Source organism: Delphinapterus leucas, chromosome 1, assembly GCF_059928025.1.
Source record: "Delphinapterus leucas isolate spDelLeu-1000000601 "Yukka" chromosome 1, BTC_Dleu_Yukka2, whole genome shotgun sequence".
In the NCBI taxonomy this organism is placed as follows: domain Eukaryota; kingdom Metazoa; phylum Chordata; class Mammalia; order Artiodactyla; family Monodontidae; genus Delphinapterus; species Delphinapterus leucas.
Window position 1 is genome coordinate 139792914 of NC_143129.1, and position 121474 is coordinate 139914387.

General features: G+C 36.5%; 1 protein-coding gene and 1 pseudogene across 2 annotated transcripts; one reads left to right on the forward strand and one right to left on the reverse strand.

Annotated features, from left to right (window-relative positions):
• Positions 1 to 38911: 38911 nt before the first annotated feature.
• On the reverse strand, positions 38912 to 106509 carry HOOK1 (hook microtubule tethering protein 1). 2 transcript variants are annotated; one of them, XM_089921876.1, is made up of 23 exons: positions 106270 to 106359; positions 99339 to 99385; positions 99058 to 99143; positions 92142 to 92214; positions 89020 to 89070; positions 87554 to 87686; positions 80070 to 80137; positions 78838 to 78900; positions 77824 to 77907; positions 72471 to 72637; positions 66075 to 66215; positions 64737 to 64938; positions 63813 to 63923; positions 58168 to 58255; positions 58020 to 58080; positions 56226 to 56366; positions 54321 to 54414; positions 51229 to 51263; positions 50598 to 50680; positions 49881 to 49981; positions 46739 to 46840; positions 44729 to 44797; positions 38912 to 42935 (listed from the first exon to the last, which is right to left on the reverse strand). In XM_089921876.1, the coding sequence occupies exons 3-23, from the start codon at positions 99078 to 99080 to the stop codon at positions 42765 to 42767; spliced, it is 2061 nt and encodes a 686-aa protein (XP_089778002.1). In that variant the 5' UTR covers positions 99081 to 99143; positions 99339 to 99385; positions 106270 to 106359; the 3' UTR covers positions 38912 to 42764. The 2 variants fall into 2 exon arrangements, with proteins under 2 accessions (XP_089778002.1, XP_022431511.1); XM_022575803.2 differs by lacking the exon at positions 99339 to 99385 and having other exon boundaries at positions 106270 to 106509.
• Positions 64042 to 65017, forward strand: LOC111175446 (large ribosomal subunit protein eL43 pseudogene; annotated as a pseudogene).
• Positions 106510 to 121474: the final 14965 nt, after the last annotated feature.

Genomic DNA, 121474 nt, shown 5'->3' on the forward strand with positions numbered 1-121474 from the left:
GGATTCAGAGAAAAGCCAATTCAGTGAAGACCATTAGAAAGGGAAACAGGGAGGGAGGGAGGAGAGAGAGAATTAGAATGAGGTGGGGTGGGGGAGGGAAGAAGCAAGAGAGAGAAAATTGGTGGTCGGAGGGTGGCAGGCAAGAGAGAGACAGAGGCTGAGTCTAGCCGGTGCTCGCCTGAGTCTGAGAGAGCCGAGAGTATGTCTGGATGCAGTGGTAACCTTTCCTAATATGTAGGAGTTAGATTTGATCTTTCCTGGCTGCTAGAAGAACAGAAAGGGAGAACCAAAGCCACCCACCAGAGGGAGGGAGGCCATTTCTTTGTAACCTCCTGGAAAGTTGCATCTCTAGAAAACAACCCAAATGCTCTTTCTAGAATAAAATCAATCAAACAGAACACCTGAGATCTTGTCTTCCACTTCTTTTTTTTCCCTCAGTCAGATCATCCACGTAGAAGACTGAGAAATTGGCCAAAAGACTTTCCATTTTGTGCTCAGTCTCCTCAGCTGTTAAATGAAGGGCTTTGTTGAGTGATCTCTGAACTCCATTCCTGGGCAGCTGTTCATTTTCCATGATTCTAAGTGGGCAGGCGTTTACCTACTCCCTGTGGAGTCAACGGAGAGCCCCTGGACACTCATCCTGACCTGATAGATGCAATGGGGCCCAGAGCCAAGTAGAGTGTGACCACAATTAACCAGGAGGCTTTGCGGACGCATGACTGAGAGTAGTTGAATTTTCTGGCCATGTAAAACGCCGCCTTCTTTCCCCAAAGCTCACTGGAGAAACTCTAAAATATGAATGCTCTTCCTGTCCAAGCATGACACAAAGATTTTGTTTTCTTCCCTTTTGTAACTCTCTTGTTGCTGGTCCATTTTGGAAGCTCCTGCTCCCCTTTCCCTCTTCCTTTGTATCTGTGTCTGACACATAGGAGGCCCCCAATCCACCAGGGCCCTCCATGTGCGTTGCCCTTGAGGGGGTCATGCTTTTCCTCTACCTAATGTTCCTCTCCCAATCTTGGGCATCTGCAAATTCAGCTCCTTTTATCCCATATTACCAGTGCAGGCAGTCCTCTTGCTAGGATCCAAGATGACCCCGAGCTGGCTGTGCAACAGGGTCCACAATATGTCACATGATGACAAAGATGACATTATGTGGAGGTCCCTCCCAAAACAGCCCTCTCAAGAGAGCCACTGCAGTCGCCCTCACTGAGCCTATTGCCTATAGGAAGTTTCAAACCTCCATGTGGCACTCGTTCTTGTACTCCAGGAACTCCACACAGCACAGGTAAATCCCTCTTGGCTTGAAGCCTCCTCCCTGGTGAGGAGTAACTATGTCCCTCCCTCCTTTGTGGGAGATGGGTGGGAAGTAAGGAGGACCCTCCTGTTAAAGAAGACCAGAGCTGAACAGTAGTAAAGTGTCAAAACCAGATTTCATTCACGACTATTGCAATAGAAGGAGAGAGTCTTCAGTATAGAACTGGGCTCAATTCTGCATACAGCATGGACAGGTGGGGCTTTACAGCCAAGGAGCAGGGTGGGGTCAGTGGATGGAAAAGGACAAGGTTAAACTGACTCCATAGGAGCCTGGCTGAAGGCAGGCCTGGGTGATCAGATATTGAGGGTAAGGGTTGCCCTCTAATCTGGCTGAGCAAGAATCTTGCTGCAACTTGCAAGCCCGACAAGGACAGTCACCAAGGTCAACGCCTAGAGAGTTTAGAGCAACCCGACTGAAGTTTACTCCAGGAGAGTCCTTTCCTCACCTTACCACCTATTATATACCATCTTTCCAGGCAGTGGGCTACAAGGTTTCAAAAGCTGTTTCCGCGTACCCGTGGCAGGGCCCGTACAGGGAGGGTCCCAGTGCCTTACTTTAGACCTGGGGCCTCACCAGCACTTGGCAGGGACCACTTGACTGGCAGCAACTGGGACTCCAGCTGAAACTGAGAAAGAAAGAAGCCCTTTTTCACATTCCTTTACAAATGTGCTATCCAGGCCACAATCAGACCGTGATAAATGCTATTTCTCTTTTTATGTTGAATGAAAGTGTAGATGAATGACACAGGACTCCTCAGGACATTGCTGTCTCCCAAGGTCAGCACCGTGAATGGCAGGAACAGGCCAGGACTATAAATGTAGCAGAAATTGGACCAATGCTGTACAGCTGTGACATACTTTACAAGGGATTCTTTGCCTAGTTTTAACTTTTACTCTGTCACATGTATTCCTTGGTGTTTCTGCCATTAAGTCTCTGAAAGTAAAGTTCCAAATATATTTGTAATGGAAGATGAGCCTTCATTTTATTCTGATTAGCTTTGGGTGAAAAGTCCACAATAATTCATATATATTTTTTTCCTATTCATTATGAGTCTTTTGTTCTCTGGCTGTTTTGTAGATTTTTTTCTCTTATTGTTACTCCTTAGCAGTTTGGTTATAAAGTGTCTTCGTAGAATTTTCTTTTTGTTTATCCTAATTGCAGTTCGTTGATGTTACTGCATCAATGACTTTAATATTTTGAGAACATTTGGGTACATTTTGGTCTTCAAATTATTTTTCAGTAAATAAATTATTTCTTAAAATATTATTTATGAACTCACACCTTGCCCCCATATACATAGGATTCGGTTGCACATATGTTAGACCCCTTGATATTGACTTACTGGATCCTGAAGTTATGTTAATTTTTTTCAGCCTCTTTTCCTTCTGTACTTCAGTTTGGATAAATTCCATTGCCCTATCTTTTTTTTTTTTAATTGAAGTATAGCTGATTTTCAATGTTGTGTTGATTTCTGCTGCACAGCAAAGTGGTTCAGTTATATCTCTCTATATATATTCTTTTTCATATTCTCTTCCATTATGATTTATTACAGGACATTGAATATAGTTTCCCTGTGCTATACAGTAGGACTTTGTTGTTTATCCATTCTATATATAATAGATTGCACCTGCTAATCCCAAATTCCCAATCCATCCCTTCCCCACCCGCCCTCCCCCTTGGCAACCACAAGTCTGTTCTCTCTATCTGTGAGTCTGCCTCTGTTTTTTTGTAGATAATTTCATTTGTGTCATATTTTAGATTCCATGTATAAGTGATAATCCTATTTGTCTTTCTCTGACTTAAGTCACTTAATATGATAATCTCTAGGTCCATCCATGTAGCTGCAAATGGCATTATTTCACTCTTTTTTGTGGCTGGGTAGGATTCCATTGTACATATATACACCACATCTTTTTTATCCATCCAGCTGTTGATGAACATTTAGGTTGCTTCCATGTCTCAACTATTGTAAATAGTGCTGCTATGAACATAGCGGTGCATGTATCTTTTTGAATTATAGTTTTGCCAGGATATGTGCCCAGAAGTGGGATTGCTGGATCATTTACTTTTAGTTTTTGAGGAACCTCCATGTTGTTTTGCATGGTGGCTGCATCAATTTACAGTCCCACCGCACTGTAGGAGGGTTCCCTTTTTTCCACATCCTCTCTAGCATTTATTTGTAGACTTTTTGATGATGGCCATTCTGACGGGTGTGAGGTGACACCTCATTGTACTTTTGATTTGCATTTCTCTAATAATTAGTGGTGTTGAGCATTTTTTCATGTGCCTAGTGACCATCTGTATGTCTTCTTTGGAGAAATGTCTATTTAGGTCTTCTGCACATTTTTTGATTGACTTGTTTGCTTTTTTGTTGTTGAATTGTAAGAGCTGTTTGTATATTTTGGAAATTAAGTGCTTGTTGGTGGCATCATTTGCAAATATTTTCTCCCATTCAGTACGTTGTTTGTTTTGTTTATGGTTTCCTTTGCTGTGCAAAAGCTTGTAAGTTTGATTAGGTCCTATTTGTTTAGTTTGGGTTTTATTTCTATTGCCTTGGGAGACTGAGCTAAGAAAACATTGGTGCAATTTATGTCAGAGAATGTTTTGCCTATGATCTCTTGTAGGAGTTTTTTTTGTTGTTTTTTTTTTTTTTTTTTGCGGTATGCGGGCCTCTCACTGTTGTGGCCTCTCCCGCTGCGGAGCACAGGCTCTGGATGCGCAGGCTCAGTGGCCATGGCTCACGGGCCCAGCCGCTCCGTGGCATGTGGGATCTTCCCGGACCGGGGCATGAACCCGTGTCCCCTGCATTGGCAGGTGGACTCTCAACCACTGTGCCACCAGGGAAGCCCTCTTGTAGGAGTTTTATGGTGTCATATCTTATATTAAAGTCTTTAAGCCATTTTGAGGTTATTTTTGTGTATGGTGTGAGGGTGTATTCTAACTTCATTGATTTACATACAGCTGTCCAACTTTCCCAGCAATAATTGCTGAAGAGACTGTCTTTTTCCCATTTTATATTCTTGCCTCCTTTGTCAAAGATTAATTGACTGTAACTGTGTGGGTTTTCTTCTGGGCTCTCTATTTTGTTCCATTGATCCATATGTCTGTTTTTGTGCCAAAACCACACTGTTTTCATCACTGTTGCTTTGCAGTATTGTCTGAAGTCTGAGAGGATTATGCCTCCTGCTTTGTTCATTTTCCTCAGGATTTCTTTGGCAATACTGGGTCTTTCATGGTTCCATATAAATTTTAGGATTATTTGTTCTGGTTCTGTGAAAACATGGGTAATTTGATAGGGATCTCATTGAATCTGTAGATTGCTTTGGGTAGTATGGCCATTTTAACAATGTTAAGTCTTCCAATCCAAGAGCATGGGATTTCTTTCCATTTCTTTGAATCATCTTCAGTTTCCTTTATTAATGTTTTGTAGTTCTCAGCATATAAGTCTTTCACCTCCTTGGTGAGGCTTATTCCTAAGTCTTTTTTTTTTTGGATACAATTTTAAAAGGGATTGTTTGTTTACATCCCCTTTCTGGATGCAATTTTAAAAGAGATGGTTTGTTTACATCCCCTTTCTGATACTGCATTGTTAGTGTAAAGAAATGCAACCAATTTCTGTATGTTAATCTTTTATCCTGCTACCTTGCTGAATTTGTTTATTAGATCTAGAAGTTTTTGTGTGGAGTATTTAGGGTTTCAACATATAGTATCAATATCATGTTATCTGCATGTAATAACAGTTTTACCTCTTCCTTCCACTTTGGATACCTTTTATTTCTTTTTCTTGTCTGATTGCTGTAGCTAGGATTTCCAATACCATGTTGAATAGAAAGGGTGAGAGTGGATATCCTTGTCTTGTTCCAGATTTTAGCAGGAAGGTTTTCATCTTTTCACTGTTGAGTACTATATTGGCTCTGGGTTTGTCATAAATAACTTTCATTATGTTGTGATATGTTCCTTTTAATCCCACTTTGGTAAGCATTTTTATCATGAATGGATGTTGAATTTTATCAAATGCTTTTTCTGCATCTATGGAGATGATCATGTGGTTCTTGGCTTTTCTTTTGTTGACGTGGTCTATCCCATTGCTTGATTTGCAAATGTTAAACCATCCTTGTGACCCTGGAATGAATCCGGCTTGGTCATGGTGCAAGATCTTTTTTATGTGTTGTTGGATTTGGTTTGCTGATATTTTGCTGAGAATTTTTGCAGCTATATTCATCAAAGATATTGGCCTGTAATTTTATTTTTTGGTAGTGTCTTTTTCTGGTTTTAGTATCAGGGTGTTGGGGGCTTCATAGAATGTCTTTGGGACTGTTTCCTCCTCCTCAGTCTTTTGGAAGGGTTGGAGAAGGATCAGTATAAGTTCTTCTTTTTATGTTTGGTAGAATTTACCTGTGAAGCCATCTGGTCCTGGATTTTTGTTTGTAGGGAGTTGGGTTTTTTTTTTTTTCTTACAGATTCTGTTTCACTTCTAGTGATTGATCTCTTTGAATAATCTATAACTTCTTGATTCAGTTTTGGTGGGCTGTGTGTTTCTAGAAAGTTGTCCATTTCTTTAAGGTTGTCCTATTTGTTGACATATAATTATTCATAGTATTCTCTTATGGTTTTTGTATTTCTGCAGTATTGGTTGTAATTTCTCCCCTCTCATTTATTATTTTGTTTATTTGGGTCCTCTCTCTTTTCTTGGTGAGCCTGGCCAGAGGTTTGTCAATTTTGTTTAACCTATTAAAGAACCAGCTCTTGGGACTTCCCTGGTGGCACAGTGGTTAAGAATCTGCCTGCCAATACAGGGGACACGGGTTTGAGCCCTGGTCTGGGAAGATCCCACATGCTGCGGAGCAACTAAGCCCGTGCGCCACAACTACTGAGCCTGCACTCTGGAGCCCGTGAGCCACAACTGCTGAAGCCTGTGCGCCTAGAGCCCATGCTCCGCAACAAGAGAAGCCACCACAATGAGAAGCCCGTGCACCGCAACGAAGAGTAGTGCCCGCTCGCCGCAACTAGAGGAAGCCCATGCTCAGCAACGAAGACCAAACGCAGCCAAAAATAAACAAATAAATTTATTGTTTTAAAAAAAGGGCTTCCCTGGTGTACAGTGCTTGAGAGTCTGCCTGCCAATGCAGGGGACACGGGTTCGTGCCCCGGTCCGGGAAGATCCCACATGACGCGGAGCGGCTGGGCCCGTGAGCCATGGCCGCTAAGCCTGCGCGTCTGGAGCCTGTGCTCTGCAATGGGAGAGGCCACAACAGTGAGACGCCCACGTACCACAAACAAAACAAACAAACAACAACAAAAAAAGAACTAGCTCTTGGTTTTACTGCTTTTTTATATTAATTTTTTAATCTCTATTTTATTTCCTCTCTGAATTTTATTATTTCCTTCCTTCTGCTGACTTTAGTTTTTGTTCTTTTTTTCTAATTCTTTTAGGTGGTGGGTTAGGTGGTTTAATTGAGATTTTACTTGTTTCTTAAAGAAGGCTTGTATCTCTATGAACTTCCCTCTAAGAACTGTTTTTGCTGAATCCTGTAGATTTTGTGTGGTTGTGATATCATTGTCATTTGTCTCAAGATTTTTTTTTCCTCTTTGATTTCATCATTGACCCATTGGTTTTTTAGTGGCATGTTATTTAGTCTCCATGTGATTGTTTTTTTCTTTTTCTGTGGTTGATTTCTAGTTTCACACAATTTTGGTCAAAAAAGATACTTAAAATAATTTCTATACTCTTAAATTTGTTGAGGCTTGTTTTGTGCCCTAGTATGTAGTCAGTCCTAGAGAATGTTCCATGTGCTCATGAAAAGAAATGTGTATTCTGTTTTGGGGTTTTTTTTTTTTTTGGACGTAATGTCCTGAAAATGTCAATTAAGTCTAACTGTTCTATTGTATCATTTAGGATCTCTGTTGCCTTATTGATTTTCTGTCTAGAAGATATGTTTATTGATGTAAGTGGGGTGTTAAAGTCTCCTACTATTGTATTCCTGTCAATTTCTCCTTTTATGTCTGTATTTGTTTTACGTATTTAGGTGCTCCTATATTGGGTGCATAATGTTGATGAGTGTAATATCCTCCTCTTGTATTGATCCTTTTATCATTATATAGTGTCCTTCTTTATCTTTCTTTAGAGCTTTTGTTTTAAACTCTATTTTGTCTGATATGAGTAATGCTACAAGTGCTTTCTTGTCACTTCTCTTTGCATGAAATATCTTTTTCCATCCCCTCACTTTCAATCTACGTGTGTCCTTTGCCCTCAAGTGGATCTCTTTTAGGCATCATATTGTAGCTTCTTTTTTTGTTTTTTGTTTTGTTTTGTTTTTTTAATCCAATCTGCCAGTTTGTCTTTCGATTGGGGCATTTAGTCCATTGACCATTAAGGTAATTTTTGATAGGTATGTATTTATTTCTATTTTAAACCTTGTTTTCCTGTTGCTTTTCTATTTCTTATATGATCCTTTTTCTTTTTGTTTTTCCTTTTGTAGTTTGAAGATTTTCTTTTGTGTAGTGCTTGTGTTCTCTTCTTTTTGGTTTTTGTGAATCTAGTGTATGTTTTTGATTTGTGGTTACCCTGTTTTTCAAGTATGTTAACCCCTTCCTATATCTACTTGCTTTAGACTAGTAGTCATATAGGCTCAAACACATTCTGAAAAAAAAAGTATGTTTTCTTACTCTCCTCCCCCGCATTTTATTATTTTGATGTCCTTTTTTACATCTTCATGTTTTACCTTTTGCTGTTCATTGTGGTTATCATCACTTTCACAGACTTTTTTTAATTTTTATTTTTCTTAAATTGATGTACTGGCTTATTTAAGTGATTTACTTTCCATTTGTGATTTTTCTCTTTCCTGTAGATTCTTGCGTCTTTTCTATTTAGAGAAGACCTTTCAATATTCCTTTAGGACAGATTTAGTAGTGCTGTATTCTTTTAGTTTTTGCTTGTCTGAGAATTCTTTATCTCTCCTTCTATTCTAAATGATAATCTTGCTGGGTAGACTATCCTAGGTTGCAGATTTTTCCCTTTCAGAATTTTGAATATATCTAGGCACTCCCTTCTGGCCTGCAACATTTCTGTGTAGAAATCAACTGATAGTCTTATGGGGGTTCCCTTGTAATCAACTCTTTTCTTGCTGCCTTTAGAATCTTCTCTTTATCTTTAGTTTTTGCTATCGTAATTATGATATGTCTTGGTGTAGTTCTGTTTGGGTTCATCTTGTTTGGGGCCCTCTGTGCTTCCTGTACCTGGATATCTGTTTCCTTCTTTAGGTTTGAGAAGTTTTCAACCATAATTTCTTCAAATATATTTTTGATCTCCTTTTCTCTTTCTTCTCCTTCTGGAATCCCTATTATGCAAGGGTTCCTATTATCCCATGGGTCCCTTTTATTGCTTTCATTTTTTTTTTCAATTTGGCTTTTTTTCTTCTGTTCTGATTGGGTGATTTCGATTATCCTATCTTCCAGATCACTTATTCATTCTTCTGCATTGTTCAATCTGCTATTTATTCCCTTAAGCTCAACTTTCATCTTGGCAAATGAATTTTCTAATTTTTCTTGGTTCCTCTTTATTGTTTCTAGTTCATTTTACAGTAATCTGAATTTCTATCAGTAGCCCTTCTTTTTTTTTTGCGGTACACGGGCTTCTCACTGTTGTGGCCTCTCCCGTTGCAGAGCACAGGCTCTGGATGCGCAGGCTCAGTGGCCATGGCTCACAGGCCTAGCCACTCCATAGCATGTGGGATCTTCCTGGACCAGGGCACGAAACCATGTCCCCTGCATCAGCAGGTGGACTCTCAACAACTGCGCCACCAGGGAAGCCCAGTAGCCCTTCTTAATTCCTTCAATATTCTCATTATCTCCTTTTTGAACTCGATGTCTATTAGACTGAAGAGGTCTCTTTCATTGTTTGTTCTTTCAAGGGAATTCTCTTGATTTTTTAAATTGGGAGTGGTTCCTCTGCTTCTTCATTTTACTTATATTTCTCTTACTTTATGAATTTAGGAGAAACAATTATCTACTGTAGTCTTGGAGGGCTATTTTTTTGTGGAAGGACCCCTGTGTAGCTTGCATGGGTTTAATATTTTTGGCGCAAGGGCTGTTTTAGTATTTTTGCCTGCTGCCTCTTTCCTCAGTGTGTGCTGGCCATTATCCCCTTGATGGGGGTATGACTGGTGTTGTGGTGACCAGAGCCTGCACTGGATGTTGAATGGGGCCTCCTCTTTGCTCTGTGATTGTCAGGGTCTGCTCCCTAGTTGTTGGAGTAGAAGCCCTAGATCCATTTCTAAGCTGCAGTATTAAGTAGGCAGGATTGGAGCACTCCCTCTGGAAGAGGAGCCACTGATTATTCCTTTGCTGGAGCTGTCCACCAGGGAGTGCACTCTATGGTGTCATCTGTCACCCATTGTGTGGGCTCACAAAGTATACTGTTGTTCGCACTACCCTTGGCCCTGCCTCCACTGTGGGAATGCAGGCAATCATCTCCGGTGTCCTTCAGGCTCTGTGTTCACAGAGCCACCAGAGTAGATCCATAGGCACCCATCCACTGAAATCAGGTACCAGGACTGCTGTAGTTGCATGCCTGGCCCTACCATGGGAGCTATGGAAGCAGCCCAAACCTTGGTCCCGCTTTCATGTGCATGTGCCCACAAAGACTATAGCTGCTAAGGCTGGACCAGTCCCAGCCACAGGAGTACCCATTGTCCACTCTGATGTCCTGCAGGTGCTGAGTTTACAAAGTCAGTCATGGTGGTGTGGATCACACAGCTGTGGGGAAAGAGCTCTGCTTTCAGCTCCACATCCACACATGGGCAGCCCTCTGACACTGGTGCTTGCATGCTCCCAGAGCTTGTAGAGGCAGCTCCGAGAAAGGGGCTGCTATGGCAGGCCCCACCTCTCCCTTCATTCACGCATTAACAATGGGGTGTCAGTGGCAGTGCATGGTGGCTGTGAGCCCACCAAGAATGAGGCTTCTATGGTGGACCCCACCCTTCCCTTCATATGCCTCTTAATGGTGCTTTGCTTCTATGGTGGGCTGGGCTTCTTCTGTAGACACCCCTGGTTGCAGCCCATGCCACACTTCAGCCCCTTCAGGCTGTCTCCACACAGCTAACCCCAGTCCTCTCCCTGGGTCTGTCCTCTGAAGCTTGTTTCAGCACTCAGCCCCTGCATGTACTAGCAGGCACACATCTTAGACTGGGGACTGCAGCAAAGTAGCATGGATCCTCTGTGCTGTTCTCTCTCTGTTCAACCTGAGACAAACAGGCTGCTTGAACTCTCCAAGCCTCTGAATTTCCCTTTCGTCCTGGCTGATCTCCCCTCTGGTAAGGGAGTTTCCCAGGGTGTGGGAACCTTTCCTCTTTCACAGCTCCATCCCAGGGGCACAGGTCCTGTCCTGCTTCTATCTTTTACTTTTTCCCCTTTCATCCTACCCAGTTATGAGGGAGATCTTTCTTGCATTTCTGGGCATCTGAGATTTTCTATCAGTGTTCAGTAGGTATTCTGTGAGAATTGTTCCACCTGTAGATGTATTTTTTTATGTATTTGTGGGAGGCGTTGAGCTCTACGTCCTTCTATTCTGCCATCTTGATTCTTGCTCCTATTGCCCTGTCTTTAAGTTCCTTTTTTAAAAATTTTTATTGAAGTATAGTTGATTTTCAATGTTTGTTAGTTTCAGGTGCACAGCAAAGTGAATCAGTTGTATATATATCCACTCTTTTTTAGATTCTTTTCCTATATAGGCCATTATGAGTATTGAATTGAGCTCCCTGTCCTATACAGTAGGTCCTTATTAGTTATCTTTTTTATATATATGGTAATGTGTATATGTCAATCCCAATCTCCCAATTTATCCATCCCCCCTTACCCCCTGGTAGCCATAAGTTTGTTTTCTGTATCTGTAATTCTATTTCTGTTTTGTAGATAAGTTCATTTGTACCCTTTTTTTAGATTCCACATATGAGTGATATCATATATTTGTCCTTCTCTGTCTGACTTCACTCAGTATGACAATCTCTAGGTCTATCCATGTTGCTACAGATGGCATTATTTCATTCTTTTTTATGGCTGAGTAATATTCCATTGTATATATGTACCACATCTTCTTTATCCATTCATCTATTGATGGACACTTAGGTAGCTTCCATGTCTTGGCTATTGTAAATAGTGCTGCAGTCAACATTGGAGTGCCTGTATCTTTGCAAATCATGGTTTTCTATGGATATATGCCCAGGAGTGGGATTGCTGGATCATATGGTAGCTCTATGTTTAGTTTTATAAGGAACCTCCATACTATTCTCCATAGTGGCTGTACCAATTTACATTCCCACTAACACTGTAGGAGGGTTCCCTTTTCTCCACACCCTCTCCAGCAGTTATTGTTTGTAGACTTTTTAATGATGGCCATTCTGATTGGCGTGAGGTGACACCTCATTGTACTTTTGATTTGCATTTCTCTAATAATTAGCAATATTCAGCATCTTTTAATGTGCTTACTGACCATCTGTATGTCTTCTTTGGAGAAATGTCTATTTAGGTCTTCTGCCCCTTTTTTAATTGGGTTGTTTGTTTTTTGAAATTAAACTGCATGAGCTCTTTTTAGATTTTGGAAATTAATCCCTTGCCTGTTGCATCCTTTGCAAATACTTTCTCCCATTCTATGGGTTGTCTTTTTGTTTATTTTATCCATTGCTGTGCAGAAGCTTTTAGGTTTAATTAAGTCCCATTCATCTATTTTTTTTTTTTAATTTTCATTGCTCTAGGAGGTGGGTCCAAAAAGATATTCCTGTCATGTATGTCAATGAGTGTTCTGCCTATGCTATATTGTAAGAGTTTTATAGTATCCAGGCTTACATTTAGGTCTTTACTCCATTTTTTTTCTTTTTCTTTTTTTTGTTGCAGTATGGTTGATTTATAATGTGCCAATCTCTGCTCTGTGAGTCACAGCAGAGTGACTCAGTTATACACATATATACTTTTTTTAGGTCTTTAATCCATTTTGAGTTTATTTTTGTATATGGTGTTAGAGAATGTTCTAATTTCATTCTTTTACATGTAGCAGTCCAGTTTTCTCAGCACTACTTATTGAAGAGACTTTCTTTTCTCCACTGTATATTCTTGCCTCCTTTGTTGTAGATTAATTGACCATAAGTGTGTGGATTTATTTCTGGGCCTTCTATCGTGTTCCAATGATCTATGAGTCTTCTTTGTGCCAGTACCATACTGTTTTGATTACTGTAGTTTTATACTGTAGCCTGAAGTCAGGGAGCCTGATTCCTCCAGCTCCATTCTTCTTTCTGAAGATTTCTTTGGCTATTCAGGATGTTCTGTGTTTCCATAGGAATTTTAAGATCTGTTTGTTCTAGATCTGCAAAAAAATACCATTGTAATTTGATAGGGGTTGCATGGAATCTATAAATGCAAATTTACCAAATTTATTGATGAACCCAAGTAATTTTTTGGTAGCATCTTTAGGATTTTCTATGTATAGTATCATGTCATCTGCAAACAGCGACAGTTTTACTTCTTTTCCAATTTGGATTCTTTTTGTTTACTTTTTCTTCTCTAATTACCATGACTAGGACTTCCAAAACTATGTTGAATAAAAGTGGTGAGAGTGGACACCCTTGTCTTGTTCCTGTTCTTAGAGGAGATGCTTTCAGCTTTTCACTGTTGAGTATGATGTTAGCTATGTCATATATGGCCTTTATTATGTTGAGGAAGGTTCCCTCTATGCCCACTTTCTGGAGAGTTTTTAATCATAAATCAGTGTTGAATTTTGTCAAAACCTTTTTCTGTATCTATTGACAATCATATGGTTGTTATTCTTCAATTTGTTAATGTGGTGTATCACATGGATTGATTTGCAGATATTGAAAAATTCTTGCATCCCTGCGATAAATCCCAGTTGATTATGGTGTATGACCCTTTTAATGTACTGTTGGGTTCAGTTTGCTAGTATTTTGTTGAGGATTTTTGTATCTATGTTCATCAGTGATATTGGCCTGTAATTTTCTTTTTATGTGATATCTTTGACTGGTGTAGGTACCAAGGTGATGGTGACCTCATAGAATGCGTTTGGGAGTGTTCCTTCCTCTGTAATTTTTTGGAATAGTTTTAGAAGGATAGATGTTAACTTTTCTCTAAATGTTTGGTAGAATTTACCTGTGAAGCCATCTGGTCCAGGACTTGGTTTGTTGGGAGTTTTAAAATCACAGTTTCAATTTCTATGCTTGTGATTGGTCTGTTCATATTTTCTGTTTCTTCCTGGTTCAGTTTTGGGAGATTGTACCTTTCTAAAAATTTGTCTATTTCTTCTAGGTTGTCAATTTTATTGGAATATGTTTGCTTGTAGTAGTCTCTTATGATCCTTTGTACTTCTGTGGTATCTGTTATAACTTCTCCTTTTTCATTTCTAATTTTATTGATTTGAGTCCTCTTCCTTTTTTTCTTGATGAATCTGGCTAGAGGTTTATCAGTTTTGTTTATCTCTTCAAAGAACCAACTTTTAGTTTCATTAATCTCTTCTATTGTTTTCTTTGTCTCTATTTCATTTATTTCTGCTCTGATCTTCATGATTTCTTTCTTTCTAGTAATTTTGGGTTTTTTTGTTTTTTCTCTAGTTGATTTAGGTGTAAGGTTAGGTTGTTTATTTGGGATTTTTCTTGTTTCCTGAGGTAAGATTGTATTGCTATAAACTTTACTCTTAGAACTTGATTTGCTGCATCCCATAGCTTTTGGACTGTCATGTTTTCATTTTCATTTATCTCTTAGATATTTTTTCTCTTTGATTTCTTCAGTGATCCATTGGTTTTTTAGTAGCATATTGTCTAACCTGCACATATTTATGTTCTTTGCAGTATTATTCTTGTAGTTGATTTCTAATCTCATAGCATTGTGGTCAGAAAAGATGCTTGATATCATTTCAATGTTCTTAAATTTACCAAGGCTTGCTTTGTGGCCCAAGATGTGATCTGTCCTGGAGAATGTTCTGTGTGCACTTGAGAAGAATGTGCATTCTGCTGCTTTTGGCTGGAATGTCCTCTAAATTTCAATTAAGTTCATCTGGTCTAATATGTCATTTAAGGCCTGTATTTCCTTACTGATTTTCTGTCTCAATCTGTCCATTGATGTAAGTGGGGTGTTAAAGTCCCCCAATATTATTGTGTTACTGTTGATTTCTCCCTTTATGGCTGTTAGCACTTGCCTGATATAGTGAGGTCCTCCTGTGTTCTGGGCATATATATTTACAATTGTTATATCTTCTTCTTGGATTGATCCCTTGATCATTATATAGTGTCTTTCTTTGTTTCTTGTAGCAGACTTTATTTTAAAGTTTATTTTGTCTGATGTGAGTAGTGCTACTCCAGCTTTCTTTTGATTTCCATTTGCATGGGATACCTTTTTCCATACCCTCACTTTCAGTCTGTACATGTCCCTAAATCTGAAGTGAGTCTCTTATAGACAGCATCTATATGGGTCCTGTTTCTATATCCATTTAGCCGGTGTATGGCTTTTGGTTGGAACATTTAGTCTATTTACACTTAAGGTAATTATTGATATGTATATTCTTATTGCCATTTTGTTAATTGTTTTGGATTTGTTTTTGTAGGTCTTTTCTTCTTCCCTTCCTCTTTTGTTTTCTTATGATTTCATGACTATCTTTAGTGTTGGCTTTGGATTTCTTTTTCTTTTTTGTGTGTATATTATTGTAGATTTTTGGTTTGCAGTTCCCATGAGATTTTAATATAGCAGTCTATATATATACAAGGTTGTTTTCAGTTTCTGGTCTCTTAATTTCAAATGCATTTCCTGTATCCTGCATTTGTACTCTCTTCTTCTCATCATTGCTGGTTTTGATATAATATTTGTGTACAGATGATTCCTAACTTTACTGTATGTTTGCCTTTACTGGTGAACTTCCCCATTTGTAACTTTCTTGTTTCTAGTTTTGGCCTTTCTTTTTCTGCCTAAAGAAGTTTCTTTAGCATTTGTTGTAAAACTGGCTTGGTGGTGCTAAATTCTCTTAGCTTTTGTTTGTCTGTAAAGTTTTTGATTTCTCTGTCAAATCTGAAAGAGAGCCCTGCTGGGTAGAGTATTCTTGGTTGTAGGATTTTCATTTTTATCACTTTAAATATATCATGCCACTCTCTTCTGGCCTGTAGAGTTTCTGCTGAAAAATCAGCTGATAAGGTTATGGATATTCCCATGTATGTAGTTTGTTGCTTTTCCCTTGTGGCTTTTAATATTTTTTCTTTGTCTTTAATTTTTGTCAGTTTTTGTCAATGTGACTCAGCATGTTCCTCCTTGGGTTTATCCTGTATGGGACTCTCTGAACTTCCTGGACCTGGGAAGTTTCTCTTCCCAGGTTAGGGAAGTTTTCAGCTATTATCTCTTCCAGTATTTTCTCAGACCCTTTCTCTCTCTCTTCTCCTTCTTGGACCCCTATAATGCAAATGTTGTTGCATTTAATATTGTCCCAGAGGTCTCTTAAACTCATTTGAGAGACTCAAAGTTCTCTTAAACTCTGAAATGAGTTTAAGAGACCTCAGGTCCTCATTTCTTTTCATTCTTTTCTCTTTATTCTGTTCTGTGACAGTGATTTCCACCATTCTGTTTTCCAGCTCACTTATGTGTTCTTCTGCCTCAGTTGTTCTGCTATTGATTCCTTGTAGTGTATTTCTCATTTCAGTTATTGTATCGTTCATCTATGTTTTGTTGTTGTTGTTTTTGTTCTTTATATCTTCTAGCTTTTTGTTAAACATTTATTGTATCGTCTCAGTCTGTGCCTCCATTCTTTTCCCAAGATCTTGGATCATCTTTACTATCATTACTCTGAATTCTTTTTCAGGGAGATTGCCTATCTCTGCTTCACTTAGTTGTTCTTTTAGGATTCTATGTAGTTCCTTCCTCTGGAATATATTCCTCTGCCATTTCATTTTGTCTAACTTTCTGTGTTTGTGGTCCCACAGGTGTTTGCCCTCTAGTGGGTGAGGCTGGTCTAAGAGTCTTGTGAAGGCTTCCTGGTGGGAGGGACTAGTTCCTGCCCTCCGGTGAGTGGTGCTGGGTCTTGTCCCTCTGGTGGGCAGGGCTGTGTCAAAGGGTGTGTTTAGAGGCAGTCGTGGGCTCAGGACGACTTTAAGCAGACCATGTGCTGATAGGTAGGGCTGTGTTCCCTCCCTATTGGTTGTTTGTCCTAAGATGTCCCGGCACTGGAGCATAAGGGCTGTTGGATGGGGCCAAATCTCAGTGTCAAAATGGCAGCCTCCAGGACAGCTCACACCAATGAGTACTTCCCAGTAACTCTGCCACCAGTGTCCTCGTCCCCCAGTTAGCCACAGCCACCACCTGCCTCCCATGGAGGCCCTGTGGGTCCAGCAGGTAGGTCTGGCCCAGGCTCCTTTGAGGTCAGTGCTTTTTTCCCTGGGTACACAAAAACTTGTATGCACCCTCCAGGAGTGGAGTTTCTGTTTTTCACAGTCCTGTGGATTTCCTGTAGTCAAGCCCTGCTGGTCTTCAAAGCCAAGTGATCTGGGGGCTCCTCCTACCAATGCCAGACCCCCAGACTGGGGAGCCTGAGGTGAGGCTCAGAACTTTCACTCTGGTGGGAGAACCTCTGCAATATAATTATTTTCCAGCCTGTGGGTCGCCCACCCAGTGGGTATGGCATTTGGTTGTATCATGAATGCTCCCCTCCTACCGTCTCATTGTGACTTCTTCTTTGTCTTTGGAAGTAGAATATCTTTTTTGGTTCCAGTCTTTTTTGTCAATCGTTGTTCAGCAGTTAGCTGTGATTTTGGTGTTTTCATGAGAGAAGGTGAAGTCAGGTGCTTCTACTCTGCCATCTTGTCCTGACTCGAAAATACAGTTCTGGGGACTGGAAGTCTGCGTTCAAGGTGTCATCATGGTCAGCTGAGACCCCACATCTGGTCACAGAGTTTTCTTTTTACCTCACGTGGTGGAAGAGCTATATGTCTGTTTTGATTATAATAACTTTGTAATATAGTTTGAAATCAGGCAGTGTAATGCCTCCAGCTTTGTTCTTGCTCAAGATTGCTTTGGCTATTCAGGGTCTTTTGTGTTTCCATATGAATTTTAGGATTGTTTTTTCTATTTCTGTAAAGAATGCCATTGGCATTTTGATAGGGATAACATTGAATCTCTAGATCACTTGGGGTAGTATGGACATTTTTACATTAATTCTTCCAATCCATGGACATGGGATGTTGTTAAAACTATCTGTGTCTTCTTAAATTTCCTTGTGTTTTATATTTTTCAGTGTACAAATATTTCACCTCTTTGATTATTTACTCCTAAGTATTTTTAATCTTTTTGTTGCTATTGTAAATAGGATTGCTCTCCTAATTTCCTTTTTGAATAGTTCATTGTTAGTGTATTATAGAATTACCAATTTTTGTATGTCAATTTTTATCCTGCAACTTTACTGAATTTTAAAAATTGGTCTAACAGTTGTTTGTTTTTGGTTGAGTCTTTAGTGTTTTCTACATATATGTTTATGAAATCTGCAAAGAGAGATAATGTTACTTCTTCCTTCCCATTTTAAATGCCTCATTTGTTTTTTCTTGTCTAATTGATCTGGTATGGACATCCAATAATATGTTGAGTACAAGTGGTGAGGGTGGACATCTTTCTCTTGTACCAGTTCTTAAGGGAAAAGTTTCTAGTCTCCCCCTGACGTAGACACACACAATTGATTATGATGTTAGATACAGGGTTTTCATATATGGTCTTTATTGTATTGATGTACGTTTCTTCTATACCTATATTGTTGAGTTTACTTTTTTATCATGAATAGATGTTGAATTTAGTCAAATGCTTTTTCTGCATCTACTGAGATAATCATGATTTTTATCTTTCATTCTATTGATGTGGTGAATCACATTGATTGATTTGTGTATATTGAAGCATCCTTTTATCTCAGGGATAAGACCCACTTGGTCATGGTGTATATCCTTTTAATATGCTGCTGAAATTTGATTTACTAGTATTTTATTAAACATGTTTGCATCTGTATTTATTAGAGATATTGGCCTGTAGTTTTCCTTTCTTGTGAAGTCTTTGTCTAACTTTGGTATCAAAGTTATTTTGGCCTCATAAAATGAGTTTGGAAGTGTTCCTGCTTTTATTTTTTGATAGAATTTTAGAAGGATTAGTATTAATTCTTTTTGAATGTTTTGTAGAATTCACTCATGAAGCCATCTGGCCCTGGGATTTTCTTTGTGGACAGGTTTATGATTACTGTTTCAATCTCCTTATTTGTTACTGATCTGTTCAGACTTTCTATTCTCTCTTGATTTGTTCTTGGTAGGTTGAATGCTTCTAGGAATTTATACATTTTTGATTATCCAATTTTATACAATTTAATTATTCATAATAGTTTCTTATGATCCTTTTTATTTCTGAGGCATCCATTATAATGTCTTCTCTTTAATTTATGATTTTGAGTTTTCTTTATTCTTAGTCTAAGGTTTTCCTGATTTTGCTTATCTTTGACAAAAAACAAAAACAGAAACCCAACCCTTAGGTTTGTTGTTGTTTTTCTATCATTCTCCTTTATTTGGTATATTTTCGCTCTAACATTTAGCTAACTTTGGGCTTACTTTTTTTTCCTAGTTCCTTGAAGGTTAAGAGTATGTTGTTTGAGACCTTTAGTTTTTTAACTTTAAAAAAAATTATTAAAGTATAGTTGATTTACAATGTTATGTTAGTTTTAGGTGTACAGCAAAGTGATTTAGTTATACATATACATATATCTGTTCTTTTCCAGATTCTTTTCCCATATAGGTTATTATATTGAGTAAAGTTCCCTGTGCTATACAGTAGGTCCTTGTTGATTATCTATTTTATATATAGTAGTGTGCGTATGTTAATCCCAACCTCCTAATTTATCCTGCCTCCTCCTCCACCTTTCCCCTTTGGTAAACAGAAATTTGTTTTCTAAGTCTGTGAGTCTGTTTGCGTTTTGTAAATCAGTTCATGTCTATCACTTTTTAGATTCCACATATAAGTGATATCATATTTGTCTTTCTCTGTCTGATTTACTTCACTTACTATGATAATCTCTAGGTCCATCCATGTAGCTGCATATGGCACTATTTCATTCTTTTTGATGGCTGAGTTCCATTGTATATACGTACCACATCTTCTTTATCCATTCATCTGTTGATGGACATTTAGGTTGCTCCATGTCTTGGCTATTGTAAATAGTGCTGCAATCAACACTGGGATAATGTATCTTTATGAAGTATAATTTTCTCTGGATATATGCCCAGGTGTGGGACTGCTGGATCATATGGTAGCTCTATATTTAGTTTTATAAGGAACCTCCATGCTATTCTCCATAGTGGCTATACCAATTTACATTCCCACTAATGCTGTAGGAGGGTGTCCTTTTCTCCACACCCTCTCCAGCATTTATTGTTTGTAGACTTTTTGATGATGGCCATTCTGACCGGTGTGAGGTGACACCTCATTGTAGTTTTGATTTGCATTTCTCTAATAATTAGTGATGTTGAGCATCTCTTTATGTGCCTCTTGGCCATCTGTATGTCTTCTTTGGAGAAATGTCTATTTAGGCCCTCTGACCATTTTTTGAATGGTTGCTTTGTTTTTTGTTGTTGAGTTGTATAAGATGTTTGTGTATTTTGGAAATTAAGCCCTTGTCAGTGGTATCATTTTGCAAATATTTTCTCCCATTCAGTAGGTTGTTTGTTTTGTTTATGGTTTCCTTTGCAGCGCAAAAGCTTGTAAGTTTGATTAGGTCCCATTTGTTTAGTTTTGTTTTTATTTCTATTGCCTTGGGAGACTGAGCTAAGAAAACATTGGTATGATTTATGTCAAAGAATGTCTTGCCTATGTTCTCTTCTAGGAATTTTATGGTATCATATCTTATGTTAAAGTCTTTAAGCCATTTTGAGGTTATTTTTGTATATGGTGTGAGGGTGTGTTCTAACTTCATTGATTTACATGCAGCTGTTCAACTTTCTCAGCACCAGATGCTGAAGAGACTTTTTCCCATTGTATACTCTTGCTTCCTTTGTCAAAGATTAATTGGCCATAGCTGTGTGGGTTTTTTTCTGGGCTTTCTGTTCTGTTCCATTGATCTGAATGTCTGTTTTTGTGCCAATACCACAGTTTGCATCACTGTAGCTTTGTAGTAAATATTATCTGAAGTCTGGGAGGGTTATACCTCCTGCTTTGTTCATTTTCCTCAGGATTTCTTTGGCAATACTGGGTCTTTCATGGTTCCATATAAATTTTAGGATTATTTGTTCTGGTTCTGTGAAGAATGTCATGGGTCGTTTGATAAGGATCTCATAAAATCTGTAGATTGCTTTGGGTAGTATGGTAATTTTAACAATATTAATTCTTTCAATCCAAGAGCATGGTATATCTTTCCATTTCTTTGAATCATCTTCAATTTCCTTTTTTAATGTTTTGTAGTTCTCAGCATATGTCTTTCACTTCCTTGGTGAGGCTTATTCCTCAGTCTTTTGTTTTTTATGGATGCAATTTTTTTTTTTTTTTTGCGGTACGCAGGCCTCTCTCTATTGTGGCCTCTCCCGCTGTGGAGCACAGGCTCCGGATGCACAGGCTCAGCGGCCATGGGTCATGGGCCCAGCCGCTGCATGGCATGTGGGATCTTCCTGGACTGGGGCACGAACCCATGTCCCCTGCATTGGCAGGTGGACTCTCAACCACTGCGCCACCAGGGAAGCCCTTTGGATGCAATTTTGAAAGAGATTGTTTGTTTACATCCCCTTTCTGATACTGCATTGTTAGTGTAAAGAAATGCAACCAATTTCTATATGTTAATCTTTTATCCTGCTGCACATCTGAATTCCTTTATCAGTTCTAGTAGTTTTTGTGTGGATTTTTTAGGGTTTTCTAAAAAGTTTGTCATCTGCATATAATGACAATTGTACCTCTTCCCTTCCACTTTGGATACCTTTTATTTCTTTTTCTTGTCTGATTGCTGTGGCTAGGAATTCCAATACTGTATTGAATAGAAGTGGTGAGAGTGGGCATCCTTGTCTTGTTCCAGATTTTTGCAGGAAGGCTTTCAGCTTTTCACCGTTGAGTATTATATTGGTTCCAGGTTTGTCATAAATAGCTTTTATTATGTTGAGATATGTTCACATTATACTCATTTTCCTAAAGGTTTTTTATCATGAATCTATGTTGAATTTTATCAAATGTTTTTTTCTGAGTCTCTTGAGATGATCATGTGGTTTTTGTCCTTTCTTTTATTGATGTGGTGTATCACATCAATTGACTTGCATATGTTGAGCCATCCTTGTGACCCTGGGATGAATCCAACTTGGTCATAGTGTATGATGTTTTTTATATGTTGTTGTATTCGGTTTGCTAATATTTTGCTGAGAATTTTTGCAGCTATCTTCATCAAAGATATTGGCCTGCAATTTTATTGTTTGGTAGTGTCTTTGTCTGGTTTTGGTATCAGGGTGATGATGGCTTCATAGAATGTGTTGGGGAGTGTTCCTTCCTCTTCAGTCTTTTGGTAGAGTTGGAGAAGGATCAGTATAAGTTCTTCTTTGTATGTTAGGTAGAATTCCCCAGTGAAGCCATCTGGTCCTGGACTTTTGTTTGTAGGGAGTTTTTTTATTTTTGTTTTTTTTACAGATTCTATTTCATTTCTAGTTATTGGTCTGCTCAAGTGCTCTATTTCTTCTTGATTCAGTTTTGGTGGGCTCTGTTTCTAGAAAGTTGTCCATTTCTTCTAGGTTGTCCAATTTGTTGGCATATAATTGTTCATAGTATTCTCTTATGGTTTTTTGTATTTCTGCAGTATCAATTGTTATGTCTCTTTTTCATTTCTAGTTTTGTTTATGTGGGTCCTCTCCCTTTTCTCCTTGGTGAGCCTGGCCAGAGGTTTGTAAATTTTGTTTACCCTTTCAAAGGCCAGCTCTTGGTTTTATTTATTTTTTTATTTTTTAAAATCTCATTTATTTCCTCTCTGACTTTATTATTTCCTTCCTTCTGCTGACCTTAGTTTTTGTTTGTTCTTCTTTTTCTAATTCTTTTAAGTGGTGAGTTAGGTTGTTTAATTGAGATTTTACTTTTTTCTTAAAGAAGGCCTGTATCACTATGAACTTCCCTCTAGGAACTGCTTTTGTTGCATACCATAGATTTTGTGTGGTTCTTTTTTCATCATCAGTTGCTTCAAGCTATTTTCTAATTTCTTCTTTGATTTCATCATTGACCCATTTGTTTTTTAGTAGCATGTTGTTTAGTCTCTATGTAATTGTTTATTCTCGTTTCTTTTTTCTATGGTTGATTTCTAATGTCATTCCATTGTGCTCAGAAAAGATGCTTGAAATAATTTCTATAGTCTTCAATTTGTTGAGGCTTGATTTGTGCTCTAGTACGTGGTCCATCCTAGAGAATGTTCCATGTGCACTTGATAAGAATGTACATTCTGACTTTTTTTAAATGTAATTTTCTGAAAATATCAATTAAGTCTAACTGTTCTATTATGTCATTTAGGATCTCTGTTTCCTTATTGATTTTCTGTCTCAAAGATCTGTCCATTGATGTGAGTGGGGTGTTAAAGTATCCTACTATTATTGTATTCCTGTCAGTTTCTCCCTTTATGTCTGTTAGTATTTGGGTGCCCCTTTACTGGGTGCATAATATTGATGAGTGTAATATCCTCTCCGTTTATTGATCCTTTTATTATTGTTTAGTGTCCTTCTTTATAGCCTTTTTTTATTGGAGTATAATTGCTTTACAATGTTGTGTTAGTTTCTGCTGTACAGTGAAGTGAATCAGCTATATGTATATATATATCCCCTCCCTCTTGGACCTCACCCCCATATAGCCTTTGTTTTAAAGTCTATTTTGATTGATATGAGTATTGCAACCCCTGCTTTCTTGTCATTTCTGTTTGCATGAAATATCTTTTTCCATCTCATCACTTTCAATCTATGTGTGTCCTTTGCCCTAGATTGCGTTTCTTTTAGGCAGCATATTGTAAGCTCTTGGGTTTTTTTAATCCAATCTGCTACTCTATATCTTTTGATTGGAGTATTTAGTTCATTGATATTTAAGGTAATTATTGATTGATATGTATTTATTTCCATTTTAAACCTTGTTTTCCTGTTGATTTTGTATTTTTTATTTGATCCTTTCTTTTTCTTTTGCCTTTTATGGTTTAATGATTTTCTTTTGTATTATGCTAGTTTATCTGTCTTATATATAGTACTGTGTATATGTTAATCCCCAATTCCTAATGTATACCTCCCCCCTTTCCCCTATGGTAACCACAAGTTTGTTTTTTATGTCTGTGAGTCAATTTCTGTTTTGTAAATAAGTTCATTTGTATCATATTTTAGATTCCACATATAAGTGATATCATACGGTATTTGTTTTCTGACTTCACAATATGATAATCACTAGTTCCATCTGTATTGCTGCAAATGGCATTATTTCATTCTTTTTATGGCTGAGTAATGTTCTATTATATATGTATATATATATATCACATCTTCTTTGTGCATTCATCTGTCAGTGGACATTTAGGTTGCTTCCATGTCTTGGCTATTGTAAGTAGAGCTGCTATGAACACTGGGGTGCATATATCTTTTCAACTTATTGTTTTGTCTGAATATATACCCAGGAGTGGGATTGCTGGATCATATGGTAATTGTATTTTTAGGTTTTTTGCAAAGCTCCATACTGTTCCCCATAGTGGATGCACCAATTTACATCCCAGCAACAGTATAGGAGGATTCCTTTTTCTCCACACCTTCTCCAACACTTATTATTTATAGACTTTTTTATACTTTATTTTTTTTGTTGGAGTATAGTTGCTTTACAATGTTGTGTTAGTTTCTGCTGTACAACAAAGTGAATCAGCTATGTGTATACATATATTCCCTCTCTCTTGGACCTCCCTCCCACCCTCCCTCCCACCCCCATCTAGGTCATCACAGAGCACTGAGCTGAGCTCCCTGTGCTATACAGCAGGTTCCCACTAGCTATCTGTTTTACACATGGTAGTGTATATATGTCAATCCTAATCTCAGTTCGTCCCATCCTCCCCTTCCTCCCCTGTGTCTACATGTTCGTTCTCTACATCTATATTCTTGCCCTGCAAAGAGGTTCATCTGTATCATTTTTCTAGATTCCACATATATGCGTTAATATACGATATTTGTTTTTTTCCCTTTCTGACTTACTTCACTCTGTATGACAGACTCTAGGTCCATCCACATCTCTACAAATGACCTAATTTTATTCCTTTTTGATGATAGCCATTCTGACCTGTATGAGTTGATACCTCATTGAAGTTTTGATTTGCATTTCTCTAATAGTGATATTGAGCATCTTTTCAGGTCCCTGTTGGCCATCTCTATGTCTTCTTTAGAGAAATGACTATTTAAGGCCTATGCCAATTGTTTGATTGAGATTTTTGTTTTTGTGATATTAAGCTGTGTGAGTTGTTTGTATATTTTGGAAATTAAGCCTTTGTCCATTGCATTGTTTGCGAATATTTTCTCCCATTCTGTAGGTTAACTTTTCATTTTGTTTATGGTTTACTTTGCTGTTTAGAAGCTTTTATGTTTAATTAAGTCTCATTTGTTTTTTTAAATTTCTATTACTCTAGGAGACGGGTCTAAAAAAATATTGCTGTAATTTATGTCAAAGAGTGTCCTGCCTATGTTTTCCTCCAGGAGTTTTATAGTACCCACTCTTATATTTAGGCCTTTATAGCATTTGGAGTTCATTTTTGTATATGGTGTTAGAGAATGTTCCCAGAACCACTTATTGAAGCGGCTGTCTCTTCTCCATTGTGTATTCGTGCCTCCTTTGTCATAGATTAATAGACCATAAGTGTGAGGGTTTATTTCTGGGCATTCTACCCTATTCCATTGATCTATATGTCTGGTTTTGTGCCAGTACCATACTGTTTAGATTTCTGTAACTTTATAGTCTGAAGTCAGGCAGGCTGATTCCTCCAGCTTCATTTTTCTTTCTCAAGTTTATTTTGGCTATTCAGGGTCTTTTGGGTCTCAAATGAATTAAAAGTTTTGTTTTATTCTGGACCTGTGAAAAATGCCAGTTTTATTTTGATAGGGATTGCATTGAATCTGTAGATCACCTTGTTTAGTATGTTCTTTTTAACAATATTGATTCTTTTGAATTCAAGGACATGGTATATCTTTAAATCTGTTTTTGTCATCTTCAGTTTCTTTCATCAGTGTCATAGTTTTCACAGTATAGGTCTTTTGTCTTCTTAGGTAGGTTTTTTCTAGGTATTTTATTCTTTTTGATGTGATGGTAAATGGGATGGTTTCCTTAATTTCTTTTTCTTCTATTTTATTGTTAGTGTATAGAAATGCAACAGACTTCTGTGTATTAACTTTGTATCCTGCAACTTTATCAAATTCATTGTTGAGCTCTAGTAGTGTTCTGATAGCATCTTTAGGATTTTCTATGTATAGTATTGTGTCATCTGCAGTGACAGTTTTACTTCTTTTCCAATTTTTATTTCTTTTATTTCTTGTTCTTCTCTGATTGTCGTGGCTAAAAATTCCAAAACTAGGGCTTCCCTGGTGGCGCAGTGGTTGAGAGTCCGCCTGCCAATGCGGGGGACACGGGTTTGTGCCCCGGTCTGGGAAGATCCCACATGCCGCGGAGCGGCTGGGCCCGTGAGCCATGGACACTGAGCCTGAGCATCCGGAGCCTGTGCTCCACAATGGAAGAGGCCACAACAGTGAGAGGCCCACGTACAGCAAAAAAAAAAAAAAAATTCCAAAACTATGTTGAATAAAAGTGGTGAGAGTGGGCATCCTTGTTTTGTTCCTGATCATAGAAGAAATGTTTTCAGCTTTCCACCATTGAGTATGATGTTAGCTGTGGGTTTGTCATATGTGGCCTTTATTATGTTGATGTATGTATCCTCTATGCCCACTATCTGTAGAGCTTTTATTATAAATGGATGTTGAATGTTATTGAAAGCTTTTTCTACATCTGTTGAGATGATAGTTTTTATTCTTTAATTTGTTAATGTGGTGTATCACGCTGTTTGATTTAGAGATACTGAAAAATCCTTGTATCCCTGGGATAAATCCCACTTGATCATGGTGTATGATCCTTTTAATATATTGTTGGATTTTGTTTGCTAGCATTTTGTTTAGGATTTTTGTATCTATTCATCAATGCTATTGGCATATAATTTTCTATTTTTTTGTTATCTTTGTCTGGTTTCAGTATCAGGGTGATGGTGGCATCATAGAATGAGTTTGGGAGTGTTCCTTCCTTCCTCTGCAATTTTTTGGAATAGTTTCAGAAGGATAGATGTTTACTCTTCTCTAAATGTTTGGTAGAATTCACCTGTGAAGCCATGTGGTCCTGGACTTCCATTTGTTGGAAGGATTTAAATTACTCATTCAATTTCAGTACTGGTAATTGGTCTGTTCATATTTTCTATTTCTTCCTTGTCCATTCTTGGGAGATTACACCTTTCTAAGAACTTGTCCACTTCTAAGTTGTTCATTTTATTGGCATATAGTTTTTCGTAGTAGTCTCTTATGATCATTTGTATTTCTGTGGTGTCCATTGTAACTTCCCCTTTTTCATTTCTAATGTTATTGATTTGAGTCCTCTTCTTTTTTTTCTTGAGTCTGGCTAAATATTTATCAATTTTGTTTATCTTTTCAAAGAACTAACTTTTAGTTTCATTGATCTTTTCTATTGTTGTCTTAGTCTCTATTTCATTTATTTCTGCTCTGATCTTAATGATTTCTTTCCTTCTACTAACTTTGGGTTTTGTTTGTTCTTCTTTCTCTAGTTGATTTAGGGTATAAGTCTAGGCTGTTTATTTGAGATTTTTCTTGTTTCTTGAGGTAAGATTGCATTGCTATAAACTTCCCTCTTAGAACTGTGTTTGCTGCATCCCACAGGTTTTGGATCATTATCCTTTCATTTTCATTTGTCTCTAGGTATTTTGTGATGATGTCTTTGATTTCTTCAGTGATCCATTGGTTGTTTAGTAGCATATTGCTTGGCCTCCACGTGTTTGTGTTCTTTTTCTTTTACATTTTTTTTTCTTGTAGTTCATTTCTAATCTCATAGCATTGTGGTCAGGACATATGCTTGATATGATTTCAATGTTCTTAAATTACTGAGGCCTGCTCTGGGGCCCACAATGTGATCCATTCTGAAGAATGTTCCATGTGCACTTGAAGAATGTGTATTCTGCTGATTTTGGATGGACTGCTCTATAAATATCAATTAAGTGCATCTGGTCTAATGTGTAATTTAAGGCCTGTGTTTCCTTATTGATTTTCTGTCTGGATGATCTGTCAATTGATGGAAGTGGGGTGTTAAAGTCCCCCACTATTATTGTGTTACTGTCAGTTTCTCCTTTTATGGATGTGAGGTACTCCTGTGTTGGGTGCATATATATTTGCAATTGTTATATCTTCTTCTTGGATCAGTCCCTTGATCATTACATAGTGTCCTTCTTTGTCTCTTATAACAATCTTTATTTTAAAGTCTAATTTTGCCTGATATGAGTATTGCTACTACAGCTTTCTTTTGATTTCCATTTTCATGGAACACCTTTTTTCATCCCCTCAGTTTCAGTCTATATGTGTCCCTAGATCTGAATTGGGTCTCTTATGGACAGCATATATACAGGTCTTGTTTTTGTCTCCATTCAGGCAGTCTATGTCCTTTGGTTGGAGCATGGGATCCATTTATGTTTAAGGTAATTATCTATATGTATGTTCTCATCGCCATTTTGTTAATTTTTTGAGGTTTGTTTTTCTAAGCCTTTTTTCTTCCTTTCCTCTTTTGTTTTCTTCTCTTGCGATTTGACGACTAACTTTAGTGTTGTGTTGGATTCCTTTTTCTTTTTTCTATGTATATCTATTGTAGATTTCTGGTTTGTGGTTACTATATGGTTTTGGTATAGCAGTATATAGATAAACAAGATTGTTTTAATTTGCTGTTCTTTTAATTTGTTCTTTCAAATGCATTTCCAATATCCTGCATTTGTGCTCTCCTGTTCTCACAATTGCTGGTTTTGATATCATATTTGTGTGCAGATTACTTCCTACATTTATTGTATGTTTGCCTTTACCAGTGAGCTTTTCCATTCATAATTTTCCTGTTACTAGTTATGGACTTTTCTTTTCCACCTAGGGAAGTTCCTTTAGCATTTGTTATATAGCTGGTCTGGTGGCACTGAATTCTGTTAGCTTTTGCTTGACCTTAAGGCTTTTGATTTCTCTGTTGAATCTGAGTGAGAGCCTTGCTGGGTAGAGTATTCTTGGTTGTAGTATTTTCATTTTCATCAGTTTAAATATATCATGCCACTCCCTTCTGGCCTGCAGAGTGTCTGCTGAGAAATCAGCTGATAACCTTATGGGAGTTCCCTTGTATGTTATTTGTTGCTTTCCCCTTATTGCTTTTAATATTTTTTCTTTATCCTTAATTTTTTTCAATTTGATTACTATGTGTCTTTGTGCTTTCCTCCTTGGGTATATCCTGTCTGGTACTCTCTGCGCTCCCTGGACTTGGGGGACTGTTTCCTTTCCCATGTTAGGTAAGTTTTCATCTATTATCTCTTCCAATATTTTCTCAGGTCCTTTTTCTGTCTCTTCTCCTTCTGGGACCCCTATAATGCAAATGTTGTTGCATTTAATGTTGTCCCAGCTGTCTCTTCTGTCTTCATTTCTTTTCATTCTTTTTTATTTATCCTGTTCGGTGTCAGTGATTTCCACCATTCTGTCTTCCTGGTCACTTATCCAATCTTCTGCCTCAGTTATTCTGCTATTAATTCCTTCTAGTGTATTTTCCATTTCAGCTAATGTATTGTTCATCTCTGTTATTTTGTTCTTTAGTTCTTCTAGCTTTTTCTTAAACATTTCCTGTATCTTCTCGCTCTGTGCCTCCATTATTTTTCCAAGATCTTGGATACTCTTTACTGTCATTACTCTGAATTCTTTTTCAGGTAGATTGCCTACCTCCACTTCACTTAGGTGTTCTTCTGGGGTTTTATCTTTTTCCTTCATATGCGACATATTCCTCTGCCATCTCATTTTGTCTAACTTTCTGAGATTGTGGTTTCACTTCCACAGGCTGCAGGGTTGTAGTTCTTGCTTCTGCTGTCTGTCCCCTGGTGGATGATGCTGTCTAAGAGGCTTGTGCAAGCTTCCTCATGGGAGGGTCTGGTACCTGCCCACTGGTGAGTGGAACTGGGTTTTGTCCCTCTAGTGGGCAGGGCCGTGTCATGGGGTATGTTTATCAGGCAGCTCTGTGTTCAGGAAGACTTTAAGCAGCCTGTCTGCTGATGGGTGGGGTTGTGTTCCTGCCCTGTTGGTTTTTTTGACTGAGGAGTCCCAGCACTAGAGTCTACAGGCTGTTGGGTGAGGCCAGGTGTTGGTGAGAAAATGGCAGCCTCCAAGAGGGCTCACGCCAATGAGTACACCCCAAAGCTATTGCTGCCAGTGTCCTTGTCCCTGCAATGAGCCCCAGCTACCCCCTGCCTCCGCAGAAGATCCTCCAATACTAGCAGGTAAGTCTGGCCTAGTCTTTTATGGAATCACCACTTTTTTCCCTGGGTCCTAGTGTGCACAAGACCCTGTGTGTTATAATAATTATTATTATTAAATTTAATTTTATTTATTTTTGGCTGTGTTGTGTCTTTGTTGCTGTGTGCAGACTTTCTCTAGTTGCAGTGAGCAGGGGCTACTCTTCATTGCAGTGTGTTGGCTGCTCACTGCAGTGGCGTCTCTTGCTGTGGAGCACGGGCTCTAGGCAGGCAGACTTCAGTAGTTGTGGCACGTGGGCTCAGTACCTGTGGCTTGTGGGCTGTAGAGCACAGGCTCAGTAGTTGTGGCACATGGGCTTAGTTGCTCCGTGGCACATGGTATCTTCCTGGACCAGGGATTGAACCTGTGTCCCTTGCATTGGCAGATGGATTCTCAACCACTGTGCCACCAGGGAATTCCCTATAATAATTATTATAATATAATTATTATATATAATTATTCTTCAGTTTGTAGGTTGCCCACCTGGGGGTATGATATTTGATTATATCATGAGTCCACCCCTCCTACCCATCTCATTGTGGTTGCTTCTTTATGTCTTTAGTTGTAGAAGATCTTTTCTGGTAGGTTCCAGTCTGTTTCATCAGTGGTTGTTCTGCAGTTAGCTGTGATTTTGGTGTGTCCGTGAGAGGAGGTGAGCTCAGGGTCTTTCTACTCTGCCATCATGGCTGCTCTCCCTGATATCTTTTTTTTTTTTTAATGTAGGCATTTATTCCAATAAATTTCCCTCTTAGTACTGCTTTGCTGAATCCCATAGTTCATTGTGTTTTCATTTTAATTTATCTTGAGATATTTTTTAAATTCTCTTTTTATTTCCCATTTGATCCAGTGGTTGTTCAAGAGTATGTTGTTTAATTTCTACGTATTTGTAAATTTTCCCTTTTTTTTTTTTTAATAAGAAAAGAGTTTATTTGGGGTATAAATAATTGCAATTCAGAAGGCACAGATTCAGGTAACCCTGAAAGAGTGTTCTGGGGAAGAGAAATAATCAGGGGCTTATAAAGACAAAAAGCCACGAGGTTGTTCAAAGTTGCCTGGTGAGAATTGTGTTTGTCTCCCATGTGAGTCAGGAAATATTTGTCCTTAAGAATCACAAGTTATTTTAGGGTAGGGGTCTGATAAGTATTTAGGCTGTTCCAAGGTATTTTAGAGTAAGGGTCCAATAAGTATCTTGAGTTTCTGGCAGATGTTTTGGATGACATCATCAGGACAGTAAGTGGTCAAAAGGTCAGATCCATCCAGGCTGAGACATATATAAGTCACACATTATTAATGCCCTCCTGGCTCCATTTTAGAGATCCTTTTAGCAACACCAATTCCATTTTTATTTTCCTTCCACAGTCCTTTTTTACCTCTGCCCCATTTTTTATTGTCCCAGCATAGCCTTCATGGTAAGTCGTTTCAGAGATGTCCAAAAATCAACGTAGAATCCTTTGTTCCCCTGGCATTTTGTTATACCAGCAATGATAATCCCCTGTTTTGGGTTAATCCTATGGTTTCCATCGTTCTCATACCCATGATGGTTGATTGTACTCATTTAAAATCATGCTAACTAAATTCAACCAGGCTTAAATTAGTTAGCAATCTTTTCTTCATTATTTTCCCTAGAGTCTATTGTAAATAATTTTCACATTCCTCAAATTCCTAGTATGTCTTCTACATCAAAACCCAGAGGCTATTTCACTGAAAAGGTTTAAGTCATTAATAAGCTTGATTGACTTCCTCTCTTTTCTAATCTGAAAAGTTTACCTTATTTCCTCCTATACACTTCTTCAATTTTGTCACAAAGAAATACCCTGCTCCCATTTTCAAAACTAATCCCTTCACCTGTCCTAACAACCCCATTTTCACCTGCCTCTTCTCCCTCCTTATTTATAAGGTATCTCTTGAATCTCAAGTAAATTCTTCCCTAATGGCTTGATTCCAAGCCACTTCACTGCCCTAGTTTTACTCTGCCTGAATGGTATTCCTAGGTCTCCCTCACAGGCTTTACTCAATCATTTTGATTCTTAAATGAGGGATTTCTTAGGAGATTTCTTTTGTGTTATCATCTCTCCAAATTCCCCACCTTGGTGTCTTCACATCTAGACACTCTATTTTATGTTCTTCTGCGTAAACTGCCATGGCGTTTACATTGAGCTTTGTTAAGGAAAGCAACTCTGCTACTGTCACCAAACCAGCCTGAACTAGGAGAAATGGAGAGCCTGAAGTACCATCAACATGAGGTAGCTTCATATCTCTCAAACTGTAGGCTGGCCCCACTTTCTGCATAGCTTCAGAAAGCCTGGTTTCAGACCAATACTTTTACAACCAGAGCATAATACTTGATAAAAATCCTCAAATTCTTACTGGTTTATGGTTAACCACAGGGAAAGTCCCACCATGCAGTTAGTTGGAAAAATATTTTACAATAATTATCTAGAGAAGTTCGTTTGAAATGATAATGGCCTAGGTTAGACAATCTTGGAGTATTTTATTAAAAATTCTTGAGGCTAAGATGGTCCTTTAGCTATTCTTGCTTGAAGTTTGTTCCCAGGTGAAAATGCCTTGGGTCACTTCCCAAGAGACCTTGATTGTCCACTTGAGCTGACCAACAATGAGAAGATATCTCATTCTAAAGCTAGTTCCTCAGGAGTCTTCTCTTTCTGTGGAACAAGCCAGGTTTCTGTCCTTCCCCAGTCACCCCTGAGGTCCACTCAACTTCTCATCTTCCAGGAAGCCATTCAGAACGAAGTAAGGTTTTCTTCCTCTTTGGAGAAAATTTCTTAAAAATGGAAGAGTGTGAAGTAAGGGAATAGGGCTCTAAAAGTCAAATGAAAGAACCACAGCCCTCTCTTATGGAATAAGGAATGAATATTCCATAAAAACACTAAATTATATTACAAAAATAGTGCCATGGCTCTAAGGAAAGAATAGAACTGCTTTCTACCTCTTACCTTCAGCAAGCCTGTTATGTGCCTTTAAGTTTTTCTTCCTTGTAATATTGTAGATGCAGTTAAACAACATGGTTTCTCAGATTTCCTCTAGAGCTAATATAATACATAAATTTACTCAGTAGTAAAATATTCTAATATTATAATGCAATATATATTTTTAAAATCTACTTATTTATTTATTAATTATTTTTGGTTGCATTGGGTCTTCATTGCTCTGCATGGGCTTTGTCTAGTTGCAGCAAGTGGGGCCTACTCTTTGTTGCGGTGCGTGGGCTTCTCATTGTGGTGGCTTCTCTTGTTGTGAAGCACGGACTCTATGCGAGTGAGCTTCAGTAGTTCTGACAGGCGGACTCAGTAGTTGTGGCTCATGGGCTCTATAGCACAGTCTCAGTAGTTGTGGCACACAGGCTTAGCTGCTCCACGGCATGTGGGATCTTCCCGGATCAGGGCTCAAACCCATGTCCCCTGCATTGGCAGGCGGATTCTTAACCACTGATCTACCAGGGAAGTCCTGCAGCTTTGATTCCACCTGTCAGGCTCTCTTCAATTCTCTGAACCCCTTGCATTATTCCAGAAAGTCCCAGTTTTGCCATAACATGGAGATTTGATTTCTCTTATGAGCAAAAATCCTGTAAGTAGGAAAATAAGCACCAAATTCCAGCAGAGTCAACTTCACAGAGAGCAAAGGGGTTCAGAAACCACCTTTCGCAGAAAGGAGCTCCAGAGCCCGAACCGGCCACTGTCTCTAGAAAGTTCTCCCCCTGCATCCCTCACCGCCGGCCGGCCAATTTTCCCATTTTCTTGATGTTATTGATTTCTAGTTTCATTCTATTGTGGTAAAAAAAAATAGCTGGTATGACTTAGATCTTAAATTTACTAAGACTTGTTTTGTTAACTAACATGTGATCTATCTTGGAGAATGTTCCATGTGTGCTTGCTGTTGGGTGGAAAGTTCTGTATCAGTTAGGTCCATTTTGTCTATAGTATTGTTCAAGTCAGCTGTTTATTGATTTTCTTTCTGGATGTTCTATGCATTATTGAAAGTGAGACTTATTAAAGTCTCCTATTATTATTGTATTTTTATCAATTTCCCCTTTCATATCTGTCAGTATTTCCTTTATGTACTTAGGTGCCCTGTTGGGTGCATATATATATTGCACCCAACATTGGGTGCATATATATATTGCACCCAACAATTGTTCTATCTTCTTGTTGAATTGACTCTTTATCATTACATGATACATTCTTTGTCTCTAGAGACACTTTTTGAGTTAAAGTCCATTTTGTTTGATATGTTTATAGCCACTTCTGCTTTCTTTGAATTGCTGTAAGAAAGGGATATATTACATTTCTAACATCCCTTCATTTTCCAGCCTGTCCACTTCTTTCTTGTAGATAGCACATAGTCTTGGTTTTTCATCCATTCATCCACTCTATATCTTTTGACTGGGAAGCTTAATCAACTTACATTTAAAATAATTATTTATAGAAAAGGACTTCCTATTACCATTTTGTTAACTGATTTATTTGTCTTATAGTTCTCTTGTCCTTTTTTTTCTCTCCAACTGTCTTTGTGTTTTGTTGTTGTTGCTATTATTTGTATTGACTCCTTTCTCCTTTTCTTTTGTGTAACTTCTCTAAGTATTCTCTGTGTGGATAACTTGGGGCTTATATAAAATATAGTTGTAACAGTCTATTTAAGGTGATAACAACTCCACTTACAAACAAATCTACACTTTCATCTCTCCTTCCCCATTATATGGTCATGTCACAATATACTTCTATTTATATTGTGTATCCAATAACATGATTTAGTTTTAGTTATTTTTAATACTTTTGTCTTTCAACTTTTTACTAGAATGAAAAATGATTTATCCACCACTGAAATAGTAATATGGAATTCTTTTTTGTCTGTATATTTACCTTTACTAATGAGTTTCATAATTTCTTAAGCTCTTATGTGGCTGCTTAATATCCTTCAACTTTTGTTTAGCTGAGAAAGTATTTTTCTCCCCTTCATTTTTGAAGGATAGGTTTATCAGGTATAGTATTCATGGTTAGCAGGGTTTGTTTGTTTGTTTGTTTTTCAGCATTTTGAATATATCATGCAACTCCCTTCTAGACAGCAAGATTTCTGATGAAAAATCTGCTTATAGTCTTACAGGGCTTCCCTTGTATGTAACGTCACCTTTCTCTTGCGGTTTCAAAATTCTGTCTTTAACTTTTGACAATTTGATTATAATGTGTCTTTTTCATTTTATTTGGTGTCTTTTGTGCTTCAGGGACCTTGGTGGCTATTTCTTTCCCTAGGTTTGGGAAGTTTTCAGCTATTATTTCTTTGTATAAACTTTCTTCCCCTTTCTCTCCTCTCCTCCTGGGACTCTCATAATGAATATTCTATATGCTCTCTCTTTCTTTCTTTCTTTCTTTTTTGCCCCTCTGATTGCCAGTGGCCTTTTAGTTTGTCAGTGCTTTCTTCTGCTTGATCTATTCTGTTCTGAAGCCCATATAAATTTTTTTCAGTTCAGTTATTGTATTCTTCAGCTCTGTGATTTCTGCTTGGTACTTTTAAAAATTTCCTCTTTGTTGACATTCTCACTTTGTTCATGCTTTGCTCTCCTGACCTAGGTGAGGATCTTTATGACCATTATTCTGAATTCCCTGTCAGGAAAATCACAGATCTCCATTTTATTAGGGTCAGTTTCTGGAGACTTATCTTGTTCTTTTATTCGGAACATATTTCCTTCTTTCTTCATTTCCCTTGACTCTCTATGTTGGTGTCTGCACATTAGATAAAACACCCACCTCTCTCTGTCTTCTTGGACTGGCCTCATAGTATAGGAAATAAACCTCACCAATCATCCTGGTCAGAGATTCTGGGTGCTCTCAAACCTCTGTGCTTGTCCAAACTGCCATCTTTGTTCTTAGTGTCCCCCAGGAGAATAAAGTATGCCAAGTCCTCAGTGCCTCAAGAAGGCAAGAAAGAAGCCAGCAGCTCAAATAACAGCTAGAAAAGTTGGGGCGCTAGATGAGTAAACCAATTCCTTCTCTCCTTAGTGAGAATTTGGAAGCTGGAGTTTATCACTCACTAGCTCTGCAGTGAACTTGGGAGAGGAACTGTGGCAAATCTCCACACCCTCATTCAGACCAACCACCCTTTCGAATGGCCTGCTTTGCTCTCTGTTGCCCCCAGGGTCTTAGCAAATGTTGGGTCATGTTAGGTCTCATAGACATGTGGGTTAGAAGCCAGTCGCTTGGGTAGCAGCTGGAAAGTGGGGGGCTTGATGTGAAGTCCACCTCCTTCTAGAGAGAAGCTGAGGACTTGATTTTATCACTGTAGCAGGCTGAGGGTAGGAGCTGCAGGAAGTGTCTGCACACCTGTTCAAACTCCCAAGAGACTAGTCATTGCCTGTCCTGTCAGCTCCCAGAGACAGGCAAGTTAGATGCCAGACCCTCAGGCAGCAGCTGGAAAAGTCAGAGCACTAGTTTGCAGTCTAACCCTTTCTAAAGAGATGCTGAGAGCTAGGTGTTACTGGAGTGAGCTGAGAGGAGGGGGAGGAGTCATGGGGAGAGCATGCAGGGACATTAAAAATTGTTGCTTTCTCTGTAGACCCTGGGGGAGAAGTACAGGCTGGGCCCCATCACCTCCCAGACAGGCAAGTTAGACCCTCTGATAGCAGCTGGAAAAATCATGACACTTGTTGTGTAGTTCAACTCCTTCCAGGGAGAAGCTGGAGGCTTGTTTTTTTCACTGGAGTGAGCTAAGGGGAAAAGCCACAGGAAGTGCCCACATGCCCACTTAAGCTCTGAGAGGACTAATTGCCTACCCCATTATCTACCAGATGCAGGCTAGTTAGAAGGCAAATCCTCAGGCAGCAGCTGGAAAAGTCACTGCCAGATGTGCAGTCAAACCCTTTCCAGGGAGCAGCTGGGAGCTGAACTTTATTGCCTGCTCACTCAGCTCCTAGCCAAGGGGAATGAGCTGGGCAAGTGCTTGTACAAGTTCAAAACTGCCTCATAGTTCCTTGAGGTCCCAGGGAACTAGCAAATGCCAGGACCTATCAGCTTCTAGAGATGGGTGAGTTAGAAGCTAGTCCTTCAGGTAGCAGCCATAAAAATTGTGATGTTGGATGTTTGTTTGGCCCAAAGCCTTCACTCCTCAGGTTGAAGAAGGTAGTTGAGGGTTTCCTCCCATTTGCCAATTGCATGGCACATTGCTGGGGTGGGGTTTATAGTGAGAGGGTATCAGCATTTCCTACCTTTTTCAATGTGGGTATTTTCTTAGTCCCCCAGTGTGTAGGAGTCTTTCTAGCTTCTGGATTTTTCTCAGAAGTACTGATACATGTGAAGCAGTTTATTGAATCTATGGGTGGAAGATCTTTTGCCTATTCAGATATTCCTTCCAATGCACACCCTGATCTCTTCAGAGCATCTTGAGACTGGATTTCTAAAGAAAACATTGTGTCCATCAGCAATTCTAATGCAGCTAGTACATATTTACTAACTATGTAGAAGATACTGTGCTGAGTGTTGTGAGGGAAGCAGAGATGAACCAAGTAAGGCCGGTGACCTCAAGAAACCATGTAGCAAGACAGACACATTAAAAACAAACAAAGGTAGATCACATTAAGGTCGCTAAGACAAAGACTTTGAAAGTTTTAGAAAAATGTATCTCATCTTTTTTGAGAAATCCCCGAAGAATTTATTCGGAAGAGGGGAATGTTTGAGTTGAAGCAAGAGGCAAGAGGTCTAACTTGCAACTTTTAACCACTTACTGATAGCAAGTTGCTGCAGCCCAGGTGGGCAAGGGAATGGAGCACGTCACCATCAAAACCATAGCCAGATTAAGGATCCAACTGTAGCTCTATCCCTGAGCATGTCACTGTGTGCAGGGTGATGCGTGAAAGTTTCACTTCACTACATTTGTTATCCCCTATAATATGGAACTTCAGAGAGCTGTAGAATGTGTACATTTAATTTAGACATCTAGAGTAGAGCTGTCCAATAGAATTTTCTGTGATGATAGAAATGTTCTTAATCTGCACTGTCCAATATCAGAGCCACTAGCCATATGTGGCTAGAAGGAGGAAATAAAATCTAAATTTGTTTTAATAACCAGTGTGGCTAACAGCCATCACATTGGTCAGTGCAGGTCTAGAACTTTGGGTTGTTCTTAGTGAACTAGTCACAAAATAATGTATGGCCAGCATTTATTGTATAGTTCAGAAAATCAAATTAGTAGAATCATGGTCTTTTGGGATCATGTTGATCTACCTAGAGTGAGATAGGACTTCACTTCTGTCTCCATCATCTTTCCATAACTGACACATTAACTAACTTCATGTGATTAAACAAATATTTATTGAGCATCCATTAACATGAACAGAATGAAACCTTTCCAAGACATGTTCCAAGAACATGAAACACCTGCACTTTTCTAAAAACTTCACAACTCATTTTGAAAAACCTGTGTAAGATTCGGAAATGGGGTACTGGAAGAAAGAAACCTCCAAATAAAGCAGCTTTAAAAAATGCTTAACTAAGAGAAATCTGGGTTGGAAGTCCACAGCTGATACGACTAAATGATGATTTCAGGATACAAGTGCCTTCTTCCTTATTGTTCCACTAGGGTTGCCCTCAGGCACATGGCATTCCAGATGGGGAGGGAGAAGAGCTAGGGAAAGCAGCCCATTCTTTTAACAGGCAGGCACACATCACTATTATTCACATCTCTTTGGCCAGAACTTGGTTAAATGGCCCCACCTAGTTACAAGGGAATCTGGCAAGTAGTTAATCTAACTAACTCCCCCACCCCATGGTAAATATAACAAGCTGAGGTATGGGGTTCTATTGCTAAAGGAAGAAGGGGAGAAAGAATTGATATAGTCGTAGTCTTTACCAAGAAAACACAAAAAAAACCCAGAAATATTCTGGATTCCATGATAATGCAAATTGGAGATATAAAAGAGCACAACAAAAAATCATTTTTACACATCATTCACACCACACACACACACACACACACACACACAAAAACAAATGAAAAAATTAGAATTTTTTCTTTACCAATCTAAATATTTAAGTCCTTTATTTAAAGCAACAAATGTGCACTTGTACCCACTAAAAATTCATCATATCAGACACAGAATCAGAAATTTTTACTTTAAAACATTTGACAAGTATTGTTATTGGACAATCATTTATTTAAAATAATATACTAAATACAAAAATAAATCAAGTATTGCTTCTATTTTTCAAGTGTCAAAGTCTTTGCCATAGAAAATAGAAAGAACCTTTTATAAACTAAAAATTACATTTAAGCTCCATCAAGTTTAATAACTGCACACGATTTCCTTTTATGTTTGTGCTTTACAAATTTCCAAACTACTTCTTTGCAAGGTACAGGTTCACAACAAGAATGTATGCATACAACCATATACACACATTTTTACATAGGAATGTTTCTCATTAAATATACATATAGAGAACCTAAAACAGATAGTACTGTGGCCTAAAAGCCAACCCACTGGGCCACATGTGCCACTATACAGCAACAGGTGTAGATGCAGAAGCATTATTTGACATTCAAATGAGCGCTCCAGTTATCAAAGACGATGACATCTGAGTAAGGGCTACTCAGTTTAATGTTTCTAGACAAGACATTAGTTCTTAATCTATATTAAATCATTAGTTCAACAGCCTTATTCAAAAAAACAGAGTGAACGTCAAATATTTCACAATACATTAAGCTGAGGATAAACATCATTGTCATATGTACACACTTTTATTTTAAAAAGGTAAAGGAATACTTATTAATCTTAGAGCAAATACTCAAAATTAAAGATCATTCCCAAATTGGTCTGTGGTTTTACTTTATAATCACTGGGACATTCAATTCCTTATCAATCAGAGAGATAAATGCTGAATTTCTCTTCCCCGGTATATGCACTCAAGCCTCACAGCACAGACATGTATAAATCATGGTTCAAGGTGAATATTTATAATGCTTTACCACCCACAGGGTGTCAATCTCACTACACTAACCAGATGTGGAAAAGACTCTCACTTCTGATCAGTTCCTGAATTTCCATATGATTAATCACAATAGAGAACTTTAAATTACATTAGTAATTTATTAGTATAAATACATATTGAGCATTTTAAATTCTACCAACTAGAAAAGTGCTAAATCACAAAATTTGCTTTTTCTCTATTTAGGAAAAAGAATCTAGCCTTACATCCTTATTCAGAAATTGCATGAAGTTTTCAGAAATTCCAAATATAATGATTGAAAATTTATAAGCAATTGAACTGTGAAAATACTAATTTATTGAAATTGATGTTTTACAATAAATTTCATTAAAAGGGAGCTTGAAGAGCTTGTGAAATCTCAATTATAAGCAAGTAGTAAACACCAAAGGAGCAGATATCTTACATTGACCAAAATGTACCAAAATGCTATAATATTTAGAAAATTTTAATTAGCATGCTAAAATATTTTCAAAAGCTTATTTCATTTCACTAAAAGTCACAGGCAAGCAGAGACTACAATAATACAGGAAAATGAAATTCAACAATATAATTGTACCAGTAAAGAACACCAAAATCTAAGAGGTAGTCAAAAGAAGTAACCCTGATAAAATATCCTGACAGATGCTCCTTAATCTCAGAGACCCAAATATAGTATGAAATTCTTATATTTTCAGTGATTAGAAAACATTTATTGGTATAGAATATAAAAACCAAGTATCTAAGTGAATAATACTGTAAATGGAACAATACTCATATTTGCAAAAAAAAAGCTAAGAATAAAATCTAGAACAGATGTCTACAGCCTGCAGGCCAAATCTGGCCTACTGCCAGTTTCTGCAAACAAAGTTTTACTGAAATATAACTATACCCATTTAATTTACATATTGTATATGGCTCCTGATTTTATACTTACAGCTGAGTTGAGTACTTGCGATAGATCATATGGCCCACAAAACCTAAAATACTTACTTACTAAAACATTGACCATCTGTCCCTTTACAGAAAGTTTGCTGACCCGTGGTCTAGACATATGCTGATAGGTATGTAGTTCTGAATAGCACTGGAAAGATTATGTCACAACATAAGGTATTCAACCATAAGGAATGTAAGATACTAGTTACATCATAATTCAATTACTTTTCATATCTGAAATCGTCCTAACATTTTTCTTTTTTTCATTTTTGTGGTCTAACATCAATGAGTGTTTCCAAGTTATTATAAAAAGATTTAGTACTACACTGTCCAAGAAGTTTCTGCAATGATGAAAGTATTTTATATCTGCACTGTCCAATACTGTAGCCACTAGCCACATATGGCTATTGAGCATCTGAAATGTGGCTAGTGCAACCAAAGAACTGAATTTTTAATTTTAATTAAATTGCCAATGTGACTTTTGGCTACATTATTGGACAGCACAGATTTAACTCAACTAAATTAAAATTCCAAAGTGTGACTCTTAAAAATGACCAAAAATAATAGAGTAATGCCTTTGAAAAAAGGAGATTTGGGCAGAAATGAACTGAATACCATAAACTCAACCCAAGACAAATTCCTTAATTAGTAAGCAAGATAAAAGTGATTCCAGGGCTTCCCTGGTGGCGCAGTGGTTGAGAGTCTGCCTGCCAATGCAGGGGACACGGGTTCGTGCACCCCGGTCCGGGAATATCCCACATGCCGCGGAGCGGCTGGGCCCATGAGCCTGCGCTTCCGGAGGCTGTGCTCCGCAACGGGAAAGGCCACAACAGTGAAAGGCCCGCGTACCGCAAAAAAAAAAAAAAAAAAAAAAAAGTGATTCCAAATTGTTCCTCTACTTCACTATCTCTTTTCAGTGAAGAGGCAAAACTACTAATGCATCTTTTTTTTTTTTTTTTTTTTAGCAGAAACCTTGATAATTTTATGCTTAAAAGTAATAATAGGGCTTCCCTGGTGGCGCAGTGGTTGAGAGTCTGCCTGCCGATGCAGGGGACACGGGTTCGTGCCCCGGTCCGGGAAGATCCCACATGCTGCGGAGTGGAAAGGCCCGTGAGCCATGGCTGCTGAGCCTGCGCGTCCGGAGCCTGTGCTCCGCAACGGGAGAGGCCCGCGTACCACAAAAAAAAAAAAAAAAAAGTAATAATAATTGTAATCTTCATTAATTATATTAAAATAGTGTGGGCGTTTCACACGAAGTATATTTTTTAGCTTGCTTCCCATCAGAAAGTCATCTCTTAAAGTCAGTTCATTTCTATACCCTTAACATTTCAACCATGCTGTACAGAAGCCTTAGTTTATAGTAGGTACATATGAGAACTGTGACCTCTTCTAAATCTGCAAAATTGCCAAGTAGTCACTTCTTTGGAGAAGTCATTTTAATAGTCCAATCTTCCAAATGTTATGTCTTCCATTACATGATAAAATATACCCATTCAGCAACAGAATTAGAGGACGGAGGTAACGCCTTGTGTAGGTCAAGTCAAAAAATATAACTCTTGTATAGTTCTCCACGTGCCTACCTCACAACTGTTTTTTTTTTCACAACTATTTTTATACCAAAACACTAAAATAGATGTATTTTTAGATTACGTATTACCGATTACACATTGCAAATTAGTTACTGGTCCAACCGAAAACATTAAACTAAAATATACAAAGTCAATTTGAAATAATATAATACTCTCAAAAGACAAATGTTTGAGATTTTTGCCTTATTATATCTTCCATTTATTCACACATGCTTCCCCAGATAGCTAATTTCACATTCTGTTTTCAAAATCAGCTGGCAAGACTAATTTTATGCATTTTGATTTTAAAATAGCTGATATCCAGAATCATACACTTCTTTTCCAACCTGGTAGTTAGTTGAAAGATACAAAATATTTTAAGGGCACTTCTGTTTATGTGTTCTTTTGCAGTTTAATCAGATGTCGTAGCAGGAACTTTAACAGAGAGATTTCTTCTGGTGCTGGTGATGTGCCGCTGCTGTGCTAGGAAAGACCGGGCAGGAGCACAAGCCCCCGTGTCTCTGTAAGCACCACTGCCGCTCACGAGTCTAGATTCCATCCCTAATTTCTGGAATGCTAGACTCTGAACAAAAATAAACAAATAACATGACTATGTAGAGTTTGCAAAGTTCTTTCCACATATACAAAGTCATTTAATCCTCAGAACAATTCTATATAGCTGGTGTCTTCCTCATTGTTATAGAAAAATTAAGGGTTCAGGAGCTACACTCCACGTGATAATGCCAGTAAGAAAGGGGAAAATAAAGGCATAAATCCCTGTTTCTCTATTTTGACCCATTAAATTTGAAATTGTTAAAAACAGTAGCTTAAAATAATGCTCCAGAATTAAGCTTAATTTTAACAATAGAAAAAAAGTCCCAAGGCAAATTTTTGTGTTGGGGCCATTACTCCAGCCATTATGAGCAGACACAGCACAAGAGAAAAGCTTAGGATCAATGGTTCTTGAAGTGTGGTCCCTGGATTAACGTTTGCACAACTGGGAATTTAAAAGTGCAAATTATACCTGTGGATTCTACCCAGACCTACTGAATAAAAAGCTCTGCAGGTAAGTCCAATAGTTTGTGTTTTAACAAGTCTTCTGTTGAATGCTAAAGTTTGAGAATCACAGAATAGTTCAAATTTACTATGGTCTAGCTATATATCAGTACATGACAAATTACCGTAGTTGTGGCTATTGGGTTTCTTACTAAGGGAAGAAGTCACTACTCCTCTCTCACTAGATCACATAAAGCGATTTTACTGAACTTAGCTTCACTGGTAACTAGTACAATAGACAACAATATTGTAAATGCTCAAAAAATATGGGTTGAAAAATGATTAAATAATGCATTATTTGGCTCTAATATCTTTGATGATTTATGTATCAAGAGGCCACAGAACAACAAGGAAAATAATATATTGTCCCTAATCTTAACCAGGATGGCTAACCCATGAAGGAAGGTTCTTGGGACACCTCACACAATCTCCTTCAAGGTCTTGCTAAATTAAGCCAGATTTCACCAAATAGAGAAGGGAGGGAGAAAACACAGACAAAAAGTATGATGACATGAAAGAAAAAGGCATGTTTGAGGATGGAGAACCAGCTCTTCATGGTGAAGCACAGGCTTCACACGTGGAGAGTCTATAAACTGATATTCTCTCATACTAAATAAATGGCAGCTAAGGTAGATAATGGCTGTGTTATTATCTATGCTAGCTGATTAGAATACTCAAAAGAACCATATACATCAGGAAATGCTACTCTTGAAAACATCCCACCATACTAAGGATGACAAAATAAAATATACCAAATTATTTTATACTATTTTCTCTGTTAGGACAGATAGACAATTCTTAAAGAGCAGTCTCTGGATAAAAAAAAGAAAATACAACAAAGGATACACTGAGAGGCTTTAGGGATGTTAAAATACATGCTGAGTACTAGAAGCAATTAATTTTGTATTATACAGATATTCGTATTTCTACAGAAACACTTTATGAAGCACAAATTAAATGTTTTAGCTCAAATAAGGCGATTTTAAAAATGTTTAAGAACTGTATGAGTGCTTCATGTGCATTAACTTAAAGGTTGGTGAGTCATGAAATCAATTTAGTGGTTTTCAAAGTCAAAATCAACTAAAAATATTAAAATATAAAGTAAATTTGGATTATGATCAACATTTTAAAAAAATGAGAGAATATAGTAGAAAACACCTGAGTGCAACACACACAGTCAAGGTAACTTTGTTCAGTTATACATAAACATGAACACATACTAATTTGTAGTATAAAGTATATTTCCTTCTGTGGTTCATGGTCAAATTGTTTGATAAACACTGTTCTAAACATCGATTCACTGGCTAAATTTCAACTCACCTTATTATACCAGGCAGAAACAATGAGTTTTTCTTCATAATCACGGAATTTTGCTACTTTACACTCACTCTGGAAAAAGATATGAGGACTATTAAAATCCCAGAAACAAACCCAAATTACTGAAAATGGAATATTTTTTTCACTATGCCCATGATCAAGAGAATGTGAAGAATGCATTGTGAGGCACAGAAAGTATACAAATTGTAAAGCTGAATCATGGGAAATGCATGCCCAGCACCTTTAGGAAAGAATAAGATTGTGACTAATAAATCTTTATTTTAGGAATTGTACTAGTAGAACAGATATTAAACAATAACAAACAAGAAACGAGTGATTCTTATGCTACTGTCCCCTATATCTAGAGAAAAAAGTAACAACTGGCTTAGGTGACAAAACAAAGCTGCACCTGCGGAGAGTCGAAACTAAGGAGAAAAAGGATGTAGGGAAAAATACCCCAGAAAATCCTTTAAAATTTCCTGTAAAGCTTAGCAAGAATTGTTCTGTCTCAGTCCTTGGTGACTGTATGCTACACTGCCCAGGGCCCTATCTGCGTGCCACCCTAGAGACTGACGTTCATTTCTTAATTACTCTAATACAGCTGATTTTGTACATGTTGTGGAGCGCCAGATATAGCTGGCATCTAAAACATATGAATGTTCCTACAGCAAGATGCTCATGGTGCGAAAAGCATACAGGAAACAAAGGAGGTAAGATGCCCATCTTCTCGCTCACATCCACTCCAGACAGACTGCCCGAGAAGGATGCAGACAGAATAACCTCTGCTATAAACATTAGTTTTCTCCTTTTTACTGTTTGCAGTGTGTGTACAGATAACTACACATAAATCAAAGGCCCATATGCTGTGACTTTGAAGATTTTCCTCACAGCCCTATATTAGAGGCACCATTTTGTCATCACACTTGTAAAGGAGCTACATTTCAAGTATCAACACTGGTGCACATTCTCATTGGCTTTCACTGGGAAGTGACTATTCAAAGCAACTTAGAGTTCATAGATTATTCAGTTCAAGTCCCATTATTTTACAGATGAGGAGACTGAGGACCAAACAGGAGTGACAACTTTAAGACAAGTTAACAGTAAAGCTGTAACCTTGGCTTCTGATTGATGTGATATTTAATGCCGTGGGGGTACAGAGATATGATACAGCCTCTGCCCTCAAGACACTCTGACATATGCCATAAAGAAAAATGCTATTGTGGGATGAATTCATGAGTTCAAAGTACATGGAGTCACTATAAAGAGACAACTCACTTTGCCTAAGATATACAAGGAGAGCTTTATAAATGGGAGATACTGCAGCTGGATCCTGAAGAATGAATAGTATTTCTTCAGAGAGACACTTCTATCCAGTGATTTTTTACAACACTTGACATGGCCTGGACAAGCACTTGCAGCAAGTGCACCACAGGCTGGTGTGTACTCTGTATATTAAGGCCTTTAAAGCTTTAAATAAATTATTTCCACCACAGTCTCTATCTACTGGCTCAGAAATAATATGAGTAAATGAATATAGTGTATTTCCCTGAAATAAAATGAAGAAAATGGTAAATGAATATAGTGTATTTCCCTGAAACATAACCTTCCTAGTTGATTTATTGGGAGAAGAAAAGTAAAAGAAGAATCTGGTTAACTGAGTGTAGTACCTTTTTAAAAAGGTGAGCTTTGTGTTTTTGTTTTTTTTTTAATGAACTCTCATCCACATAATATTAAAAGGAGCATGATGGCAGGACTCTACTAGAAAGAAGGGCTATCTATATGATTGGCTGATACAGAGGGAGAGACATACAATGGAGCAAGATACATAAACTTGTAGAGGCCCATCTTGTGGGCTTGTGAGATGCTTTGTAATAAGCATACTGAGTGCTAAAACATGACACTCCTAACTTCTAAATTCCTGTGAAATTTGATCATTAATGGCAAATATTGACAGCAGTTAATTATATATTGACAGAATAATTAAGAGGAGATATATGAATATGGAAGTTTTACCTCCAGAATCTCAATTCTTCTCTCTTTCTCTGCCAACTGCTTTCTAAGTAGCATTATTTCAGCTGATGCTGGATTTAATTTGGGGTCTAAAGTTTTTATTACCTGTTTAAAGGAAAAAAACAAATCTCTTACATTCACTTTATCTTGTCAAATACTGAAATAAGAACACAGTGTGTAAAATCTGTGTAAAGTGGAACATTATCCAGAAAGTGATCCAGGAGCTAACTATAACTTGTTTCACATTCTAATTTGAGTAACAAAAATAACATTCTACAGACTAGAAATGGTGTAAAAATTCAGTACAAAAATGGGAAGATACCCATCCCCAAATCAAATATCCTTCTCCAGGCTTAGTACTCAGCCTTATCAAGCTTTGAGCACTGAGGTCTTGAAATAACCCTTTTCTACCTTTAACTTGAATCAGATAAATTAAAACATTTTTTAATTAATTAAAATGAATTCAATAGTTATATGGGAACTTGCTAACTGTACAAAGTAGGAGTAACTAACACACAAAAAAATTCTTAGCAACAATCTTTTACTACCATTATCTAGTTAGATGTAATTCAATATATAAGATAAATAGACATTGATGATTTTGTCTGCAAATTCTAGAGTATTCAATCATATCCATGTAAATTACCAAATGTGAGCAAAAACAAAGTTTGATCAGAATGTCGTTCAGAGACTGAACTGAACTATGTAGTCAGCAGTATGGTAGCAAATCAACTCAGAAATATTAGGTATAAATTACAAGCAAAACATGTTTCCAATAATAAGGTCATCTGTATCACCTAATTACAAATCTATTTTAAAAGATTTAAAATTTAATGACAAGAAAATTTCATCTTTGTTTATAGAGGTAAAGAAAAAAGACTAGAAAGTAATATCCCTAAACATTACTGTGGTTCATTCAAAACGATTCACTGCTAAACGTGGCAGGCACTGTGGCAGATGGGGCTGCAGCAGTTTGCCAGAGTCAGGGCAACTGACTCTTATGAAGTACCTCCCCTTATGAAGTACACATTGTAAAAGCAGACACATTAGTTTTTAAATCATAATTACAAAGAACACATAAAAATTGGTTGCCTCTAAGTGATAGAAAGTATGGTTGTGACTTTTCTATATTTTCTGAGCTTTCTATCATGTACATATGTTACTATTTTAACCTCTCCCCTGAAGTAGTGTAAGGGTAAAAAATGAAATCATGTTTACCAAAAAAGCAACTATTTTTTAAATGATAATATTTGATGATGGCAAGAATACAGTATTCGTTGTCATTGCTTTGTCCAATTAGCTATAATACTTTTAGAATATCATGTAGAAATACATGTTAAGCATCTTAAAAATGTTCTTATCCTTTGACCCAATAACTTTGTTTGATGCATTAACCTAGGAACAAGGTTAACATAATAAACCAAAATAAGGGGAAACTTTCTGTATAAATATGTTTCCCGTAGCCTTATTTCTAGGAGCGAAAAAGACATGGAAACAAACTATTTCCAACAATAGGATGTTGACTAAGTAAACAATGATATATCTACTCAACTGAAAGATTATGTAGCTAACTCTTTAATTTTGCAGTCTGCTCCATACACAAGTGTATTGTTTGCTGCTGTATTCCCAGTGCTTACCATAACAGGTGCTCGATAAATATGAAGCTATATTTATATAACATGAGGACATTAAGTTTAAAAATACAAATCGCACGATCCAAATCATACGTGATACGATCATACAAATTGGGTGTGTGGGTGTGTTACGGTAAACAATCACGGAGATAATAGGCACTGAAAAAAATGCACTGTTAACAGCAGTTGTCTCTGGGAACCTTTCAATAAATTTTCTACTGAAAGCATTTACACATTTGTAACAGAGACACTGAAGTGTGGCAGACTGCCCGGATGTTTAGTAAGTCGGCCTCCTGAAGTTGGGTGCAGCCACCTGCCTGAGTTCTGCCCAATGAAGTGCGAGGGAAGAGATTTACGCTTGATCCATTACATATGTTCCATACGATCTTGGCTTGTCTTCCCTCCTCTGTAGCTGGACAATGTCGAGTGAATCTGAGAACCCCTTAGTGAAGAAGGCTGACCCTTCGTCAGCTGGGGGCTCTGAATGACTGCATAGAGTACGGCCCCTCCCACACTGACGACTGAACTTCGTGTGATCAAGAAGGGAACTTCTGGGCTTCCCTGGTGGCACAGTGGTTGAGAGTCCGCCTGCCGATGCAGGGGACATGGGTTCGTGCCCCGGTCCGGGAAGATCCCACATGGCGCAGAGCGCCTGGGCCCGTGAGCCATGGCCGCTGAGCCTGCGCGTCCAGAGCCTGTGCTCCATCCACAACGGGAGAGGCCACAGCAGTGAGAGGCCCACGTGCCGCAAAAAAAAAAAAAAAGAAAGACTTCTATCTTGCTAAGCCTTGAGATCTTGGGGCGTACCTGTTGCTGCAGGTACTATTTACACCTTAATAAATAAAAAACTTAAACATAACAAGGGAAGACATGTTAGCAGTATTTTAAGGCTCTGTCATAAAATTCTCTTCTTTTATTCAGTAACTAGAAAAGGGCACATTAACATTCTGTGAGAATACTTACAGTTAATTAGGAAAATATATTCATGGAAATAAAAGATTTTATGAGAACAGTACTTACAGATATTTAAGAAAAAGTATGAAATAAGGAAAAGAATAATTAGTCTGGTGAACATTTAGACATTAACTGTCTAATACAGACTTAATGGTAAAACAATTTAAACAAGTTTGGTGAACATTTAGAACATTAACTGTCTAATACAGACTTAATGCTAAAACAATTTAAACAAGTTTGCAAAGCTCAATTTTCACAAAGGCAAATGTTCACTGTAAGAGCTAAAGATTACATACCTTACAGTAGTCATTTTCTCTATATGAGGTCACTACAGTCAATATTTAACTGTCCCTATGAAGCCGTGCGTAGTATTTTCTGATGCTGATGAGTGAGAGGGAAAGAACATGAGGACTGAGGTGGAGATGCACCAGGAACCTGACTGGCAAGGCAGGGTAGTGGGGAGTAAAGCGATGTGACATAGATCCAAGAAGAGGTGGGATAGGCCCAATTAGAACCCAACTCACAAAGACTAAAACCCTGAAAGATAAGCCACTCACATTTCTTGCTTTCTCTAAGTACATTTTGTATCTTTCCTCCATTGCTTTCATATCTTCATCTTTCTTCTGAAGAGCAGCTTCAAGTTCGTTGATCTTTTGTACTGTTATTGAAAAGAAAATGAAACAAGCAATTTAAAGTACTCCCTCCTCACAAAAAAAAATTATATTTTCTAAAGACTGATAATGAGAACTTAGAAGAGAAACATTTTATTTCTTCTTTGTAGTCAATTCTTATCTAAAACTTTTGAACTACACCCAATACATCCCTGATCATTTTGTATTATTTTTTCTTAAAAAATATCTCTAATCTGCTTTACTGAGTTATTTTTCTCCCTTCTATCAAGTATTTCATTGAGCAAATACACCTTACAATGTAAGCACAACCATCACAAAATAAAGCATTCTTTCTACATGTTTGAAGTTCATTTTAATCTGATTATAAATTATTTTATTTACACTTCCATAGTATTAATTTTATTATATTTTACAATGTTTGATACTCCTATATATCAGGTCATTTTATTAGATTTACCTTTTTTTTTGCTTTAGGATATGATCATTTATTAATTACTTAAATCACTAAAAATTATTATGATTCTTATTTGCAATGTACGTATCTGCATTGCCTGAAGACTTATATACACAGTTCTTGCATCCTTCAACTAAAAAAGTCAAGTTTTTACATAAAGTCTGATCCAGATTTTTACAAATACCTACCATTCTGGTTTACATCTGGCTGGAGGTCTTCAATGAGCTCTTGTTTCTTCTGTAATTCTTCATGGACCTCCGTTAGTTTTTCCCTAAGTAGTGGAAAGAGCATGGAGCTTTGGAGCCAAACAGACCTAAGAATGAAAACTGGTTTCTGCCACATAACATTTGTGGACTGTGGGAAAGTCACTTTCTGATCCTCAGTTTCTTCATCTGTGAAATGGGAATAATACCTGCCAAATATTCTAGGGGTTGGTTATGAGGATGTAAACTGCCTAACACATGGTGGGTGCCAAGAATTTTACAGTTTTCCCCTGGCCACCCTTGCTTCCAAAGAAAGTTAAATAGTTTATAGGTTAAACATCCCACACTTCCACATAATCTAGTTCTGACAGTTGTCTGCTTTATAAACTCTTCAAACGACATTAGCGATAAAAAATGTAGGCGTTTGGGATCATGAGCAGGTAGGCTGACCCTTTTACCATGTTCTTCTTTTCACTTTTGGTAGCAGTGGTGAACACTGAATTGGCATCAGCGTTTTTACTTTTAATAAACAAAATCAGAAAAGGATATTAATAACTTCAGAAGCTTTAAAAACCCTTTCCCTCTCATATTTGAAATGAATATCAGTTTTACTTACATATGAGCTTCCAACTTCTGCTTTAGTTTGCTGGACTATAAAAATTAGAAAAAGTTGCTGTAAGATAACTATTGTGACAAAGGTAAGTTTTCCAGACATTGAAATCTCTTTACCTCCTTTTGAAGGGATACTATATAAAATTATAAATGTTTTAAAAATTTGTATTTCTAATATACTTTTAAAAACAGAAAATTTTAGGTATATTCTTACTTCAAAGAAGAAAGAGAAAGAGAATAGGAAATTAAATTAGGAAGAGTAAGTATAATAGCAGAAAGAAAAATACTTCATATTTTTGAATACAATGAAAATAAAATTTGAACTCAAAGGAAAATAGCAAATGTAAGCTGAATGTGATATATTGAGGAGTATCAAACATTTAAACTCTTAAAGAATCATCCATCTAAAACACAAATTTTAGGATTTTAGACCTTCACTAAAGAATAGACTTAATGAACAAAAATTATCTCTATAATAAAACTTTATCATTATAAATGCAAGCACTTTCAATATTAACATCAAAATGAAGCAATTGGATTTTGTTAAAAAATAAAATTTAAAACACAAAATTTCCTCTTTAAAAGAACTTAGGAATTTAGGAATTAGACTGCAAAAAGGAATTTAGATTGCAATACTAGTTCTGTATCATCTACCAAATAGTTTGAAGAGTTTAAAATATATAATCTAAAATGTAATTTGGACACCAATAAATTTTTTTAAAAAGATAAATTTAAAATCCTTAAAACACTGCAATCCAAAATGTACTACCCCAAAATGATCCCGTTTAAAAATACTTTTTAATGTGGCTTAAAAAAATTTGTATTAGAGAGGTTACAATACTGTATATATGCACATATGAGATGCTGCCATGCATGAGATGATTTCTATTTTCCAAGCCCCCAGGGAAAAAAGAGAAAATCATATAAAGCGTATAAAAGACAGAAAGAAAACTCAACCCTTTCAATCTTCCTTTTCATCTCTTTATTTACTCTCCCTCATCAATACAAGTATAGTTACCTAACATTCTATCCAATCAATATCTAACACACATCTAGCCCTATCTTTTTTTTTGGAACAGAAAAAGTTTTATGGAAGGGCCAAGCAAGAAGAATGGGCAGCTTATGCTCAAAAAGCCTAAACTCCCTGATGGTTTTCAGGGAAGAGTTTTTATAGGCAAAATTTTGAGGGAGGGCTGCAGGGTGCATGACCTTTCTCTGATTGGTTGGTGGTGAGGTAACAGGGCAGTGCTCTAGAAATCATGTGCTCAGCCTGAAATTACCATCCTCCACCTGGGTGGGGATCTTAGTTCCTGTAGAAGAACTCCGAGATATATTGTTATGTATATCCTTTGAGGAGGAACCAGGACCATGCTTCATCTGCACTGTTGTTTCTTGACCGCTCCTCCTCTGTTTCTGCATTCCCTCCCTTCCCTAATTGGTAACTGTTTGAATCTGCCCTTTAGAACTCAGGTAAGGTCTAGGAGGCCAAAGCCTTTTCCCTTAAAACATGAAATGGGAGACAGAGAAAGACTTTTGTACCCGGGAGGGCCCTACAGCGTCCCGCTCAGTTTCAAGCATGCTTATTGGGATCATTGTTTCTAAGCCTTTTCCACGAGCAGAGCTAGGAAATATGCACACACACACATACACAATGCACATACACAACATACTTTTTTGTATGTATGTTATAGTCAACAAAAAGGGCTTTTTGTTGAAATGAACATTTTGTCCTTCATTTTGCTTCCTAGACTCCCAATAGCATAGCCCACTGAGGAGCTATTGGCACAAAGCCCATTTAGTATTTTGAAGTCTTTGTGGAGAAAGAAAGCAGTTCTTCAATTTGAGTTTATGGATCCAACTCCCATTTCAATGTTGTTCATTTTCTCTCTCATATATTAGTTCAAAAAAATCTCTGCTCATCCATACTATTTTACAAAGTCTATTTATATTTTCCAAATGCCAAACTTTCATCAAATAATTCTCTTTGGGGACTGTCTGAGATGCAAGCTGTTGCAGAAAAGAAGAGGAAAGAATGGTCTGTGGGCCAGCCCACCTGTGCTTTGCTCTCATTCTGTAAGTTTGCTAGTTGCAAGTCCAGACTGAGAATGAGCTACACAGGTTGCTAACACAACAGAAACACACCTTCTTACAAGGGATATTAACAAGAATATGGCCCTGAGTCCTAATTTTAGCTTAAATGCTAGGCTATAAAAGAAGTACAAGGGACACTCGATTAAGGAAGGATTTAGTCTATACTGAAAAGCATGAAAATAGGATGGCAAGTGCAAAAGGATCAAGGGCAGATATTCAGTTTCTGTCACACTTCTCAATGGAAACAGAGGAAAATATTTGCTGTAATACTTGTGTGGTCTTGAAGACAGGTCCAATGTGTCAAGTATGACATCAGCCCTATCTTTTTGTTGTTGTTTTAGTTAAATACATTCCTCCCTCAATTATTACTTCTTCACCTCTCTGTATATAGAGATTGAACTAAATAAACATCGCCAGGTCTATTCAGATTTAGGCTGTTTGATCTTTTTTAAGTCCTCTTACCTCTGCCCTCACAATTATTTGCCATCAAAAACCATGAGAAATGGCAAGGCCATGAGTCTGTATGAATCAAGGAGGGAAGAAATAAGGGGTGATGTACTTCAAGACTGCTTTAAGGTTTCTGTCCTTTGGAGGTTGATGTGACCTACTTCTCGAATGTTCTTTTGGTAGAAATCACTTTCTCATTCTCTCTTTTCCTCTATTCTGACTGCAGATTACTCTCACTAGGGTTTTCTCAGGCCAGTCCTGTTGGGATCTCAGCAAAACTGTGAAGGCCTCAATTGTAGCATGCTCCCAATCAGGAATTACCATGAACTTAAGGGTAGCTGTTGAAGTAGGACAGATAGAAATCACCTTCCAATCCATATGATCAATTTGTAGGCTCCAAGTTGGCAAAATCACTGCATCTGTTATGCATATATATACGGTATTTAAGGGCACCCCCAATGATAAGGGTAGCACTTTCAAATACAAGATTAATTTGGATATCAGGATCTATTGCAGAGAGTCCATACACAACAGAATTATAACTTTTAAGTTACTTACACTTTCTCCTTCAGACTTGGAGCCTTGTTCTTGCAAAGACTTCTGGAGGTCCTCAATCTGCTGCTGCAGTTCTCGAATTTGTTCTTTGCTCAGCCTATTAAAAGATGAATCACACGTGTTTATTTGTACTGAAAGTCAAAGTAGTTAAGGATCTATAAAGGTGCATTTATGCAATTTAACTCATAAAGTATACATTTAATAGCAATAACCAAAGCTGAACAATTATCTGTGGCTAGGTATAATATATGGTATAGTAGCCTACTTTCAAGGAAATATTCTTTAAAAAAAGATATTTTTATCCTGAAAGCATATATGCCCACGTTTAAAAATTTAAGTTTCTTAATGAGTCAGCAGCAAAGCATAACGTTTCTGCACTGTACTCACTGGTATAAAATTCAGAAAACTAGCTCAGTTTTCCTTCAGTTGTATTTTTAATGAATGGAAGTTAGGTTTCCATTTCTTGTTTCAGATTTCACAGGGTGTTGGGAGAAGAGGAAGGCCACCATTTTCCAACCATTTCTTCGTGACTTTTATTTCAACTAAAGACATTGGCACTAGCAACTACTGCAGCTTTTTAACTTGGCAAAATCTCATTAAAGATGGATGGGATGGGGGTGGGGTGGAAGGGAGGTCTAAGAGGGAGGGGATGTATGTATACGTATAGCTGATTCACTCTGTTGTACAGCAGAAACTAACACAACACTTAAAGCAATTATACTCCAGTCAAAAAAACAAAAAAACAAAAAACCCTGCTTAATCATTACTGCCACTGAAGTTACCAGCAAGAGAGAGAGAGTTACTATCTGTCTGACTTTCTCTCTTCATATATATATGACACAACACACCTGCCCATCATGACACTCCATTTTTCCAATATTACAGTTATCACATAATAATTATCTATTCACATGTCTATCTTCCTATATTAACAGCTGAAACTTAGGATCTCCAGTGCTGATATTGAACCATATAAAACAGCAATATTTAATGGTCTCTTCAGAAAGCTAAAACGTTCTTTTTCTTTTAACTGCAGTTGATGTAATAGTATACATACAGGTTGAGAGACAAGGTTTAAGTGTCTTTAAAATTCCTGGTGGTCTCTAAGATCCAATAAAGGTAGGTCAGATAAATCCAAATACCTTGTCAGTATGCTATTATAAGAGGCAGGTTAGCAAAGTGGTTAAAGAGCACAGACTCTGAAGTCAGATTGACAGAGGGTTCAAACGCAGGATCCAGAACTTACTAGCTGTGTAACTTTGGGCAAGTTACACCTTGCACCTCAGCTTCCTTGTCCATAAAGAAAGAGATAATTATAGTTACTACTTCATAGAGTTATTGTGAGAATTTACTGAGCTAATATAAAAAAGTGCTTAGAAAAGTGCCTGGCACTAGTAAGCACCATATAAATGTTATTTTTTTTAAAACATTATAATTTTTGAACACCTCATTGATATCAGATAAGTACACCATTTGCTTTAAACACATTATCTGTAATCTTCATAAGAACCTGCAAATAGGTGTCATCTCCAATTTATAGCTGAGGACACTAAGTGTGAATTTAAGTAACTTGCCCAGTTTAAGTAGAGGTGGAATTCAAATTTGACTCCACAAGCTATGTACCATCTGTGCACAAGACTCCAGCTGAAAACCAGATTGTCATTTATTCATCTGTTAATTTTTTGTCATTCGTGAAGACATCTAAATGAAATTCAAGAATAAGCAACTTGCTTTAACAAAGTCTGCTAAAAATAATGGGTAGTGAGAGATGAAAAAACAAAAATCGAAACTTGTGCAAATCCTAATTATTTGAACTACAATGATATCTTCCACTTCTGTGAATCAAGATTCTGTGGTTAGGTAATTAAATCGCTATGACTATCAATTATGAAGGAGTGTGTCAGTCACCTCTGCTCAGTTTCCAATTCATTCATCTTGCGGTGCTTCTGTTCCAGCTGTTCCTGAAGTTCTTCAATACGTTCATTCTCAGTACCTTCCTGCTGTAATCGAAGCATCTTATTTTCATGTTGCAGTCGAATAAACACCTCCCTGATGTTAAAAAGCAATTAAAAACAATTTTTTTAAGTATAAGAGTTTTTAAAATTCTTTGCTTTTTAAAAAAGAAAATTCCTGTCCACTCGCTAGCTGTCATTTTGAAACGTTACCAAAGCTTCTGAAAGTTCTTAAGAAAAAACTGTGCATTGTAGGACTATGTCTCAAAAAAACAAATGGTAAGTTTTTAAAGGTACAGGTAAAGATTATATGTCAATAAATGTTTATTATGTAAATCCCTAAGAGATTATATGAATTATTTTACTTTGATAATTTAGAAACTATTCACAGTAAAGGTAATATATATCACATCTTTAGAAAACATATAAATAAAAAGCAGTAGATTTAAGAAACTACAGTTTGCTTTAAATTTTTAAGTATACTTTTATGATAATGACAGTCATGAGTGTCTCTAGACTTTTTGTTTTTAGAAAAAATTTTTATTAAAGGTTTACATACATGTTCTTAAAAATGCAAATGATAGGAATGGTATTAAATTAAAAAGTAATGCTTCCTACCTGCTGCCCTCCTAAATTCCATTCCCCAAGAGCAACTAATTTCAATTAATCACAATATTTGTTCTTCTGAATGCCAGCACCATCACTTTAAAAAATGGCTATTTTTAAATGATTAATATCACTGGATATTACTAACTAAAAAGTGCAAGTTAGTTTCCAGCCCAGCATGTAAGGAGCTCTATCTTAGCAGCAAAAAGCTGAACAAATTGAAAATCAACAACTTTATAAACATTATGCAAAGTGAAAGAAGTCACTCACAAAAGGACGCATATTGTATGATTCCATGTATATGAAATGTCCACAATAAGCAAATCCATAGAGACAGAGTAGATTACTGGTTGCCTGGAGCTGGCGATGGAGGGGAGGCAGGAATGGGGAATGACTGCTAATAGGTACAGGGAATCTTTTGTGGAGGATGAAAATGTTCTAAAACTAGATAGTGATGATGGTTATATAACTCTGTGATTACACTAAAAACCACTGAACTGTATATGTGTAAACGGGTGAATTATATCTCAATAAAGCTGTTTAAATAAAGAGTAGAATTAGAAGTAATTAACAAATAAAACTGTTGTCACAAAAAAGGAAAAGAAAACTTTATACCAGATTAGTCAAATGCCTAGAAGTAAACATAGTGGTAAAATACCAAAATAAAAGTTAGGTCAAGAGGAACCTCTAAAATTTGTATTTTATTTAACTCCAGCTTAATCCTCCTGCAATTGACAGCTCCTCTCCTATTTTTTTCACCAGTGCGGATCTGAATGCCAAGTATTAAAAAGGTTTTCCATAGTGTTTAAAAGAGGAAATTCCTGTCCACTCAATAGCTGTCATTTTAAAGTATTACCAAAGAGATTAAGGATAAAAAAATAAGTTAAACACAATAAAGCCTGTATTATAAAATCTAGAATATGTTATTCAGCTAGTAAGTGAAATTTTATTTCTGGTAAATTTTTAAGCTTCCATAGTAGCAATAACAATCTGATTTAGAAAGCATAAGCATGAGACAAAGTAATTTTCAAGCCCTATGACTCATAAAATGGAAAATGTTAAAGGCTTAGAAATTTACAAAAGGAAGAAGAAATCACTTTTCTAATATTAGGTATGGGTTATCAATTAATAAAAACAAGTTTACCTATATTCCACTGGCATAATCTCAGCAGCAAGATTCTCATAGCTTTTTGTAGCAGATGCATCTAAACAACATCAGCAACAGAAAAATAGATTAACATTTCAGTATATCTACCATTACAAAAATCTTTTCTAAATGCAACAAAATTCACCTGTTTGGTTTAGGTGATCCTGTTGTACTTGTGAACATCGAAGCTCTTCATTTGTTTCTTTCAGAGTATCAAGCTGTTCTATTAGTCTCTAAAAAAAGAATTGTTTACATAAGTAAAATATTTAATTCTGCCCACAGGCAATTTAATTTATGCTTAGAATAATTTATCTTAATTTAATTTGATAATTGTTCCTTACTTAATTAAAAATGACAATGTTTTAGTTTTAGTGCTAAGGGGTAATTTCTCTTGTATAAATCACATAAATAATAGACTATACAACACAAAGCTTGTGATTTTCCCCATTAGATAGTTTATCTTTGAACCAAATGAATGTAATTATGCAACAGAGCACAAATATGCAACTGTAGAGTAATAAAAGTACATGGACTTTGGAGGCAAATAGATCGTGCCCTGAATTCAGTTTCACTATTTCCAGCTATACTATCTAAGGCAAGTTATTGATTCTTTGGCTTGAGATCTTTATCATCAAAATGAGAATACTGATTCATAAGCCCCTGCAAAGGTGTTCTGAGTAGCGAATGAGATAAAGTTTGTCTAATATCTAGACTATAGTCTGGTGTGTAAGAGATGCTGGAGACTTGTTATTTCCTTCTATTACTCTAAGTAGCATACTGGAAGTATGAATTTGTGGAAAAACATTATTTCCTAGGGATAGCATGCTAGGACTTCATATCATTGGCTATTTTATTTTACAGCTGACAGCCAATGACAAATTTCTACACTCTGTACAAAAGGCTCATGTTTAAATGATTTTCCCGGAACTTGAAAAGTACTTTAACATAAAATCATATTTTAAATGTTATATTTCAAATCAGTAAACAAAACTCTACTTAGTCCATTATGTGGTTCAAATCAACCTAACAGTAAATTGGTTAGGGTCCAAGGGTCCTGACTCCAAGGGTCCTTAGGCCAGAGTGCACAGATGCCGTAGGAATCTCTGAACACGAACACTATAAACTATAACTACAGTCAGGCATGAGGACCCCTATAAATCTGTTCCTTCATAAATGCAATGCAAACACTAGCTAATTTGTCAAAATCAACTTTTCCAGAACTCTGAAAATTAACCAAGGGTCGGCCATGATCTGAGGAGCACTTGTTAAAGAAACTCTGCTAAATCTCAGAACAGGGAGCTTTTTGTTCTTTTAACTATTCTTACTACTATCACCCTCTCCCCAACTCTGGAGTAGCCTTTAAAACCAGCAGATTTTCAATCTTTGTAGCTTTGTTCCTGTTTTTTGTTTTGGCCACACCACACGGCTTAGTTCCCCGACTAGGGACTGAACTCAGGCCCACGGCAGCGAAAGTACTGAGTCTTAACCACTGTACCACCAGGGAATTCCCTCTCAATTTCTATGGCTTTGAAAAACAGCAGCTTAGCCACCACCAGAATGGCAGACTGGATATGAAACTCCTCCTAAAAAAGCCCCATGCTTAGAGAACTGTCACTACCTGGTCTGTCTAGAAGCACCCTGGAGAAGCCCCAGTCATACTTTTCATTGATTGATTTGTCAAAAACAATCATCAGCAATTGTTTTCACTATAGCTGCTGGAGGCTGTGATGCCAGTTAGGGCAAACAAGAGTCTTACCAAAACCTTACAAGGAAGAGCTGAGAAACAAGAAATCCACAGAGGACTTAGAAAAGTTCTGACATACCCCTGGAGATCCAGGAGGCCAGCTATATATAGAGTTGTGTGCATGCCCAGAAAAGACCTGAGAGGGCCCCAATGTCTCAGCTCTGGATAAACTTGAGGCCCTGTGCAAACAGGAAGTAAAGGCAAAGGCAGAGTTTTAAATTGCCTAAGAATTGAAGACGTTTTCCAAAATACACACTGAGTCCTTTGGCAAAGGTTGGGAGAGTTATTGGCCTCAAGGCATCTATGGAAATATCTGACTAATCATTAACTGATCTCAGTGGTAACTGAGCAAGAGAATTCAGTGGTTGAACATTACAAAGAAAGAAGATTTTATAGAATTAGTCCAAAAGAGTCACTAAAAAAACCAGCAATAATAACAAACTCTGAGGTTGAAGGAAAATCTGGATTTCCAGAGTTGAAATATTATATTATTTTAAAGGTCATATTTTCAAAAAAAGTATGAAACATGCAAAGAAACAGGACAGTCCCAATGCAGGAAAAAAAAAAGACAAACAGTTAACAGAAAAAGTCAATGAGATGACCCTAGTGGGTGGACACACTAGATAAAGACTTCAAGTGAGCTAAAACCTAAAAAGCAGGAAAAAATTTTCAGCTCATTCTATGTGGTATCATCTTGATACCAAAACCAGGCAATGACATCAAAAGAGAACTACCAACCAATATCTCTTATAATATAGATGGGAAAACACTCAACAAAATACTAGCAAATTGAATCTAGCAATATATAAAAAGGATTATACCCTATGACCAAGTGGAATTTACCTCAAGAATGCAAACTGATTTAATATCAAAAATCAGTGTAATATACCACATTAATACAATAAAAGACAAAAACCACACATCATCTCACTGACCCAGAAAAAGCAGATGACAAAATCCAAAAACCTTTCAGGATAAAAACATGCAACAAACTAGGAATAAAATGAAACTTCTTCAACCTGATAGAGGGCATCTACAAACAAAACCCACAGCTAGTAACATACATAATGATGAAAGAGTGAATGCTTTCTCCCTAATATCAGAAACAAGAGAAGGATATCCACCCTTGCCATTTCTATTCAACAAAGTACTGGAGGTTCTAGCCAGGACAATTTGACAAGAAAAAGAAATAAAAGGCATCCAGATTGCAAAGGAACAAGTAAAACTACTTGTATTTGCAGATGTCCTGATCTTCTATATAGAAAATCCTAAAGAATCTACTAAAAACTATTAGAAATACTAAGTGAATCCAACAAGGATGCAAAATACAAGATCAGTGTTCAAAAATCAATTGTATTTCTATACATTAGCATTGAAAAATCCAAACATGAAACTGAAAAAATAATTTCATTTATAATGGTAACAAAAAGAATAAAACACTCATGAATAAAGCTTTAAAAGGTGCAGTCTTGTACAAGGAAAACTACAAAACATTGTTGAAAGAAGCTAAAGACCTAAATAAATGGAATGTTATCCTACAGTCATGGATCAGAAAGTTAATGCTATTAAGGTGGCCAGATTTCCAAACTGATCAACAAATTCAGGCAATCCCTATCAATATCTCAGTCTGGCTATTTTGCAGGAATTAATAATCTGATCCTAAGATTCATATGAAATGCTAGGGACCCAGAATAACCAAAACAATAGCTTTAAAAAGAAGAACAAAGTTGGAGAACTCATACTTTCCAATTTCAAAACTTACTACAAAGCTCCAGTAATCATGACAGTGTGGTACTAGCATAAAGCTAGACATACACATCAATGACAAAGAAAAGTCCAGAAATAAAGTCATATATTTATGGCCAAATGATTTTTTTTTACCTAAAAAAAAATAATACACTTTTTTGCAGAAAAACTGAACAGAAAGTACAAAGTTCCCATATATTCCCTCATCTCCCCCCATTCCCCAATTTTCCCTATTATTAACATCTTTCATTATTGGGGTTACCTGTAAGAAATGATGAGCCAATATAATAATAATAACATTATTATTAACTAAAGGACATAGCTTACATTAGGGTTCATTCTTTCTGTTTCACTTTTATGAGTTTTGACAAAGGTATATCCATTATTACAGTATCATGGTCAATTGATTTTTAACAAGGGTACCAAGACAATTCAATGGGGCAAGTCTTGTCAACAAATGGTGCTGGGACAACTGAATATACACACACAAAAGAATAGAGTTAGAAACCTATCTCACACCACATTAAAATATTAATTCAAAATTGATCACAGAGTAAATATAAGAGCTAAAACTATAAAACTCTTAAAAGAAAACATAGGAATAAATCTTTACAACCTTAAGGTTATTCAATGGTTTCATAGAAACACCACCATAAAACCAACAAAAGAAAAAAGAGATAACCTTGACCTCATCAAATAAAAAAATTACTCTGCTACAAAAAAAATACCATCAAAAAAAAAGTGAGAAGACAACCCACAAAATGGGAGGAAATATTTGCAAATCATGTATCTGACAAGGGACTTATATCCAGAATATATAAAGAACTCTTAGAACTTAAAATTAAAAAGGCAAATGACAAAACATGGGCAAATAATTTGAAGAGATATTTCTCAAAGATAATTAGAAATGGCCAATAAGTACATGCAAAGATATTCAATATCATTAGTCATTAGGGAAATACAAATCAAAACCATAATGCTATACTACTTCATACCCACTAGGATACCCAAAATTAAAATTTAATATACTTAGTCAAGGATGTGGAGAAATTAGAATCTACAAATTGCTGGTGATAATGAAAAATGGTTCATCCACTTTAGAAAAGTCTGGTAGTTCTTAAAAAAGTTAAACATAGTTACCATATGACCCAGCAATACCATTCCTAGGTATATACTCAAGAAATGAAGGGACTTCCCTGGTGGTCCAGTGCTTGAAAATCTGTCTTGCAACGTAGGGGACACCAGTTCGAACCCTGGTCGGGGAACTAAGATCCCACATGCCCACGTGCCACAACTAGAGAGCCTGTGTGCTTTGGAGCCTGCGCACCACAACTAGAGAGAAGCCCACACACTGCAACTAGAGAGAAGCCCGCGCACTACAATGAAGATCCTGCATGCTGCAAGGAAAGATCCCATGTGCTGCAACTAAGACCCAACGCAGCCAAAAAATAAATATTAAAAAAAAAAGAAAACATACGTCCACATAAAGACTTGTACATAAATGTTTATAACCACATTATTCATTTAATAGGCAAAAAGTGGAAACAACCCAATGTCCATAAACTGATGAACAGATAAATAAAATGTGGTATATCCATACAATGGATTATTATTCAGCAATAAAAATGAAGTACTGACACACACTACAACATGGTTGAACCTTGAAAGCATTATGCTAAATGAAGGAATCCAGTCACAAAAACCACAAAGTGTATGATTATATATTCATATATATAATTCGTATAATATATTGTATATATATATATTATATTCATATATTATATTCATATAATTTATAGAGACAGCAAGTAGATTAATGATTGCTAAGGCTGAGGGAAGGGGGGCCAGAATGCAGGGTAACCGCTAATGGGCACACGGTGTCTTTTTGGAGTGATGACAGTATTCTAAAATTTGATTGTGATAATGGTTTCACAACGCTGTGAATACACTAAACACCATTAAACTATACCTTTTAAATGGCTGAAATTTATGGTATATAAATTATATCCTAATAAAGCTGTTAAAAAATAGCATCTATGGTCCTTGCTCTCAAGGAGCTGACAGTCTAGAGCTGGAAAACATGCACTGAGACATGACCTAGGCTCTGACTTCATCGTCCCATATGAAGGAAACTTACAAAACCCCATAAAGAATGTCTACAAGACTTTCTTTTATATCACCAATTTCAATCTGGAGAAAGACAGAACTGATTACATCACTTCCATTCTTAAAACAGCAAAGACAGTATTAAAAACTAAAACAAGACATACATATTACATATCAATTATATTTATGTTTACCTCTTTTTCCTTAAGTAAAGCTTCGTGTTTTTCTTCAAGCCGCTTCATTTCAAATGCTAGTGTGTCCGCCCTTTTGGTTTCAGAGGAAAGTTTAACGTGAAGATCCTGAACCTTTTATCAGAAACAAAAGTAAAAAATGAGAGTATATAATATTGATAGCTTTTCAGAGTTCAATAAATGAGAAACTGGAAATAAAATTTATACTAAGATTATAGTGTAATTCTAAGTATTTGTGGACTCTTTGGGCTTGGTCCTAGGTTGCAGCGATGTGGCTAAATGCATCAAGAAGGTTGGAATTGTGGGTAAATACGGGACCCATTATGGTGCCTCCCTCAGGAAAATGGTGAAGAAAACTGAAATCAGCCAGCATGCCAAATACACTTGCTCCTTCTGTGGCAAAACCAAGATGAAGAGATGAGCTGTGGGCATTTGGCACTGTGGTTCCTGCATGAAAACGGTAGCTGGTGGTGCCTGGACCTACAATACCACTTCTGCTGTCACAGTAAAGTCTGCCATCAGAGGACTGAAGGAACTGAAGGCCCAGTAAAGCACCACCATTTGAAATGTTGCTAGCCTATAAAAATTGGTTAATTTATATAATAAAAAAAAAATTTTGTGGAAATGGCATGTAGATAAGAATAAACATAAGTTTTAAAATACACAAATAGTAACTTAGCAAAAAAAAAATATCAGCCTTCTACCCTGTTTATCTAGGTTGTTTGATAAACAGCAGAAGAGAATATTTTAGGTTATAACTCCATTCTCTAGGCATTTATCACTGGTTACCAGAAATACTAATAAAACAATAAAAATGTCCAAAAAATATACAAGCTCAGAAGCCAACAAAAATGTAAAAGACGTAGATAACTCAAAGTTAAACTCTTTCCAATTTTACTGATTTAAAAAATCAAGATATTTTCTTACCTGTCTCTTGTATGTTTCTAATTGTGTACGTGCTGCATTTGCCTTCTTTAATTCTTCTTCTAGGCTGACTGTATTATGCATATACATCATGTTTGTTTCCTGTAAAGTTTTCACCTGCTTGCGAAGGTCATTCAGGTCTTGGAGCTTCTGACGATATATCTCAACTGTTGACTCCAGTTTATTTGCTTTATCAGAGGTAGCCCTATAATAACAAAGACTAAACATTACTGTGTAAAAACTAGTAAGTACACATAACAATGTTATTCTGGCTGTAAAATGAGTCTTCCCAATGAACTATCAATTGGTTAAAAAAAAATGAGAGGGACAGAGAAAAGAAATCATAAACTTTGTGAGAACTTTGGAGACAGATTCAGGACTAAAACTTTCTAAAGTTCAACCCTTCCGTTATAAAGTCATCAAAATAAAAATGCTTCAAATTTGACAAACTGAATTATCAAACTATTTTATATATCAGAAAAATGTATAAAAAAGAATGGTTTTCTAAATATAATTGAACAATTCTGAGCTGCTCTGTAGCTTACAGGCCAATTGTGCTTTGTGCATAATATTTAACGTAGTTTTGCTCTAAGTATTTGATATACTAAGGAAGTTGACTCAACTTATAATTTGTTTAGCAAAGCACTTCCCTTTGGAGTTGTGCTTACCTGACAACTGGGCTAGAGCAAAAATAAATAAATAAACCAAACCACTTCAATATCACATGCAAGTTCAAATTAATGGTTATAAAGATTTCGTTTAAAATAAGGACATTAAAAACTGTGCAAGAAAATGGCTGATTAAGAAAATTTAACAGAAAATATAAAAATCATGTGGATAGACTACTTGCTTCGGTAACATTTTACAGGCAAAAACTAAATATAAATTTTATATTGTCAAAGACTATAAGACAAACCTGAGATAACCTTGAAATAAATGCTAGGATTCTTATCTATATTTTATCAAATGTCAAAATATGGTTTGTGACTGCATTTCCTTACACAAAAATTTCACAAGATATACTAGTAAGCACAAGAAAGTCAAGCCAAATGTATCTAAAAGTAACTCAGCTTACAAATTTTTAAGAAAAAGGTATCATTTTCTTAAATGAGAAATAAGAAAAAGGTTTATGAAACTGTCCTAACACGAATCAAATGTTATCCTTAAACGGTCCATAACTATCAACAAGCATAAAAGAAGTAAAGACTAGGAGGCTGGATAAAAACTGATCAATACTTGATATATACGGAAAACTCTAAGAATCCCTGATTAAAATAAGGAATACTGAAATGACTAAGTAATAACTTAGAAGTGACATAATTATATTTAGACATGCCGTACCTAAGAACATCTATTTCATCTTTCAGGGCTCTTGTTTCCTCAGCAAGACTAGTCAACTCATCATTCCTATGTTGAAATTCAATTAATTGCTTTTCAAGTTCTTCACAGTGAACACGGTAATCATCTTTTGCAGCTTCGAGCCTTGCATAAAAAAAACAAGTATTTATAATGTAATTTCCATTATTTGTTTTCTTACTGAGATATGAGCTTAGCAAAACTTACTTCTAAATTTTTTTTTGGATTCTGCATTCAAAAGAAGAAAAACTAAAGGAATAAGGTACTTTTCAGCTCTTGGTTTTAAAACAGACCTGAGAAGCAAAAGATGTTCAGAATTTTCATTTTTACTTCTAAAACACTGAGCTTGGTTTTCTAGTTCAAACAGGAAGTTTAATTTCAAAAGATGACGAGAAAATGTATATGTTAAAGTTATCCAAAAATATACATAGTGTGTAAATTAGTAAAATATTAACTCTAAGTATAGACTATGATAAAGAATAAATACTTCAAAGCCTAGAACAACAAAAACTAAAATGACAATACAGTAATTAAAATATTAAAAAATTATTTGATCAACTGAAAATAATGCAAAAAAGGAAAAAAAATAAACCCAAGACTAGATATAACAAATGAAAAATAGAAAATCGATAGACCTAAATACAGCCATGTCAAAAATTACATAAAAGTCAAATGGACTGAACATACCAATTAAAAAGGCAGAGACTATCAGACTGGATAAAAAAAAGCAAGGCTCAAATATATTTTAGTTACAAGAAATATTTTAAATATAAAGACACAATATATTAAAAGTAAAAAGATGAAAAAAAGTACCATGCAAACAGTAAGCAAAGAAAGCTGGGGTGGTTATATTAACATCAAAAAAAATTTTAAGACAAAAAGTATTACCAAAGATAAAGAGAGACAGTTCATAATAATAAAAGGGTCAATTTATCAGAAAGACATATCATAAAGGTATATATAAGTAAAAACAGAATTTTAAAATAGATAAAGCAAAAACTGACAGAATCAGAGATCCACAAATCGATAATTACTGTCGAAAATTTTAACATCAGTCTCCCAATAAATCATAGAACTAAACAAAAATGTCAGTAAAAATACAGAAAAGATCTGAATAACACTATTAACCAGTTTGATATAATTAATATTTATGATACAAGTCAGTCAAAAAAACAGAACACACATTCTTTGCAGGTACACATGGAACACTCACCACAATACAACATATCATGAGCAATAAAATAAGTATTATAAATATTAAAATATTGAAGTCTCATGGAATATGTTCTCTAATCACAAGGAAATTAAATTAGAAATCAGTCACAATACGAAGTCTGTAGAAAAGCCTTAAATATTTAGAAATTAAACAACACATTTCTAAATAATCCCCGAGTCAAAGAAGAAATCACGAGGGAAATTAGAAAATATTTCAAACTGAATAATAATAGAAACACAATCAATCAAATTTTGGGGACCCAGCTAAATCAGTGCTTAGAGGAAAATTTACAGCTTTAAAGGCTAATTCTAGAAATAAAGAAAGCCTTAAAATCAATCATCTAACTTGAAGAGGCTAAAAAAAGAAGGGCAAATTAAATCCAAAGGAAGTAAAATAAATAAAGAACAGAGATCTAAAACTTACAATATGGAAAGTTAATAAAGGATGTTTGAAAAGATTAATAAAATTGATGAACCTCTAGCAAGAGTGACCAAGAAAAATGAGAGAAAACACAAATTACCAGTATCAGGAATGAAAAAGGAAATACCACTACAGATCCTACAGTCACTAAAGGGACAATAAATAGAATATTATGAACAACTTTATGCCAATAAATTCAACAACTTAAATCAAATAAACATGTACCTTGAAAAAAACAATTTAGCAAACTGACATAAGATGAAACAGAAAATCTGAAAAGCCCTATGACCATTACTGAAATTACATGTGCCATTAAAAGCCCTTTCACAAAGAAAACCACAGATCCAATTGTTTTACTGATAAATTCTATCAAATACTGAAGGAAAAAATAGTATCATTCTTACATAAACTCTTTCAGAAAATAGAGGAGGAGAGAATACTTCCTAATTATTCTATGAGACTAGCAAAACTCTGATAACAACACCTGAAAGACATTACAAGAGAAAAAAGTTACAGACCAATATCTATTACAAAGACAGACACAAAAACACTTTCAACACATTAGCAAACCAAATCCAGTCATATGTATATAAGACAATAAAATATGACCAATTGGTTTTCCCTAGAATACAAGATTTTTTAACATTCAAAAATTAATCATATTAAAAGAGTGAAAAAGAAAAACCAAACCATCTTCTCAAGATGCAGAAAAGTCATTTGACAAAAAATCAACACCAATTAATGATAAAACTTGTAGCAAGGCAGAAATAAAGGGGGAACTCCTTCAATCTGATAAAAAGCAAATTTAAAAACTCTACAGCTAGCTTCATAATTGACAGTACTTAATTGAACAGTTTCTCCTAAGACCCAGAACAAACCAAGATGTTTGCTCTTGCTCAAAACAAAGAAGATAAATACAAGGCAGAAATAATACAAGGAAGAGGTAAAGCTCTATTAATAGACAAGGTGACTGTAGATTCCTTAGGATTTTCTACTTCAATAAACAACTAGAAGAATCAGTAAGGGAATTAAGAAACTTTGCAAGACAGAAAGGTTTCAAAATACAAGACACAAGTTTCAAGATACAAGATAAAAGTTTCAATGTACAAAGATCAATTGTGTATCTATATATTAGCAGTAACTTTTCAGAATAATGTTTTGTGTTTGTAACAGCAAAAAAATTAAATATTGGGGAATAAAATTAACAGAAGACACACATAAAACTATGATGGAAACAACAGAAAATTGCTAGAGAAATTAGACTTAAATAGACGAAGATACTACATTCATAGACAGAAATTCTCAATATGGTCAAGGTATCAATCACATACAATCCAAATCGTAATCACAAAAGGTTGTTTTTTTTTTTACAGAAACTGACTAAAAAAGCAAAGGATAGAATAGCTAAAACAAATTTTAAGAAAGAACAAAGTTGGAATATTCACACTACCTGATTTTAAATGACTTACTCTAGAGCCATAGTGATCAAAATCGTGTCTTATAGGCATAAAGATAGAAAAATTGATCAATGGGAAAGAACTGAGTCCAGAAAATGACCCAAATTTTATGGTTGTATCATTTTTCACAAAGGTGCCAAAGCAATTTGACAGAGTAAAATAAATTTCTTTTCAGCTCATGATACTGGAACAACTAAATACTCATAAGGAAAATAAAAATAAAGCTTCACATCCACACCTCACACTAGTTTCAAAAAATCAGTTCAAGATGGATCACAGACCTAAATGTGAAAGTTAAAACTATAAAGATTCTAGAAGAAAACAGTAGAGTTTATTTTCATGACAAGGGAGCAGACAAAGATTTCTCAGACAGTGCACAAAAAGCACTAATCTTAAAAATACTGATAAATCAGACTTCACCTAAGTTAAGAACTTTAACTCTTTCAGATACCATTTGAAAAATGAAAAGGCAAGCCAAGAATGGATGAAATATTACTACCTGTATATCTGACAAAGATTTTGTATCCAGAATATATATTTTTAAAACTCCTACAACTCAGTAATAAAGAGAAACAACCCAATTTAAAAATAGGCTAACAGTGTGAAGAGACGATTCACAATGTAAGATATATTGCCAATAAGCACAAGAAAAGGGGCTTACCATATCATTAGTTATCAGGAAAATACAAATTAAGGCCACAATTCAACACCCTTAACACATCCCCTGGGATAACTAAAATTAAAAAGCTTGATAAAGCCAGGTTATGTTATACAGGCAGAGTAACTAGAGCAACCAGCAGCAAACACTGCTGGTGGGAATGTAAAACAATATGAACACTTTGGGAAATGGTTTGCCAGTATCTTTTAACACTAAACACAGACATAATGTGTAACTCAGCAATACCAGTTCATTCATGTATTTGCCAACGAGAAATGAAAAAATATGTTCACAAAAAGTCTTATACTCCAATGTTCAAACCAGCTTTATTTATATTAGCCAAAATCTGGAAACCCAAATGCCCATCTAAAGGAAAATGAATAAGCAAAATGTGTCATAATGAGAAATAATTCCATATAATGGAATACTACTCAGCAATAAAAAAGAATGAACTACTGATATAGTCAGCAACATCTGTAAATTTCACAAATATGCTGAGCATAAGAAGCCAGTCACCAAAGAATTCATATTGCAATTCAATTTATAAGTACTTCTAGATGAGAGAAAACATATCTATGGTGGAAAATCATCAGAAGAGTAATTACTCTCTGGGAGATAGGGATTGACTGGGAAGGGGCATAGGGGTACTTTCTGTAGTGATAGAAATGATCTATCAAACAATAAAAGTGTGAGTTACAAAAATGTATGCATTTGTTAAAACATGCCAAATTGTACTCAGTATTTATTCATTTCACAATATGCAAATGTCATCTTAAAAAAAAAAAGAACTGTAAACGTACTGAAGTCTAGTATTAGTTTGCTTTTTACAGAGGTATGGGTTAGCAATTCTTACTTCCTATGTATTTTGGGATTGAGTAAATGAGAAAATGTACTGAGGAAAGTGGAAGCCAGGTTTCTCACTGTTGGAGAAGGAAGTTACAATATGGAAATGGAGAAAATCAGAATGAACCCTGAAGTCACTGGACTAAAATGGAAGATGATAAGATGAACTCATTGTTCATAATTGTAGGTATGAAAATAAATGCAGATATGTGCATATATGCACGTGTGCGAACATGGACTGGTATGAACCTGTGCAAGAGTATTTCCTAGCTCTGTACACCAAGGTGGCTCAGAAGTAATGACAGAAAATTTCATCTGGAGCATAGTTCTTTCTTTCTAAATAACATTCTCCACTAAAAGCAATCAGGGCTTCTTGGAGAAATGGCTGATTCTAGAGTTGAGGAAGAATACGAAGAGTCTGGAACATTTTGTTGTGCCAGTAAGTAGAAAATACTCAAAGAAGGATAGCAACATGTTGAAATTGAAAGGTTTCTCAGTGGTCAAATCTGGGACAATTTAAACATCAAGACAAATGATGACAGTAATGGAACTACTGTCCATTGAATATCCATTACTATCAATAAATGAATCCATTTACTAAATGCAATGCATGATCCTGGATTAGATTCTGAACCAAGAAAAAAATTACCTATAAAGGACACTGAAATAGCTGCTGGAATTTGAATATGATCTGTGGATTAGATAATGATATTGTATCAATGACCAATTCACTATTTTGATCACTATCCTGTGATTTATAAGAGAATATCTTTGTTCTTAGGAAATACATACTGAAGTATACAGGGGTAAAGGGGCATGTCTCCAATTTACTCTCAAATGGTTCCAAAAACTAACACGTGTGTATATATATATATGATTATGTAAAGAGACTGCTAAAGCAAATGAAGAAAACTGTAAAACAACTGTCAAACCTGAATGAAAGGTATAAAGGAGCTCCTTATACTATTCTTGCAACTTTTTTGGTAAGTTTGAAATCATATCAAAATAAAGTAACAACGGGGCTTCCCTGGTGGCGCAGTGGTTCAGAGTCTGCCTGCCAATGAAGGGGACGTGGGTTCGTGTCCCGGTCCGGGAATATCCCACATGCCGCGGAGCGGCTGAGCCCATGAGCCATGGCTGCTGAGCCTGCGCGTCCGGAGCCTGTGCTCCGCAACAGGAGAGGCCACAACAGTGAGAGGCCCGCGTACCGCAAAAAAAAAAAATAATAATAATAAAAATAATAAAGTAACAACAACAAAAATACATACAGTACAACTGGAGCACCTACTCTCAAGGCCTTATAGTGCAAGGCTCAGCGGTAAGCACATAAGAGACACTCAATTTTTATTAAAGGTTAGATGTACATTTTTTTTTTTAAAGAAGAAATATAAAAGCTGATATGAAAAGCATCTTCTTTAGCTTAAGATTTACATTTTTTCCATTTATTATCAAGTTCCTTCTCCTATGTAAGAAACTCCCCCTTCTCCCCAGGCTTCAGCAATCACTCCTTTAAACTACTCTTGGACTTGCCTATGGCCTTCATTTGGTCCTTATCACACATTATTTTGAATTCTTTTATTTTTTACATATGTATCCTACTTGCCAAACTGGACTGTTAGCCCTATGAGGGCAGGAACCACTTACACCATTCAGTATTTTCAACAGTATTTTTAGGATACTAATCCTAAACATGCTTTGTAATGCTTAAAAATTAGTTGTTGATATTATGATTTTTTAGCTACTATTTTAATAAAACTGCATAAAATGATTTCCACTACAAATGTTACCTGAAGTTTTCTTCCTGTAATTGTTCTAGTTGCAACTGTGCATGAAAATACTTTTTTGCAACCATTGTATTTGGATCATCAAAAGAGCCATCCAACTGGTCAAGTTTTTCATTCATCATCTCATTCTCAGAAACTAGTGAATTCTTTTCATCTTGAAGTGCTGTCACCTAAAAAACAAATACACAAACAAAAGCATCAACAGCAAAAAAGCTTAGAATAAATCTGACCAAGCCATTAAATAGCTTGGTCAAGCAGACTAGATAATTTCTAAGGATCGTTAGAACTCTGGAGTTCTGGGTCTGGGAGATTTGGGTCAGAAGAAGTCAACTTTCTTAATACAGAGAAAACAGAGTTAATACATATAAGAATATCTTTCAAATGTTATGTTTGCTTTAGTTCTGAGAAGAAAATGTTTCTAAGTCTCTAAATACCAATGAACTTCAAAAAAATTAATTTGTTTCCCTTTTAGGTATAAATTTTTAGGATGCTGTTACCTAGTAAGCCAAAATATACACACATATATACAAAGTTACCATTTTAGGTTCCTGGTAGGAAATTATCAGTTACACATCACGTCTTCAGGCAATAGGCACATTATTTGGTTAATGAATCAGTAACAAAAACCTGAATTGAATGCAACTGCACACTGAAACTATTTTAAATGGATACAAACATGTAACTTCAGAATCACATCAACATCAGCACTTGATACATTTTTACTTTTACTTACATATTTATGTTAAGCATGATTTGCTCTCTCAGTTTTATTTCTTTTTCATTTAAAAACATCTTTAAAAATTTACAGCTAAGGCTGTGACCTTTTATAAGACTAGAAGTTTATGTGTGATTTTATTAAGATTAGTTTGAAAAAAGGTTGACCTCCCATAACTTACAATATAATATTGCACAAGTTTGCTGTTTATATTTTCAAAAGGTATAATCAATTCAGTCCAGTTATGGGAATGGGACTACATATTGACACACCAAGCTAATAAGAGGAAATTAAAATCAAATTATAGTCTTAAATACAGTGTAGGCATGTTACAAACACTGTCCTCCAAATGAGGAACACAAACAAAGGCTGGGAAACTGTTCCCAGACAGACTAGGAGGAAACAGTTTCTCTTCCTAAATTCAGTGCATGCATCCATTCTTGTCATGCAAGCAGTCTAGTGACCTGTCTAGGAGGAAACAGTTTCTCTTCCTAAATTCAGTGCACGCATCCATTCTTGTCATGCAAGCAGTCTAATGACCTGTCATGTACAATCCTAAGTGTTTGGGATACAAAAAAGAATGAGAGGTTGTGCCCTTTTAAGATCGCTACAGCAGAAATGTAAACAATTACAGGACAGAAAATGTGGTGCTTTGGTGGAAGTATACTATGGGGGGTTGGGGGCCCACAAAGAAAACAAGATCTCGTTCTAGCTTGAAGGTAGGGGCTGTTGTAAAAAGACTGGTAGAGGAGAAACAATACCCTGTCTTCAAACTGGCTAAGAATCCCCTGAAGAAGGGAGAGGAGCACGGGCAAACTTAGTTTTCAATACCTAGTGGGTAACCAACCTTGTTCCTATCCATGCAATTTACATTGTGGTTCTAGAGCCACCTTTATCACAGATATGAAGGAGGTGGGTATTAAACATGAGAATTCCTTGGACCCATCCCAAATGGGTGACTTAAGAGTGTCCAGTGGTGGTTCTAGGCATCTCTTCTAACAAGATGCCATGGTGATATTTTGTTTAGGTTCACTCTGTACCTGCCTCTGTCCCTTTCTGTTTCTCTCTGTCTCTGTCTCTCTCTGAGCTATTTAAAAGAGACAGAAAGTTCAAAAAGCTAAAAAGGAAAAAAAAAAAAGCTCAAAAATAATACTCATATTCTCACATCACTCAGACTTAATATTTTTATAATTGTTTATTTTAAAAATTAAAATATAAAGTAAACTTCTATAGCTGGAGTCCTCTTTATCACATTGTGCCCAGTCGCACATACTCTGTAGACACTTTAAGTTTGAAAATAACTGCCTCATTGAATCTTATACAATGCTGGGTAAAAGTATGCTTTTCTCTAACATACTAGAAGCAAGAATAACCAGCCTCTGTTACTGCAGTAAGTGAAGTAGTGTTACCTACTGGTGCCAGGTGGTATGAATAATGACTGGGAAAGGCAGGTAAAGAGTGGTTGATAAACCTGTCCTAACTTGCCCCAAGGCCCCATAATCATCTTGGACCAAAACTTTGTGAAAGTTTCTCAAAACTTTACATCAAATTCTCGTGTGGATTTTTTTTCTTTCTTTTTTTAAAGTATGCATAATCAGGCCTTACTCCTGACTTAGTGAGTCATAATTTCATTTGTCCCAGTATCTATAACCATAATTTACACAGAACTCACACAGATCTTTATTTAAATGGATTGAGCTTCATCACCAGATCTTTCACTACAGAATCTCCTCTGTTCTTGCATTCTTTATTCTGATTAAAACATGTTTGCTACCTGGATTGTGTCAATGAGTAGTTTTTTTTTTCAAGAAAGGGAGTTTGCACCTGCGCTCCTCAGTTAATGCCGTTTCCCTGCCTCAACATTTTGTGGATATTGCTCCTCTATATTCCAGCATGGAAGTTGTAGGGGAGCCTGATTTTCTTATCTTTGTGGGTGACATACCTTTTCTACTTGACTGACAGTTGTTTTTCCTGTATTCTTGAAGTCTGATAGCTTAACTAGGGTAAGGCTTGGTGTTAAACATTATTCACTGATTTGTTTCTATCTAGCTGCAATCTCCTTTTAAATCTTCACTTTGTTGTCCTACCACCTAGTCTATTCTATTGATGTGTTGTTATGGAATTGTAATACTAAATGAAGTGAAAGTTATTTTCTAAGCTTGGCTGTTGTCTTTTACATGCTTTTGTCTGTTTTTGGTTTTAGTCTGTAATGTTCACAGAGATGTCATGCTCTGATTCTTTTCATCTAGTTCATGTTTTGTGGGCAGTTAAGATACCCTGTTTGTTCTGGCATAGTGTTGAAGACTTCTTGGACACCCTTTCCACTGTAACCCATGGCCCAGTATGTTCTCCCCTCTGGGTAATAGTTGGGACTGTTTTCTCTCCACCTCTCTATATAGCCTTGTGAATGGCCAGGGAAGATAGTGGCGGGGGTCGCAGCATGGGGGCAGCTGAGACAACGGGCAATCTTTTTACAACACCTGGGCTAGGCTCTCACTTCTGAGGTTTAAGTACTTCATACCAGGGTGGTGAGAAGTATATTCCATTCCCATGGAGAAATTCCTCTGGGCATCAGACTGTTTCCCCAATTCAGTGTGTGGCCCTACAGCCTTTGTTCCTATCAGAAAGAGTCCTTAGTTTCTTCTTAGCCATCATTTCCACTCTTCCCCAGTCCAAAGAAAATGAAGGACTCATAGCGGGAACTTCCTTCTGATTGGGTAGATTACTGTGAGAAGTCTCAAGATTTTTGTTGATTCCCCTGCATGGGCTGGGGGTGAAGGAAGAACAGCAGGTTCCTGCCATGCAGCACCTCTGTCAACATCATATGCCTACTTCTTTCCTTGATTACCAGCTTTTAATTTAACTTCATTAGGTTATGCCCTTTTGTTTATTCGCCTGCCCTTGGTGAATTTCTCTGCAGCTTATTTTTCTTTTTTGGTTCATTTGGTTGGGTATTAAAAATGAATTCCCCCCAAATTTTAGAATCACTCTCAAGCGACATATGATTAAAAGTAACCATTTTTCAAAAATAATTTTCCTTATAAAACTGGGGTATGTATCATATACACCTGTGTGAAATTCATATTGTTAAGTATCTTGGTTTTGATTAGATGCAGTTTTGATTATATTCATTTCGCATGTGCAGCAGATCGTTGAGGGTTGACTCTATTTTGATGCTGGAATTAAAAATGCGCAAACTTGGGATGTCTACACTTTTCAACTAAAATCAGATCATCACATACTCTCCATCATGTGTTACAAACACTGAAATGTTTTAACACAGAATTTTGTGTTCTTTTTTGAATAAGAATGTCTCAGAAAACTGTACAGAGATCCTACATGAGACTGGTAATACCTGAATGATTCAATCCTCTATTCTTTATATGAGGTATTCTGGAGAGAGGATATAATCTTACTTGAAAATAAAACATCTCTGATGCTGTGCAGGTCTGTGCGTATATGTGATGATATATATGCAAGGTGAGTGTGGTTAGGAAAGGAAAAGGAGAAAAGGTAGACGTTCTCATAATTTTGAGACACTAGCTTCGTTCAAATATAAACACTGGCTTTGTTCAAACATAGAGGAGTGATGCTTAAAGATGACGTTAGAAGATCTGGATTCTAGTGCTGTCACTGCCCTACGTAGCTGAGTCACCCTGACCAAGTCACTTCTCGTTTCCTTATTTGCAGACCCTTGAACATTAGAAATATTACCCAGCCCTATCACTTTAGATATTTATCTCATCAAGCAAGGATAATGCTACCACAACCTTGTTCCTTGTCCTCACACTTTTCAGAGTCAATTATTTATGTAGCTCATTATTTGAATGAAAAGTGCAATTTACATACAGCATAATATGATGGTACATTTAAATCTTTGTATAATTTTTCGAGACTTATTGCATAATTTTCACATAACAATAATAACAATACATGCAAACATATACACAGCCCTATGCACCAGGCCCTGCTTTAAGTGCTTTATGTATATTAATTCATTTAAATGTAATTATCACTCTGGGAGATATATACTATTAAAACATCATTTCTCAAAAGAGAAATATGAAGTATAGAGAAATTAAGCAATTTGCCTGAGCATATACAACCAGCTAGTAACATAACCAGGTTCTGAATATAGGCAGCCTGGTTTGACAATCTACTCCTTTAACTGTTAACTACTGTCTCTCATGCCAAGTTTATTTTGCTAACACTTATGTGCATATGAACCCAAGAATTACATACATGTGTTAATATACACATACATGTTAGCAAAACAAACTTGGATCTCAGATTTATTGGGGGTCAAGCCCTTCTAAATATTTCCATAAAGGACCCCACTTAATATTCATACCCTATAAAGTAGATACTTTAGTTTCCCCTTTTTACAAAACAACAAACCAAGGCATCATCTAAGCAGTTGAAATTCTGCAATTAGAATGACCCTCTCAATGTAGTAGTTAAGCAAGCAATTTTCCACTCTAAAAGAAAAATAAAGTTCATGTTTGAAGAGTCAGGCCTATAACAGACTCTTTCAATGGTCCTTCCATGAAATGAAACCCAACCTCCAAAACACTTTACTAATTAATTAATTAAAATAAGACTCTTGTAAATTTAAAGAGGAAATTATTCTTCGATCCATACCTGCATATCTAGTTCTTGGCATCTTTGCCTCAGTTCTTCTTTTTCTGCTAGTGCTTCCTGAAGATCTTCCAGGGCCCTTTTAAGCTGAAATAGAAAATGTCCTCTTAGTAAATCACATTTTGAAACAAATTGAAAAATATACTTTTATCAAAACACATATATACACTGATGTTGGAAATGCTTTTAAAATTTACCTATTAACAAATAAGTAGTAATATGTTGTTTTTCTGTAAATAATATCAAGAGTCTCATTAACATTTAAGGCTAAGGTCCCACAGAAATAAAATTTTATGTAAATCTTTGTGAAATGTTTAAAACAGAGTATTAGAGGATGAACTGTTTATTTTTTATCACAGAAAAAAATTTAGAGCACAGCATGTTTATATTTAAATAAAATTTTTATAGAAAAAATTTTTTTTAATTTGAAATACTTCTTGAGATGGCTGGTGACACTCATGAAAGTCAGATGTCCAAACATATAACAGGAAAAGTATTTGATGCATTTACCTCTCCTCTTACCCTTCCCCCTTATAACCCAGATTGGGTTATACAGAGGAGGAGTGTGCCTTTTCCTCCATGTAAAACAACTGTGTAAAACAACCAGGGAAAGAAGCCCTGAGTACAGGACCCTTGAGTTAATTCTTCAATATTAGAGGAAAGCAACTGTGACAAAAATCATATTTCCTTATTAGGTAAATTAGAATTCAGCAGAATTTTTAAGTACTATTTAATTATGTAACTATACAGAATGGGCCACATATGTATTAACAAATGTCAGGAAAGTTTAATGCCACTCATCTCTTCAAACATGATCATTAAAAACTCTGGAGATGAACACTACTTGCATTCATGAAGGAATGCATAATAGTCAATTAAGATCTTATAGGAGAATAAACTAAATTTCATGGAAGAAAATAATCTTGTATGTGGTCTCCTATGTAAGCCTTTAAGATAGTAATTGACAAAGGAACTCTATCACTGTGCAACATTTTCCTCACATACTAAAATACTCACCTGTTGCTCTAATTCTCCAACAGCATCATTTGTAGGAGAGCTCACTATTTCTTTACTCATCAACTAGAATTAAAATAGTAAAATTAAGTACAATAAAGTAAGATTTACACAGTAAAAAATATGTTTACTTGAAAGGAAAGTAAAATGCTTTATGTTTAATTTTTCCTTGCCTTAATTTGATGATCCTTATATTATTCAAATAAAAAATGAATAGAGCTTTAAGCTAAATAGCACAATGTTCAAGCATTACATTAGTGAGGACATAAGTAAAATGTGCTTGAAATATTTAGATATATTTAAAATACTAATGTAGTGAAAAATTATAATCCAAGTTCTAAACGATGAATTACTAAATAAAACTGAACACATCACATAATAAAAAAAAATTATTTTTCCATAACATGAATTGACAGTTTAAAAATAGAGCTTTAAATGAGTGATGTGGCAAAATTCCTAATTTGAGAAGTCATTTTAAAAGGAGTTACAATTATATGAAAAAAAAAAGGATCCTGTAAAATAACTTTTCTGCATATGAAAGGCAGACTTATGCATAGTGATGTTTTGAATTCAAACCAGCAATGCAAACTCAGAGTATACACACTTCTAAAGTCCTAGATGCTGTCTCCCTCTAAGTCATGCCTCTTCCAAACTATGTTTTCCTCACTAACCCTTCACTCAACTTTCCCTCAGGCCTCCTCTTCACTTGACTTCATCTCAGCCTTTTGTTCTGATTTTAAGAATGAACATGCACTGAATGAATTCTGAATCTCTATGGTACAACTTAGATAACTAGACTGGCTTGAATCCAGGTTATCTGGCTCCGAAACCTAATTTTCACTATATTTGCTCACAGTTCTAACATTCTGAAAATGCATATGAGATACATACACACACACACTTTAAAATTTCAGAAAAGATTACTCTACCTGGCAGAAACAAAGAGAAGTTATAAAAACTCCCAACTGGGAAGAGGATGTTTATCCTGCTTAGTTGAAGTTATTTAAAGGAAACTGACAATGTTAATTTAACTTTTAAAATGCAGAGGTACTACAATTGGGCTTCAAGTCCTTATAAGAAATTTTCCGGGAAAACACAACAGCCAAAGATAAGTAAACCTACTACAAAGGGCTCGTTTATACAGCAGTGAAATATACATCCATAAAATCTATGTGAACAGTTTTATATAATTTGGTTTAGGATTTTCATACATATGTGATCATGATATAGCTTACCTCTTGAATGGCAGTCATGACCACATGTTGAACAGACTCTTCCAGTGTCATTATATTTTGAATATGTTCTATGATTTAAAAAAAAAAATCAGATCTGAAAAATCCCTACTCTTCACCCATAGAAATTTAGTCATTCAATTAACAACATAAAAATTCATTCACTACACATAATTCTTTATGCAAGTATATTATTTTACCACAAAAAATATGTCCATTGTAAACAAATAAGCAGAACTGAAAATAATCATAAAAATATCTATAAATTTTTTAAAGAAAATCTCTAATTTTCTGACAAGGAAGAAAAAGAGAATAAATTGCAATTAATGTTAAAACAATTATAACAATTTCTTTCCTCTTGTTAAATATTCAGTATTATGAGATGAATTCACATGTACAGGTATACCACAGAAATAGTACCAGTTCAGTTCCAAACCACCCCAATAAAGCAAGTATCGCAATAAAGTGAGTCACATGAATTTTTTAGTTTCCCAGTACATATAAAAGTTATATTTACACAATACTGTAGTTTATTAAGTGACAATAGCATTATGTCTAAAAAAACAACGTACAAATCTTAATTAAAAAGTACTTTATTGCTAACAAAATGTTAACCATCATGTGAGACTTTAGCGCGTGGTAATCCTTTTTACTGGTGGAGGATCTTATCTTGATGTTGACGGCTGCTGACTGAATAGGGTGGTGGTGAAAGCTGGGGTGTCTGTGGCAATTTCTTAAAATAAGACAACAGTGAAGTCTGCCATGTCAATTGACCTTTCCTTTCACAATTTCTCTGTAGCATGCAGGGCTGTTTGATAGCATTTACCCACAGTAGAACTTCTTTCAGAATTGGAGTCCATCCTCTCAAATTCTGCTGCTACTTCAACTAAGTTTATGTAATTTCTAAATTCTTTATTGTCATTTCAACAGTCTCCATAGCATGTTCACCAGGAGTAGATTCCATCGCAAGAAACCACTTTCTTTGCTCATCCATAAGAAGCGGCTCGTCTGTTAACATTTTCTCATGAGATGGCAATAATTGTCATACCTTTAAGCTCCACTTCTAATTCTAGTTCTCTTGCTATTTTTACCACATATCCAGTTACTTCCTCCACTGAAGTCTTGAACTGCGTAAAGTCATGTATGAGAGTTGGAATCAGTTTTTTCCAAACTCCTGTTAATGTTGATATTTTGACCTCTTCCCATCAATCACTTATGCTCTTTTTTTCCCCTCAAGGGAAACATTCCTTTATTTTTAAAAAGTTTTTATTTTACATTGGAGTATAGTTGAGTTACAATGTTGTGTTCATTTCAGGTGTACAGCAAAGTGATTCAGTTATACATACACATATATATCCATTCTTTTTCATATTCTTTTCTGATATAGGTTATTACAGAGTACTGAGTAGAGTTCCCTGTGCTATCGAGTAGGTCTCTGTTGATTATCCATTTCATATATGGTAGTGTGCATATGTTAATCCCAACCTCCTAATTCATCCCTCCCCACTACCTTTCCCCTTTGGTAAACATAAGTTTGTTTCCTAAGTCTGTGAGTCTGTTTCTGTTCTGTAAAGTTCATTTTTTAGATTCCACATATAAGTGATATCATATGGTATTTGTATTTCTCTGTCTGATTTACTTCACTCAGTATGATAATCTCTAGGTCTATCCATGTTGCTGTAAATGGCATTCTTTTTTATGGCTGAGTAATATTCCATTGTATATATATACCACATCTTCTTTATCCATTCATTTGTCGATGGCCATTTAGGTTGCTTCCATGTCTTGGCTATTGTAAATAGTGCTGCAATGAACACTGGGGTGCATGTACCTTTTCAAATTATGGTTTTCTCTGGATATATGCCCAGGAGTGGGATTGCTGGATCAAATCTATTTTTAGTCTTTAAAGGAACCTCCATACTGTTCTTCATGGTGGCTGTACCAATTTACATTCCCACCAACAGTGTAGGATGACACAAACAGATGGAAAGATATACCATGTTCTCAGATTGGAAGAATCAATATTGTCAAAATGACTATACTACCCAAGGTAATCTACAGATTCAATGCAATCCCTATCAAAATATCAATGGCATTTTTTGCAAATCTAGAACAAAAAAATCTTAAAATTTGTATGGAAACACAAAGACCCCGAATAGCCAAAGCAATCTTGAGAAAGAAGAACACAGCTGGAGGAATCAGGCTCCCTGACTTCAGACTATACTACAAAGCTACAGTAATCAAAATTGTTTGGTATTGGCACAAAAACAGAAATATAGAACAATGGAACAGGATAGAAAGCCCAGAGATAAACCCACACACCTGTGGTATATTAATCTATGACAAAGGAGACAAGAATATACAATGAAGAAAAGACAGTCTCTTCAATAAGTGGTGCTGGGAAAACTGGACAGCCACATGTCAAAGAATGAAAGAACATTCTCTAACATCATACACAAAAAAAAACCTCAAAATGGATTAAAGACCTAAATGTAAGACTGGATACTATAAAAACTCTTAGAGGAAAACACAGGCAGGACAATCTTTGACATAAATCACAGCAAGATCTTTTTGGATCCACCTCCTAGAGTAATGAAAATAAAACCAAAAATAAACAAATGGGACCTAATTAAACTTAAAAGCTTTTATACATCAAAGGAAACCATAAACAAAATGAAAAGACAACCCACAGAATGGGAGAAAATATTTGCAAACAATGCAACCAACAAGGGATTAATCTCCGAAATATACATACAGCTCATGCATCTCAATATCAAAAAAACCCCAAACAAGCCAATCAAAAAATGGGCAGAAAATCTAAATAGACATTTCTCCAAAAAAAGACATACAGATGGCCAAAAAGCACAAGCAAAGATGCTCAACATCACTAATTATTAGAGAAATGCAAATCAAAAGCACAATGAATATCACCTCCCACTAGCCAGAATGGCCATCATCAAAAAGTCTACAAACAATAAATGCTGGAGAGGGTGTGGAGAAAAGGGAACCCTCTTATCACCTATGTTCTTAATGGTATCTACAATAGTAAATCTTTTCCAGAAAGTTTTCAATGTACTTTGAAAACCAGATCCATCAGAGGAATCACTATTTATGGCAGTTATAGCCTTACAAAATGTATTTCTTAAATAGCAAGACTTAAAAGTCAAAATTACTTCTTGATCCATGGGTTGCAGAATAGATGTTTTGTTAGCAGGTATGAAAACAACATTAATTTTGTTGAACATCTCCATCAAAGCTCTTGAGTGACCAGGTACTTTGTCAATGAGCAGTAATGTTTGAAAGGAATGCTTTTTTTTGTGAGAAGTAGGTCTCAACAGTGGGCTTAAAATAGTCAGTAAACCATGTTGTAAACAGATGTGCTGTCACCCAGCCTTTGTTGTTCCATTTATAACACAGGCAGATTAGATTTAGCATAGTTCTTAAGGTCCTAGGATTTCCAGAATGATAAATGAGCACGGGCTTCAACTCTGTCACCATCTACATTAGCAAGAGAGTCAGCCTGTCCTTCAAAGCCAGGCATTGACTTTTCCTAGCTACCTATGAAAGTCCTAGATGGCATCTTCTTCCAATAAAAGGTTGTTTAGTCTATACTGAAAATATGTTTAATATAGTGGCCTTCATTAATTATCTTAGCTACATCTTCTAGATAACTTGCTGTAGCTTCTACATCAGTACCTGCTGCTTCACCTTGTACTTTTATGTTCTGGAGATGGCTTTCCTTAAACCTCACGAACCAACCTCTGCTAGCTTCAAACTTTTCTTCTGCAGTGTCCTCATCTCTCTCAGGCTTCACAAGATTGAAGTTAGAGCCTTGCTCTAGATTAGGCTTTGGCTGAAGGGAATGTTGTGGCTGGTTTGACCTTCCATCCAGACCACTAAAATGTTCTCCCTATAAACAATAAGACTTACGCTTTCATATCATCGGTGTGTTCACCGAAGCAGCACTTTTCATCTCCTTCAAGAACTTTTTCTTCATACTCACAATTTGGTTGTTTGGTGGAAGAGGCCTAGATCTTGGCCCCTCTTGTCTTTCAGCATACCTTCCTCACTAAGCTTAATCATTTCTAGCTTTTGATTTAAAGTAAGAGATGTGGGAGCCTTCCTTTCACTTGAACACGTAGAGGCCACTGCAGGGTTATTAACTGGCCTAATTTCAATATTGCTGTGTATCAGGGAGTAGGGAGGCCTGAGGAAGGGAGAGAGACGGGGAAATGGCTGGTTGGTGGAGCGGTCAGAACACATACAACATTTATAACATTTACTGATTAAGTTTACCATGTTACTATGGGTGCAGTTCATGGTGCCTCAAAACAATTACAATAGGACTCCCTTGGTGGCGCAGTTGTTGAGAATCTGCCTGCCAATGCAGGGGACATGGATACGAGTCCTGGTCCAGGGAGATCCCACATGCCGCAGAGCAACTGGGCCCGTGAGCCACAACTACTGAGCCTGCGCGTCTGGAGCCTGTGCTCCGCAACAAGAGAGGCCACAACAGTGAGAGGCCCGCGCATCACAATGAAGAGTGGCCCCTGTTCGCCACAACTAGAGAAAGCCCTCGCACAGAAACGAAGACCCAACACAGCCAAAAATAAATTAATTAATTTAAAAAAAAACAATTACAATAGTAACACCAAAAAGCACTGATCACAGATCACCATAACAAATATAATAATAATGAAAAAGTTTGAAATATTGTGAGAACTACAAAAATGTGACACAGAGACATGAAGTGAGCAAATGCTGTTGGAAAAGTGGTGCTAATAGATTTGTTGGACATAGGGTTACCACAAACCTTCAATTTGTGAAAAACACAATAAAGCAGAGCTCAATAAAACAAGGTATGCCTGTATTCAGTGAACTCTTAAGAGCTAAGCTCAGAAAGTTTCATTTATCACCTACTTAGTTCATTTCAGGAAGGTTTTCAATGAAGAGACTTATACAGCTTCCTGCAAACACCTGCTCGACATTCACCAAGTTTCACCTTAAGGAGATCCTTATACCTTAACACACACACACACGTGGGAGCGCAATAAGTTGATTCTGTCACAATTAGAAGTGATGAATCATGAGAGTTTTTCCTGTATTTGCAGGTTTAGATCGACAGCAACTGTATGTTCTCCACCTAAAACAATTTTCCAAAAGTTTTAAGGATTTATTATTTTCTAATGCTTTTATTGTTTTAATGATACTCTGGAAGACTTCTAAAAGTTCTCTAAATCTCTCTTTTATTTGTGAAGCCAAGTACTGGAAAAAAATTCTGATAGATTCTGGTATGCACCCGACCACTAAATTCTATGGGTGTGTGTGTGTGTGTTGGAGGGGGAAGAATTAACTAGATGAGGCACAAGCAATGTAATGATTTCTTTTAACTGGATTTGTTGGATAATGGAGTGTTTCAAGTCTACTGAAAGCTTCATAAAATTTTTCTCTTTCCACACCAAGATAAACAAGGTACTGTTAACCAAATTAGTTAATTCTTTCAAGATTAAGACTGCTGCAATACCTTTGAATCATTTTGAAAATCAATTCTCACTGAAAAGTATAAATATGTGGAAGGTGGTTTATATTATGGATGTGTTTTGGTTTTACATTTTAATTAAATTACTACAAGTTTTTTTTCCATTTATCTGCTCACTCCTAAAAATTGAGACCCCAGACACATACCTCCAAAAATAAGCCCAATTAGATAATCCTGACTTTCAAAATAATGAAAATTAAACTATTTCTTTATATTTATTACTTGCTAAACTTTTATTTATATACCCAGGAATTGAGCCTCCTTTTACAAATCTGAGGTCAAAATTGCTAAGTAATGCTTAGAACTAAATTATGAAAATACTACATATTATATCAATATTTATAGGAGGCAACAAAACTTAAGAGAAAATTATAGCTTAAAACATCAATTATAGCTTAGAATAGAAAGAACTGATTAATTCACAATAGAAGCAATGAGATAACAGAATAGATATTAAATAGTACAAACAAAATGAATCAAAGCCCAAAGTGGGTTCTCTGAAAAAGACTATTAAAACCAACAAACATGCTAAAGTTAAGCAAAAAGATGTTATAAATAACCAGTAACTGAAATAGAAACAAAGCATTAAATAGAAAAATAAAAAGGATCACGGTAATAGAAACTTGCTAATTCATAAAAGAATTACTATTTGTCAATTTGTAGTTAAAAATATATAGAAGTTTTAACTTTCCATAAGAAAACGTTTCTTACTTTCATTAAAAAAAACAAAACAACAGAAACATTGAGAACTTTGACATTATCTATGAGAAATAAAAGCCTATGGAGAAGTACTGACTTGCCCTAGAAAAAAAACAGCCAGTTAATAATAGAGAGGGACTAATATGAAAGTTTTCTGGTACCCAAACCCTTTTTTATGATAAACTATAGCTGATCTCATGTGTTTCATTTTTCTCCTTCCTGAATTGATTCTTACTGAATTTATCTTGTCTCATATGTTCTCTTCATTAGTTAGATAACACTGAATGTGTTTTCTAAGGTTCTGACTTAAAATGTTTTACAAACTTCAGCACCCAACATTCTTTTATGAAGGTGATGTCCTAAGGCCAATTTTGGATGAGCATGCAAAAAACATCAGCATCAAAAATGTCATCACCCAGGGCTTCCCTGGTGGCGCAGTGGTTGAGAGTCCGCCTGCCAATGCAGGGGACACGGGTTCATGTCCCGGTCCAGGAAGATCCCACATGCCGCGGAGCGGCTGGGCCCGTAAGCCATGGCCGCTGAGCCTGCGCGTCTGGAGCCTGTGCTCCACAACAGGAGAGGCCACAACAGTGAGACGCCCGCATACCGCAAAAAAAAAAAATAAAATGTCATCACCCAGACTGATGCAAGCCCCTCAAGGAAGTAGACCTTGGTCTGTTCAGTTCACATTTTATTCATTACATTCAACCAAAAATGTTCTTTTTGTACTCAGCAGGATATGGATCACTGTGTTCGTATATACCAATATAGCACACCAATTCCATTTATATCATCAGACTGCTTATCTTTATCTGGAGGATACTTTGGAAGCATTCTTCTAAAAAGAGCAGAATATCATCTGAAGAAGCCTGGAAGTAGCTGCATAATCATTTATGAAAATCTGAATCAACCTAAGGTTCTGTCTCTCACATGTTAAAGAGATAATGTATCAAATAAATAAGTACAATTTTTATTGACTATCCACTAAGTCCTAAGCATTGATTAAATTAACCTAATTAAAGTACATTTTATTTAGCCACTGAATACGAATCTCAGAATCTAGGTACAGTTAGGATACTGAAGATTTATAGCTTTTTAATTGCAGAGCTGTGCTCGAATTCAGATCTTCTGGCTTACATTTCAGTGTGCTTTCCACCAATCTACAATAGTACATTTTTATGCAATTTCCTATAGCAATGTAGGTTGTCTCTAGAAAGTAGATATCCTCAAATGATTGGAATTCACTTACCTTGCTTCTTTTCACAGTTGACAGCACAACCTAAAATAAGCTGGAGCAACCTCCCAAGCTCCACAGAATCTGAACATTCAGTTATTTGGTTTAAATCAGGGATAAGTTCTTCAGAAATCTGTTGTCCCAAAAACTGCAGTGTTGAAAATAAATTAGATCACTCATTTATGTAGGCTACAGAGAATTGACTACATTGAATTATTGCAAGGAAAATAAATTATAAATAGGTTCACGAAAAGACTCAGATAAATTAACAAATGATAAACCCACAATTACTGACTAAAACCAGTTAGTAAAGTTCAAGCAACCTCCCAAAATTTTGAGAACCAGCCAAAAGCAACTAAAATGGTTTTATAACAAATATCCTTTACCCCACTGTCAGAGAGAGGAATTGTTTAAGAAGCCCCTGGCCTGATCTATTATGATAAAACTTGTGCCTTTCCATAAAAAAATAAACAGACTTAAGTCAAAGAAAATTCATAATATTTTGATACATGTTCAATGAATAGAGAACCATAAAATAAACCAAATGAACAACAAATCTAATGGATTAATCTTTCCTGGCTCTATCTTTTTTTTTTAAGATTGCTTTTTTCTTTTTTCTTTGGCTGTGCCATGCAGCTTGCAGGATCTTAATTCCCTGACCAGAGATTGAACTCAGGCCCTGGGAGAGAAAGTGCCACGTCCTAACCACTGGACTGCCAGGGAATTCCCAAGATTGTTTTTTGCAAGAAACTAAAAAGTATTCTTGCCATTAAAAAAAAACCAAAAAACTTCAAAATGAGTTTTAGGCATTAATGAATTGAAAAATTTTAGTTCTAGAATTTTTTGGAAGAAACTACAAGTTCAATTGTATGAAAACTTTAAAAAGTAAAAACAAAATTCTTTAATGGCAAAACCAAACCAAAAACTTTTACACATTAAGCAATAAACTTTCTTATATCAAATAATCCTGCTAGAGAACTTCTTAAGATGCTGAATAAGAAAAACAAATCACTTGAATAATGCATTATCTAATGTGACTTTAATACTACTTTTATTTTGCACTTTTTCCCAATTCACTTGCACAAGCATAATTTCATAGTATGTCTTTGCTGTTATTTACATTGGAAAGAAATATCAAAACAATGCTTTAAATAGAAAAGTACTTTAATTTAGTTATAAGGTCTACTTTATAGCACTGCATAAAATCAAATTATATAAAGATGAAAGTAATTTTATTTGAGAAAAAATCAACTTAAAGAGTATCAATATAGAAACATTATTTTACAAATCAATATATTACTTTTTAGCCCCTTTACGTTAACAAAATTTGAGTGTTCTAAAAATGGAAAAATCATAATATATTTCAATTATGAATTATATACCAGTAAAATGTTATAAACAAAAAGCCAAGTCATTTTTCAGTGTCAATATAATTATCACAGAGTATTTTATATTTAAACAAAGTCAAATGATTTTCATACCTCATTGTAATAACCCATAATTCCTTGAAGTACCTTCTTTAAATTACTAGCCTAATGGAGGAAAAAAAATAAATTATTTAATATTAACAATGAAATAAAATATATGTCAAGGTGAAATACAATAAAAACTTCCTGATAAAAATGACAACAAAAACATATATTAGAGTTCTATAAATACAAATACATGATTTTTAAACATCAAAGCTTTATTCAGAGTTTGATTATAGAAAAAATGTCTTCTTCCTTAGATAGTTGAACTAGAGTGATTGTATTTAAAGTGAGCCACAACAAACTCAAGTACCAACTTAAAAGATCTAGCTATGAGCATGTCCACCTTCAGTCATGAGTGAGTAACTGGATCTAGACTTACTCTCCACCACAAACAACTAGAAAACAGGATAAAATACAAGGAATATTGTTTTCAAGCTTTAGCCAAAAGACAATATAGAACTCTAATTTCTAAGAGAAGGAAAACAAAAAAGATGAGCCCTACACTAGTCTAAGATTTCTCTCTAGAGGCAATTTTCATACCATGGCACAGGGAGGTGGAAACAAAACAAAGCCTGATGTTCTCGTGGAGTTGAGAAGATAGACATCAGAAGTTCAGGAAGGTCGAGGTAGTTGGGATTTGCAGGGCAGATAAATGAAGAGGTGAGAGCTTTGGAAAGAAATCTCCATAGTAGTCCCTTTGACTCTTTGGCTGAATACTAATTTGCATGTGCATGGGTGAAACTCAATGAGATTAAACAAAAGTAATTTCCGAGGAAACAACAATCTAGGGAACTATAAACTGAACAATTCCTTGAAGATTGCACAGGGCCAGAAACTGCTGAAATTCCCACCAGTCAGAGTGAAGAGATCATGACTATGCTAATACAGACAAGCATTCACTAAAAACCCCCAAAAGGTAACAGCTTAGTAGTGAGTCTAACCTAGCCCTAGAGGAGAAAATAACTCTAGATCTGCCTTCCATCCCCCCAAACCCTGAAAAGATCAAACTGATTCACAAGTATCTTAACTGCCTGTAAGAACAAAGTCCAACACTCTTTAAAGGAATACAAAAAACCCAGCACTCAATAATAAAATTCACACTGTCTAGCGTCCAATAAAAAATTACTACACATGTGAAGAAGCAGGAGTATGTGAACTATAATTAGGAGAAAACTCAGTCAATAGAAACAAGCCTAAAATGAGAGATGAAAGAATTAGAAGATAAAAAAGTTAAAACTGTTAGTTTAAAAATGTTCAAGGGGGGCTTCCCTGGTGGCACAGTGGTTAAGAATCCGCCCACCAATGCAAGGGACACAGGTTCAAGCCCTGGTCCGGGAAGATCCTACATGCCGCGGAGCAACTAAGCCCATGCGCCACAACTACTGAGCCTGCGCTCTAGAGCCCGCGTGCCACAACTACCGAAGCCCACGTGCCTAGGGCCTGTGCTCCGCAACAAGAGAAGCCACCGCAATGAGAAGTCCACGCACCGCAATGAAGAGTAGCCCCCGCTCGCCGCAACTAGAGAAAGCCCATGCACAGCAATGAAGACCCAACGCAGCCAAAAATTAAAAAAAAAAAAAAAAATGTTCAAGGATTTAAATAAGAGGAATATAAGAAAATAAATATTTTTTTTTTTTTAAAAAAGAACGAAATAAAGAGATTGTCAATGGATAAAAAAGCAAGACCTAACTATTAGGTGACTACATCGCTTTCAATATAAATACACAGAGAGACTAAAGAAGAGAAATAGATATAATAGGCAAAAATAATCTTTAAAAAACAGGAGTAGTACATCAGTATCAGACAAAGTAGACTTCCAAAAAAGAAATATTACCAGGGATAAAAAAAAGTCATTTTATAATGATAAGTAGATTCATTCAACAAGAAGACATAAAAAATTAATGTATATAAACCAAATAACACAGATTCAAATTACATGATTAAAAAATTAGAATTGAAAGGAGAAATTGACAAATCCACAATCATCATTAGAGATCTGAGGACTCCTCCCCCCTTAACTGATAGAATAATCAGACAGAAAATCAATAAAGATATAAAAGTAAACAGTACTATCAACAAAGCTGTAATAATCCGTATTTGTAGGACTGTAAAATACATGTTGTTTTCAAGTGCACATGGAATATTCACCAAGACAGACCATATATTAGGTCATAAAATAAGTCTTAGTAAATGTAAAAGAATTCAGAGTATGTTCTCAAAACAAAATGGAATTAAATTAGAAATTAATAAATAAAAGAAAGATATGTAGAAAATCCTCAAATATTTAGAATTTGAAATACCTACTTCTAATCTACCCAGGGGTCAAAAGAAAAATCACAAGGGAAATTACCAAATATTTTGATCTAAATGAAAATAAGAACACAGTATGTTAAAATGTGTGGGATGTGGCTAAGGCAATGCTTACTACTAGGGAAAAGTGCTTAAAGCTGATGACTTAAGCTTTCACCTTAAGAAGCAAGAAAAAGAGCAGATGTCAAGAAGAAAGGAAATAACAAAGAAGAGACAGGAAATCAATAAAACAGAAAACAAAAGCTAGTTCTTTTCAAAAAACATTTTTTTAATTGAAAAACATCAAGCCAGATTTATCAAGGAAGAAAATATAAAAGACATAAATTACCAATATTAGAGAAGAAAGAACAGAAACAATGCAACATCCATCAACAGGTGAATGGCTAAGCAATTTGTGGTAAATCAGTGTAATGAAATACTACTCAGCAAAAAAAAAGAAATAACTACTAATACAGGCAACATGGATGAGTCTCAAAAACAATACATGAGTAAAAGAATACCAAAGAGATCATAATATCTGATTCCATTTATATGGAACTCCAGAAATTAAACCTATACTGACTGAAAGCAGACCTGTGGCCACCCAGGGCCAAGTCAAGAGTGAGGATTAACTGGGAAGGGGCATATGTGCCTGTTTTTGCTTAATGGAAACGTTCTATATCTAACTATGATGGTATAAGAACATACACAAGTGTCAAAACTCAAACTATACACAATAAAATGTACCCTTCAGTTAATTTAAAAAATAAGATTTAGTTGAGCTTAGTGCTAATTTCAGACCACTGTTTGGATCAAGTACTTCTAGCATTCATTCTACATACCTTTATTCGCCAGTTGTCACCGATATCCTCTTTAATTCGGCTTAACCAAGATTCATTGAACCAAGCTACATCACTACAACAAAAATACAAATGTTGAACATTAAAATGATTTTATTTCATGAAAAATACCAAATTTAATCAACAGATTCAAAGTTATTTTCCATCTTAAAGCCTGTCCTTAATAAGAATAGTAAATATCATTTAAAATGAACCCACTGAACTTTTTGTTATTCCTAAGGGTTTCTTTTGGAATTTCTCATAGTAAATTAATTAAGTCATTAACATCTTCAATTTAACAAACATTTACTAAATATCTCATACTAGGCACCCTGGTAGGTAGATGTAAAAGTCCCAATCCTAAAGGGAAAAAAAAGGAAAACATTTTAACGTGTCTACTATGTATCAAGCACTGTGCTTGATGTTTTTTCATATTACTTCATTTAAATATAGTAACTTGGCAAAGCATCCATTATCCCCAATCTTACTCCTCAGTGAACTGAGAATAAGACAATAATTTTCCCCAAGTGACACTAGTACATGGCAAAGTTTAGTATTAAGTCCGATATTGACATTGAAGGCCAAGACAAAGAACTGCTATATCAAATTTTTATGTATTCAATAAGGCCTTGAAGAATAACACCCGATTATAAATAGTGAACTACAATAATAGATTATATTCTTTTTTTTTTTTTGCGGTACGCGGGCCTCTCACTGTTGTGTCCTCTCCTGTTGCGGAGCACAGGCTCTGGAGGCGCAGGCTCAGCGGCCATGGCTCACGGGCCCAGCCACTCCGCGGCATGTGGGATCTTCCCGGACCGGGGCACGAACCCGTGTCCCCTGCATCGGCAGGCGGACTCTCAACCACTGCGCCACCAGGGAAGCCCAATAGATTATATTCTAAACAAATACTTGGATGCTTGCTGTAAGAGTAAAATGAAGATGAATAATTTATTATCCTGACTCTTAAGAGAAATATCTAATAAAGGGAGAAAGTAAAGAGCACAAATAACTATACTCAAAGGAGAATGTGATAAATGCTTTAAGGAGTAAACAAACACCAAGAAATTACAGAATGTTAGTACTAGAAGAGGTCTTACCTAAATTTTTACTTTACAGATAAGCCAACTAAAGTGAGGGTAGAAATTAAAGAGGTTATTTCCAAGGCGGTATCCTGAATTTAAAGATGCAAAGCTGAAAACAGTGCCTAGTTTTTCAGCAATCATTCTGCCTCAGATGTGCTAAAACAGAACATGTCACTTCTGACTACAGTAACCAGAAATGGCTTCACCATTTTCAATTCATTCTTTGGAATTTGTAACCATTTTCTTTTGAGCAAATTAATGTTAATTATTTTCGACTTTTCTCAGATGCTAAGGCTATAATTACCAAAATAACTTGGCTAAGTGTATAAATGGTATATTTCTAACCAGGTATTTACCTGAAAAGACTAAATTTATTTAGTTAATGAGTCAAAACTCTCAAAGTAAATTTACTTTCTTTTGACATCAGTTTAAGTTGAAGAGGTATGCCAGTTGCAATGGTTAATTTTATGTGTCAATTTGGCAGGGCCCCAGTACCCATATATTTGGTCAAACATGCTTGGATGTTGTAGTGAAGATGTATTTTAGGTGAGATTAACATGTAAATCAGTAGACTCTGAGTAAAGCTAATTACCCTCCATAATGTGGTTGGGCCTCATCCAATCAGCTGAAGGCCTTAAGAAAATGACTCACCTCCCCTGAGAAAGAGTAAATTCTGCCAGTAGACTGCCTGTCGACTCTAGCTGCAACATCAACTCCTCCCTAGATCTCCAGCCTGCTGGTCTACCTACTCTGGGTTTTGGAGTTGCCAGCCTGCAAAATCACGTGAGCCAATTCTTAAATTTCTCTCTCATCCTGTGTGTGTGTGTGTGTGTGTGTGTGTGTGTGTGTGTGGGCATATACACATGCATATATATACATATCTTATTGGTTCTATTTCTTTGGAGAACCCTGACTACCTACTACACTTGTCTTCTGACCCTAAAAAAAATCTTCATATATGATTCTATAATTCTATAATTCCATTGTAATTACCTTTAGAAAATGGATCTAGAGATAACCTCTTCTAGTGTTTCCTCCTTTTGTCTTGCATTCCTACTTGTCTTCCTTCCCATCTCAAATCAGCTTTAGCCCTATGTCTTAGAGTGTGCTCAGGCTGCTACAGCAAAATACCACTAGATGGCTTAAACAACAGAAATTTATTCCTCACAGTTCTGGAGGTCGGAAGTCCAAAATCAGGATGCTAGCAAGGTAGGTTTCATTCTGAGATCTCTAGTTGCTACCATCTTGCTGTGTGCTCACATGACCTCTTTTTTGTATGTTTATAGACAGAGAGTGAGCTCTCTGAATTGTCTTCTTATAAGGAGTTCAATCCTACTGGATCATGTCTCCCCACTTGTATGACCTCATTTAACTTTAATTACTTCTGTATAGACCCATCTCCAATATAGTTAAACTGGGGGTTTGGGCTTCAACAGGAATTTTAAAGGGACACAAACATTCAGTCCATAATACCCTAACTGAGAAATACTTTCTAACTTCTCCATAGAAATCTAACTCTTGTTCTCTTATAAACAAATCCATCCTTCTCAAACAATTATAATTGCAGCCAATCTTTCCCACTATTAAACTTTATATCCAATCTCAGAACATTCAGGACATATCCTTCTTTTACGTTTTTGCACTGCCACATCTACATGCTTTAACTAGACTCTTGGCCCCAACAATTAGCTCCTTTTTTCTAGTATTTCCCAGAACTTCAATGAAACTTAAGAGACACCAAATAAGAAGGGAACACAAGACTAAGGAAGTGAAATGTGGTCTTAACTGTTTTCTAATAAAACTAAGTAAGAAACACTATAGGATTATTTTTTAACTCCACCCATGGTATTTGTCTTCACAATTCTACCAACTAAACATAGGTAGTAATTAACACCTACTGGTTACTAGACACAACATAGCTGTGTTGCTTCAGTGGACACCCTGACACCATTCTTCGTAAATAATCAAAAGGCCTTGTGTGCTTAGCACATCAAATTGTGATCTGTACTTTGGACATGCACATCTGGCCTCTCATTTATTAAGACTCCAAAGTAAAAGTCTATCAGGAGGGGTTCAACATACTAGGCTGAAATGATTACAGTTGACTGAGGGCACTGGCTTGAGTCAGGCCAAAGTGATAAAAATATGGGCTTTGCAATTTTACTCATTATTTGACTTACTGAAGTCATTTCACCTTTATAAACCTCTGTTTCCTCACCTATAAACTGAGGATAAAAATAATGCCTACCTCACAAAACAGTAATAAAAATTAAATGAAATACCATATGTATAGGGTATAGAACAATGTCTTACATTTAGTAAATACTCATATGTTGGCTTTCATGATTTATTATTTTAAATGCTCAAATATCTGCTGAATGAATGAATGAACAAGTAAGTGCATGATACTTGAGGTCTCTGGATATTCTACATTCTGTCTCATTCTTCTCCCTCTCATAAAAATGTCTAGCCAAAGACAATAGAAAAAAGCAGAGAAATTATCTGGTGCTTAAAGTGACAAAGCTAAAAAGTAGCATGCACTATTTATAGCTGTTATGGGTTGAATTATGTCCCCAAAAAAGATGTGTTCAAGGCTTAACCCCCACTACCTGTGAATGTAACCTTATTCGGAAATAGTGTCTTTGCAGATGTAATCCAGTTAAGATGAGGTCACACTAAATTAGGGTGGACCCTAATCCATTATGACTGGTGTCCTTCTAAGAGGAGGAGAAGAGACACAGAGGGAAGACAGCCGTGTGAAGACGGAAACAAAGATTGAAGTTATGATGCCTCAAACTAAGGGATACCTGGGGCTACCAAGGACTAGAAACAGCAAGGGAGGATCCTGACCTAGAGGTTTTGAAGGGAGCACGGTCCATCCAATACCTTGATATAGGACTTCTAACCTCCTGAACTCTTAAAGAACAAATTTTTGTTGTTTTAAGCCACCTAATCTGTGGCACTGTTATGGAAACCATGGGAAATGAATACAGTTGTAGTTATAATTTCCCCCCCACGTGTCTTTAAAATAACAACAGTTTCTGCATTTAAAAAAGAGATACATATTATGTATTAAGACTTAAGAAAACAATTAAAGAACTGTAGAATCCTAGCAACAATTCCATGGCTCACCATGTCTAAGTCATATACTTTGGGAATTGATTCTTTTTTTTTTTTTGCGGTACGCGGGCCTCTTACTGTCGTGGCCTCTCCCGTTGCGGAGCACAGGCTCCGGACGCACAGGCTCAGTGGCCATGGCTCATGGGCCCAGCGGCTCCGTGGCATGTGGGATCTTCCCAGACCGGGGCACGAACCTGTGTCCCCTGCATCGGCAGGCGGACTCTCAACCACTGCGCCACCAGGGAAGCTCTGGGAATTGATTTTTAAGATTTTATTATTTAGAAGCATACCTGCCTCAGGTAACTAATGAAAGAATTATTCATTAGATTTTGCTACTTCCTTAAAAAGCAAATTTTTCCTTCTCATTTTCAGTAACAACTTTGATGTGAGTCACAACAGCCATCAACGCAATACATAATAAATTGGAACATATAAAGTGCTTTGAAGTGTTCAAAGAAATAAGGTAAAATTTGCTTTTTTTAGCAGGAATATTATAAACTGACCCAACTAGGGGAAAATGTATGCTATAAGTTTCACTGTCTGGATCCAGACTTCTGAAAAGCTTACAGAAGAGGAAGGGGGTTCAAAAAGAAAAATAAATTTAAATTGGCTCTTATACTATAAGGAGCTGTAGACATCTAAGTACATGCAAAAACAGACAAATGAAACAAAAAAGAGGTTTAGGCCCAATTTTAGGTCACTGTCATTTGTTTTATGAAGAATGAGAGCTTTCTGATTGGTTGGCTATTTTATTATTCCTGCAGAAAAGCTATTAGAAGACAGTAAGAGACAAAAGAGAGAATAAAAAAAGAAAAATCAGAGAGACAGAGGATCAGCAGTAAAAACAGAATCCAACACATTATGTAAGAATGAGTTGGTGATAAAGGATACGGTTTAACTAAAATTGACCTGACCCTACTCTAAACATCAGGTACAGTGCTAGCATACAGGAGGTCAAAGAGCAACATGTATCACCATATAATAGTAAAAGCAGGTCTCATCTACTGTGTTGTGGTGTAAAGCTATTAAAGACACTTCAATACATATAAATGACATCTTTGGATGGCACTGTTGAAGTGAGTGAATGCTCACCAGCCTTACACCTATACCAAAACAACGTAGCTGCGTCTACACCAACACGCACAAAAATGAGAAAAGGCCAGGTCGTATGTTCTAATGACAAAAAACAATGATGACTTTCCCAAATCATCAAGAAAGGACCATATTCAGAATTCTTAGTTCTGACCAATTAAATCACTTTGAAACCAATTAGGGTATAAATAAATAATTAAGAAACATTTTTAAGAAAGCAGGGGAGTAAGGCATATTTTAGAATGACTGCCAAAAAAAAATGTTAACATGCTAAATTTATCTTTTAAAGTGTTAATCTTGAGTTAACCATAAAATCTGTCTATTCAAATTAGATCATTTTGAAGATTCCAAGTAACTAAGATTATGATATTGTTTGAAGTTGTTTTTCTAAGAGTGGTAAAGAATTTTTTCTAATCCATCTACAGAGTTTTTCAATGTCAATCATAAAAAACCTTTACAAAATGATGGCAATAATTAAATAATTTCTGATATATAAAACCATGTAGCAGAAATAGGAGTCTGGTCTCATTGAAGATATATTACCATGAAAGTAAGCTAATACAAAATCAGTATGACTATTAACTAATAAATTATGACCACAGGGCTTCCCAGGTGGCACAGTGGTTAAGAATCCACCTGCCAATGCAGGGGACACGGGTTCGAGCCCTGGCTGGGGAAGATCCCACATGCCGTGGAGTAACTAAGCCCATGCACCACAACTACTGAGCCCATGTGCCACAACTATTGAAGCCCGTGTGCCTAGAGCCCATGTTCTGCAACAAGAGAAGCCATGACAATGAGAAGCCTGCACACCGCCACAAACAGTAGCCCCTGCTTGCCGCAACTAGAGAAAGCCCGTGCACAGCAACGAAGACCCAACACAGCCAAAAAAAATTAATTAATTAAAAAAAAATTATGACTACAGAGTAGGCCCTGTACAGAAGAGTACAACTCATATTGTAGATATTATAACCCTAATCCTTATACAATGTTTGGCAAAAATTATGAAATAATGGATTTAGGAACTTTTGATATTGTATAATTATATAAAAGGGGCCCAACCCAAACAGAATCACTTTATTGGTTAAGGTACCCAGCATTTGTGACTTAAAATGTCATTTACACAACATTTCATTATTGGTGGATTCATACAGTTATGATTATTAGTTCAATATAGATTTTAAATTAATATTTTTTCCAAATCCAGTATTTCCTGCTTCAATTATCTCAAAAATAATAATCTCCATGTATTGATGTCTTAAGATGACAACAGAATAACTGAAGGAAACATTACAGTATAAGAAATTATATCACTCATTTAACCTATTTCTTTCTCAGTAACTATAACTTGTGAACATGACCAGAACAAGTTTAAAATTAACATCTCTTGACTAGATAAGAACCCTGATTGCTCATTTAATTAAGATGTATCTCTATGAACAAGCAAGAAATAATCAGGTGGTAAAATTTTTTGTTCCTTACATGCAAGAATGCCTTGGCAAAATATACCTGTCATCACTGGAAAGGATAAAGTTTCAATAACCTTTAGAATACAAGTCTAAATTTTCTTCCTTGAAATTGGGTTTACAATTATTTCAGGAAGAGTGTGGAACACTACTTACATTTGATGAAGAACTTGTGCCATGGCAACTCCATTAGTCAGCTGTTTCACATCCTGACAAGGTGCAGCAGTATTGAATGTCTGCAGCTAAAATGACATAAAGCAAGTTACTTAACTGCTTTACTCCCCTCCCCCCTCAATTTATATACATGAATGAACACTAGAGAGAAAACTGTTTTGTTTAAATAGGCCCTGCCAAACAAATGAAATTATACTAATATGTTTCTATGACTGTTATATTTTTATAAGAATACTTAACATTTCATAAAATCATTACCATACCTAATAGTCAAACGTATTGATGTCATGTAAGAAGTACTTCAGAATTTCTGAAAAACACGTGTAGAACTCTTAAGACAGTAATAGTCTGTGTATTGTCAGTTTTTAGGAGAATAACATCAGGAAAAGAATTTTAAGATAACCTAACATCTGCAAGTTAAAATTTCACTCATATCATTTGGTAGGAAAACAAAAGCTAGAAATGTCAAGTCTAAAACTACCTAGTTAATCAATAAGCTCTAAATAAGGCAGGACTTCTGCCTGTTACCAACAGTTACCCTTAGAGCATGAACAGTCCAGGGCCCACCAATCACGTCAAGTTGTATCTATCTAGTTTGGCTTTAGATGCTACTAACTTTTCAAATCTCTGTGTATTAAACATTCATGTACATTTTAAAAATAGAAGTGAAACAGTGGCAACTCTTCCTAATAAGCAAATACAAGATAGAGGAATTTTTTTAAAGCAAATTGCAACAGAGCTCAATGGATTATATACTTTCTCGACATCTAATCTCAATCCATAAATATCTTAAATTAAATATACTATGATTCTCTATTCCCTCACATATTCATCTCCTTTACTATTCAATTATAATTCCTTAGTTTACCACCATAATACACCTTTAGTGGTTGTTGTATTTTGAGATTCTACAAATCTGTCTCCATTATCCTTATACAAAGTGGAAGAATGACACAAACTACGTAAATCTAGCCACAGTTACTTTCAAAGCACAAAGATAAAGATACTTTACTGAGCTTCTACTCTACGTAGGGCACTGTAGTATAGGAAGGAGTTACAAGGGAAAAACACCAGGTTTCCACTCTCAAGTAGCTTCAATCCAGAGTTAAGGAGAGGAGAAAAAGACACAAATCATTTGCAGAAGATGTCACTTCTAGTCTCATGACTGCAGTATGCACAAAATGTTCCAAAATATACAAGAGTCAACTAACCTAATTAGGGCTTGTATTTATTAAAGACGTCTTAAATACTTATTTATTAAAGACTTCTTAGAGATGATTCCAATGGATGATCCTGAGTAAAGAAAGGGCCAGGGGAAGGAAACTTCAGGAAATAGCAACATGATAAAAGCACAAGTACAAGAAAAGACATGGTATTTTTAGGTAACATGCAGTTCAGTATTGCTGGATTTCTCTGCATGTTCAGTTGTTAAGGGAGACAACCAAGGGGGTAAAAGACAGGCATGCGTCAGAACTCGGGGTCATGGCAAGAAACTTGGAATTATCCTTAATGGTATTATCTATATCATGGGGAAACAGTAGAATAGTTTCTACCTCACAAGCTAGTTGTGAGAATTAAATAAATTAGCAAACACAGTGTACTCAGATCAGTGCCTGGCACGTGGTACAAACTCAACAGCTGTTAGCACATTAGCTATGAGTCAGGGTTTCTCAAAGTGTGGCATCTAAGAACAATATGTAACAGAATCTCCAGACAAACTAAATCAGAAAATCCCCAAGTGATTCTTATGTACATCAGTTCTTTAGAACCATTGCTCTGGGTGATGAAGAATCACTAAAGAGTTAACAAGGAAGAGACATCTTTAGTATGTTTTGGATAGTAGCAAGAGTGACACAGAGAATGGGAGAGAGTAGCTTTATGCTTGCTCAGTTAGAAGGCTCCTGCAATGGTCTTTTTGACAACATGGAATGCTAAGATTAGTTAGGGTAATGCTGACTAACAGGACAGCGTGAATTCATGGAATATTTAAATTATAAAACAAGAAGGATTTTGCAGTTGGGTGGATGTACAAGGAAGGAAAAACCCCAGGGTTTAGGGCATCTTTAAAAGGAAGATAATCATATATGTTCAGGTAAAATGTGGCTCCCACTTCTCAACCCTTCCTACTTACACATTACATCATTAAGTTTCTACAAAATGGATATGATTAGTGATTTTAAGAAGGCAATTTCATGAGACACAGAATATTAGGCAAAATAGTAAAGAAATATGTAAAAGGAGTAAATACACTGAGTGCCTCATGGCCCACCACGCCCAGATTAAGATCAATTTCTTCTTTTTACAGCCATGAAAAGTATTTCTTGGAAGCTCTTAAACTAGTTGCAAAATAAATTAGATAACAGAGAACGTCACTTCATTTGGCTAAATTGAAAGACTTTATAACCAAGAAGTGTGAATAAATTATAAAGCTCAGTGAGGGGAGTGAAGCCAAAGCAGTGGGACAAAAGAAAATGTACCCTTTCAGACTACTCTTCATAGAGGTGAAGATGCAAAAGTCTTTTGGTGAGTGACCCAAAAAGGACAAACAGGGCTTCCATCACTAAACACAGTGCTCTGGCAAATAGCATCTTACTTTCTTCTTTATTTTTAAATAAAGCAAACAATCAGAAATGTGGAAATGCTGTTCCTGAACTGCTTCAATATAAACGTCAAAGAAATCAAGGAAGAAAAGGGGTTTTCACCACTGATACCCAACAAAAACTCAACTTTGGGTCAACTCTATTCTCAAATTATTCTCAAATTCTCTTCCGTCAGCTGCTCATTTCAGAAAGAGAATCACTGCTCTGAGTTTTAAGATCTTCATAAAAATGATTCAGCCTTTTTTTTTCTTTTTTGTAACTTGGGCATACATTCGGTATTAGTTTTTCCTTCACCGGCATGTTGAAGGCAAAGAATGAAAGAACCAAGTAAACCATTAAGGAAAGCCTGGTCCAGCACTCTAATTTTATTGAAGAAATTAAAGTCCAAAGATTTAAAATTTTCAAATGTCACAGAGCCAAAAGGCAGAATTAAATTTATCTTCACACACGTACTTCAAACTCTCTCTACCATGTAAATGATGCCCAAATTTATCCTTCAGCCCTGAATTTTTTGCTGAGTAGCAGTATAACATTTCTAAGAACTAATTATTTTAAGGTGAGCTCCAAATCATAAAATATAACTTTTAAAGAACTGCCAAAACAGGCATCTCTTCACCTAACCAACTTTTCTTGATGACCTCTCTGTTAAGGATGGTTCTATTGTCCTAGAACAATGTCCAGTACTGAAAGAACACAGTTTACTACCAGCTATCTTCTCACTTCCATTATAACGGTTTTTTTTTTTTTTTTTGCGGTACGCGGGCCTCTCACTGTTGTGTCCTCTCCCGTTGCGGAGCACAGGCTCCGGATGCGCAGGCTCAGCAGCCATGGCTAACAGGCCCAGCCGCTCCCCGGCATGTGGGATCTTCCCGGACCGGGGCACGAACCCGCGTCCCCTGCATTGGCAGGCGGACTCTCAACCACTGCGCCACCAGGGAAGTCCCATCATAACGTTTTTTTAATCTTATATCTCCTACAACTTCCCCTCAACACATAACATTACTTAGCTTGGCAGGGAGCACATTCATTAAGAGTCCAGGGATATCATGACAAAGGTGTCTTCCATTACCTTCTTTCAATCTATCCTCAAAGAAGACTATTACATTACTGCTAGAAGTTCTTCCCTGTGTCTGGAAAACTCATTTCTCTTGATTTCTACTTGTTGAAATTCATCAATCCTCTAGGAAATAGTTAAAAATTTATCCTAGGTATCTACAAAAACCTATATACTTAGTGGTGAATAACGAACGGTGAAATACTAGTCTCTGATGTCAGGACCAAGACAAGGATATTTACTATCATCACTTTGATTCAATGTTGTACTGCAGATCCTAGTCAGTTTTTGTTTCTGGGAATAAAGCAGAAAACAGGTCAGACAAGAGCTCTGACCCCAAAGTGCAAACGAGATGACTTCAGAAAATGTTAAGTGTTACAGACACAACAAAAAGGGGTTAGCAGGTTACAATGGGATAGGAGTAGGAGACAGGTAGGTCACTCACTGTCACAGACTGTCTCTGAAAGATGACAAGAGACCCAGGAACTGAATGGTGAGAAGCCAGCCAGCCATTGGAAGAACCAGAAGGAGGATATTTTAGGAAGAGGGAAGAGAAGTTAAAAAGCCCTGATGCATTAAAAAAAAAAAAAAAAAAAAACAGCTTGACTTCAAGAAACAGAAAGTCAACACAGCATGGTGGGCACGGAGGAGTGTGGCATGAGACCAGTTTGCAGAAAGTTGGGGAGGTGAGGTAAGACCAACTATGCAGTAGCTGACGAACAGCAAAGTTCACTGGGAATCATCCAGAGAGGTAAAGAAAAGCCTAGAGGCAGGAACCTAAGAAACTAAGGCAGAAGACAATTTCACAAAGGAGCCATCAATTAAGATAAGGATAATATAATAGCTCCCAGTCTGCCAATCCCAGTACGTGAAGGCCTTAGAGAAAAGAGCTCAAGTGCAATGGGCTGAGGAGTAAATAAAAGCTCAAAAAGTATAAAGGATGAGTACTTAAAAATGCAAGAAATATGACTGTGAAGGAAGAGGGGGAATACAGTGTAGTTTTAATAGGGAGTGATGGCTCTTTTGCTTTTTAAGAGAGGGAAGATTTGAGCAAGTTTACATGTAGAGAGGAAAGAGCTAATGGAAAGGAAAAAAATAAATACCAAAAGGGGATAAATGACAGAGCAAAGTTTTACAAGAGGTGAAAGAGGTGGATCTAGAGCCAGAGCCAAAGATAAGGAGGAGGTTGTTTTCCTGATGGGGAGAAGGTTTGGGGCTCAAACAGGGTACTGATAAAGGTTTGCAAGGAGAAGTAAGAGAGGAACTGTGTGGTTATTCTTAATCATAAAGCTGGGCAGTATACGGGAACAGGAGAATTTGGCTGTAGCAACATTTGAGAGGCAACAGTCTGCACGTTAATTCCATTTTCTCCATAGTGTTTCAGCAGCCTGAGAGAGAACTGGAGAAGCAAACAACCAGTTATACTCTGTCACCTATGATTCCTTATCTTTCCTTATTATTATAAATAATATTTTTACATGGGACTTCCCTGGCGGTCCAGTGCTTAAGACTGTGCTCCCAATGCAGGGGGCACGGGTTCGATCCCTTGTGCAGGAGAACTAAGATTCAACATGCCATATGGTGCAGCCAGAAAAATAAAAGTACATATAAATAAATAATATTTTTACAGTGTTTAAGGAATTTTGCCTTCCATTATAAAAAATACACAGCTCTGCCTACCACGTCAATTAAAACTGAAAATTCTTTGATTATGCTTGATATCTTTCTTCCTCAGTGTCTTATACAAAGTAGGAACTTCACTATTTATTAATACTGATTAAAACAATGGATACAGTCACAAAATATTTTAAATTTTGAAATACAATTCAAGAAAATCCTATACTTCACCACCAACTCTCATGTAAGTCAATGACATCATAAAGACTAAGTTTACTAGGTAAGTCATGTTTAGAGCAACAATGCAACAGATTAGGATACACCCTTTAATTGGTCACTTGTTTAATAGAACACATCATTAGAAGTAATGTTGCCTTGTTTCATGACAGCCTTAAACATGGTATCTAAATCCCAATACTTCTTTTTTTTTTTTTTTTTTTGCGGTACGCGGGCCTCTCACTGTTGCGGCCTCTCCCGTTGCGGAGCACAGGCTCCGGACGCGCAGGCTCAGCGGCCATGGCTCACGGGCCCAGCCGCTCCGCGGCACGTGGGATCTTCCCGGACCGGGACACGAACCCGTGTCCCCTGCATCGGCAGGCGGACTCTCATCCACTGCGCCACCAGGGAAGCACTCCCAATACTTCTTTTAAGTGAAAATACAGATGAACACTTTGCTAATTGCTTTTAACTCAGAAACTCCAGATGCTTGCATTCTACTTAAAGCAAAACCTATTTACCTCCAAAGTGTAAAGGTTGCTTTACATTATGGTTATTTCCAATAAACTTCACACATTGTCAGAAACCTTCCCTAATTTCTCATTCTTTTGAATTACATGCATTGAGAGATAGACAGGGAATCTCATCAACCAATTACCGCCTCCTAATCCAGTCTGTTTACATTCCATTCTGCACACAGTCCCCTACACAAAACTAAACAACTGGTTTAGGGATGAGCATCATTGACAGCACCTTGTGGACCATCGAGCATCAACCTTGCCCAATGTGGGTTAGAAGCCACACCTGAATGTCAGCTCTCTGATAGCTGAGCACCTCCAAAAGGTGACAGAGACATTGTTTTGCGGGCGGGAATAGTGGGGACAGATCCTGCCCGTCCAAACCCAACAAATTAACAGAAATACTAAACGCGGATAAAGTGCAAATGAAAATGCCACGTTCTTTTCTTTAAGGAAAATGCTTGTCCATTGGAAGGGGAGGGGAACCAGTGAGAAAAAGGGAATACAAGCCCCCACCCCTAACATATCTTCTGATCCACGCAGGAAATACGTGGAAACATCTCTTCTAAGCGGCTTCTACAAAAATGGACGTCCTGGGGTCAGGGAGAAGCAATGATCCACTAACTAAAACCACCTCTTGGTCACCTGTGTCCAAGTAGAGGAAGGTGCTTGCAGTGGGAGGGAGGTTTCAGCGGGGGTCTTCACTCCTAAGTGGCACAAAGGTCACTATGGTAAGACTGTTCAGCAGACGGAAGGCAAGGGTGTCGGTGGCCCAGAAAGTCTAGGGCTTGGGCGCAGGGCAGGGGCAAAACATGGGAGAGCGGGGAGTAAAGGGATGGGCGCTTGGCTCCCGCCACAGCTGTTCGGAGCACGATCAGGGCGGTAAGACGAGCCTCCTCCGTCCCGCCCCCCAGAGCTCCCTTTACCCTTCCCCCGCCCTCAAAGACATAAACACACGCACACTCACTCACGGACGCACACCTGCCCCGCGACCCGCAGGTGGCACTCTCGCGGTCAAAGGCGACGGGAGGCGCGGAGGGTAATGCGCGGAGTCCGGGGCGCAGGTGGCCCCCGCTACGGCGCAGGTGGTCCCCGCTGCTCCGCAGGCTCACCTGAGAGGTGCCAGTGACCAGGCACCCCCCAGGACCTCTCCGCGGTCTCCCGGCCCCCCTCGCTCCCTGGTACTCACCCAGATGATGAGGCTGTCGCACAGTGGCAGCTCGGACTGCGGAAGCGGCTGCGTCTCTTCCATGGCCGCGACTGCCGTCAACTACACCGCTGACACCAAAACCTCCCTCCTCCCCGCGCTCCGCTAGGCGCCGGTGTCGAGGACCTGCTCGCCCGTCAGGAAAGCTCGGTAGCCAGGCCCAGCGACCGCGCCGCTCACGCGCGAAGCCTCGCGCTGCCGACGTCGCCGGCGTAACCCCCTCCTCGCCGCTGCCCCTGCCCCGCCCCGCAGTTCGCCCCCTCCCCCGTCTGGCCCGGGCCGCGCTGCTCGGCACCTGAGCCCCGCCCCCTCCCCTCCCTTCCCCTCCCCGCCGTCCTCCCACCCCTCCTTCCCACTCCGGCACACCTCTCCCCTCAGCACTGAGTGACCTGGGCGCGCACCAGTCACAAAGAAGATAGGTGCCGGAGGGGGACGGGTGGGGCGGGGAGGGGGCGGGAAGAGCGGGAATAGGTTGAGCAGGAGGGATTGCTGATTGGACACGCCCTCTTGGGCTTCGACCAATCAACGTGAGACAAGACTGTGCCTCCTAGAGAGCGAGCGAGACGGTGGGAAGGGGTTTATGACCTGGCAGGTGCAGCTAGGGTGGGGGGGCAGTGAGTGCGCGTGCGCGTGCGCGGTTGGGGGTTGCTGAGGCGCAGCCCTAAGGGCAGAAGCGGCCACGGGGGCCTAAGGGTACGCAGGGCCGGCTCGGGCATCTTCCGGCCTCTTTCCTCGCCGGTAGGACAAGCTCCTGGCTACAGCTATGGAGACCCACACTGCTTCCACAACGTCTGCAGAAATAGATCCTACCCGTGAATAAAAACCACTCCAGATAGGGAGAGTTGATTTTCTTCTAGGCTCTCATTAGAAAACGATATTTTAATTTGCAGATAAGGCAAAGAAATGTGTTTCCCATGGGGGAAAAATACTATAAAGCTGCTTAAATCAAATAAGCGCTCACGAGATTACAAACCATGGGCAACTTTATTTTAAATGGGGCAAAAGGTAGGAAAATGAAAAATGAAATGATCTTTTAGTTTTCAAAAAACATGGAAGATATCAATGTACAATGCTTCTTATTTTTCTTTAACGGTTGAAAACTTGTCTTTTCTGAGAATGTTCATGGGGGAGGGGGAGGTGTAAAATTGGAAACTCTCCAAGGTACTGATGTATAGCTTAGGCTATTGAAATGGGCTGGCATATTGTTAGTCTTGCGGTTGATTTACATCACTTCACTCATTGATAAACTCATCAATTCTTGCTCTGTGTAAAAATGCAGCTGGATCCTTTATATTACTGCATCTTTATACTTAGACACTGAAAGTTTAAAACCGATGGATGACTGCAATTAAAAGCCCGCCAATATAAATCAGTCTCATTCTAAAAATACAGTACATGCATTTGCTATTGAGTCCCTTAACATTATTCCAGAACTTTCTTACCTTGTGTGAAGTATTTTATACTTCGGGACACTAGCAACATTAGTAATATGACTTAATGAAAAGTAAAAGATCTAAGAATTGAAGACCTTGTCTGAGTCTTGACTTTACTTCTCACTGGCAATGATGACAGCTTTCTCCTCTGGAACCCAACCACCACATTCCTGAAGTAATGCTAATGACGCTAACCTGCCCTGCATACCTCACAGAGGCAAAAATAACGGATGTGGAAGATTTTTATGAATTAAAAACTCCTTTGCAAATATGAGTTACTGCAACCATATATGCTTAGAAGTGTATGAGAACACTTACTACTAAGAGCCACAGGTGATTAAACTACTTGAAGTATTTAAGAAGAGTAAGTGAGGGGCAACTGAGTTATCCTTCTGGGCTTTATACAAGCAGAGAATAGGTCCTCAGGGAAGGATGCCCAGTTGTCCTCATGGTACTAGATCTAATGGGAAAATATGTGAAGGACATGATTGTGAATTCAGAGAAGAATACAAATATTTCAAACAAATATGAAAAGTTAGAAAAGTGCAAAACATGAATCATTGAAATAAAACAACACAAAACAATGTTGAAAAGAGTAAAGTACACTTTCGTATACAACTGGAACAAGCATTTTAGAATATTTTTCTAAGTTTTTAATTATAAAATTAGCTTGCATTACATTATACCAGGAAAAAAAGATATTAAAGAAATGCCTGATACAATATAGGCTGTTATTTTCCAACTTCTGGCATTCATTCCTAAAAGTCAGCATCCATATTTGGAGAATTGAATAAAACTAATTTTTAAGCACTGGCCATGGAATTATAAATTGGCACAATCTTTCTGAGAAGTTTTTGAGAATAGATATCAAGAATCTTTAAAATGTTCAAAGCCTTTAAGTCAATTTTACTTCCAGAATCTATTCTAAGAAAATAATCAGATGCCAACAAAGTTGTTGATTGCAGTGCTATTTATCAAAGCAAAAAAAGAAACAGCCATTAAATGTCTGAAAGAGGAATGATTAACTACATTATGATATATCCATACAATAAAATATATTGTAGATCTTAAAATACTTTGAAAGAAGTTTAATTACTCAGGAAAATGCTTACAAAATAATATTAAAATTAAAAAGTGATGATACAAATCTGTACATACAGTATGGATTTCTCTCTCTGTATATATATAGACACATATCTGTGGACGCATGTGTGTGTATATATGTATGTATATATACACAGAGAGAGGAGAGACTAAAGGAAATAAACAAAAATGTGAATAGTAATAATGATAATATCTAGGTTTTGGAATAATTGGTAAGTTTTACCTTCTTTGTACTTTACAATAATTTAGAAAATTTCTATAGTGATCTTATCATCTGTAAACTCGAATAATACTTGTATATTTCTGTACATGTGTATATTGCTTAGGGATTTTTTTGGTGGTAAGTGGGTGAAATCAAACCTGGTAACTATAAAGAAAACAATGTTATTGCAAGTGTAGAAAATCTCACAGATTCGGAGAAAAATTTGAAGAACTCTGCATGGGAAAGGGCAGGTCCCAGAGCAGCTCATCAGATCGAGGTAGCAAAAATTATAAGAAGTCTTTTCAGGAGAGCACCACCCAGATGAATATGATAAAATGGTTGCAAGTCTTTCTGAGTCATTCTGTTCAAGATTCAAGTTGCAGGAAGGGCATCTGATGGGTCTATCAGGGATATGTATCCAACCCTTTGCCAGAAGAGGACAAAGGACCTCGACTGGCTGCCCCACCAGGACTGCAGACCCAAGTTGAAATCATGGAGTGGTTGCCCCATGTGGATGGAGTAGGGGAGCTGGATGCCTGCAGACAAAAACAAAAACAGCAATTCTCTCCACATTTTCTCTTATGGTTGCTGTGAAGACCAAATGCATATAAAATGCCTAACAGAATTCCTAGCTCATAATAGTTGCTCAATCTATTTTAACTGTTATTTACACTGTGTGTATGTCTTAAGGTGTGTGTGTGTGTTTGCACTCATTAAAAAAACTGAAAGAAGATATATTAAAATGTTTTAGAGGTTATTCACTGTGATTATTTTTTTCCATTTTCCTATTTTACCAAAATGAACTAATATTACCTTTTTAAAATAAACCAAAAAAAATTTAAGAGAAAGACGAGGTCAGGATGAGATTTTAAGCTCTGAATTGGACTCTAAGTGGATGGATACATGATAAAAGGAGAAAATCCCTGATTAAGTACCTTAAAAAGAATTGTAGTAGGCTCTCTTGTAAAGAGGAAATCTATGTCTTGCACACTCAAACCATGGAGTGAAAGAATGGAGAAGTCTAAGGTTTTCTCTGCTGATATGTAGATACCCTGAATGGCTGAGGGTGTTCACCAGCTAGAAGAAAACCCTGCCCTGGACAGGCATGGAACTAGACATTCAAAAAGAGCAGCCATTCTAGCAGAGTCACCATATCAGCAGCAGACAATCCAGTGGACCTTGCCAGCAAAGCATTCATTCCTGAAGCATTCCCCCACAACAGAAGATCCAACATCCGATCAGCATCGAGATCCACAGTCAGTTAAATGCAACAGGAGACATTTCTAGATTGTAACAGTTTTCAGAATCTGGGAGATATTTTGAAATAAGAATGCCCAGGCCCTGGGCAAGGGGATTTACAAACCCTAGGTAGGGAAGAGAGATGATGACAAAAATTGACATTTTAAAACAGCTTCTAGTTCTCAGACCTGTGATCACAGTCAGTGCAAGTGCCTAGCTCTGTTAAATACTGTACTGGGTTTAGGGAAGCAAGACCAATCCCAAACACTAACCATGGGTGAGTTTTAGGCTTTGATAAAGAGACAATCTTGGACAGAATTGACTTGGGCACTCAGTAGATCTGAACTTTTAGGTGATGGGATTAGGACAAACTTCATCCCCACAGGTATTTTCAGCCATGGTGACTATGGAGAAAGAAACTGGAGAAAGGGGATCAAGGATGTGGACTACTTTCCACTGTGTATAAAAGGGAATAATTTCACTCCTGTTATGAAATTAATGTTCATTTGGAGACTGTGCATGACACTGAGAATTTTGCTTCTGGGGCTTTTATAGACAAGTGATTTTATATCACTTAATGATACTGCTTTTTAATGCATTTTAGTTCAGTATTTACAAGTGATGTTATTACTAACCTGTTGGGTTGCCCAAAAAGAGATTATTCTAGGGTTTCAATGAAGAAGTTCAAGCCAAGTGCAAGTTCAAATTAAGGGTGAAGTCATCTCTGTCACTGATGAATGTACATCTACAATGCAAGGGATTTCAAATTTATACTATAAGAAAAAATTGCAAGAAGTGACTCCGAGATGGAGATTAGCATGCAAAAGGTTTATTAAGAAGTGCTCTTGCGAATAACAGCCATGGAAGGGAAGGAAAGGAAGCAGAAGTGCTCAGAGGGAGAAAGAAGAAAGGCTGTGATGCAGTCCTACTGAAAGTCCCAACCAATCCCTGGGGAGCTCTGAAGCTGGAATGACCCTTCTGAGATGTCTGAGTTTGGATGAAGGGGGCTTGATCCTTATGCCACCATGTTGATGAGTCCTTGGATGTGGACTACTGTGGAAAGGTGGCATGACAGCCTAGGCAATTCACAAAGGCTGATGGCTGTCTGCCAACAGCACTCCCAGATGTTGGGATCTGGGTATCACATCACAGTATCATCTGAACAGCAGTAATGTCCACAGTCATTTAGGTAGAGGTGGGGGTACCATCACTCAGAACGGTAAAGCATGGTTCAAAAAAGCATGGACAGGTAACCTTAACTGGGGCAATAGTATAACCACACAGTTAAAATGGTCACAGAGGAAGCATGTTGGTATTCCTGGTTCTTGCCCTGAGAAGGCACCAAAATGGAAAGGGATCGTAGCCACGGTTATAATTTCACGTAGGGGCTCGGTGTCAAATCACCAAACAAATGCTGCCTTAGAGAATTTAAAACTGGAGTGCCTGGGGAAACAAAAGTTAGGAAAGATAAATCACAGCATAGGGTGATATTATCAATTGCATTTTACACTGATGGGAAGGAATGATTAGTTTGCCATCTATTGAGTGAAAATGAATATAACTATTTCATTTTATTAAGCATATTTAAACTCACCCCAAAGCTCTAAGTCAAATAAAATTGGACCAGATGATTTTATCTTGTCCTAAGGCACTCAGATGAGAAAAAAATGTAATAGCAAGGTATATGTTCTTAAAAGCTATGTTTTCAAAAACATAAAAACAACAGGTAACAAAAATAAACATTTAGTAAAATGTACTGATGATGTAACCAACCTAAAGTATCACTTAAACATATAAATCCTGTACTTTCTAGCTCAGCTTATTTAAGTGAATTACAAGACATGTCATCATTTTACACTCTGTTAGAAGAGATGATCCATATGCCTCATTCTGTTGGTGACCTGTTTCTTCTATACAAAAATCCTTCTAATCCATGTAAGCAGATTTTTAAAATAAAATCTAAACACTGACACATAGTGGCTAATCACTTAATCCAAAGACGTTTGTCTCTAAAAAGCAAGCAAAATCTAACTTTACAGTATAACTGCCCAAGGTACCTCTTATTGTTTTCAAGGGTATTGAAAATAAATATTTTAAAATAAGAAGTTCTTTAATTTACATTATATAAATGGAAAGTGAATAAAATCACATTCATGAGACAAGGTTCACAGAAATAATAATAAGAGCATGATTTCTAAGAATGACAGGGATCACTGTGTTAGAGATACTGCTTATATTTTATTATAGCTTGAGAAAACTATACTTGAAACCATTGTGGCTAAACATGGTATTCTGAAACCTCCACACATATATCAGTTGAAAATACAGGAAGTGATTTTTGCCTGAGGAAATGTATCTTCCTCACTCTCCATGTGTTAGATAATATAACATATAGAATTTAATACATCTTAAAATACCAAAATGCTAAAAGGAAGAAATGTATCAGATCATTTAAGGACAGAAGAAGGGGGGAGCTATCTAGCCATAAAAAGTTGGGCTGTAAAAACAAAGACAGAAATGCCAGGAAAGATGTGTGATGGGTTTGTTAATAGAAGCAGTTGTAGGAAATACCTAGAAGTCCAGTTATGGTTAATAAAATTTTTTAAATGATTTAACCAAATAAATAAATACTATGTTATGTGATTTGGAAATATTTTCCAGATATCCCCCAAACAAAACAAAACAAACATAAATTAAAAAACTGATCGGGGCTTAGCCTTATAGAGAAAAGAGAGAAGCTGCACATTTCATTAACGTATGGGACTTCACGCTGGAACAGTGTTTTGTATGAACATGATTGGTAACCATGAAGATATCCAGTCCTGAGGCTATAAAAACCTACGACAACAACAGCAACAATAATAACCGCTAAAATGTATGGAGTACTTATTAGGTGCTAAGCTCTATTCTAAGTTCTTCATCTTTGCTAATTCATTATCCTCAACAAACTGACAAGGTAGGTAACACTTTTAATCTTTATTTTATAGATGAAGAAACTGATCATATAATGAATAAATTGCATACTTCAGAAAATCTCTTTTCAAATGTAAAGAGGAGAATTCTCCTAGGGGAGATCAGAACCATTTTTTTAAGCTTTATTGAAGTATAATTGATATACAAACATTTACACACATTTAATATAGGCATATTGATGAGTTTGGACATCTGTGTATACTCATGATGCCATCACCATAATCAAAGTTCTAAACTCAGCCATCACCTCCAAAAATTGTGTTCTTTTGTGTGTGTGTGTGTGTGTGTGTGTTTTGTGGTTAGAACTGACTTTTTAAAAGACAATCATTGCAAAATAAAATATAGCATGTACAGTTCTTCAGTCATTGTTTCTGTACTTTCCCTTGCTACTGAAATATTTCTTCAGGCAGTCAAGATTCTTTTTGTTTAACACTGTGAAGCAAGCGAAGCCATCATGTCTAGATGAGTGAAATTAATTGTCGATGTTAGAGAATCTGCTGACTGAAGCCTAGTGACTAAAATACATGACTGAGAGACCTTGAATGGATTAAGATTTTGACATTTTTTATCTGAAGATGAGCTGGACCTGTTATTTAGAATATAATTTTTCTTATAAACGTCACATGATTTTTCTGAGGAATAATTAAGCTGACCATTTGGACTGAATAACTGGCCTACTCTTGGGGGTGTATTTTTTTTATGTTCAAATTGATTTTTAGGCTATAGTTGCCACATTCTCTCTCTCTCTCCATATATATATATTTCAATAGAACAAAAAAATTACCCTTTACCCTTAAATCTTCTAAGAATAAGGACATTCTCTTACATAACCACATATAATTATCACACTTGGGAAATTTAACATTGATACAATATTATTATTAAATATGCAATCCTTCTTTAAATTTACCTAATTGCCCCCAATTATTTTCCCTGCTCTGGAATCCAAAAATCAAGAAATCAAGGACCATGCGTTGTGTTTATTGCCAAGTTGCTTTAGTCTCCTCTAATCTAGGTCAGTTCCCCAGCCTGTGTATATGTGTGTGTGTGATTTCATGACAGCAACATTTTTGAATAGTCCAGTCCAGTAACATTTGTCAGGTTGTCTCTTCATGACCAGATTTGGTTTTACCATTTTTAGCAGAGATTATATAGGAGCTCAGTGTGTCGCCTTGGCAGGAATATGACATTGGATTGTCTGATTATGGGAGATGTTAGATTTTATAATTTAGTCAGATAGTGTCCACCAGATTTCTCCATTGTAAAGATTTTTTCCATTGTAATTACTTAGTAATTTGAGATTGTGTGAATATATGGTTCCCCAAAAGTTTGTCACCCAATGCTTTTGCTTTTAGCTTCCATTGTTAATTATTGCCTGAATTAACTATTACCATGGTGGTCACAAAATGGTGCTTTTCTACTTCCATTATTCTTTTTAAATCTATTAGCTGACATTATTCTGTTAAAAGAAAAAAGACTTTTCCTTTTATCTCCATATCCACCTTTTACTTTTTAAAGTATAAATATGGATGCATAAATGTGTTTTTATTCAATATGATATAATAAATTCTTGCCACTATTTCTTTTTAATCATCAAACTGTCCCAAGTTCAGCCAATGGGAACCCCTTCAAGTTGGCTTCTGAGTCATTTCTGCATACTTCTACTGTTTTTTAAGCTCTTCCATACACAAGGCATTCCAGGTTCCCCTTGTATTGTACTTTCCTGTCCCTATCTTGACATCAGTCATTTCTCAAAGAAGCCCTGGCTCCATTTTATGGTGAATGGTGTTTAGTAAGGCTGAATTTCTATGACCAAAGCAGGTTACATTTCCCAATTATAATTTCATTCCTTGGACATTAGATTTTAGTTCTGTGTTAAAATAATAACATCCCTGTAAAAACTAAAATATTGAACCTAGTAGCCATTTACACTTCAGGGTGAAAGTACTTAACAGCTCGTATATTTTATAAGGGGTTGGAAGCAGAGAGAATGAGGACTCTGGACAATGTGAAAGCGGGGGTGGGGGAAGTGGAGTAGTGAGATGGGTCCATGGATGGAAAGAAAGCTAACATCAATTTCTTCTATTCCGGGCACCATCACGTACACAATTTAAATTAATCCTTACAACAATCCTTATTTTTGCAAATGAGGAAGTAACTTCTTCAAAGTTGCAATATGTATGGCAGATAGCCCAGAACTAAAACCCATTTTGTTTGGCCCCAAAAGCCTCATCTGTGCTTTCTGCTATCCCATTGTGTTCCCCAAGCTAAGCAAGGAGGTCTGTGAGCCAGAAGGACAAGTACCAACCACTTCAAGTCTCGAGAATAGCAAACTATGGTCATGCTGCTTTCCCTGCTCCACTTGAAGTTGTTCATTGTGACTTGCATGCAGAGCTACCCTCACAAATATTGTCCTTCAGTTGAGAATAAGGTTCAAACATTTCTCTCTACTGCTCAGGAAGTCTGTGGGAAATAATTCTATTTCATTTGCTTTCAGTGTTGATTCAAAAAGAACAGATAGGCATCTCAAACTGAATGCTGTCTCAGTTGGATTATTCATTACAAGTACTGCCTGTTGCCAGAAGTTGGTGCTAGTGGTGGGAAAGCTTGTTGTAGGCTTGTCAGAGATAACTGAGGCAAGTTGCCTGAAAAACAATGTCATGTACAAAGCCCATGGTCAAGTTCCTGAACTCTCTTGGTTCTCAGTTTTCTCACTGTAAATGGGGATAATAATAGCTTGTGTACCTGAAGGAAGGAGGCAGGATATCTAGGACATCAACAACCACCTATTAAGTATCTTCTATAGACAGAACATTTCCTTTGACACTGGAAATGTGCAGAAGTATACGGCAGAGTGTCTACCCTTACTCTGCTTGCCATCTAATTGGGGATGCTGAACTTGCATATAAAAAAAGGCAAATCAGTTTTGTAACACACCATGTGAGTGTCAAAGACAAGAGAAACGATTAATTACCAAGGACATTATAAGCTTCCCAATTTAAAATAATAATAAAATACAACTTTCTCTTTTTTCTACCAATGTTTTAGAAATGAAAATAAGAAACATGGAAAGAAGGGGCAAAGGAACAATGGAACAAATGAAGAGAGGGAGAAGGGGAAGGAAAAAACACAAGAGGAGCAATAATGGTAACTATATAGGTAAATAAAAAGTCAGTATTAATGTATTTTTACTTTGTAACTCCTTGTTTTCCCTATATGATTTAAAGAAAATGGCATAAAATAATAAGTTTATTTTGATGGGTACACAAAGTATAAAAAGTAATTTGTGACAATAACATAAAGGGAGGGATGGAATTGTACAGGAACAAACATTTTATACATAATTGAACCTAAGCTGATACTAATTCAAACTAAATTGTTATGAATCAAAATGCTAATTGTAATCTCTAGGGCAACCACTAAGAAAATAACTTAAAACTGTGTGGAAAAAAATGAGAAAGGAATCCAAATGGAATACTAAAAAATACATATTGAACATGAAAGAAGGCAGTAATGGAGGAATTGAGGAACAAGAAAAGATATAAGACATATAGACAGCCTATACAAAATAGAAGTCCTTCCTTATCTGTAATTACATTACAGGTAAATGAAATTAAAACCTCAATCAAAAGGCAAAAAAATGGCAGAATGGATTAAAAAACATGATTCAACCATACTATATCTATAAGAGACTCACTTTAGATTCAAAGGTAAGCTAGGTTGAAAATTAGGAGATGCGAAAAAAAATTCCATGCAGACACTAATCAAAACATGCTGGGGGCTTCCCTGGTGGCGCAGTGGTTGAGAATCTGCCTGCCAATGCAGGGGACACGGGTTCGAGCCCTGGTGTGGGAAGATCCCACATGCTGTGGAGCAACTAGGCCCGTGAGCCACAACTACTGAGCCTGCGCATCTGGAGTCTGTGCTCCGCAACAAGACAGGCTGCGACAGTGAGAGGCCCGCGCACCGTGGTGAAGAGCGGCCCCCGCTCGCCGCAACTAGAGAAAGCCCACGCACAGAAACGAAGACCCAATATAGCCAAAAATAAATAAATAAATAAAATTTAAAAAAACAAACAAAAAAACATGCTGGATTGTCTATATTAATATCAGACAAAATAGAGTTTAAGGAAAATTGTTATAAAAGGCTATTACATAGTGATAAAAGCATAATACATCAAGAAGATATATTAAGTATAGACACATAAACAGAGCACCAAAATATATGAAGCAAAAACTAACAAAGGGATGAACAGTAACAGTAGGACATATTATATATATATATATATACACACACACCCCACTTTCAATAATGGATAGAACAACTACACAGAAATCAGCAAGAAAACAGAAGACTTGAATAACATTATAAGCCAACTGGATCTAAGAGACATATATAGAACACACCACCCAACGGCAGCAGAATACACTTTTTTCTCAAGTGCATATGGAACATTCTCCAGGAAAGATCATATGTTAGGCCACAAAATAAATTTCAATACATTTAAAAAGACTGAAACCATACAAAACATTTTTTCTGACCACCATGAAATAAAATGAGAAATCACTATAAAAGTCCAGAAGAAAACACAGAAGAAATGCTCATGACATTGGGTTTGGCAATGATTCTTGCATAACTCACCAAAAAGCACAAGCAACAAAAGCAAAATTACATATGTAATTACACTAAAAATCTGCACAGTGAAGGAAACAATCAACAGAATGAACAGACAAACTAAGAGTGGGAAAAAATATTTTAAAACCATATATCTTATAAAAGATTAATATCCAGAGTATATAAGGAACTCCTACAACTCAACAGCCAAAAACAAAAACAAAAACAAGATTAAAAAATGGGCAAAGAACTTGAATTAACATTTCTCTAAAGACATACAAGTGGCCAATAGGTATATGAAAAGATGCTCAGCATCACTAATCACCAGGGAAATGCAAATCAAAACCACAATTAGATATCACTCACACCTGCTAAGATAGTTATTATATATATACTTAAAAGGTAACAAGGGTTGGTGAGGATGTGGAGAAATTGGAAACCTTGTACACTCTTGGTAGATGTAAAATGTAAAAGGGTGAAGCCTCTATGGAAAACAGTATGGGGTTTCTTCAAACAATTAAAATTAGACTTACCATATGATCCAGCAATCCTACTTTGAGGTATATATCCAAAAGAATTGGAATCAGGATCTCTACAAGATATATGCATTCCCATGTTGATTGCAGCATTATTGACAATAACCAACATATAGAAACAACCTAAATATCCATTAACAGATGAATGAATAAAATGTGGTATATACATACAATGGAATATTGTTTAGCCTTAAAAAAGAAGGAAATCCTGCCATATGTGACAACATGGATAAACCTGCAGGACACTATGCTAAGTGAAGTAACCCAGTCACGGAAGAATAAATGCTGCCTGATTTCACCTATATGAGGTATCTAAAACTGTCAATCTCATAGAAACAGAATAGAATGGTGGTTGCCAGGGGCTGGAGGGAGGGAAAATGGGGTGGCGCTGTTCAACAGGTATAAAGTTTCAGTTATGTCACATGAAAAACTTCTAGAGATCTGCTGTACAACACCCTGCCTATAGTTAACCTATAATAATACAGTATTGTACACTTAAAGTTTGTTAACAGAGTAGATCTCATGTTTAGTGTTCTTCAACACACAGAAAAAAAACCTTTTTAAAGACAGAAGAAAGAAAGAAAAAAAAAAGAAAGAAAGAAAGAAAGAAAGAAAGAAAGAAAAAGGAAGGAAGGAAGAAAGAAAGAAAGAAAGAAAGAAGGGACGGAAGGAAGGAAGGAGGAAGGAGGGAGGAAGGGAGGAAGGAAGGAAGGATAGAAGAAATGGGAGGAAAGAAGAGAGGGAAGGAGGCAGGGAGGAAGATAAACAGGAAAACTGCCAAATTCACAAATATGTGGAAATTAAACAACACACTCTCAACCAATGGGTCAAAAAAGAAATCACAAGAAATTAGAAGATACTGTGAGATGAATGAAAAAGAAAATACAACACACCAAAACTTATGGGATGCAGTTAAAGCAGTTCTTGGAGAGAAATTTATGGTTCTAAAATGTCTACATTAAAAAAAGAGAAAAACCTTATATCAATAATCTAAACTTCCTAAGAAACTAGCAAAGAAAAATCCGAACTAGCAAACTAAATCCAAAGCAAGTGGAAGGAAAGAAATAACGAAGATTTGAGTAGAGATAAATGAAACAGAAAATAGAAAAATGGTAGGATAAATGAAATAAAAGCTGGTTCTTTGAAAAGATCAACAAAATTACCAAACCTTTAGATCTACTAATCAAGAAAAAATATTCAAGTCACTAAAATAAAAAATGAAATGAAGATTTACTGTTGACCTTATAGAAATAAAAATGGTTATAAGAGAACGCCATAAACATTTGTGTATCAACAAATTAGATAATCTAGATGAAATTAACAATTACTCAAAACACACAAACTACCAAAACTGAATCAAGAAGAAATAGAAAATCTGAATAGACCTAATTATTTTGATCAATAATCAAAAGCCTCCAGAAAAGAACAACTCAGGACTGCGTGGCTTCACTGGTAGAGTCTACCAAGTGTTTCAAGAAATAACACCAATCCTTCTCAAACTCTTCCAAAAAACAGAAGAGGAGGAAACACTTCCTAACTCATTCTATGAGGTCAGCATTACTCTGATATCAAAACCAAACAAAGACATTACAAAAAAAGAAAACTATAGGCCAATATCCCTTTTGAATATAGATGCAAAAATCCTCATCAAAATATCATCAAAACAAATCCAAGAGCATATTAAAAGGATTATACCCCATAACAAAGTGTGATTTTTATCCCAGGAATGCAAGGGTGGTTTAACATATGAAAAGCAATCAGTATATTACATCATATTAATAGAAAAAAAAGAAAAAAACCCTCACAGTCATTTTAATTCAGGCAGAAAAGGCGTTTGACAAAGTTAAAAATTCAACAATCTTTCATGATAAAATTATTCAGAAAACTAGGAGTAAAAGGCAACTTCCTCAACATGATAAAAAGCCATGTGTGAAAACCCCACTCAGTGTGAAAGAATGAAAGCTTTCCCCCCAAGATCAGAAATAAGATGAGAATGTCCGCTTTTGTCACTTCTATTCAACGTGATACTGGAAGCTCTAGCCAGGGCAACAAGTCCAGAAAAAGAAAGAAAAGTCCTCCAAATTGAAAAGGAACAGGCAAAACTATCTGTATTCACAGATGATATGAATATATATACAATCTACATATGTGTATACATACACATACACATATATATATACATATATATGTATATATGTATGTATATATATATCTCACAGAGCTAATAAAGGAACTCAGAAAAGTTGCAGGAAACAAGACCAACATATAAAAATCTTATAGTAGTATTTCTATACACCAGCAATGAACAATCTGAAAAGAACAGAACAATTCCATTTAAAATCAAAATGAATAAAATAGTAATAAATTTAACTAAGGAGGAGTAAGACTTGTACACAGAAGACAACAAAACATTGCTCAAAGAAATTAAAGAAGACCTAAATAAATGGAAAGGCATTCCATGTTCATAGATTGGAAGACTTAATATTGTTAAGAGACAATACTCCTCAAATTGATCTACAGATTCAATGCAATCTCTATCAAAATTCTAACTGCCTTTGTGAAGAATGGACAAGCTGATTACATCCCTTGCATGTAGTTGCAAGGGATACCAAATATCCAAAATCTTGAAAAAGAACAAAATTCTTCATACTTCTCTATTTCAAAACTTACTACAAAGCTACAGTAATCAAAACACTGTGGTGCTGGCATGAGGACACACATATAGATCAATGGAATATAATTCAGAATCCAGAAATAAACCCAAACATCTATAAGGTACCAAGAATATTCAATTGGGGAAAGAATAGTCTTTTCAACAAATGGTACTGGGACAACTGGATATCCACACACAAAAGAAGGAATTTGGATATCTACCTCAACCATACACAAAAATTAATTCAAAATGAATCAAAAGACCTAAATGTAAGAGCTAAAACTCTACAACTCTTGGAAGGAAACACAGGTGTAAATCTTCATGACCTTGGATTAGGCAATGGTTTCTTAAACATGATATCAAAATCATAGGCAACAAAAGAAAAAAAAATAGATAACTTAGTCTTTATAAAAATTTAAAAGAGCACTTTTGT

What these genes read in the sequence shown, in the direction of transcription:
- HOOK1 (XM_022575803.2), bottom strand. Translation starts at nt 106,332, where the DNA reads ATGGAAGAGACGCAGCCGCTTCCGCAGTCCGAGCTGCCACTGTGCGAC. An exon ending in GAATTGGAAACTGAGCAGAG is followed by an intron (nt 54,415 to 56,225) that starts GTGACTGACACA and finishes ATCTTTTAATAG; the next exon opens with GCTGAGCAAAGAACAAATTC. An exon ending in CCAAGTCTGAAGGAGAAAGT is followed by an intron (nt 51,264 to 54,320) that starts GTAAGTAACTTA and finishes TAATTTTTATAG; the next exon opens with TCCAGCAAACTAAAGCAGAA.